Raw genomic sequence first — 113,433 nt, forward strand, 5'->3', positions numbered from 1 at the left:
TACTTAGAATTTCTTTTCTGTACATCATCTATGCAACACAGCCAGTATTTTAACACGTTTCATGAAGCCTGTATTTTTTTGAGGGTATGTTCATTAGAAGGGTATTCTTAAAGTATTATAATGAATACATAATGCATATATATATATATATATATATATATATATATATATATATATATATATATATATATATATATATATATATATATATCATCTCATAAATAACCCTAACAACCATTACATTATAACACTTATTTTTGGGTTAGACTATAGCTTTTAAGAGTATGATGATTTATATCACACAATGAAAACACTGCAACCACTTACTGTAAAATACAATGGTTACCTATAGCTGTAATGTATTATAAGCCACATATCTTTCCATTGTTTAAGAATTGCACCGTAATGTAGTCATAATCTTAAATAAGCAATAATCATATTACTCTTAAAATCGTTACAATGATCAATGTCACATCAGTGGTTTAACTGTAGTTTAATTTTTGTGCACAAAAAAAACTAAAATATCTTTATTAAACAAGTCACCCTAGAGCGCCATTTTGGAGAGTATCACAATAAAAAAATTGTTTTCTTGACTTTTTTAATTAAGTGTTGCCTGCGTTTTTTTTAAAGGACTATGTCCTATTTTATTTTATTTATTTTTTTAAAGGTCATCGATTAGAAAATTCACTTTACAAGTTGTTTGAACATAAATGTGTGTTGGAAGTGTGCGCACACATCCATCATATAATTTTTTAATCCCTCCCCTCAAATCAGGCTGATCTGAGATTCCTGGCAGAATGACATAGTTCTGCACACGATTTTAACAAGACTGTCTTACGTTAGGTACACCCTGAGTGAGCTGTCGTCAGTCTATTGCATCGACTCTGGTCCTAAGAAAACAAGATGTCTCTGATTAAGTGATTGAAGCGTTTCGTTGTTAACCCTCTAAGTGCCAAAGTTGCAAAATTGGGATAGGGCTGGAAGTAGCACAAGCTCTTTGGATCCAGTCAAGTGGTGATGAGGCTTGATGGGCCTACAGTCCTATCAGAAACTCGCTTAGCCCCAGCACGGCCCCCCCAAGGATTTCCAAATGATTGACCTGTTTTTTAACAGTATCATTCTCATTAACATTGAATTGAATCTACTTTAACACATCCTGATAAATCTAGGCTATACAGGAAACAAAGCCGCTCTGAATTTTCGTTGATGACTGCATTGTTAAACTAATAGCCTGAAATAACTGTGAGGAAATAAACTCATGTATTTTATTAATGAAAGTAATCTAATAATAATAATAGGCAGAATAACAAGAAGAATGTGACAGGCTTACATTAGATGGAAATGCTAAATCCTCCTAATTTTGCCAATTTTTGCTGATTATCTCTGTCTATCATCGACACATGATACCAGGAGAATCAGCACAGAGAGGTTGTAAAATTGTGAAAACATTTTTTATAAAATAAAAAAATATTTGTAATATAATTACCAATCCTATTTGGCTGTATTGTTGCTTTCTCTTTTAATCATTTCGATTGAGTATTTAAAAAAACAACAACAACATGCAAATAAGTAGAAAAATCCATTCAATATTGTATCCTAAATATTATTGATAAACTGAACAAACAGTAGGCTACTGTTCACATGCATTTTACTACTATAGCAATATAATAATAATTTAGTGCTTTCTCCTGTTTTACTGTTGCTTTACTCTTTTCTGATCAGTTGGAATGAGGATAAAAAGACAAATAAGTTCAAACATCAATTCAACATCCTAAATATTCCTTAATATTACAAAATTCTAGATAGACTGCCCCCCAAAGATGTCATAATATGCTAATTAAATTAATATATTTACACCCCACATAAACTTTCAGTCATGCCCAACATTTTCATAATTTGCAGTAGATCTCTTTCTAAGAACTTTCAAGCTATAAGCTTTTCAAATTTTCATGTCCAGCATCTTTCCAAAAACAACAACAACAAAAAATGAATGGCTCATTACTTCACGGAAGAGATGGGCGGGGTCAGCAGAGCTTATTAGCATTTAAAGGAACATGTACAAAGAATGGCTTACTAAAACAGCTGATTTTGAGAAAATGAGAAATTTGTTTTTGTTAATTGGTGTAATGCAGATTATCTCTTACGCCACATCATCAATTACATTGAGTGACATTAACACTATAACATTTTTATTTATATTACAGATACATTTGGAATATTTTTAAGCATTGCAGCATTGGTGATATTATATGCCAATATTACACATTTTGTTGTGTAAACCTAAGTGCTATGTGCAATTTTATATAACTGGATGAATAAAATAGTCAAGTTGAAACTTTACCTAAATACACTGTGCTATTCGTATAGAACATAACGGCACAGCATCTGAAATCTGTAATCCGTTTGTTACATCAGAGTGGGCGGTAGATGTGTTGGTCATCTGATCCAGACACTGTATAAATAAAAGAACAGTAAGGAGAGCAGAACAAACTCCTAACAGGAGGAGACTCACTCATGGCCTATGAGACAGAGGATCATGAGACTCAATACTGCTTTCCTGCCATCAACTCTTCATGTATCAAGGGAAAACGCTCCAGACATGAATATAATATCATGTATGTGTTTTTTTCATTGCTGTCAGCATGGACTGTGTTTCTGAATCTGCTGGTGATCATCTCCATCTCTCACTTCAAGAAGCTTCACACTCCAACCAACCTGATCATTCTCTCTCTGGCTGTGGCCGATCTGTTTGTTGGACTTATTGTGATGCCTGTGGACGCTATTAAACTGATTGAAACATGCTGGTACTTTGGACACACTTTCTGTAGGTTGTTTTTAATCATAATGGGGCTGCTCCTCTCAACATCTCTCAGTAATTTAGTTTTAATTGCTGTTGATCGTTATGTTGCTGTGTGTCACCCTTTACTGTACCCCAAGAAAATAACTACAACTAAAATGTTAATTAGTATTTGTGTCTGTTGGTTTTGCTCCTCAACCTACAATATTGTTAGTATGAGCTACGAATCTGTTGACATGTCACACAGATCAGATTCATGTTATGGAGAGTGTCCCCTTGTACTGGATTTTGCTTTGGGAGTTACTGATCTATTTATTTCATTCTTGTTTCCTTGTACCCTGATAATTACTTTATATGTTGGGATATTTTATATTGTACATAAGCAAGTAAAAGTCATAAACTCTCTGATGAAGAGTGGTAAATGTGAAATGAAAGGTTCAGTGAAGAGGAAATCTGAGAGTAAAGCTGCTCTGACATTAGGGATCATTGTAACAGTTTATCTGCTTTGCTGGATTCCTTATTATGTACTGTGTCTAACAGAAAGCAGTGTGTCATCTGCATCAAGTTTTCTAGCATGGTGCTTGTATATAAATTCATGTCTAAATCCTAATATCTATGCTTTATTTTATCCCTGGTTCAGAACATCAGTTAAACACATATTAACACTTCAAATATTTAAGCCAGCATCCTCTCTGGTCAATGTTTTGACTGATCATAACTCATGATTTGTAAAACTGACAAAGCATAAACCCAATGTGTCATAGACTGTATATTGAATATTTCTTTCCTCTGATGTGGTAATGAGTCAAATGATCTGCATGAAAGGCCTGATGGTAAATTTCACGCCTGTCCTGATATGAATGCATTCGTAGCATGACAGAGATGTCATATGAGAGAGACATAAAAGAGAAGCATACTTTAAAATCATACACTTAAATCTCGAAACCAATTAAATATCAAAAGTGTGTTTGAATACTGTCTTAAATAATTAGACTGACTAATGAAGTTTGTCATCCTTCCTCATAGTTTTATACTTAGAATTTCTTTTCTGTACAACATCTATGCAACACAGCCAGTATTTTAACATGAAGCCTGTAATTTTTTTCAGGGTATGTTCATTAGAAGGGTATTCTTAAAGAATTATAATGAATACATAATGCATATATATATATATATATATATATATATATATATATATATATATATATATATATATATATATGTGTGTGTATATATAATCTCATAAATAACCCTAACAACCATTTTAGTACATTATAACACTTATTTTTGGGTTAGACTATAGCTTTTAAGAGTATGATGATTTATATCACACAATGAAAACACTGCAACCACTTACTGTAAAATACAATGGTTACCTATAGCTGTAATGTATTATAAGCCACATATCTTTCCATTGTTTAAGAATTGCACCGTAATGTAGTCATAATCTTAAATAAGCAATAATCTTATTACTCTTAAAATCGTTAAAATGATCAATGTGACATCAGTGGTTTAACTGTAGTTTAATTTTTTGTGCACAAAAAAAACTAAAATATCTTTATTAAACAAGTCACCCTAGAGCGCCATTTTGGAGAGTATCACAATAAAAAAATTGTTTTCTTGACTTTTTTAATTAAGTGTTGCCTGCGTTTTTTTAAAGGACTATGTCCTATTTTATTTTTTTTTTTTTTAAAGGTCATCGATTAGAAAATTCACTTTACAAGTTGTTTGAACATAAATGTGTGTTGGAAGTGTGCGCACACATCCATCATATAATTTTTAATCCCTCCCCTCAAATCAGGCTGATCTGAGATTCCTGGCAGAATGACATAGTTCTGCACACGATTTTAACAAGACTGTCTTACGTTAGGTACACCCTGAGTGAGCTGTCGTCAGTCTATTGTATCGACTCTGGTCCAAAGAAAACAAGATGTCTCTGATTAAGTGATTGAAGTGTTTCGTTGTTAACCCTCTAAGTGCCAAAGTTGCAAAATTGGGATAGGGCTGGAAGTAGCACAAGCTCTTTGGATCCAGTCAAGTGGTGATGAGGCTTGATGGGCCTACAGTCCTATCAGAAACTCGCTAGCCCCAGCACGGCCCCCCAAGGATTTCCAAATGATTGACCTGTTTTTTAACAGTATCATTCTCATTAACATTGAATTGAATCTACTTTAACACATCCTGATGAATCTAGGCTATACAGGAAACAAAGCCGCTCTGAATTTTTGTTGATGACTGCATTGTTAAACTAATAGCCTGAAATAACTGTGAGGGAATAAACTCATGTATTTTATTAATGAAAGCAACGTAGTAATAATAATAGGCAGAATAACAAAATACAGCATCTTTCCAAAAACAACAACAAAAAAACAGGCACCTAAAGGATTAAATGTAATTATGAATATTGCAGTTGTTTGTTACTCCTGACATCTGAGCTGCTGAAGAGGCAGAGGACTACTGTGACTTTGAGAGGAAGGCACTGATCCCTGATCTTCCTAAAAGCATCTATGTTCATGTAAATTATTTGTGATCCAGCTTCATCTACAGAAGAAGTGAGCTTAAGGGTTTTTCATGAGTTTTTGAAAATGCAGGTCCCTCCACTAAAGTAAACTGTCTCATGAGAATGGCTCATTACTTCACTGAAGAGATGGGCGGGGTCAGCAGAGCTTATTAGCATTTAAAGGAACATGTACAAAGAATGGCTTACTAAAACAGCTGATTTTGAGAAATTGAGAAATTTGTTTTTGTTAATTGGTGTAATGCAGATTATCTGTTACGCCACATCATCGATTACATTGAGTGACATTAACACTATAACAATTTTATTTATATTACAGATACATTTGGAATATTTTTAAGCATTGTCAAAAATGTGTTAAACCTAATATTAATAGTTTTGTGTATTTCTGTATTGTTCAGTTTGTGTTATTGATTCATTTTAGATTAATTTTGGATAAAATAAATTCAGCATTGGTGATATTATATGCCAATATTACACATTTTGTTGTGTAAACCTAAGTGCTATGTGCAATTTTATATAATTGGATGAATAAAATAGTCAAGTTGAAACTTTACTTACATTGTGCTATTTGTATAGAACATAATGGCACAGCATCTGAAATCTGTAATCTGTTTGTTACATCAGAGTGGGCGGTAGATGGGTTGGTCGTCTGATCCAGACACTGTATAAATAAAAGAACAGTAAGGAGAGCAGAACAAACTCCTAACAGGAGGAGACTCACTCATGGCCTATGAGACAGAGGATCATGAGACTCAATACTGCTTTCCTGCCATCAACTCTTCATGTATCAAGGGAAAACGCTCCAGACATGAATATAATATCATGTATGTGTTTTTTTCATTGCTGTCAGCATGGACTGTGTTTCTGAATCTGCTGGTGATCATCTCCATCTCTCACTTCAAGAAGCTTCACACTCCAACCAACCTGATCATTCTCTCTCTGGCTGTGGCTGATCTGCTTATTGGACTTATTGTGATGCCTGTGGACGCTATTAAACTGATTGAAACATGCTGGTACATTGGAGACACTGCCTGTAGGTTGTTTTTAATCATAATGGGGCTGCTCCTGTCAGCATCTCTCAGTAATTTAGTTTTAATTGCCATTGATCGTTATGTTGCTGTGTGTCACCCTTTACAGTACACCAAGAAAATAACCACAACTAAAACTTTAATCAGCATTTGTGTCTGTTGGTTTTGCTCCACAGTTTACAATAGTGCTGGTCTGAGCTATGGATCTGTTGACATGTTGCACAAATCAGATACATGTTATGGAGAGTGTCCCCTTGTAATGAGTTTTGCCTTGGGAGTTATTGATGTGATTATTTCTTTCTTATTTCCTTGTACCCTGATTATAACTTTATACTTGAGGATATTTTATGTTGTACATCAGCATGTGAAAGTTATAAACTCTCTGATGAAGAGTGGTAAATGTGAAATGAAAGGTTCAGTGAAGAGGAAATCTGAGAGTAAAGCTGCTCTGACATTAGGGATCATTGTAACAGTTCATCTGCTTTGCTGGATTCCTTATTATATATCGTATCTAACAAAAAATCGAGTCTCATCTGCCACATCTGATTTTCTAACATGGTGCTTGTATATAAATTCATGTCTAAATCCTCTAATTTATGCTTTATTTTACCCCTGGTTTAGAATATCAGTTAAATATATATTAAGTCTTCAAATATTTAAGCCAGCATCCTCTCTGGTCAATGTTTTGCCTGATAATCACTTGTGATTTTTGTTTGTTTGTGTTTAGTTTACATCTCAGCTGTCAAGCTGGCAAAGCATAAATCCATTGAATAGTAATCTAGCATTTCATAGATTGACATAATATTTCTTTCCTCTGATGTGGTAATGAGTCAAATGAGCTGCATGACAGGCCTGATGTTAAATTTCACTCCTGTCCTGATATGAATGCATTCGTAGCATGACATGAAAGAGAAGCATATAGCCACACTAAAATCTGAAAAGGGAAACTAATGAATATTGAACTTGTGTTTGCATACTTTATTAAACAACTAGATTAATGAAGTTTGTCATCATTCTACCCATAGTTTTATTTTTGGATTTTCTCTTCTGCACAACATTTATGTCACTCAGCCTGTATGGTAGCATTTTTCATGAAGCCCATATTTAGCCCATAAAGTATGTCCATTATAAGGATATTATTAACCTTATGACATTATAATAAGCATTATTCATATATATAACAATTTCATTTTTATAATGAATCGTTTTCTGAAAAATTCTGAAAGTTTTATTGCATTATAATACTTATTTATGGTCACAGCCTAGTATAACTAAAAAACACACAGTGAACACACTGCAATTTTCAATGGATAAAATACATTTCCCATAGTTATACTGCCATTGTTTAAGATTTGTACAACAATGTAATTCATATTATTGGTGTCATTTTAATGGAAAAATTATATCGTCATTTTGTAAACCTTTATAATGTGATCATATTATTTATAAGTGGACTTTATTTGCTATGCATAAGAAGCCATGGGATTATATCAGAGATCACAAATGTAATATGTAATATGACACAAATGCTTTGAACAATTTCTACTGTGATATCAGTTTGATTAGTATGATAATTATCCTTTTTTTGATGGTTGCTTTATACATTCTGTTGATTATACAAACATTGCATCTACATCTCTACTAACACCCGTGTTAGTGGAGTGTTAGAAGAGTATTAGTAGACAGACAGGGTTCACACCAAGCACGATAATCACAAAGATATTAGTGTCTACACTGGCTAAGGATATCGTCTGTTTATTCTAAGCGAATATGCGCCTGCTGCTTTAAATTCTCGAGCTCGTGAGAACAGGACAGATTTTGATTGGCTGTCAATATTTGCATCATTCATCGGCTGAAAAAAATCTTTTGAAAATGATTTCAACGATGTTGTTCTTCTGTTCCTTTATCGTTACAGTTGTAGTGTGGACGCTGCTATTCTTTAATATTGACAACAATTTCTAGAGATACATCTTTATCGTTATCGTGCTTGGTGTACACGTGGCTTTAGGGTTTGACATGTACATGCAAAGTTACTTAAAGTCAGTAGAATGTATTTTGGGAGACCATCACAGTTCTCTTTAATAAGTCTATTCAGTGCTGAGGTGACGTCACTGAACTCAGCTGCAGCTTGGAAATCTTGCCCCTTCCTCCCGTCGAAGCTGGCAGAGTATCGTTTAACCTCATCGGTAAGTCACCAACGAGATGCCCCCGTGAGAAGAGCCTTTAGCTTCGGAAAGGTGCTATATAAATAAATGTTTACTTCAGCTATTTCAGCCCTCAAGCAGCACTGCATCAGCTCAAGAGTCTGGCAAAATCCATTTATGATGGCCTACGAAGCCGCCACCTCCTTGTTTGCAGTGGGGCCCGATATGCATTATGTTACGTTAAAGCAAAAGGTGGAAAGAGAAGATTAAATAATACTGAGAAGAGGCTCTTCTGCTACAGGTAACAACTTTCAGTAATTTAATGGATATGGGATGTAATAAACATGTTGGTTTAGATGCAATGGAAAGTTTATTTAACTCTAGTCATTCTCTAGCTCAGTGATTCCCAACCACGTTCCTGGAGGGCCCCCAACAACTGCATGTTTTCCATTTCTTTTTATTTAAACCCACATGATTCTGCTCATCAGCTCAGTAGTCGAGACTCCAAGACCTGAAATAGGTGTCATACAAAGGAGAGATGCAGAATGTGTAGTGTTGAGGGGGCCTCCAGAAACAGGTTGGTAACCACCGCTCTAGCTGAAACGAACTGCAGTTGCTCTTGGACAGTGATAGTTGAGGCTAATCATAATATGCCGTCAAAGGTTGTACATTACAATTGTGTTTCTGGTGCTTTCATTTATAAAGTCATTCAAGTGCGATGGAATTCATTTCGGGAGACTGGATTAGTGTACTAAATAAAAACCTATGATTGTTATGTTTATTTATTTTTTCTGTGGGTCTGTGGAGATGTTTGGCCTTGCAGTTTTAGAGTCTGCCTTAAGTTCCTACTTTATCATTTTTTCACCCATTTTCGCTTTTTTTAAAATGTATGTTGCTAATTACAATGGCTGAGTTACAAGCTGAGAAAAAAACAGCAGCGAAAGATATTCAAAATTTAAGTTTTGTTGTTTTCTGTGGGCTCTGTCTTTCCCATAAATTCCAATGAATGAGGGAAAAGCATGAAAGCATTGAAAAAGTGGTCCATACAACCAAGCTTTGTAGAAAATGCATGTTTATATGCTAATTTTTTTTTCTGAACTATTGCAGATGGTTTATTGAGGATGCAGGACAACTGCCTACTCTATAGTGCATTACAATAATCCAGTCTAGGGGTCATGATGTATCAGGCACGCTTAGCTTGCCAATGTTTCAAAAATAGAAGATGATTTTCAAGAGGTGTCTAATATAACGCCCAGGTCTTTGACTTTATAAAATAGAAATGATATATTATTGTCCATTCAATCTCTTATATCTTTAACACATTCCGTTCAATAATTAATTTATATCTGATTATCATCAGCATGACAGTGACAACTAATCCCATGTTTTCTAATAATTTTTTCAAAAGATTGCATGCATGTTGAAAACAGCAGAGGGCCTTAAATAGATCCTTGTGGCATTCCATTTTTTTTTTTTTTTTTAAGTTACTAAGAAATACTTGATGCTTTTACCGGAGTAATATTTTATTGAAGTATCTGTACTTCTCATGTGTTTTATTTTTATACTTCATCCACCTCTGTAAAGAAGAAAATGATTTTCATTTATTGTAAAATAGAATGAATTGAAGACCAATTAATTTTGTTTTATGTTCTACAGGTATTATTGCTCTAGAGATGATTCTCCATTGACCCCTCATTAAAGGTGTGAAATACTGCAAACACACACACACAAAGACACACACACACACACACACACACACACACACACACACACACACACAGAGTGATGCAATAGCTCCACAGGTGCAATGCAATGTTCACAACAAACACAATCACGTGCAGTGAAGATTTAACCACAACATGATTGTGTGTTTTCCACCAGGTTTATTATAAATTAAATATAAAACATCTTCAAATGATCTCACATTATTTTCCTGTTAATGTTCTTAGGTATCCAATATCCATTGCTTTCGCATACTGTTCCTCCTCAACTTCCTCCACACAAGTCATGAATAATCAGAAAATAAGAGCATAAGATGAAGCCTATTTAACTGATATTTTAAAATAAAATTAAAATAAAGCATAAGTAAGATGATTCGGACCTTGAGTTAGCATACATACAGTAGTCCATGATGGAAATGTCATAGCAGCAGAAGATATTACTGCAGTAGTACTGGTTATGTACAATATATATGGAATATAGCAAAGCAGATAAACAGTCACAATGATTCCTAATGTTAGCTTTGGTCTTAGTTGTTCTCCTCACTGAACCTTCCATTTCACATTTGCCACCTTTCACTAGAGTGTTTTATAACTTGTACTTACTATGTACAAGTGTTAGTATTGTAAAGTTCCCATTCAAAGCTCTTTATATTGTTCATATTTCTTCATGAAGCAGGCCTATACTGCTGAATTACATATTTACTGCAGCTAGTCAATGAATGTACTTTGATTGTGCCACAGTCACTGACATACACCCATGCAAAGTCATAGCTATTGTAAGTTCATCAGTGGGGGTGAATACAAAATTACATGTATATCATCTAAGAAACTGCTGATCATTAGTACATGATATTTGTCATAAACTTATACTGTACTTAATGGAGATTAGCTGGTCCTGCTTTAAATCAGAGGCTATGTATATTAAAAAACAACACATAATAATGTTTAGGATAATAACTATATTATTATTTTCTTCATTGATTTGATATATGTGTACCAATTTTTTTCAAACAATAAAAATTTCAACTTAATTAAAATATTACAATGGAATAATTCGGCTCCAGCCTTTAAATCCTCTTGGATGAATCTGAAGTTATCTCTCTAAAGCATGCAGTAATACATTTTGATCATTCACTTTGTAATGAACCATCATAAAAATAAACACTCCTACACAGTTCTATATGACTGTCCACTTTTTATGATTGTTATTGATCAATGTTAACAGGGGTTCAACATGACTGATGAAAGTGAAACATTCCTAATTTCCCTAAAATAAGTTTACTTGTTAAATTCTGAAAACCTACCAAACCTGCATTTTAACATTATTGTAACAGACCACATAATATTAAAATACATGTAGTTAAATTATAACTATTATGGTTATCAACATTCATGACTTTATAACAACTGGAGTTTATGTCTCACAGTTATGACTTGAGCAGTTTACAATTAATGTTCTGTTAAAATGTTAAACAGAGAGGATGCTGCCTGAAATATTTTCAGAGTTAAGATGTGTTTTACTGTCTTTTTAAACCATGCATAAAATAAAGCATAGATCATAGGATTCAGACCAGAGTTAAAATACATAACCCATGTCAAAATATGTATGGCTGTGGAAGAGATTACTGTAATAGAACAGATATAGTAAGGAATATAGCAAAGTAGATAAACTGTTACAATGATCCCTAATGTCAGAGCAGCTTTACTCTCAGATTTCCTTCTCAATGAACCTTCATTTACACATCTGCCACTCTTCATCAGAGAGTTTATAACTTTCACTTGCCGGTGTTCCACAAAGAAAATCCTCAAATAAAAAGATATGATCAAGATACAGGGGAAAATAAAAGACATGATCAGATCAGTGACTCTCCAAGCAAAACCCATCAGAACAGAACACTCTCCATAACACACGTCTGTTATATTAATTACAAAGGCAGCATTATAAGCTGAGGAGCAAACCCAGCTCAGACAGATGCTTATTAATGTCTTAGTCATTGTTATTTTCTGTGGATACTGTAAAGGGTGACAAACAGCCACATAACGATCAACAGCAATTAAAACTAAATTACTAAGAGATGCCGAGAGAAGCATTGCAATAAATATTGAGTAGAGTCCACAGAAAGTTTCTCCAAAGTACCAACATGTCTCAATCAGCCTAGTAGCCTCTATGGGCATCACAAGTCCAAGAAGCATGTCAGCCACAGCCAGAGAGAGAATGATCAGGTTGGTTGGAGTGTGAAGCTTCTTGAAGTGAGAGATGGAGATGATCACCAACAGATTCAGAAACACAGTCCATGCTGACAGCAATGAAACAAACATATACATGGTATTATATTCGTAACTGGAGTGTTTTCCCTTGATACATGAAGAGTTGATGGCAGGAAAGCAGTATTGAGTCTCATGATCCTCTGTCTCATAGGCCATGAGTGAGTCTCCTCCTGTTAGGAGTTTGTTCTGTTCTCCTTACTGTCCTTTTATTTATACAGTGTCTGGATCAGACGATCAACCCATCTACCGCCCACTCTGATGCTGCATAATAATAACATTATTTTCCTACAACACTTTTAAGCTTAATGTGACTGATGTGATCTAAGACACATTATTTAGGATCTGTACAATATTCAGTATTTATTAATGTAATATTATTATTACCCTCAGCAAATGTCATAATGAACCAAAAATATTTCAAAACAAATTTTGAAAAAACTTGGGTCTGGGTGGAATTCGGCAAGGCCATGGAGAAGGATGATCGGAGTTTCTGGCAAACTGTCCGACGCCTCAGGAGGGAGAAGCAGTACCTGGGCATTGGGGTCCACATGTGCTTTGTGTATCTGGAGAAGGCATTAGACCGAGTCCCTCACGATTTCCTGTGGGGGGTGCTCTGGGAGTATGGGCGACAGGGCCATTTACTAAGGGCTGTCTGGTCCCTGTATGATTGGAGCAGGAGCTTGGTTCGCATTGCCGGCAGTAAGACAGACTTGTTTCCAGTGCATGTTGGACCCTGGCAGGGCTGCCCTTTGTCACCGGTCCTGTTCATTATTTTTATGGATAGGATTTCTAAGCGCAGCTGGGGGCCGAAGGAGGTATTTTAATGAAATTATTTTGGGGCTGTTAAATGCTACAACTAATACATGACTAATTCAAAGACCTGTTTTATCTGAAAATTTATTGTACAAGAAAATCTTAAAAATACATCAACTGCAATTACAATTACAGTGGATATAATCAGTCCTGAAGATGACTTGAAAAACACAACAATTGTAGCAATCATACTGTATGTTTAATGTCTTCATGTTTCCAAACGTCTTTCTGGAAAAACAACTGTTTTTATACAGCAATGGCTGGACATTTTTTTTTGTCCACACCAACTCTTGAAAACCTCTATGCCAAAACACTGGCCCGAAAAAGTGTTATTAAAGTGGTATTAAAAGTGAGGGAGACACTGTATGTAATCTACATAATCTACACCCCTGAGCTGTTGCTTTTAAGCAGGGTCAGTGGATCACTGTTTTTATTATTTACTTTAACTATTTACTACAACAATTAATGTAATAAACCTTTCCAAAAGTCATATTAAAGTTCATAAGCTGATGAAGCTGACTGGACAATCAATAAAAGCAGTTAAAAATGATCCTTGTTTATTTATTTGCAATATATAAATTTTCATGATAAATATATATTTTTATTCCTAGGCTGCACTGTTAAGTCCTTTTTGTGCGTGTAACTCCATTAATTAAATGCATTTAAGGTTAATTTGTAGCTGTATTGTTTCAAATGTTTAACCTTCTGAGGTGTTATAATCATTCACTTTGTGATGAAACACTATGACAATGCATTTTACCTTTATAAATTCTACACATCTAAATTACTGTCTTCTTTTTGTCATTGTGTCACCAGATAAAACATGATTCATGAACGTGTTGTCACTCAGGGCAAGTGAAAAGATAGTTACTGCGGTGATATCTGCATTTGAACAATTCAGAATTTAAAATTTGAACAGCAAACAAACCCAAAAACATGCTTTTTAAATTACATATAGTTTAATACTAAATGTAGTGTGATATATGTCATTCAAAGATGATCAAATCTACCTTTATGAGTGACCTCTTTACAAGTTTATTTACAATTGATGTTCTGTAAAAACATTGACCAGAGAAGATGCTGGTTGAAATATTTTCAGAGTTAAGATGTGTTTAACTGTCTTTCTAAACCAAGGGTAAAATAAAGCATAGATAAGAGGATTCAGACCTGAGTTAGTATACATGACCCATGCCAAAATATTTTTGGTTGTGGAAGAGTTTACTGATATAGAACAGATATAGTAAGGAATATAGCAAAGCAGATAAACTGTGACAATGATCCCTAATGTCAGAGCAGCTTTACTCTCAGATTTCTTCTTCACTGAACAATTATTTACATATTTTCCACTCTTCATCATAGAGTTCATAACTGTTACTTGCTGATGTACAACATAAAAATCCTTATATATAAAGTTATGATCATGATACAAGGAAAAATAAAAGCCACAAATAAATCTATCACTCTCCAGGCAAAACCCAGCATAACGTCTTTTCTGTTGGAAGTGTCCAAATTTCTGTTTTTGATTACAAAGGCTGTGTTATAAGCTGAGGAGCAAAACCAGCCCAGACAGATGCTGATTAATGTTTTAGTCGTGGTTATTTTCTGTGGATACTGTAAAGGCTGACACACAGCCACAAAACGATCAACAGCAATTAAAACTAAATTACTAAGAGATGCTGAGAATAGCATTGTCAGAAATATTAAATAGAAAGCACAGAAGGTATCTCCTAAGTACCAACACATCTCAATCAGCCTAGTGGCCTCTATGGGCATCACAAGTCCAATAAGCATGTCGGCCACAGCCAGAGAGAGAATGATCAGGTTGGTTGGAGTGTGAAGCTTCTTGAAGTGAGAGATGGAGATGATCACCAGCAGATTCAGAAACACAGTCCATGCAGACAGCAATGAAAAAAAAGACATACATGATATTATGTTCAAAACTGGAGCGTTTTCCTTTTGTACACGAGTTCATGGTAGAATAGCAGTATTGAGTCTCATGATCCTCTGTCTCATTAGCCATCAGTGAGTCTGCTCCTGTCAGGAGTTTGTTCTGCTCTCCTTACTGTGCATCAATTTATGCAGTGTCTCTATCAGACTGTTCAACACATCTACTGCCCACTCTGATGTAACTTGGAAAAAAAAAGAAACATTGGAACTGTTGGAACAGTGTCTCTTCCACAATGTTAAAAAAGTATTGTAGGTGTAAGTGTAAGTTTTAGTTAAATAGTAAGTGTTTTTTTTTATTGTATGGCCCTTACTTCACTGTTTAGTATTTTGCATTATCAATTAGAACTGATTTTAACACAGGTCTGGTGGTTATTTTAAGCAGCAATCAGCAGCTGTAGAGCACCCTTCTTATGAGTGGCTTTTAAAATTCACTTGAGGGGGCCCTCTTTCTTGTGCACAGCAAAAACATTTCCTCTCACACACTGAAGGTGCAGTCTGTAACTTTTTATTTGTATAATAAACAGAACTGTGTGCGTCTTGTACAAGAATATTATAGCCAGATCTACTTCTTTCCTTTTTACGCATATGGTGCAAAGGTGTAAAGAGTAACTGAAAACCATGCATGAGCAAAAGTACAGATACCTTAAAGTGACTAAAAGTAACAAGTCACCAATTCCAAAACAACTTGAGTAAAAGTGTTAACTAGAACAACCAAAAACTAGAAGGAATGAAAAACAAAATGATGGGCAAACAGACAACCCTTACATTCAATAACTGTAATTGTAAATCAGAGAAATGCTAGGTCCAGGAGCATAATGGCCATTGGGAGTACTGGGAGAATTACCGGTGAGTCTCGAGTAAAGAATCAAGAATTGGAAGGATACAAGTGGAGCAGAGAGGCATAACTGTTCTGTTGAAGACTTCAAGTTCAGGTCAGTTGCATTTGTAAATAGACTTGTTTATTTCAACATTAAACTACTAGCAGTACTGAAAAAATGACCAAAATGACATCATTATTGTTGCAAAGAAAAATATTCACATCGTCTTATAACAGTTTGGAGAGACTTACCAATTAACCTAGCTTTACTAAAAATAACTAAATGTTACTATACTTTTACCATATGCCTAATAATACCATTTTTTCACTGTATGTGCTGGTTTGGGCCTCATTGTCAGCTGAAGTCATGTCCTCATCTCATATATAAACACCTGTGATACACATTTACTGGCTGAGAAACTCACATTTACGTAAAGTAAACTAATTGACAAGTTTGGCAAAACGCACAAGATACAGTACTTTCAGTCCCCTGTATTTGGCTGTACCACATCTTTTGTAGCTGAAATAAACTACTGCAGAAAGGTTAGGTGCCATGCAAAATAACACGTAACTGCAATTGAGGGGAACATTTTTTGAAAAAGAGAACCTTAAAAAAAATGTCAGTTGCTCAGTCAGTTGCTATAGTAACTAATACTATTTGCAAGCACATCTGATTAACAGATAAATTTGCTCTTTTGTTTTTTAATTTGATGTTAATTCACATACACATTTATTTGTGTATGCAGCAATATTTTGAAATGAATACAGAGTTATATGATCATGTTTTCTCACCTTGCAGGTTGTTTATTAAGAATGCAGGACAACCTGTATAATGCATTACAATAATCCAGTCTAGGGGTCGTGAATCCATGTATCAGACGCATATAACATGTTTCTTAGCTTGCCAATGTTCCTAAGGTGGAAGAAAGATGCTTTTGTAATATGTGAAATATGATTTCAAAGGTCAATTAGCTGTCTAATATAACACCCACGTTTTTCACTTGACTTTCAATTTATAGAATAGAATAAAATGACTGGCCATCCAATCTCTTATATCTTTAACAAATTCTGTTCAATAATTAATATGCATCTGATTATCATCAGCATGACAATGACAACTAATCCTGTGTTTTCTAATAATATTTACAAAAGATTGCATGCATATTGAAAATAGCAGAGGGCCTTAAATAGATCATTGCTGCATTCCATTACAGCGGTGTTTCCCACTTTTTTTCTTTTTTTTTTTTTTTTTTTACAAAGTTACAAAGGGATACTTGATGCTTTTACTGGAGTAATTTTTATTACTCTTACTGATGTCTTTATGTACAGTATTATTGCTCTAAAGATGATCATCCACTAATCCACTCAATAAAGGTGTTAAATATAGTACACACACACACACACACACACACACACACACACACATAGTGATGCAATAGCTCCTCAGATGCAATGATTAAAATAAATGCTGACATAAACAGATGGCAGAACAGGCCACAAATAGTGTTGTCCAACTACAAACATTAACATATAGGGTGCAGAAAATTGGAAATGTTTTTTTTGTTTGTTTTTTTTTGTCCTGAAACAACACTGATTGCAATGTTTTAATATGACATTATATGAATGTTTGCTTATAATAGCAACCCACCATGGTACAATGTTGTGTGAGAGCACCACCTGTCTGTTCAAGTTTTTATTTAAAGAAATTTACGTTGGCAGTAATTTTTTTTTTTTCTTTGTGGAAATGTAAAATGTTTCTATCTGTCCAATGTGGTACAAGAAACTTTTAAAAAATAAAAACATAATTCAAATGTTTATTAATATAAACAAATGTATATTGATGAAGTAAAGCATAAAATATATAATATTTAACTTTATCATTTATTTCAGTAGAATGAAGATTTATGATTTTTGCTAAATGTTCCTAAAATTTTACCTACAAAACCATATGAACATCAAAGTAACTAACTGCATAATATTAAAATACATGTAGTTAAATTATTATCATCATCACATCTTCTGATTTAGCTGATTTTGATGTGTTCCAAGGTTAAAATATTTTGCTGACCCTAGAACATTTTAATCCAAAAACCTGAGCATCACAAAACTATAAACTGGTTCTGACTGATTAAACACAATGTTGTTCTGGGGTCAACAAAGATGTTCAGCAAAATCTGGTTCTGCTATAATGATCTACATCTATTTCTATTAGAATTGTTTATTTTATAACAATTGGTCCCATAGTTATGACTTGATAAATATAATTACAATTAATGTTCTGTTAAAATGTTTACCAGAGAGGATGCTGCCTGAAATATTTTCAGAGTTAAGATGTGTTTTACTGTCATTTTAAACCATGGGTAAAATAAAGCATAAACCATAGGATTTAGACCTGAATTAAAAAACACAACCCATGTCAAAATATTGATGGTTGTGGAAGAGATTACTGTAAAAGAACAGATATAGTAAGGAATATAGCAAAGTAGATAAACTGTTACAATGATCCCTAATGTCAGAGCAGCTTTACTCTCAGATTTCCTCCTCAATGAACCTTCATTTACACATCTGCCACTCTTCATCAGAGAGTTTATAACTTTCACTTGCCGGTGTACCACAAAGAAAATCCTCAAATAAAAAGATATGATCAAGATACAGGGGAAAATAAAAGACATGATCAGATCAGTGACTCTCCAAGCAAAACCCATCAGAACAGAACACTCTCCATAACACACGTCTGTTTGGTGTGAAATATCAAAATACCCGTTATTAATTACAAAGGCTGTGTTATAAGCTGAGGAGCAAAACCAGCTCAGAGAGATGCTTATTAATGTCTTAGTCATTGTTATTTTCTGTGGATACTGTAAAGGGTGACAAACAGCCACATAACGATCAACAGCAATTAAAACTAAATTACTAAGAGATGCCGAGAGAAGCATTGCAATGAATAGTAAATAAAGTCCACAGAAAGTGTCTCCAAAGTACCAACATGTCTCAATCAGCCTAGTGGCCTCTGTGGGCATCACAATAAGTCCAAGAAGCATGTCGGCCACAGCCAGAGAGAGAATGATCAGGTTGGTTGGAGTGTGAAGCTTCTTGAAGTGAGAGATGGAGATGATCACCAGCAGATTCAGAAACACAGTCCATGCTGACAGCAATAATAAAACAACATACATGATATTATATTCATGTCTGGAGCGTTTCCCTTGATACATGAAGAGTTGATGGCAGGAAAGCAGTATTGAGTCTCATGATCCTCTGTCTCATAGGCCATGAGTGAGTCTCCTCCTGTTAGGAGTTTGTTCTGCTCTCCTTACTGTTCTTTTATTTATACAGTGTCTCAGAGTGACAAGCCCGTCTACCGCCCACTCTAATGTGGCATAATGATTATTTTTCCAATAATTCCAATTTTAGCAGTAAACTTATTTATACAGTGTCTGGATCAGATGATCAAACCATCTACCACCCACTCTGATGCTGCATAACAATGACATTTCCATTTGATGTGACTGATACTACTAGATCTTAGTGCTGCGTTTGACACTGTCGATCATAACATTCTTCTACACAGACTGGAAAACTGGGTCAGGCTTTCTGGAATGGCTCTAAACTGGTTCAGGTCATATTTAGAGGGGTATAGGGGTTATTATGTGAGTATAGGAGAGCATAAGTCTAAGTGGAAGTCCATGACATGCGGAGTCCCACAAGGCTCAATTCTTGCGCCGCCCTTGTTTAGCCTGTATATGCTCCCACTAAGTCAAATAATGAGAAAGAATCAAATTGCCTATCACAGCTATGCTGACGACACGCAGATTTACCTAGCTTTATCACCAAATGACTACAGCCCCATTGACTCACTCTGCCAATGCATTGATGAAATCAACAGTTGGATGTGCCAAAATTTTCTTCAGTTAAACAAGGAGAAAACTGAGTTCATTGCGTTTGGAAATAAAGATGAAGTTCACAAGGTGAATGCATACCTTGACTCAAGGGGTCAAACAACCAAAAGGCAAGTCAAGAATCTTGGTGTGATTCTAGAGACCGACCTTAGTTTCAGCTGTCATGTCAAAGCAGTGACAAAATCAGCGTACTACCACCTAAAAAATATTGCAAGAATCAGACCTGGAGGCAAGACCTGGAGAAACTAGTCCATGCCTTCATCACCAGCAGGGTGGACTATTGTAATGGTCTCCTCACTGGCATTCTCAAAAAGACCATCAGACAGCTGCAGCTCATCCAGAACGCTGCTGCCAGGATCCTGACTCGAACCAGAAAATCAGAGCACATCACACCAGTCCTCAGGTCCTTACACTGGCTTCCAGTGACATTTAGAATTGATTTTAAAGCACTTTTACTCATCTATAAATCACTAAATGGACTAGGACCTAAATACATTGCATATATGATCACTATTTATACACCTAACAGACCACTCAGATCACTAGGATCAAGTCAGTTAGAAATACTAAAGGTTCACACCAAACAAGGAGAATCTGCTTTTAGTTATTATGCTGCTCGCATCTGGAACCAGCTTCCTGAAGAGATCAGATGTGCTGAAACATTAGTCACTTTTAAATCTAGACTCAAAACTCATCTGTTTAGTTGTGCATTTACAGAATGAGCACTGTGCTGCGTCCGAACTGTTTGCTTCTTTTATTTTAAACTGTTTTAAATCAATCACTTTTTGCTTTAAATTCAATTTATCTTATATCAGTGTTTTTATTTTATTTTAATTTCTTTTATTGTTATTTAAATCTTGTAATTATTTTATTCCCTCTCTTGTAAAGCACTTTGAATTACCATTGTGTATGAAATGTGCTATATAAATAAACTTGCCTTGCCTTGATATGATCTAAAGACCTAAATTATTTATTTTAATCCGTTTCATAATGAACCAAACATTTTTTTTGAAACCTTTCATATTTATCTAAAAGGTCTCTAACATTGTGCTTTGCCATGTAATTAAATATGTATGTATTCTGTTGTGCCCCAAGTTCAAAAGCAAAGCACAGCACAGTGTTTACGCAAGAAGCTCATTATGTGGTGTTTTCAGTAGTTTGGTTGACAGAGAATGCAGCAGACTCGATGTCTGCATGTGTTGTACATTTAACATGCATTTACAGGTAGGAATGCCACATTAGTGCTGGCTCTACCTAATTTTAATCAGTTTAATATTCAGCATTTCTGAGAACACTTTGAAAGCACTGTGCCAACATAACAACTGTGTCATCAATATTTTACAGGACCTTTCAGTTCTTGATCTGTGTTTTGGTACCTTCACTAGAGCCAAAGTAATCATACTCCATTTGATAGTAGTTGACATGTGTGCCCTACAAAGTTTTGCCTTTGTCCACTCTCTGCGCTATATTTCTCCTTAAGTTCTGTCCGATAAAATAATTTTAAACTAAAATCTCACAAGTGTCAGTTTCTGTTGTTTCAGTTTGTTTTCTTTTGTTTTCAGTCATTTTATGCTGTGAAATAACAATAGTGCAAAACTAATTCAATGTGCATGTGTGGCCTGCATGTACAGTAAAAGGAACATAAGTTTACAAAAAAACGTCTGTGCTAATACAGCGCTCTCATACTGTCGCTAACATCATCTCTTAAGCAAAAAAACTAAGAAAGTACTAGTTTCAGTAAATTATTTAAAACGTTAATGCATCCTCCTTCTGCTGGTGTGCTGTGGCAAGCTTTATGCCTGCTGAAGAGTTAATGGAGTTGCAAGATAAGTCAAACGATAAATAACGATGAGCACATTGTTTTCTATATATACATCAGTGCCCATGTGCATTAAAATACACTTTAAGTACACTTAGTTTACTTCCATAATGTACTTAAAGTGCCCTATTTTCATGCAGTAGTTTTGTATTTAATATACAAAAAAATTGTAGTACTTCTTAAGATAATCTTCAGAACATCTAAAGTGCCCTCCACTAATATTGGTGTCACCTTACTGTGTTGCTAAACAAACATGAAGATGACAATGAAGATAAACAGTTTTTAATAAACAATACAAATACAGCGTCTCGTGGGTGGAAATGTCTTATGTTCAAATGTGCACACAAACACACACAGTGCTTTTGATGTTTTATCAGGAGTTCAATTACAATAAGCTCTGAAGCCCTGTTTATGGACATCATGGCACCTGAGGGTGCTGTTAACACCTGTGCTGTATTTAGAGATGATCCTCAAGTGAATCAGTCATTAAAGGTGTTAAAGAAACAAAGGCAAACACACGCAACAGACTACTGCAGGTCCAGTGATTTAACCCACTGGCATCTAAGGGGGTCCCAGGTCAAAAAACAAGTACACATCCATAATGTAATTAAAGTGCTCTGTTTTCGCACACTAATTTTGTACTTAATATACTAAAAATGATTCATCAGTAGACAAACTTAAGATCATCTAAGTGTACTCAACTGTGCTATTTTGAGACACCATGAATATGAACTAAAATGCACTATTACCATACTACCTTTGTTTTTAAGAACGTATTTTGCAGACTTAAAACCATCTTTCATACAATAATACATTCAAGTAGCAGTTCCAGTATAGTATCAATTTATTAGTTAGTTCTTTTACAAACTTGTTATACATATATTATATATCATAAAATGTCTAAAAGAAAATTAGGTTTGTATTATGTTCGGTATTTTTACTGTAAATTATTATATGTGGCAGACAATCTGTGAATTGAATTATTAAAAACATGTTGCCTCAAGGCCATGCAGGCGTACTAGGTTATAATGTATAACGCACGTAATATTTGTAAGGACAAAAGTTAGAATTATCTGAATGTATTTACATTTGTGAGAGTAATTTATCTGTAACTATATCTGTATTATATTTTATCTGATGAGAGAAATTGCTTTTTTAGTTTACAAGCAGTGAGATGCCATTAGTGAGGAAGGAGATTTTACATGCTTGTGAGGATAAGGTGCATATTAGGATGAGGTATGATAATTTTTTTACATCTACCGCATATAACATTTTTATTAAATATAAGATGTCAAATACATAAAAAAAACATAAATCTGTCTGTTCAAGTGTTTTGTTAAATGTATGTTGTCAGTAAATATATCTTTTTCTTCTGCATGGAAAACGTTGTGGTACAACGTTGTCCTGAGGTAACACACTTTTAAAAAATAAATCAAATACAGAATTGTTTATTGATATTGTTGAATATTGAAAGTAGGAAAGTAAGAAAAAAAATGCCCTCATTGATATATGTGTATCAAATGTTATCAAACAATAAACATACACATATACAATAGAATAGTTCGGCTCCAGCTTTAAATACCTTTTGGATGAATCTGAAGTTATACCTCTAAACCTTGACTGTACATTTGAGATATACACAAGTGTCTTTTTGTCATTGTGTTTGATCAATTTTAACATAGATTTAACACATGACTGATGACATAAAAATCTAGCAAATATCAAAATACTAGCCTAATATCTATATCTTTATCATTTATTTCAGTAGATATTTTTGATTGTTGCTAAATTTTCCTAATAAGCTAATGCAACACAGCTAAACACTTTGTAACTTAAACTGTGTTAAAATAAGCTTACTTAATGGTTCAATTCTGAAACCCTACATAACCTGCAATTAATGTAACAAACTACATACTTTTAAAATACATGTAGTGTACATTTTTACTTTTATGATTATTATTATAAGACTTTTTAACAATTGGAGTTGTAATAATGTAATATTTGTCTCACAGTTATGACTTGACCAGTTTAATTACAATTAATGTTCTGTTAAAATGTTTACCAGAGAGGATGCTGGCCAAAATATTTTCAGAGTTAAGATACGTTTTACTGTCTTTTTAAACCATGGGTAAAATAAAGCATAAACCATAGGATTTAGACCTGAATTAAAATACACAACCCATGTCAAAACATTTATGGTTGTGGAAGAGATTACTGTAATAGAACAGATATAGTAAGGAATATAGCAAAGTAGATAAACTGTTACAATGATCCCTAATGTCAGAGCAGCTTTACTCTCAGATTTCCTTCTCAATGAACCTTCATTTACACATCTGCCACTCTTCATCAGAGAGTTTATAACATTTACTTGTAGATGTACTACATAAAAAATTCTCAAGTAAAAAGAAATGATGAAGATACAGGGGAAAATAAAAGACATGATCAGATCAGTGACTCTCCAAGCAAAACCCATCTGAACAGAACACTCTCCATAACACACGTCTGTTTGGTGTGAAATATCAAAATACCCGTTATTAATTACAAAGGCTGTGTTATAAGCTGAGGAGCAAAACCAGCTCAGAGAGATGCTTATTAAGGTCTTAGTCATTGTTATTTTCTGTGGATACTGTAAAGGGTGACAAACAGCCACATAACGATCAACAGCAATTAAAACTAAATTACTAAGAGATGCCGAGAGAAGCATTGCAATAAATATTGAGTAGAGCCCACAGGAAGTTTCTCCAAAGTACCAACATGTCTCAATCAGCCTAGTAGCCTCTATGGGCATCACAAGTCCAAGAAGCATGTCGGCCACAGCCAGAGAGAGAATGATCAGGTTGGTTGGAGTGTGAAGCTTCTTGAAGTGAGAGATGGAGATGATCACCAGCAGATTCAGAAACACAGTCCTACATGTCTGTATAGGTCGTTTGCACAAATAACAATGTTAATATTTTGAAAGATTATTGTATTCACTGTCAGAGACAAGATATAGTACGAAATATAGCAAGATAAGAAAAAAGATAAACAGTCACAATGATTCCTAATGTCAAAGAAGCTTTACTCACAGATTTCCTCTTCACTGAACCTTCTGTTACAGATTAACCGCTCTTCATTAGAGAGTTTATGACTTTAATTTTCTGATGAGCAACATAAAATATTTTAAGATATAAAATTATAATCAAAGGCAAGAAAAAAAGAAAGGACAAGAACAGATTTTACTAGCAATGTGTGCATTGTGAAACTTACTGGTATAAATTCAAATTGTATTGTTTGTAATTATAATCAAAGGCAAGAGAAAAAAGAAAGGACAAGAACAGATTTTACTAGCAATGTGTGCATTGTGAAACTTACTGGTATAAATTCAAATTGTATTGTTTGTAAAGTTGTATACTATAAAGTTTTCTGCCTGTAAATGTGTTTTTTTCTGTATTTTTAACAAATTTATTATGGCAACCACAGCTACCAATGTTTTATTTATTCATTTATTTTGAAATAAATGTATAAATCTAATAAATATATAAATAAAAAAGGCCTTTTTACAGTGTATGTTATGCAGGCTGTGTACAGTTTACAGTGGTTTTGACAATTGTCTTTTTCTAAATGCGGAAGTAATCCCAAGGTCATCAACCCTGATCATAAGCCTCAAACAGATTACATTTCATGAAAAATTTACATTCAATTCTGATTGGTTGATTGGAATGTTGTTCCAGGATCAACAAGGATGTTGATCCAAAAACATCTTGTACTTGGTGAAAGCACGCTCACCCACTATAAACAAATATGTTCATAATTAAGATAACACATTACAATAATATGCTAAGACAAACTTTTTTTTTTTAATATCAAGCAGCAAAACAAACTTTTGTACAGCTAAAAATAGCTGGATGCAGATGAGACTGGAAGCTAGACTCGTATAATTTACAAATGGGGTGCACCCATTTTTACATGAATAAAAAGGTAGTTGCATAGACATATGGTTCTCAGGAAAAGGATGTTTTAGTTTTGACAGTATGGGAATTTTAACGTAGCCTTGTTTGGATCATAAAAAAAGTCTGCCTACAAAAAATGATGCTCATCAGTTTCAGTTCGGCATTAATTTATACACATTAGTTCTTTATTAAACAACAATTTAACTTGAAAAGTTATAATAAAATATTTAACATTTTTATTGTTAGAGTTTACTTTTTAATTGTTTTGATCCAATATTTAAATGAATTTTGGATGCATCTTTAATTTGTTTTAATTCTGAGTTGTGCTGTAAATCATTTTCATCATTCACTTTGTGAGGAACCACCATGATAATACATTTTACACATAGCTCTGTATGAGTCCTTTTCGTCATTGTGTTTTTGATTAATGATATCACAAATTCATAAATTCAATTCAACTTAAGCATTAAGTACATTATATCTATCTTTAACATTTATTTTCCTAGTAAATGTAAAATTTGAGATTAATTTAGCTGAATTTTCCTAATGTAAGCTAATGCAATACAACTGAAAACATCAGGAAAATAATTGATAGTAAAAGAAAGTACATAATATTATAATACATGTAGTGTAAATTACAAGAATATATTTTTATGATCATCTTTATTAGAACTTTAACAATTGCATTTTATCTGAAATTGTTCTCAGAGTGATAACTTCAATTTAATTACAATTGATATTCTGTTAAAATATTGAACAGGGAAGATGCTGGCTGAAATATTTTCAATGCTAAAATGTGTTTAACTGTGTTTTTAAACCAGGGATAAAATAAGGCATACACCACAGGATTCATACCCGAGTTAAAATACACGGCCCATGTGAAAACATTTATGGTTGTGGAACAGACAGCTGATAGAGAACAGATATAATAAGGAATCCAGCAAAACAAATAAACTGTCACAATGATCCCTAATGTCAGTGCAGCTTTACTCTCAGATTTCCTCTTCACCGATCTTTCTATTTCACATTTACCACTCTTCATCAGAGAGTTTATAACTTTTACTTGCTGATGTACGACATGGAAAATCCTCAAATATAAAGTTATAATAAGTATACTAGGAGAGACAAATGATAAAATGAGATCAGCAACTGTCCAAGCAAAATTCAGCATAACAGAGCAATCACCGTAACACACAGCAGATCTGTGTGAGCTATTAAAATATCCATTATTAATTGCAAATAAGGTGAAATAAGATGAAAAGCAAAACCAGGAGAGACAGATGGTCAACAATGTTTTAGTCATGGTTATTTTCTGTGGGTACTGTAAAGGGTGACACACAGCCATATAACGATCAACAGCAATTAAAACTAAATTACTGAGAGACACAGAAAGAAGCAATCCAAGGATCACTGTAAACAGTCCACAGTAAGTATCGCCAAAGTACCAGCACGTCTCAATCAGCTTTATGGCCTCTACGGGCATCACAATAAGTCCAATAAGCATGTCGGCCACAGCCAGAGAGAGAATGATCAGGTTGGTTGGAGTGTGAAGCTTCTTGAAGTGAGAGATGGAGATGATCACCAGCAGATTCAGAAACACAGTCCATGCTGACAGCAATGAAAAAAACACATACATGATATTATGTTCAAAACTGGAGCGTTTTCCCTTGATACATGAAGAGTTGATGGCAGGAAAGCAGTATTGAGTCTCATGATCCTCTGTCTCATAGGCCATGAGTGAGTCTCCTCCTGTTAGGAGTTTGTTCTGTTCTCCTTACTGTTCTTTCATTTATACAGTGTCTGGATCAGACGACCAACACATCTACCGCCCACTCTGATGCTGCATTATGATGTTTTTTTAATTATTTGCTGTATATTTAAACTTATTTAGCCACACAACAGTTGCTTGATTATTATCACATTATTAGGCAATAATTTCTTGTCTTTGTTTTTTTTTTTTTTTTAGTAATACTGACGTAATACTGGCATAATTCTGTATTTTAGTGAATCACTGTGAGAATTATTAAAATACACATAGGTTTTTGTGTTACATACAGACCAAGCCTTCTGTACTTCTTATAATCTCCTAATATTTCAACAAAGCTCTGATCAGATGGAGCATTCAGACGATGTCTTTCATATTTCTCTGCACCTTGACAGTGGCAATCAGTGGGACAGTCACAAGTTGACTGAATCTAATGGTTAGAGGTAAGTGTTTGTCTGTCAGTCATCTCACCAGTCTGGATACTGTACTTAGTAATCACAGATTCTGCGTGACTATCAGTATAGTGTGTAAAATTACATTTCTGTATGTTTACAGAAGTGATGTAATAATATAGTGCCATGCTCGAGTTTCCATGCAAATTACAAGCCTTATTGTAAGCAAAGCATTGTGAATCGGGCTAATAAGGTAATAGCTTTGAGTACTGGCTGGTTATGTATTTCCGCAAATATTAATTTAGAATTTTTATAGCCCCTCATAAATTGTGGCTTGTACGACCCTTCCCAACCTAGGCTAATTGGAAATGTGTGCTCTATATACATTTCTGCAACCCCGTAATCATGTTCCTATGTACAAGTCACTACACGAATCACAATGCACACTATAGAGGCAGAAAAACTCTGACTTCCTCAAACTTAAAACTCAGTAACTCGCGCTATGGTGAACACATTTGGAAAGATTTAAGGTAATAAAAACACAACAATACATACATGTACCAATGTAATAAAAATATGCCACGGTCATGTATTGAATGTGCGTTTTAACACCATTCTTTGGAAGTTTCACTTTGAAACTGCCGCAAAATGTACAGTAAGAAACGTAAGGATAGTGTTGCAGAAATGTATGAGGGGTTCAGGTAGCAACAGCATAGAGAAACACAATAAAAAAAAAAAAAAAATTTCAACAGAACAAATAAATCAGACAAATGAACAAACAAAAAGGGTGATAGTTTTATTGGGTGATTTATTTATTTCCTCTTTTTTACTTCTTATTTTTGATAGAACATTCAACCTGGTCCCATTAAAATACACACCTCTGTGCACTATTTGTGCAACATTGTTTTTATATACCTTATTGCACATTTCGCCACAGTTTCAATATGTGAACCCTGGGACCACTTTTTTTTTTATTATGTATAGACATGTATTGCAGTGTTTTTATTACAGCTTTAGATATGTATTGCGGTGAAAATTATGCTTTACTAAACTCTGTAATGTTTTGTTAAAAGGAATAAAAAGAATTATGTTTTACTGCCTCTATTGTTCATTTCTTTTGGTAACTGCAGTGATATGTATGTATTGATATGCATTTCATGTCTCACCAAAAATTGCACCAATGTACCTTTATGCTATGAAACCAGGTAAACTTATAAGAAAAAAGCTAAACATATGTGAACAATCTATTAATCTGTGTTTCATAAGTTGGTCTTAAAATCTTTTTTTTTTTTTTGGTTGACATAAAACTGCACATTTGTAATACATCTTCTAAAATTCTAAAATGTGTTTGCTTTGATGCTTTGACTTTGTGTATACATCTAGATACGCATACTTGTTGTTTCTTATGTTAAATGTAAAAACTGAAGCCGAAACCCAAATTTGTTGTGGAAATACAGCACTCATTAAGGAAAATTTTTTAAAATATCCACCAGAGAGGATGCTGGCTGAAATATTTTAAGTGATAAGATGTGTTTAACGGATTTTCTAAACCAAGGATAAAATAAAGCATAGATAAGAGGATTTAGGCCTGAGTTAATATAGAAGACCCATATAAGACAATTCACTATTATAGAAGACATTACTGCATTTCCTACAAGAGAAAAAATATAGAGAGGTAACCAACAGAGAAGATGAATTCCAACAATGATTCCTAATGTGAAAGCAGCTTTTCTCTCCGATTTCCTCTTCACTGAAGCTTCCGTTACACATCTACCACCCTTCATAAGAGAGTTTATCATTTTTACTTGCTGATGTACAACATAAAATATCTTTAAATATAAAGCGATGATCACAGTGGAAGGAAAAAGCAAAGACACAAACACATGAGCGACTGTCCATGTAAAACTCATCACGAAAGAACACTTTCCATAACACATATCTATCTTATCTGAAGTGTCAAAACGTCTATTGCTGCTTGATAGGGCAGTTATATAAGCTGAAGAGCAAAACCAGCAAAGACAGATGGTCATTACGGTTTTGGTTTTGGTTATTTTCTGTGGATACCGTAAAGGGTGACATACAGCCACATAACGATCAACTGCGATTAAAACTAAATTTCCAAGAGATGCTGACATAATCAAACCGAGGATCAAAGCAAACAGTCCACAGGCAGTTTTGCCAAAGTACCAACATGTCTCAATCAATGTAATTGCCTCTATTGGCATGGCAATAAGTCCAATAAGAAAGTCAGCCACAGCCAGAGAGAGAATGATCAGGTTGGTTGGAGTGTGAAGCTTCTTGAAGTGAGAGATGGAGATGATCACCAGCAGATTCAGAAACACAGTCCATGCAGACAGCAATGAAAAAAACACATACATGATATTATGTTCAAATTTGGAGCGTTTTCCCTTGATACATGAAGAGTTGATGGCAGGAAAGCAGTATTGAGTCTCATGATGCTCTGTCTCATAGGCCATGAGTGAGTCTCCTCCTGTTAGGAGTTTGATCTGCTCTCCTTACTGTCCTTTCATTTATACAGTGTCTGGATCAGACGACCAACACATCTACCGCCCACTCTGATGCTGAAAAAGGAAACTAATTAATTTAATGCATCTAACAGGTAGACCAGATCAGATGGTGAATCAACAAAAATGACCTTCATCGGAGACCAGAACAGATGACCCCATGGACAGATCATGGGAACCAAATACACACACAAGTCCTTTACACAGTCTGACATAGCTGCATTTAAAATTGAACTGGAATTAAGTGCTGGTCTTCCAGCCAGAGAAGAGCTGGCTGCCAACTGAGCCTGGTTAACATTTAATGCTTAATCAAGTGTTTAATCTTGTCATCATACATTACTGTCACTCTTTTCTTCTATTTGATACTGTTCAATGCTTCGACACAATCCGTCTTGTTAAAAGCGCTATAAAATGTTTCTACTTAAAAATAATTTTTGTAGCCTAATTATGTTTGAGTTACACTTAGAGCTGTTTGCATTTCATCTTCAGCGATTGGTCATCACCCAGCGTTTTTTGCTCAATATTCGCATAAAGTGGAGGAATGCCCAGACTTTTTGATGCCCTCAACTGCTTTCAAACTCCAATAATGTGCTGCACACACTATTTGCCAGCGGGAACGCACTGTGAGGAATGCTACTATACCACAGGAAGTGTTTGAAGGAAAAGTCTTTTAACGTTCTTTCAATGAAAAACAGATTAAATCTAAGCTGCACTTTATGAAAAGCTACTTTAAACTGCGCTCGACATTTAAGAATGATATCCCTGACATCCTTAAATGTAAAGTTAAGAACAAGATACAAGGACACAGAAAAGCAAATCTTTTTATTGAAGCAGCACTTTCCACACACTTTTGTTCTGGTTAAAGAGTGAAAATAACCGTTATTTAGGTACGATATACAAGGTTTGGGCTGCATTCCCAACAAACTGGACAAATGTAAATGTACCTGGTCGTTGAAACTACATATTTTATTCCTGCCGAAATATTACAATTATAAAGATGCAAGAGCGTTTTATAGGCTATATGGCATGTTATAGTCAGATATGACAGCATTAATGCAATACGCATTACCCACTATTTGCATGAATTGCTAAAGCTGAAAAGTGATTAAAAATAATTAAAAGCTTTTCAAAATGACCTGGTGGTGAACATGAAATCTAAAATGTTACTTTATTAAAATACAGACCAAGCACAAGCTTTCTGTACCTCTTATAATCCCCTAATATTTCAACGATGCTTTGGTCAGATGTCACATGCATTTTTAACACTGGTGCATACTGTTATAGTAGGCCAGACAGTGCAGACCACCTTAATGGAAAAATGTTATAATTAAATGCAATTTTGACAATTTTATGTACATACAATGTAAATGGGCCTCTATCATGGCAGTCCCGTGGGTTGATATGTTATGTACATGTCTTTGTTCAAATTGTTTACTCATACTTATGTCAGAAAACATCAATCATGCGAAAACTCAGAGGCCCAATTATAATTGTTATGATTTATATTATTGCTGTAGAGATCATCCTCCATGGGGCTGTTCATTAAAGGTGTGAAATAAACACACTACACTGATGCAACAGCATTGTCGCATTTCAATTCAAAACGAACAATTCATCACAGCTTCTCCATCCAGATAGATGTGTCAGCCATAACCCCTTACAGGTCAGCCAGGAAACTTGGAAGTGTTATTGATGATCAGCTAAATATCACTTTGCTTAGCTGCAAGATTAGTCTGCCACAAGCTGATAAGAGTGCATGTCGCACCTCTGTTCTTTAGTTTCCACTGGACACCAATCACTGATTTCATATAATTGTAAATATGTTTGCCTACAAAACAACCACTGGCTCTACACCCATTTATCTAAATAGAATTCTTCTGACTTATGTGGCCTCCAGAAGCTTGCGTTTTTTTTTCAACCCCATTTTTTCCTCCACCATGTGCCGTGTAACAGAATGATAATGCAACAATACACACAGCAAGACTTTGTTGACAGAGTGGTTTGATGAACATGAAAGTGAAGCTGAACATCTCCCATGTCCTTCACAGTCACCAGATGCCCATATTATTGAGTTACTTTGGGGTGTTTTGGAGGAGAGAGAGTCAAGAAACATTTTCCAGCATCATGTAGTGACCTGACTATACTGTTCTGCAAAATTAACAGCTCAAAATCCCTCTGGCCACTGTGCAGTACTTGTATCTGTCATTTTCAAGAATAATCAGTGCCACAAAATACTAATAAATGATTGTGGTTTGATTAGCTTTCAACTAGTACTTTACAGTACATACTACATAAACTGTATGTAAAAAAAATTCTCTAAAATAAACAAAAAGTAAATTAAAAAAAAATAATTTTTTAGTTAAGTGATTCTGAACATTCTGAGAAATTATGACACTGGTGGTTTTCAAGTGTACGGATAGAGCATCTTTTACATCTATAACAAACAGATTCTGTGTTTGTATTTCTTCTTTTAGAGATGTTCAGCTAAGTGTTTCCACAATCAAAAATGTGACTTAAAAAATGTGACGACTACTGGTTGTAGCAAGTTTGATTTCATAATCTACTTTGAAAGTATAATAAACAGAATTTTATAATATACTAAATTAAAATTATTAAAAATGTGTTGTATTGTGAAAATAGGCAAAAGCATGATAATATACTTTTTATGTATTTGAAGATGGTAATTTCTTTTTTTCAAACAGTACATATTTGCACTGTACTAATAAACAAATACAATAAAGTACACTTTTTCTTTCACTAGGAAACCTATGTGTGTACTTCCAAAAGTGTGTCCATTCTAAAATCAAAATATACCATAACAAATAAAACAAATGACAATTGAGACTTTTTCTGTATTTGTTCTTTTTCTTTTCTGGTTCAGGTTTATTAACATGAATGAAATATTATCTTTTTTATTAGAGGTTGCATATGAGCGTTGTTTCATTCTTGAAATCTTTTTGTTTTGAGGCTAATATGTAAAACATTCATTAAATAATAATATTTTAACCAAACTGTTTCATGATGTTTTTTCTTTGTTTGCACACCCACATAAGCATAACTGTTGTGCAGCATAAGCATATAACTTTGTTGTCTTTAGAAATAAAACAAAAAAAGTGACATTTGTAATGTGCAGTGCCCGTTATGTTGCATTATCAAGAGGGGGTACAGTTAGAAAGTGTGATCTACCATTTTGAAAAACTAAAAATACAAACACATTGTTGAAATATGTGATTTATGAGTAATAATTTGAAAAAATGTCCACCAGAGAAGATGCTGGTTGAACTATTTTCAGTGATAGAATGCATGTAACTGATTTTCTAAACCAAGGGTAAAATAAAGCATAGATAAGAGGATTTAGGCCTGAGTTAATATAGTAGACCCATCTTAGAAAATTCACTATTACAGAAGACATCATTGTATTCCCTGCCAGAAAAAAAATATAGAGAGGTAACCAACAGAGAAGATGAATTGCTACAATGATTCCTAATGTGAAAGCAGCTTTTCTCTCCGATTTTCTCCCCACCAAATCCTCCCTTACACGTTTACCGCCCTTCCTCAGAGAGTTTATAACTTTTACTTGCTGATGTACAACATGAAATATCTTCAAATATAAAGCTATGATCAGGGTAGAAGGAAGAAGCATGGACACAAACAGATCAATGACTGTGCATGTAAAACTCATCATGAAAGAACACTCTCCATAACACACATCTATTTTGTCTGAAGAGTCAGAACGTCTGTTGCTGCAAAAAAGGGCACTTATATAAGCTGAAGAGCAAAACCAGCAGAGACAGATGGTCATTAAGGTTTTGGTTTTGGTTATTTTCTGTGGATACCGTAAAGGGTGACACAAAGCCACATAACGATCAACAGCAATTAAAACCAAATTACTAAGAGATGCTGAAATAATCACACCAAGGGTAATAGTAAACAGTCCACAGGCAGTATTGCCAAAGTACCAGCACGTCTCAATCAGTTTAATGGCCTCCAAAGGCATAACAATAAGTCCAGTAAGTATGTCGGCCACAGCCAGAGAGAGAATGATCAGGTTGGTTGGAGTGTGAAGCTTCTTGAAGTGAGAGATGGAGATGATCACCAGCAGATTCAGAAACACAGTCCATGCTGACAGCAATGAAAAAAACACATACATGATATTATATTCATGTCTGGAGCGTTTGCCTTTCATACATGAAGAGTTGATGGCAGGAAAGCATAGGCCTGTCTCATAGGCCATGAGTGAGTCTCCTCCTGTTATGAGTCTGCTTTGCTCTTCTGTCTGTCCTTTCATTTATACAGTGTCTGGATCAGATGGACCCATATACCGCCCACCCTAATGCTACACAAGGAAACGAATCCAATTAATTTAATGCATCTGATAAGGAATATTTTAGTTGTAATTTACATTAACATTACTATCTGATGTTTCATTGGGATCAGTCTCCAGCTGAAAGGATGTTCATTGTTGCACATAACTACTGACGTGATATATATTTTTATGATGAGTATAAGCACAAATGATTCGCCATTGCAGCATCAGCACACCCCCACCTGCTCGCTCTTACAACATGTTTAAGGCTAAATACAAATGACTAATAATAATGGACACCTAGGCTATTACAGGGAAAAGTCATCAACACATTCCAAAGCATAAAGCCTGAGATAAAATCTGCAAATCGCTGCCACGTAAGTTCATAATTATCCTATGTTTTTTTTTTTTTACTGTTGACTTGTGTTTTAATGTCTGTAATAATTTCACTACTAACGACACATCTGACTTAATAGTCTAGTTTCTAGTTTAAAATTTATTATATAAAAACAATGAAGCAATAATGATCAGTTAATGATAATCGTATAGACCTATAGTGTAACTGAATAACACTGTTAAAATATATTTAAAAAATACACAACAAATTATTATAAATTCTTGCAAAGTGCAACCAATAGCCTGATAATTGCTGTTACAACTTACAAAATAATCAAATCCTAGTTTAATAGGCTATCGACCAAAGACTGAATAAAAATATCCAGTTTTTTTTACAATAGAAATGCTACAGCCTCTATAATTTCTTGAACAAGAACATGTGGACATCACACCCCTTACCAAAATTAACCTTGGTTTTATTAAAGTAAAATAATGAATGCTTTATACCAAAAACTCAATCAGACAACTGTATAAATAAAATATTATAGCCATAGGTAACTAGTGCTACAATTGTAATTTACAAATGATACCATTTAATTACAATTATTATTTTTTTTAAGGAAGGGGGCACAACGATATTATTCTGCCTAGGACACATTTGGGCAGCAGCAGCCCTGATTAGCATTATATTTAGTCGAATGCTACCCATTTGTGCCACGATTCAATACCAATATGAGCAATGTACAATATTAATAACAAATGACTGTACATCTGTGGCCTATTCTGCCAATACAGAGTATAACGAAAATCACCTGTTAACTGTTATTGTTAACCTGGCACACAGGACACTTACTTATCCATTATCTAATCAAAACCTGTGTCAGAATTTCACTGGGCTTTTCAATGAGCGCAGTAAATGATAAGACTCAGATACAACAGCTATAAACATTTCTGTTGCTGTTTATTTTCTGTTGCTCTTCACGAGCGTTACCATAACTCCAACAAGTTCATCAGTACAACTAAAGCTGTTCCATGCAGTTACTCATTTCTTTCAAAATTATTATGAGATTAATAACGCTACTGGGCTACTCATGAAGCAGCGCCAACTGGGTGGGCAAGAAAGCGCTGGAGGAGGCTACTTCCCCCCGCCAAGGTGGCGCAACGCTCTTGCTCTCCTCATCCCCTCTGGTTCTCTCTAGTTCATCCAGCTCCACTGGGGCTGGATGCCATGGTGCAGGCTTGGCAGAATTTTCATTAACAAAGGCAATTTTTTTTACACAAGTACTTCCAGAATATCATGTTATGACTTCAAAACTATTTTAACATTGTGCATGAAAACAGTGAATATGTTTTATATTGCATTTGTTAACACTATTGGGTAGGTTCAGGGTGAGGTGTGAGATCATTTCTAACATTAAAGAGCATTAACCAGTGACACTCTCTGGATATTTTAATTCTGTGCTGCCACAATATGTACCTTAAGCAGTGTGATTAAAATGTTTCAATATGTACCTGTAACAATGTGCCATGCATAAACACTTTGACTTTGAAGCTGCCGCCAGTACGTGCAGTAAGCTTATATTAAATTAAGAGTTAAAACAACAATAAAATTCTCTCATGATGAATGAAAATTTGTAAAAATGTCCACCAGAGAAGATGCTGGCTGAAATATTTTAAGTGATAAGATGCGTTTAACTGATTTTCTAAACCAAGGGTAAAATAAAGCATAGATAAGAGGATTTAGGCCTGAGTTAATATAGTAGACCCATGTTAGAAAATTCACTATTACGGAAGACATCATTGTATTCCCTGCCAGAAAAAAAATATTGATTGGTAACCAACAGAAAAGATGAATTGCTACAATGATTCCTAATGTCAGTGCAGCTTTACTTTCAGATTTCCTCCTCATTGAAGCTTCCGTTACACATTTACCACCCTTCATCAGAGAGTTTATAACTTTTACTTGCTGATGTACAACATAAAATATCTTTAAATATAAAGCTATGATCAGGGTAGAAGGAAGAAGCATGGACACAAACAGATCAGTAACTGTCCATGTAAAACTCATCATGAAAGAACACTCTCCATAACACACATCTATTTTGTCTGAAGAGTCAGAACGTCTGTTGCTGCAAAAAAGGGCACTTACGTAAGCTGAAGAGCAAAACCAGCAGAGACAGATGGTCATTAAGGTTTTGGTTTTGGTTATTTTCTGTGGATACAGTAAAGGGTGACACAAAGCCACATAACGATCAACAGCAATTAAAACTAAGTTACTGAGAGATGTTGAGCCCAGCATTCCCATGATTATGATAAACAGTCCACAGAAAGTGTCTCCAAAGTACCAACATGTCTCAATCATTTTTATAGCCTCTGTGGGCATCACAATAAGTCCAACAAACAGGTCAGTCACAGCCAGAGAGAGAATGATCAGGTTGGTTGGAGTGTGAAGCTTCTTGAAGTGAGAGATGGAGATGATCACCAGCAGATTCAGAAACACAGTCCATGCTGAGAGTAATGAAAAAAACATATACATGATATTGCATTCAAGTCTGGAGCGTTTTTCCTTGATACATGAAGAGTTGATGGCAGGAAAGCAGTATTGAGTCTCATGATCCTCTGTCTCATAGGCCATGAGTGAGTCTCCTCCTGTTAGGAGTTTGTTCTGCTCTCCTTACTGTACTTTCATTTATACAGTGTCTGGATCAGACTGACACACCCATTTACCAAGGGAATTAATCTTTTCAAGTTCGTGCATCCTAGAGAGAAACTAATTTTCCTTCCTGTATGTTTTTCTTGTATAGGAGTAATGTTAGCCAGTGGTCAAAATATAAAATATATAAATAAATAAATACAATCTGTCTAATCTGTCTGTTTGTCAAATTTTGGCAGTATGTTTTTGTTCTGTACTTTGGTCGGCTTAAATAAATATGACAACAAAATTGCCAGTAGGTGGAGACAAGTCCTAATGAGTGATTCATTGACCCATTCATTCAAATGAATCAAAAGGCTAATTTATTTACAAATGAAACAATTGACTGTATTTATGAATGCATCATTAAATCACTGGCTTGCCCGAGTACTTCAAAATTCACGAACAAAACACCACAATGTTGCACTAAAACACAAAAAAATTACTTTTGGCTTTTTAGCCCCTGTTCATTCAAGTCTTTGCTCCATTAATCACAAATGCTAAAATATCATTTTGGTTTGATTAAGGAGCTCCCCGAAGGCAGTTTATATTGAGGTAGATAGCAGATGAAATAATATTTTGACTAAAACTACCTCTGCTTTTTTTAGGATACTTTACAAAACATTTTGTTGTATCTAAATATATATGTACTTTATATACATATGTACTGTATATACAAAGGTATACACAGTTTTTAATCTATACATATTTTTAGAATTGGCAAACAAAACCCCTAAAATGACAATAAAATTCCTTAACAGAAAAAGTGCAAAAACATTTTTTTTAAATTTCCATTAGCTGATCGGCAGCAGTACACCAACACTGCTGTGAAAGTGTACGTTAACTTAAAGAATACTATAACTGATATAACAGTGATAAGTGTGTGCCTCTGACACTGAATGAAAACATTAACATTAGAAATAACGAGCGTGAACACTGACATAAGGCCCTTCTGGTGGCTGGGAGCGAGTCTCTGTCAATCTTCCATCCGGGTGTGGGTTATCCCAGGCTTTATCAGAGAGAAGGGATGACATTATCATATGTTACCCAACTGTGCTGTCTAAGCTCCGCCTTGCCCAGTGTGGCGGGAGGAGCTAACGATTCATAAAAACTCACAGTGGTGGCGTCAGGCCTCAGAGAGGCTTTTTATGAATAGAAATACAAATAAAGTGACCAGGGAAAAGAGCGTCCAAAATAAACGGGGGAACTGGTGTCCTCGTCGTGCTGCAGGGGGAGTGCAGGTAGGTTAGGGTTCCAGGGGGAAGGGTTCAGGTAAGGGGTGGAGTCCGGCGGCCACACAAGCTCTCCTCTGTGGTCCAGGGTGCGAGGGGCGGCGGCTTCTTCCCACAGCTTCTTCTCTGCTTCCTCCGAACGGCAGTCAGAAGGGTTAAACAGCCCGGCATCCTGGCCCGTCAGCGGTACACGTGTGCAGTCATCGCCGGGATTACGAGTACGACGGCTTGCTTCTCTTACGCACTCCTTCCTGGACCCACGAGGACACCAGCGTGCATGCATGGGGAAAGAGACCGGTCTCTCTGGAGGTGAGGTGCGCTCGGCATTTAACTGCGGTGGTGACGAGGCTCGATCCACTTCAGGTTTGCCTCATCACACGCCGCCAGACCTGTCCAATACCACGCCTCTCCTCTCACAGCCCACAGCTCTCACCCCATCCCGAATAAAGGATGGGGTGATGATGACAATCAAGGGGAGAGGCAGCTGACTCGTCACAATATATATAACAAATATAATGATATATAATGAACTGAAATAAAACTAATTTTGAGCTTCTATAACATGACTCAGCAACAACAATATTCAAATGCAATACAACTTTTAACCGATTTTTACTACTTATTCTCTTATTAACATAGAAACTAATAAGTCCCTTAGCACAGCTCAACATTTCACATAACTTCAATCAGTCTTTCAGGAGGTTTAATGTTTCTTTTTGGTCTTGGTTCATTCAATGTCACTGGTACTGTCTCTGCAACCTGTCTGTTTCTGTAACCATCGACAGTGAAGGCTGTTAAATTACTGCTGTTATTGTTGTTGAATCGTCCTTCCTATCATGAGGTCTGTCACACAGCAGCAGCAACATTTCCCACTATTCTCAAATCAGCCCTGTTATTTCTTACTGCCACAGCAGTGAATCACCGTACAAAGTGTAGATATTTTTTTCTGCCACAACAGTGATTTCTAACTAGTCACTAATTACAGCAGCATTTATTTTTACTGTTACTTTACTGTTAATACAGCAAGGTCTTTTCAGGTAATTTCTATTATATAAAGCTCAACAAAAATGTAAGGGGGCACTCGAGTTGACCTTAAATTACTGCCTTGGCAGATGTCATTCTAATCATTTTTCACTGCCACAGCAATGAATGCTCCAGAGCATATATCATATAAAACCGTTTCTCACCTGACTTAGTCCACAAGGGCAAATGAGTTTTTAAATCCTATACTGTAAACGCACATATGAAAGATATAATCATATAATCAGAATGCAAAACAAAGAAGCAGTTCAAAAACAATGATCTCAGCAAAAAGTAAAAAGGTGTAAGCGATTATAAAGTCAAAACCCATCAGTCTCACCCACCTTATCTTCAGTTTTCTAGATTCCACAGGCAATGCCACAGAAAAAGGGAAAAGTAATCCACAAACAATCCCAGACAGAGAAAATGTGCTTGTTTACTGGACGTAGCCCTCAATAATAATCGGGTAATCCTCAAGTCAATGTGCCAGATAAAAATGTATTCCATTGCACTGGCTCCCGTGAGAGCATGGCACTTCCCAGCTCCTTTTTTTTTGCTGCCTCAGAGCCTGCAGCATATCACACCACGTGCCATCACTCTACACCAAAAATGGCTGCCAGTTACCACTTTAAATAGAGTCCTTCATATTGCAATTCAATGTATCAGATCACCACACCCACAATAATAACATAAATATATAAATAACCATACCAAATGTATTGGAAATGTTTGAAATTATTTGAATATTTGAAATGAGTATTATTTTTCTGTTTTGTGGCAGTGTCACAACTTTAAAGTCTACTTTTAAAGTCAACTTTAAAAAGAGTAGAAATTGGTGCAAAAAGGCTTTTCTTTCTGTTTCATTTGGTCACTGAAAAGTTTTTGTAGCTTTTGTCTTGTAAAAAAATGAGTATGTGTTTGATCACAGTCAGGTGTGTGATCTAGTGTCATCTTTCGTTTTGAATTTTGTATGGTTTTGCACCTTTTTTCTTTATCCCCGTCCTGATTGTGTTTTAGGTTGTACTGGTTTTCCCTTGATCTGATATGTATTTAGACTTGTAGTTGCCAATGTTTTTATGTATTTATTTATTTATTGTATTAATGGGCTTTATGCTGTGATCCAGCTTTATTGTTTTATTTTTTTCATAACACATTACAATGGCTTATTAATATTTTTTATTGATTTATACTTGTTTTTGCACATACATGCTGCTTTCATATTATTGCAGCACAGTTTGTGCTGAATACAGTGTAATCAGATTTTAGTCATTAATATCTTTATAAGAAAATGAAAAAATAATTTTGCTATCAAATTGCCCCGACTGATGCACAAAGAAAACAAATATGCATTAATCTAAACAAACAATAAAATAGAAAGCACATTTCAATGTTTATCGTTCACATAAAAAGAACAGATAATATCTGAAATTGAGTTTGGATTTATTCACATTAAAGTCATTAAAACACCATGAATCTTACAAACAAGACTACTATAACTGTGTGATTTACATTTGTGTATATATTAAAATGCTGGCTCTATATTATATATAACATTCAGTTAAAATGTTATCATTTAGGTTTTACTTTTTTTGTGGGTGCAGTAAAAGGTGACACTCAACTACATAACGGTCAACAATTACAAGATATATTCTGCAGTGGGGCATTGTACAAATGAACAGAGACATTGTGACACTTTAGTTATCTCCAACATTTCGTAATACTAATCCAGAGAAGAGTATAGGTAAAGACATATGAGATGAAGGAAACATGTAGATTTCGGCTTAGTTAAAAATAAACTTGAATCAACCTCTAAAAATATCCATGAGAGAGGATGCTGGCTCTAGTATTTTAAGACTTAAGATGTGTTTAACTGATATTTTAAACCAGCTGTAAAATAAAGCATAGATAAGAGGATTTAGACCCGAGTTAATGTACAAAGTCCATATTAGAAATGTCATTGCGGCAGAAGAGATAACAGCAGTACCTGTTAGAGACAATATATAGAAGGGAATATAGCAAAGCAGATAAACTGTCACAATGATCCCTAATGTCAGAGCAGCTTTACTCTCAGATTTCCTCTTCATAGATCCTTCTGTTACACATTTACCACTCTTCATCAGAGAGTTTATAACTTTCACTTGATGATTAACCACATAGAATATTCTCAAATATGCAGTGATCATCACACTGCAAGGCAACAGAAAAGAATATATCACATCAATGACCCTGCAAGTAAAACTAATTGTGAAGTTACATTGACCATAACACTCATCTGTTCTGTTTGAAATGTCAAAATACTTGTTGCTGATTCCAATGGCAGTGTTGTAAACTGACGAGAAAAACCAACAGAGACAGATGCTTAGTAAAGTTTTAGCCATTGTTATTTTCTGCGGGTAAAGTAAAGGGTGACACACAGCCATATAACGATCAACAGCAATTAAAACCAAGTTACTGAGAGATGTTGAGCCAAGCAGTCCCATGATTATCACAAACAGTCCACAGAAAGCGTCTCCAAAGTACCAGCACGTCTCAATCAGCCTAGTGGCCTCTACGGGCATCACAATAAGTCCAATAAGCATGTCGGCCACAGCCAGAGAGAGAATGATCAGGTTGGTTGGAGTGTGAAGCTTCTTGAAGTGAGAGATGGAGATGATCACCAGCAGATTCAGAAACACAGTCCATGCTGACAGTAATGAAAAAAACACATACATGATATAGTATTCATGTCTGGAGCGTTTTTCCTTGATACATGAAGAGTTGATGGCAGGAAAGCAGTATTGAGTCTCATGATCCTCTGTCTCATAGGCCATGAGTGAGTCTCCTCCTGTTAGGAGTTTGTTCTGCTGTTCTTTTATTTATACAGTGTCTGGATCAGACGCCCAACCCATCTACCGCCCACTCTGCTGCTGAACCATGACATTATTACTAAAACAATAAATTAGAACAATTATTTAATTTATTAGAGCTTTAGAGCGACTTCCCAGATACACTGCTTTTGCACAAAATGGCATGAATAGTAGCATTATAACACAGAGAGTTGCTTTAAAAAAAACTAACATCAACACAGAAAAACAACAACATTATACTATTTTATCAGCAACACTATTCAGAGAAATGTTTTACTGTCAAGACAGAGTATGCTACATTGTTTCTTTTTCTAACAAAAATAAATAGAATCACAATGCACTCAGCATCAATCTGTAATGGAGTTGACCAGACAAGAAGTGTGCAGATCCAAATGCAAGCTTTTATTAGAATGCATGGTTAAAACACAGGCAGGGTCAACAGTAGCTAACAGGAAAGGCACGGGCAAAACACAAGAGTAGTCCTAGGGCAAGTGTGGGTCTTTGACTGGCAAACAATATACAGAGGGGGCAAACAAGTGGGTTAATCCGATAACATGAGCAATAATCTAGGCTGAAACGGCAAGACAAGTGTGCATCCAAAGCATGTCAAAATCCAAGGTTGGCTGCTGACAGATGAGACAAACCAGTCAAGGATTGAGACCAAACTATAAACTAGATATGGAATGGCTCTATAAGGTTGCTATCACAGGGGGAGTGATAAACACAAACAATACTCTGCCTTGGAACTGCTATTCATGATGTGAGTGTAATTGAATGCAGGCGAGCATGTAATGAGTGAATTTAGGTGTGTGTGTCATCAGTGCAATGGGTGATAGGAATTGCAGTTCAGTGCAACAGTTTACTTGGTGTGAGAATAATGTGAGAGTGACATCTGGTGGTGAGTGAAATGAAAGTCTATGAACACAATCTATGGAACTTTCCATGCTCTACTCTTTTCCAAGAATCAGGTGTACCCAATAAATGACACCTCTGCAGCCAGTTATTGACAGCAGGCAGTTCTGGCGATTCTCAGGCGAATAGTGGTGGTTGAAATCTGAGCACACATTGAAATGGTGGATGGTTTGCAAAGAGAATTCTGGGCATATTCTGCCCATAGGAGAAATCGACTCCAATCATTTTGGCTCCTGATTAAGTCTAGTTGGAGAGTGGGCCACCAGAAACAATCAGAGATGAGATTTCTGGATGATCAGAGCTGGGAGAGTTATAAGCGAATTGCAACTTGGTGTGTATTTTATTTATTTTGAGCACTCTTAGCACCCCTGTAGAACAGGGCATAGCAGGGAAATGTTTGTTTGCACCACCTTTTGTGCAGGCATAAAATAAAGTTTAAGTTAGCGCCATCTGTCTTGCTGGAGTGAGTTATATGTATATTATCAGTTGGATCGAAGGACCAACAACTTTTATTTCTGTTCACACCATTAATGATCAGAGTTGGGCATGTTACTTTCAAATTGTAATACGTTATATTTTACTAGTTACTGCCTTTTAAAAATAAACTTGTTACATTACAATATTACTGTCTCTGAATAGTAATGCATTACACTATTTTTTGCATTACTTTTGAGCTACTTTCATGATGACAAAACCACTATTCATTGAAGATGTAAAACAAACACACACACACACACACACACATACAGGTGCAATAACTTCTATTCTCATCTCAAGTCAAGGACAGTTAATAAATTTATTTTGTATTAAAGGCTGCTTCCAGAGGGACTTGTATTTTAAGCCTGTCACTATCTGCTGTATCATTGTGATCTGTTTGAGTCTCCATCTGAAAGAATGCTACCCATTTGCACCACAAATCACAGCAAATGACGAGACTCAGATAGAACTGTTATGTAAAACTATACAAGCACTTTTGTTTTTTTATTTCTTCTGTTCTTCATAAGCCTTACAGAAACTCCAACAAGTCCATCTTAACAGCTAAATGACTATTTTTATGCAGTTGCTCATTTCTTTCAAAATTATTATATCGATAATCAAAGAGCTCAAATCATTTGTCCCAATTGTACAGAATGGCATATATTAAAATATTACTATACTCTGCCAAATCCATACTAAATGTTACATATTAGACTACAGACACTATGCAAAGCAAGAGAGCATCAACAAATGTTAACAAAATTGATTATAAAGTTCATTGTGAATGCTGAATCATCTCAGCCAAATGAACAATTAGGTTGTGACAGAAACACAGAATGAGTACAGGTTTATTTATACCATAACAGATTGAATACAAACATTTTTCTAAATTAAATGAATAGAATATAATTTATTCCTGATAATGTGTTTATTGAAATTAAACAAATACATCTGATATGCAGAGTGTTTATCATGAATAATCTGTAAAAATGTCCATGACAGAAGATGCTGGCTCCAATATTTTAAGTGTCAATATGTATTTAACTGATATTTTAAACCATCGGTAGAATAAGGCATAGATGAGAGGATTCAGACCTGAGTTTATATACAAAGTCCAGGTTAGAAATGTTACTGTTGTGAAAGTGTTTACTGTAATTTCTGTTAGAGTCAGTATATAGTATGGAATCCAGCAAAACAGATAAACTGTGACAATGATCCCTAATGTCAGAGCAGCTTTACTCTCAGATTTCCTCCTCACTGAACATTCTATTACACATTTACCACTCTTCATCAGAGAGTTAATAACTTTCACTTGATATTGTACAACATAAAATATTCTCAAATACACTGTGATGATCACGATAGAAGGAAATAGAAAGGAAAATGCCAAATCAGTAAATCTCCAAGAAGAACTAATCATAGCAATACACTCGCCATAACACACATCTGTTCTGTGTGAGGGGTCAAAATATCCGTTACATATTACAATGGCAAAGTTATAAGTCGTACAACAAGACCAGAACACACAGATGCTCATTACAGTTTTCGTTGTGGTTATTTTCTGTGGGTACAGTAAAGGGTGACACACAGCCATATAACGATCAACAGCAATTAAAACTAAATTACTTAAAGACGCAGATAGGAGCAAGCCTGTAATTGCCATAAACAGTCCACAGTAAGTGTCTCCAAAGTACCAACATGTCTCAATCAGTTTTGTGGCCTCTACAGGCATCACAATAAGTCCAACAAATAGATCAGCCACAGCCAGAGAGAGAATGAGCAGGTTGGTTGGAGTGTGAAGCTTCTTGAAGTGAGAGATGGAGATGATCACCAGCAGATTCAGAAACACGGTCCATGCTGACAGCAATGAAAAAAACACATACATGATATTATATTCATGTCTGGAGCGTTTTCCCTTGATACATGAAGAGTTGATGGCAGGAAAGCAGTATTGAGTCTCATGATCCTCTGTCTCATAGGCCATGAGTGAGTCTCCTCCTGTTAGGAGTTTGTTCTGCTCTCCTTGCTGTCCTTTAATTTATACCGTGTCTGGATCAGATGACCAACTCATCTACCGCACTCTGATGCTGCATTATGACAATTTTCTTTAAATAATTTCAGGGCCATGTAATGCTTGTCCACTAATAGAAATTGCAAATGCAAAGACAACAAACCTCTGCTGTTTAAATTCTATACGTAATTAAGAAAAAAAAAAATCATCATTTATACTACATAGCGTAACTATGCAGCTTTTATTGATAATTTTCCTTGTTTCTTTCATTTTCTTCTTTCATATGTTTCAAGCTTGGGTTCAACACTTATGACCGGGACTGCAGTGCAAAGCTTTCTGCAGAACTACAGGACTGTTGGCTAATGGTGCTGCCCAATAATTAATAAGAGCGAAGTATGTGTCACACATGGACTTCTTTTTGTTGTTGTTTTTGTCTTGTGCCATGTGCCCTGTGTGACCTACTTTTAGTTAATTGAAAAACTAGAAAACTAAGAGTAAAGAATTGTGTTATTAAAGTTTTGTTTCTAAATTTACTCCCTGTCCTCAACAGCAATCATGATGACAACAATTATTAATCTGTAAAAATATCTAGGAGGGAGGATGCTGACTCTAATATTTTAAGTTAAGATATGTTTGACTGACAATTCAAACCAACGGTAGAATAAAGCATCTATGAGAGGATTCAGACCACAACTGACATGCAAAGACCCCATTAGAAATGTCATTGTTGCAGGAGAGATTATAGTAGTCCCTGTTACAGACAATATATAGTATGGAATATAGCAAAGCGGATAAATTTTGACAATCTTTCCTAATGTCAGAGCAGCTTTGCTCTCAGATTTCCTCTTCACTGGACATCCAATTACACATTTACCACTCTTCATCAGAGAGTTTATGACTTTCACTTGCTTATGTGCAACATAAAATATTCTCACATATAAAGTTAGAATCAGGGTACAAGGTAACAAAAATAAAAAATAATAAGTCAGTTAATGTCCATGAAAAACTTAACAATAAATAACACTTTCCATAACACATATCTATTTTTTTGTGAACTTTCAAAATATCTGCCACTAATCAGACAGCCAATGTTATATTTGTTTTTCTTGTAGTTATTTTCTGTGGGTACAGTAAAGGGTGACACACAGCCCTATAGGAAACAAGCTTTATAGGTTTTTCTGCAGTTTGAAACACTGAATGAGCAAATACATAAGATATTTCATTAGGTTGTAGTGTAGGCCATCTTATTATATACATATTGATGTCCATATTTATTTCTCATTATAGTAGTAAAGAGATGCTATGATGGCTTCACCAGCCACTTGAACTGAGGTGCTAAAGCTATCGCTCATGGTTGTTTCAAGGGAAGCTTCCGCTGCCTCCGCACTACGAGAGGGAACCTTCACCTGAAATCTATCCCTCACCGAGACTCAGTTTCCCGTCATTCCTCATACCTGGGCTTACCTCCTTGTTCCACCCCCATCTCATGATCACACACACACACATTTAAGTAGTCCTCCCAGTCACCCCTTTGCAAAGTCTTGATTTTCCTAGCTGTCAATTCTGAGCGTTATTACCTGTGTTGGTTTACTGTTGCCGACTCTGTTTCCTTATCGATTGCTCTCCACCTGCCCTGACCCCGGACTGTTTCCTTGACTCTGTTTGCCACCTGCCCCGAGCCCTGCTTGCTGTTTGACTCTGCCATTGATATCCCAGTTAACTGGTCATTGACCCCTTCTGATTGTCTCTCAAATAAACCGCTGCAAATAGATCCCTCTCATTCTGATGTTTTGCAACAGAAGACTTTGCCACTCGATTCTGCAACTGTCCAACCAAGCTCTCTACCCAGGCCTCCCAACTCCCCATGCATCAGCTACAATTACAGTCGAAACTGGCCTGTCAGGATGAGGGGAGAAACTTGGGGTAATTTATTAATCTTGCCATCCATATCAACAACAGCACTGCAGCTGGGCTTTACTCCCCTGTCTCCGGGGAGCGTTAGTGCAGTTTGTAAAATCAACTATGCCTTTACTGTGGGCAGGCAGACACAAAGTATCTTGCCCCATCTGTCCGTCCTCAAGCTCTCGTTCAGTGAGTGAAAAGAATTATATTACAAACTCTGCTTCTAGTATTAAACTGCCAGTTACGCTAATCACACAGAATAGAACGATCAACCACCACAAGTGGGCACTATGAGGCATGCCATTTGGCTTTGCTAACAGTCTTTCATGAATGATATCTTATGAGACATGATTAACAGATGAGTCATTGTCTACACTGACGACATACTAATATGTAAACTCTAACACCATGAAAGAACATGTCCATACTAAATCATCTGACACAGCACCAACTCTAGGACAAGGCAGAGAAACGCTAGCTTCACCAAACTAGTATGTCCTTCCTTGGATATATCATCAGCCAAGTGGGGGTCGGTATGGATGAAAGGAAGGTCAAGGAGTTATAATGCTTTCTTCAGCATCCTCCGTCATCCTAGATGCCAGATTGTTGTCGAGGTCGACGCTTCTAAATCAGGGGTGGGGGCATTCCATTATAAATGTTTTTGGATGAAAACTAGCACTGGAGGAGTGGCTCCACCGGTTGGAGGGGTCACTGACTCGTTCATTCCCTGATTGTTATAAAACCGACCAAAACATTGTTTAAAATTTATTATAAATTTGGCAGAATTTTAAAACCGATAAATTGTTTTTTAAAGGTAACAGAGCACAAGGCTTATTACAATTACTGGACAGCAGGGACAATATAAATAATATGGAATTCATGCATTAACAACACAGCATATCAGATCTTTATAACAAGAATTCAAATTGGTATGTACTATAAATGAGAATTGTTAGCAATATTGTTAATTTCCACACTACAGGCAGGTTTACTTGTTCAAATTTGATGTGCGGTGTTTCAGTTTATTACATCAACATAACAAAAGACACTTGTAAAAATAAGTTTTCTTATTTTTTAAATGCACACTTGTCTATTAGGTAAGTAAAGGCAAGTCAAATTTAACACATAGATAACAATGCTAAAGAGTAAAAACATTCAGTGATGGAGAGGGCCTGATATTTAAAGGAAGACTGTTCCAGAGATTCAGGGCAAGAATAAAAAAAGCTCAATCACCTTTAGATTTACATTGAGGGGAACAGATAAATGTAACTGATAACAAGATCTTAATGACCTAGAGGTTGTATATGGCCTAATAAGATTGCAAATATAATTTCAGGGCAGAGTTATGCAATGCTTTGTATGTGAAAAGGACAACATCAAAATATTTGAAATAACAAAACAGACTATTAGCATGATAATATAAGTTTGAAAATTAAAAATCAATCTAGTCACAAAAAGAAAAAAAGAAAAAATCCACAAGTAGTAGTCATGGTTAATACTGCTTTATTAATGATGCACCAAATTAGATGCAGCAAATTGCCTTAATTGAAATGGTACATTTCCAATGATAAAGAAAATGTTACATATATAATAAATGGTATTCAAACTAAAATCAACCACGACAAAAGTTATGAATATTCAGCAAAAATGTCCAAAAGAGAGGATGCTGTTTTAAATATTTTAAGAGTTAAGATGAATTTAATTGATATTTTAAACCAGCGGTAAAATAAAGAATAAATAAGAGGATTCAGACCTGAGTTAAAATACAAAGTCCATATCAGAAATGACATTGTGGCAGAAGAGATTACAGAAGTACCTGCTACAGACAATATATAATAGGGAATATAGCAAAGTAGATAAACTGTCACAATGATCCCTAATGTCAGAGCAGCTTTACTCTCAGATTTCCTCCTTATTGATCCTTCCATTTCACTTTTACCACCCTTCACTAGTGAGTTTATAACCTTCACCTGCTGATGAGCCACATAAAATATCCTCAAATATAAAGTTATGATCAGAGTACAAGGGAACAGAAAGGATAAAAACATGTCAGTGAATGTCCATGAAAAACTTACTATTAAATAGCACTTTCCAAAACACATGTCTGTTGTTTGTGAAGTGTCAAAATATCTGCTACTAATTAGAAAGGCAATATTGCAAGTTAAACAGAAAAACCAGTAGAGACAGATGCTTATTAATGTTTTAGTCATGGTTATTTTCTGTGGGTATAGTAAAGGGTGACACACAGCCACATAACGATCAACAGCAATTAAAACTAAATTACTAAGAGATGTTGAGAGCAGCAGTCCCATGATTATCATAAACACATCACACAATGTGTCTCCAAAGTACCAACATGATTCAATTAGTTTAATAGCATCTACAGGCATCACAATAAGTCCAATAAGCATGTCATCCACAGCCAGAGAGAGAATGATCAGGTTGGTTGGAGTGTGAAGCTTTTTGAAGTGAGAGATGGAGATGATCACCAGCAGATTCAGAAACACAGTCCATGCTGACAGCAATGAAAAAAACACATACATGATATAGTATTCATGACTGGAGCGTTTTCCCTTGATACATGAAGAGTTGATGGCAGGAAAGCAGTATTGAGTCTCATGATCCTCTGTCTCATAGGCCATGAGTGAGTCTCCTCCTGTTAGGAGTTTGATCTGCTCTCCTTACTGTCCTTTTATTTATACAACATCTGAATCATACGGACAACCCATCTATCGCCCACTGTGATGCTGCATTATGATATCATTAATTTCATCCCTGACAGGTATAGCAGAGTACAAAGGAAAAAAGGAAAATGATTTGGAAGAAACTAGTGTGGTGGAGAAGATCTCTTGTCACAGATGTTCGTGTTGTATCGTGTCATGTTAAAATACCAAGCATTACTTTATTCTCCTGACATATGAATATTTAACATTAATGTAAATTAACATCTCACTCAGCCAAACTGACAAATACTGTCAAAGTTTTGGTAGCGAAAAACACATCTACTAATTTGCCTTCAGAAATCAATCAGATGAAGGTGTCTTAGGAAACAGGAAGTGAAACCGACACTGGATTCAGACATAACTTGATGCCTTCCCTTTTCAGCTTTCGGATGCAGCCTATATGTAAACTGAGATTTGATAAAAGACACAGGCCTGATATCTAAAAGTTATGTATGCACAAAATGGAAATAGGAATATGTTTCAAGCAACACATTTTGAGATTAATGAAAAGTAAACTATGTGTGCACCTTATACTAGCCTATAAATATGCAGAATTTTCCTGAAGTGAGTGAAACAACAAAGCAAACAGTCTGATGTGCTGCTTTTGAAAAAGTTTCTTGTTAGTCACAGCGAGGATTGCTTAGCACATGGTTTCCCTTAGTGGTGTTCTAAGAGTTCTAGCAAAACTCATGTTCTAAGAAAAAAAAAATCACTAGTAATGATCATTGATGTGAACATGACTTCATCTAATGGCATTGGAACAAAGATTGCAATGACAGACACAAGGATGTGTTTGTTGATCTAGCAAACCATTGGCTGGTTTGAACAGGTCTGATGGCAGTACTGTAGAACTTCTACACACACAGACAGACAGTAGCCTAATGATAAACCCTTTCATGCTCTTCCCAATCATCTTCTTCTTCTTCCGCTTATCCGGGGCCGGGTCACGGGGGCAACAGTCTAAGCAGGGACGCCCAGACTCCCCTCTCCCCAGACACTTCCTCCAGCTCTTCCGGGGGAACACCGAGGCGCTCCCAGGCCAGCCGAGAGACATAGTCCCTCCAGCGTGTCCTAGGTCCTCCCCGGGGCCTCCTCCCGGTGGGACATGCCCGGAACACCACCCTTGGGAGGCGTCCGGGAGGCATCTGGAACAGATGCCCGAGCCACCTCAGCCGCCTCTCTCGATGTGGAGGAGCAGCGGGTCTACTCCGAGCTCCTCCCGAGTGACTGAACTAATCACCCTATCTCTAAGGGAGCGCCCAGCCACCCTACGGAGGAAACTCATTTCGGTCGCTTGTATCCGGGATCTCATCCTTTCGGTCATGACCCAAAGCTCATGACCATAGGTGAGAGCAGGAACGAAGATCGACCGGTAAATCGAGAGCTTCGCCTTGCGGCTCAGCTCCTTCTTCACCATGACAGACCAGTACAGCGACCGCATTACTGCAGAAGCTGCATCGATCCGTCTGTCGATCTCTCATTCCATCCTTCCCTCACTCGTTAACAAGACCCCAAGATACTTAAACTCCTCCACCTGAGGCAGGAGCTCCCCACCAACCTGAAGGGGGCAAGCCACCCTTGTCTGACTGAGGACCATGGCCTCAGACTTGGAGGTGCTGATTCTCATCCCAGCCACTTCACAATCAGCTGCAAACCGCCCCAGCGCACACTGTAGGTCTTGGCCAGATGCAGCCAACAGAACAACATCATCAGCAAAAAGCAGAGAAGCTATTCTGTGGTCACCAAACCAGACCCCTCCGGCCCCCGGCTGCGCCTAGAAATCCTGTCCATAAAAATAATGAACAGGACCGGTGACAAAGGGCAGCCCTGTCGGAGTCCAACATGCACTGGGAACAAGTCTGACTTAATGCTGGCAATGCGAACCAAGCTCCTGCTCTGATCATACAGGGATTGGACAGCCCTTAGCAAACGGCCCCTTACTCCATATTCCCAGAGCACCCCCCACAGGACGCCATGAGGAATCCGGTCGTATGCCTTCTCCAAATCCACAAAAAACACATGTGGACTGGATGGGCAAACTCCCAGGAACCCTCCAGCATCCTGAAGAGGGTATATAGCTGGTCCAGTCTTCCACGTCCAGGAGGACGAAACCCGCATTGTTCCTCTTGAAGCTGAGGTTCAACTATCGGATGGATTCTCCTCTTCAGTACCCTGGCATAGACTTTCCCAGGAGGCTGAGAAGTGTGATCCCCTATAGTTGGAGCACACCCTCCGGTCCCCTTCTTAAAAAGAGGAACCATCACCCCGGTCTGCCAGTCCAGAGGCACTGTCCCCGCGGCCCACGCGATGCTGCAGAGGCGTGTCAGCCAAGACAGCCCTACAACATCCAGAGACCTGAGGTACTCCGGGCGGATCTCGTCCACCCCTGGTGCCTTGCCACCGAGGAGCTTCTCAACAACCTCAGTGACCTCAGCCAGGGTGATGGTCGAGTCCCCCCCCGGGTCCCCGGCCTCTGCTCCCTCAGTGGAAAACGTGTTGGCGGGATTGAGGAGGTCCTCAAAGTATTCCTTCCACCGCCCGACAATATCCCCAGTCGAGGTTAGCAGGTTTCCACCAGCACTGTATACGGTGTTGGCAGGGCACTGCGTCCCTTTTCTGAGGCGTCGGACGGTTTGTCAGAACCTCTTTGAGGCCGTCCGATAGTGATTTTTTCCATGGCCTCCCCGAACTCCTCCCAGACCCGAGTTTTTGCCTGCACAATCACCCGGGCAGCGGTCCGCTTGGCCCACTGGTACCTGTCAGCTGCCTCAGGAGTCCCATGAGCCAACCAGGCCCTATAGGATTCCTTCTTCAGCTTGACGGCATCCCTTACTTCCGATGTCCACCATCGGGTTTGGGGGTTGCCGCCACGACATGCACTGGAGACTTTACGGCCACAGCTCCGGACAGCTGTGTCGACCAAAGAGGTAGAGAACATAGTCCACTCGGACTCAATGTCTCCAACCGTGACTAGCACAGAATTCCAACAACACAACACCACTCAGGTTTAGATCGGGGCGTTCCTCCCAATCACGCCCCTCCAGGTGTCACTAGCATCACCAACGTGAGCTTTGAAGTCCCCCAGCAGGACGATAGAGTCCCCGGTTGGAGCACTTTCCAGCACCCCTCCCGTAGGCACAAATGACAGTGAGAGTCCTCCCCCCAACCCGAAGTCGCAGGGAGGCGACCCTCTCATCCACCGGGTTAAACTCCAACACATGGCGGCTAAGCTGGGGAGCTATGAGCAAGCCCACACCAGCCTGCCGCCTCTCACTGCGGGCAACACTAGAGTAGTGAAGAGTCCAGCCCCTTTGGAGGAGATGGGTTCCAGAGCCTAAGCAGTGCGTGGAGGTGAGCCCGACTATCTCTAGCCGGTATCTCTCGACCTCCTGCAATAACTCAGGCTCCTTCCCCCCCATAGAGGTGACATTCCATGTCCCTAGAACTAGATTCTGAGTCCAGGGGTTGGGTTGTCGAGGTCCCTGCCTTCGACTGCCACCCAAACCACAAGGCACCGGCCCCTTACAGTCCCTCCTGCAGGTGGTGGGCCCACGTGAGGATGGCCCTACGTCGCTGTTTCGGGCTGAGCCCGGCCGGGTCCCGTGGGGCAAGACCCGGCCACCAGGCGCTCGCATGCCGGCCCCGGCCACAGGCCTGGCTCCATGGCTGGGCCCCGGCTGCGCCATACCGGGCGACGTCGCGACTCCATTACGGTTTACCTTTTACTTTTGTTTAAAACTATTTAAATACTATTTGGCCAGTGGAAAAGAGTGAGAACAACTCTAAACACTTTTCTCTGGTGTATTATCAAGGACACTGAAAAGCAATGTGATGTCTCAAAACAAATTTATAGTCCATATCTCATATTTTTAATAATCCGCTTGAAATAGACCTGTAATGACACCATTAGACAATGAAAAGACATGTGACACAGCCACTTTACAAACTAAAACTAAAGATTTATATGTTAGTGTCAACAGTACAGTACTTCACCAGTAAAAGAAATTATCCCTCGGTCATTATTAATCTGTAAAAATATCCAGTAGAGAGGATGATGACTCAAATATTTTACAAGTCACAATGTGTTTAAACTGATATTTTAAACCAGCGGTAAAACAAAGCATAGATCAGAGGATTCAAACCACAGCTAATATACAAAATCCATAACAAAAATGTCATAGTGGCAGGAGAGATTACAGAAGTACCTGTTAGAGACAATATATAGAAGGCAATATAGCAAAGCAGATAAACTGTTACAACGATTCCTAATGTCAGAGCAGCTTTACTCTCAGATTTCCTCTTCACTGAACCTTCTTTTGCACTTTTACCACCCTTTATCAGAGAGTTTATAACTTTCACTTGCTGATGTGCAACATGAAATATTCTCAAATACGTTATGATCAAGGTACAAGGAAGTAGGAAGGCAAAAAACAGGTCAGTTAACGTCCATGAAAAACTTACTATTAAAAAGCACCTTCCATAACACATGTCTGGTGTTTGTGAAGTGTTTAAATGTCTGCTACTCATTAAATAGCCAATATTGTAAGTTGAGGAGCAAAACCAGCAAAAACAGACACTAATTAAAGTTTTAGTCATGGTTATTTTCTGTGGGTAAAGTAAAGCGTGACAGACAGCCACATAACGATCAACAGCTATTAAAACTAAATTACTGAGAGATGTTGAGCCGAGCAGTCCCATGATTATCATAAACATCACACAATGTGTCTCCAAAGTACCAGCACGTCTCAATCAGTTTAATTGCATCCACGGGCATTACAATGAGTCCAATAAGCATGTCGGCCACAGCCAGAGAGAGAATGATCAGGTTGGTTGGAGTGTGAAGCTTCTTGAAGTGAGAGATGGAGATGATCACCAGCAGATTCAGAAACACAGTGCATGCTGATAGCAATGAAAAAAAACACATACATGATATTATATTCATGTCTGGAGCGTTTTTCCTTGATACATGAAGAGTTGATGGCAGGAAAGCAGTATTGAGTCTCATGATCCTCTGTCTCATAGGCCATGAGTGAGTCTCCTCCTGCTCTCCTTGCTGTCCTTTAATTTATACCGTGTCTGGATCAGATGACCAACTCATCTACCGCACTCTGATGCTGCATTATGACAATTTTCTTTAAATAATTTCAGGGCCATGTAATGCTTGTCCACTAATAGAAATTGCAAATGCAAAGACAACAAACCTCTGCTGTTTAAATTCGATATGTAATTAAAAAAAAATCATCATTTATACTACATAGCGTAACTATGTAGCTTTTATTGATAATTTTCCTTGTTTCTTTCATTTTCTTCTTTTATATGTTTCAAGCTTGGGTTCAACACTTATGACCGGGACTGCAGTGCAAAGCTTTCTGCAGAACTACAGGACTGTTGGCCAATGGTGCTGCCCAATAATTAATAAGAGCAAAGTATGTGCCACACGTGGACTTCTTTTTGTTGTTGTTTTTGTCTTGTGCCATTTGCCCTGTGTGACCTACTTTTAGTTAATTGAAAAACTATAAAACTAAGAGTAAAGAATTGTGTTATTAAAGTTTTGTTTCTAAATTTACTCCCTGTCCTCAACAGCAATCATGATGACAACAATTATTAATCTGTAAAAATATATTTGAGGGAGGATGCTGACTCTAATATTTTAAAAGTTAAGATGTGTTTGACTGACAATTTAAACCAACGGTAGAATAAAGCATATATGAGAGGATTCAAAAAAGGAAAATAACAAGTCAGTTAATATCCATGAAAAACTTAACAATAAATAACACTTTCCATAACACATATCTATTCTTTGTGAACTTTCAAAATATCTGCCACTAATCAGATAGCCAATATAATATTTGGAGGAGCAAAAACCAGCAGACAAAGAAAAGTTTTTGTTGTAGTTATTTTCTGTGGGTACAATAAAGGGTGACACACAGCCCTATAGGAAACAAGCTTTATAGGTTTTTCTGCAGTTTGAAACACTGAATGAGCAAATGCATAAGATATTTCATTAGGTTGTAGTGTAGGCCATCTTATTATACACATATTGATGTCCATTTGTATTTATTTCTCATTATAGTAGTAAAGAAATGCTATGATGGCTTCACAAGCCACTTGAACTGAGGTGCTAAAGCTATCGCTCATGGTTGTTTCAAGGGAAGCTTCCGCTGCCTCCGCACTACGAGAGGGAACCTTCATCTGAAATCTATCCCTTACCAAGACTCAGTTTCCCGTCATCCCTCATAACTGGGCTTACCTCCTTGATCCACCCCCATCTCATGATCACACACACATTTAAGCAGTCCTCCCAGTCACCTCTTTGCGAAGTCTTGATTTGCCTAGCTGCCAATTCTGAGCGTTATTACCCGTGTTGGATTTCTGTTGTACACTCCGTTTCCTTTCCTTGCTCTCCACCTGCCCTGACTTCGGACTGTTTCCTTGACTCTGTTTGCCACCTGCCCCGAGCCCTGCTTGTTGTTTGACTCTGCCTTTATCCTAGTTAACTGGTCATTGACCCCTTCTGATTGTCCCTCCAATAAGCCGCTGCAAATAGATCCCTCTCATTCTGATGTTTTGCAACAGAAGACTTTGCCACTCGATTCTGCAACTGTCCAACCAAGCTCTCTACCTAGGCCTCCCAACTCCCCATGCATCAGCATCAGCTACAGTTACAATCGAAACTGGCCTGTCAGGATTAGGGGAGAAACTTGCGGGAATTTATTAATCTTGCCATCCAAGTCAACATCCACATTGCAGCTGTGCAGTTTGTAGAATCAATTATGCCTTTACTGTGGGCAGGCAGACACAAAGTATCTTGCCCCATCTGTCCATCCTCAAGCTCTCGTTCAGTGAGTGAAAAGAATTATATTACAAACTCTGCTTCTAGTATTAAACTGTCAGTTATGCTAATCACACAGAATAGAACGATCAACCACCACAAGTGGGCACTATGAGGCATGCCATTTGGCTTTGCTAACAGTCTTTCATGAATTATATCTTATGAGACATGATTAACAGATGAGTCATTGTCTACACTGACGACATACTAATATGTAAACTCTAACACCATGAAAGAACATGTCCATACTAAATCATCTGACACAGCACCAACTCTAGGACAAGGCAGAGAAATTCTAGCTTCACCAAACTAGTATGTCCTTCCTTGGATATATCATTAGCCAAGTGGGGTTCGGTATGGATGAAAGGAAGGTCAAGGAGTTATAATGCTTTCTAGGTCTCGAAAACAGTATTTATTGTTTAAAATTTATTATAAATTTGGCAGAATTTTAAAACCGATACATTGTTTTTTAAAGGTAACAGAGCACAAGGCTTATTACATTTACTGGACAGCAGGGACATTATAAATAATATGGAATTAATGCATTAACAACACAGCATATCAGATCTTTATAACAAGAATTCAAATTGGTATGTACTATAAATGAGAATTGTTTTAATATTGTTAATTTCCACACTACAGGCAGGTTTACTTGTTCAAGAGTGTTTCAGTTTATTACATCAACATAACAAAAGACACTTGTAAAAATAAGTTTTCTTATTTTTAAATGCACACTTGTCTATTAGGTAAGTAAAGGCAAGAGATACATAGATAACAATGCTAAAGAGTAAAAACATTCAGTGATGGAGAGGGCCTGATATTTAAAGGAAGACTGTTCCAGAGATTCAGGGCAAGAATAAAAAAAGCTCAATCACCTTTAGATTTACATTGAGGGGAACAGATAAATGTAACTGATAACAAGATCTTAATGACCTAGAGATTGTATATGGCCTAAAAAGATTGCAAATATAATTTCAGGGCAGAGTTATGCAATGCTTTGTATGTGAAAAGGACAACATCAAAATATTTGAAATAACAAAACAGACTATTAGCATGATAATAGTTTGAAAATTAAAAATCAATCTAGTCACAAAAATTCCACAATAAGTAGTCATGGTTAATACTGCTTTATTAATGACGCACCAAATTAGATGCAGCAAATTGCCTTAATTGAAATGGTACATTTCCAATAATAAAGAAAATGTTATATATGTAATAAATGGTATTCAAACTAAAATCAACCACAACAAATGTTATGAATATTCAGCAAAAATGTCTAAAAGAGAGGATGCTGTTTTAAATATTTTAAGAGTTATGATGAATTTAATTGATATTTTAAACCAGTGGTAAAATAAACAATAAATAAGAGGATTCAGACCTGAGTTAATATACAAAGTCCATACAAGAAATGTCATTACAGTCATACCTGCTACAGAGAATATATAATAGGGAATATAGCAAAGTAGATAAACTGTCACAATGATTCCTAATGTCAGAGCAGCTTTACTCTCAGATTTCCTCCTTATTGATCCTTCCATTTCACTTTTACCACTCTTCAACAGAGAGTTTATAACTTTCACCTGCTGATGGGCAACATAAAATATCCTCAAATATAAAGTTATAATCAGGGTACAAGGGAACAGAAAGGATAAAAACATGTCAGTGAATGTCCATGAAAAACTTAGTATTAAATAGCACTTTCCATAACACATGTCTGTTGTTTGTGAAGTGTCAAAATATCTGCTACTAATTAGAAAGGCAATATTGGAAGTTAAACAGAAAAACCAGCAGAGACAGATGCTTATTAAAGTTTTAGTCATGGTTATTTTCTGTGGATAAAGTAAAGGGTGACACACAGCCATATAACGATCAACAGCAATTAAAACTAAATTACTAAGAGATGTTGAGAGGAGCAGTCCCATGATTATCATAAACAGATCACACAATGTGTCTCCAAAGTACCAACATGATTCAATTAGTTTAATAGCATCTACAGGCATCACAATAAGTCCAATAAGCATGTCGGCCACAGCCAGAGAGAGAATGATCAGGTTGGTTGGAGTGTGAAGCTTCTTGAAGTGAGAGATGGAGATGATCACCAACAGATTCATAAACAAAGTCCATGCTGAGAGTAATGAAAAAAACACATACATGATATAGTATTCATGTCTGGAGCGTTTTCCCTTGATACATGAAGAGTTGATGCCAGGAAAGCAGTATTGAGTCTCATGATCCTCTGTCTCATAGGCCATGAGTGAGTCTCCTCCTGTTAGGAGTTTGATCTGCTCTCCTTACTGTCCTTTTATTTATACAACATCTGAATCATACGGACAACCCATCTATCGCCCACTGTGATGCTGCATTATGATATCATTATTTTCATCCCTGACAGGTATAGCAGAGTACAAGGAAAAAAAGGAAAATGATTTGGAAGAAACTGTGGTGGAGAAGATCTCTTGTCACAGATGTTCGTGTTGTATCGTGTCATGTTAAAATAACAAGCATTACTTTATTCTCCTGACATATGAATATTTAACATTAATGTAAATTAACATCTCACTCAGTCAAACTGACAAATACTGTCAAAGTTTTGGTAGCGAAAAACACATCTATGTTGCCTTCAGAAATCAATCAGATGAAGGTGTCTTAGGAAACAGGAAGTGAAACCGACACTGGATTCAGACATAACTTGATGCCTTCCCTTTTCAGCTTTCGGATGCAGCCTATATGTAAACTGAGATTTGATAAAAGACATGCCTGATATCTAAATGTTATGTATGCACAAAATGGAAATAGGAATATGTTTCATGCACAAATTTTGAGATTAATGAAAAGTAAACTGTGTGCACCTTATACTAGCCTATAAATATGCTGAATTTTCATGAAGTGAGTGAAACAACAAAGCAAACAGTCTGTGGATGTGCTGCTTTTGAAAAAGTTTCTTGTTAGTCACAGCGAAGATTGCTTAGCACATGGTTTGCATTACTGGTGTTCTAGCAAAACTCATGTTCTTAGAAAAAAAGAAAAAAAATCACTAGTAATGATCATTGACGTGAACATGACTTCATCTAATGGCATTGGAACAAAGATTGCAATGACAGACACAAGGATGTGTTTGTTGATCTAGCAGTCCATTGGCTGGTTTGAACAGGTCTGATGGCAGTACTGTAGAACTTCTACACACACAGACAGACAGTAGCCTAATGATAAACCCTTTCATGCTCTTCCCAATATTATAGCAAACACCATTGTATTTAAAAGACAGAGTTTGAGGGGAACTATAAGATCTGAACATTTATTTTAAAAATGTTGTTGACAATGAGTCAGACAGTTATTTACACTGAAAATAAATTAAAAATAAGATATATTTCCATTAAAATACATCAATATTCTAAAATATATGTTTACCTTTGTTCAAAACTATTTAAAATACTATTTGGCCAGTGGAAAACAATGAGAACAACTCTGAACACTTCTCTGGTGTATTATCAAGGACACTGAAAAGCAATGTGATGTGTCAAAACAAATTTATAGTCCATATCTCATATTTTTAATAATTAGCTTGAAATAGATCTGTAATGACACCATTAGACAATGAAAAGACATGTGACACAGCCACTTTACAAACTAAAACTAAAGATTTATATGTTAGTGTCAACATTAGTACTTCACCAGAAAAAAAAATCATCCCTCAGTCATTATTAATCTGTAAAAATATCCAGTAGAGAGGAAGCTGACTCAAATATTTTACAAGTTACGATGTGTTTGACTGATATTTTAAACCAGCGGTAAAACAAAGCATAGATCAGAGGATTCAACCCACAGCTAATATACAAAATCCATAACAGAAATGTCATAGTGGCAGGAGAGATTACAGAAGCACCTGTTAGAGACAATATATAGAAGGGAATATAACAAAGCAGATAAACTGTTACAATGATTCCTAATGTCAGAGCAGCTTTACTCTCTCTCAGATTTCTTTTACTCTTCACTGAACCTTCTTTACTTGCTGATGTGCAACATTTCTCCACCCTTTATCAGAAGGAAAAAAACAGTAGTTATGAAAACTTATTAATTAGCACTTGCTAATGTGCAACATGAAATATTCTCAAAGCCAATACAAGTTATGATCCAGGTACACTTATTAAAGTGTGGGAAGGTATATTAAAACACACAGATATCAACAGTAAAACATCCATGATGTTGAAGTCCCATGATTAATAAATAGCACACTTCCAGTACCAGCATGTCTCAATGGTTTAATTGCATCCACGTGCATTCGATAATCCAATCATGTTTGCTAATTAGAGAGAGAATGATCAGGTTGTTAGTGTGAATTGAGAGAGATGGAGATGATCACCAGCAGATTCAGAAACACAGTCCATGCTGACAGCAATGAAAAAACACATACATGATATCATATTCATGTCTGGAGCGTTTTTCTGATACATGAAGAGTTGATGGCAGGAAAGCAGTATTGAGTCTCATGATCCTCTGTCTCATAGGCCATGAGTGAGTCTCCTCCTGTTAGGAGTTTGTTCTGCTCTCCTTACTGTTCTTTTATTTATACAGTGTCTGGATCAGACGACCAACTCATCTACCGCACTCTGATGCTGCATTATGACGTCATTATATTATTTTAATATTCCCAACTGGAAGTAAAATTGTTGTGCATAAGAGATACATGAGAAAAGGTGCATAAGAGTCATGAAATGAAAAATGTTTGTTTTTGTATGATTATCCGCACCAATAGGTGTCAATGTAAAGAAACACTTTGTCACAGATGCTGTAGGTGCATCAGCGGTCATAAACAAGTCCACAGGCTATAATAGGGCAAAAGGCCATTGCAACAACAACAACAACAACAACCACTTACTCTCTTAACCCAAATTTATGCCTAACAGTGGGATTTATGTTTTTGTGCATACCACAGTATGTTCCTAAAAAAAAGGGACTCACCAACCGATTTCAATTTCATTTGAACGTGATAATGTATAATTTATAACACATAAGTGTCTCCGTCTTTTGGTTAAAACAAGATATACTTATTATGTACTTTTGCTTCCAAATTGCTGCATTTACATTAAGACAATTAAAGTCATGAAATCAAAATGTACAATCTTAACTTTGATAATACATATTACTAACCTTGAGGTAACTCAATTTAATTACATATTTTCAAATCAGCAACATTTTTACATTTAATTAAGAAATTAAATACCCCATTAATGTTGTTTAAATCTTATTTGTCACGCTAGACCAGTCATACGCAAAGCGCTTAACTTTCTGCATATAGGCTTGTCTAGCTTCTAATGTCTGCTGCAGCGATGCTATAACTCTTTCTTTAGAAGGTGAGACTAATCCGCCATATTGCTACATGCATTTTCTCCCATTCATAAGTATAGGAGTAAACCGTCTTTGCATCTCCATAGTCTTTTGTATCGTTAACCATTCTCCTTTTAGATTTAGTGATGTCCCTTATCCCTTTTGAGTTTTTATTTTCTTTTAAAGTTTAGGGACAAATATTGCAACCTCTTAGACAAACTTTTTTTTTTTTTTATTTTATCTTGCCCACTGAACTATTCATCTGTATACAGATTGGTGAATTTGCCATTATGATGTCATCTAGACATTTAGCTACCAGTGTTAGCTACTTTCAATTGAAAGCAGTTGGCAGCACTGATTATATTCAGGTGAGTCTTATTAATTATCCTCATTTAACTTCCCCATATGCTTTTTGTTCAGTAATCTTTGTTTTGTCAATGTTATAAGTTTTTTTTACATGCCTGTCTCCTGGATTTATAATTAAAATAACATTTTGTTTATCTCCTTTGTCTTTGCTTATTCATATCTCACCAGCCCGTGACAATTCTACAAAATTAAGGAAAATATTATTTGTTGTGCAACTAAGATTTTTTCAGTCTTTTAAAGAGGCGCGTACCCTGCATCGGAAGTGCCTTCCATAATTATAAACTGTTTGCAAATATTTCGACAAATACACATTTGCACATTTATTTGTATGCCTGATATATTGAAAATGCTAAATGTTTCTTATCTTGTCGTATTAATTTAGGAATTTCATAAATCAAATCTTTTCAAATGCAACATCTGAGTTATTAAAGTTGAGTAATTTGCATCACTGGATATTTATTGTTGGTGGTTTAAGATTTCTATTGTAAAACAGTTGTCAAATATCACGTGTTAAACTAGACGTAAACTAGGTGTGTGCACTTTGCGGTAACCATAGACACCATATGCGTATGCAGTATTTTCTTCAAGTAAGCAAAATAAAGCAAACAGTCTGTTTTTCATTTGTCATCATTTGACATGCACATGAAGATGCGCACATGTAGTCGTTAATAAAGTTAAACACTGACATTTCATGAAATCATTATCCAAAAATTACAATTTTATATGAATTTAAACAAAAATGTTTGTAGTGGATGTGGTGGTTTAAACAGTTTTCTTGTGGTATCCTGTGTTTTCATGTTTTCATCACAGCAAGGATTGCAAAAGATAGAATTTGAAGATATGCATATTTATTTGAAAAACATTTTTTATTGACATGGTAAGTCTGACAGTTATATGCACTGCAAAACAATAAAGGCCTCTCTCTTTCCCTTAAAATATCTAAATATTCAAAAAAAAATTTTTTTGAAACCTTTTAGGCAAAATTGCATAAATTTGATTTGTTTAAAACTAATTAAAATACTGTCTGGCCATTGGAAAAAAATTTGAACAACTCTGACCACTTGATGTCTCAAAAGGAATTTATAGTTCGTATCTCATACTTCCTTAACATATTGTACCTTTAACTGAGCTTTGAATATGAAGATTCCGTTATGCATATTAAAACTAGGTGTTGTAAGCTCCATGCTATTTCAAGGTGAAAATGGAGTGGTGATTTATGTATGCATTAACTTCACAAACAAAACTTTGCGCAGATTCTAGTGTACGCATGGTTTTATGAATCTGAAAACCTTTGTGTTTGTGTGTGTGCAAAATCTAGCTTTATACATGATCCCCCTGGTATTCTACTGATTTAAACTGCATATTACATTTAAATAGTAATACACATTAAAATATAATCATTCATTTCAATATTTCGCCTGAAAAAAGTTTATTTCTAGATTATCACCAGTGTATACTCTGGTAAGTGTGATCATGACTATTATGTACTCATATGATACATATTACTGACAACATAGACACACTGGAACACAACCAGTTTACAAACTATGACTAAAGATCGATGTGTGTATCAGAGTAAAAAAAAAAAAAAAAATTAACCCAGAATCATTATTAATCTGTTAAAATATCCAGTAGAGAGGAAGCTGACTCAAATATTTTACAAGTTAAGATGTGTTTAACTGATATTTTAAACCAGCGGTAAAACAAAGCATAGATCAGAGGATTCAAACCACAGCTAATATACAAAATCCATAACAGAAATGTCATAGTGGCAGGAGAGATTACAGAAGCACCTGTTAGAGACAATATATAGAAGGGAATATAACAAAGTAGATAAACTGTTACAATGATTCCTAATGTCAGAGCAGCTTTACTCTCAGATTTCCTCTTCACTGAACCTTCTTTTGCACTTTTCCCACCCTTTATCAGAGAGTTTATGACTTTCACTTGCTGATGTGCAACATGAAATATTCTCAAATACAACGTTATGATCAAGGTACAAGGAAGAAAGAAAGCAAAAAACAGGTCAGTTAACGTCCATGAAATACTTAAAAATAACAAATAGCACCTTCCATAACACATGTCTGGTGTTTGGGAAGTGTCCAAATGTCTTTTGCTAATTAAATAGGCAATATTATAAATTGAGGAGAAAAACCAGCAAAAACAGACACTTACTAAAGCTTTTGTTGTGGTTATTTTCTGTGGGTAAAGTAAAGGGTGACACACAGCCATATAACGATCAACAGCAATTAAAACTAAATTTCCTAGTGATGTTGAGCCGAGCAGTCCCATGATTAACATGAACATATCACACAATGTGTCTCCAAAGTACCAGCACGTCTCAATCAGTTTAATTGCATCCACGGGCATCACAATGAGTCCAATAAGCATGTCGGCTACAGCCAGAGAGAGAATGATCAGGTTGGTTGGAGTGTGAAGCTTCTTGAAGTGAGAGATGGAGATGATCACCAGCAGATTCAGAAACACAGTCCATGCTGACAGCAATGAAAAAAACACATACATGATATTATATTCATGTCTGGAGCGTTTTTCCTTGATACATGAAGAGTTGATGGCAGGAAAGCAGTATTGAGTCTCATGATCCTCTGTCTCATAGGCCATGAGTGAGTCTCCTCCTGTTAGGAGTTTGTTCTGCTCCTATTACTCTCCTATCATTTATACAGTGTCTGGATGAGTCTACCACCTACTCTGATGCTGAACAATGACATCATTTTCTTATAATTCAGGGCCTTGTAACACTTGTCAGTATTATTAATTACAAATGCAACACAACAAACCTTAAGTGTTTAAAAATAGAATGTAAGTAGACTGATTATTATCTGCTAACTCTTTATTGTAATGATCTACCAACAGACATTTTACTGACTAGACTATAGGAAACTTTTCAAAAACATGTCAACTTACTCCAACCCTAATACTACCAGTCTACTAATACTCTACTAACACTAATGAAAGTTAACTGTAACATGTAAGTGTAATGTTTCTTATTGTCAAAAGAACGTTCATAAGGGGCCATCAAGTGAGATTGATATAAAGTGAAAATTGTACTGAATATTCCCTAAATATAATTTACTCTTGCTGATCCAACCATTGCTATTGCTGCACAGTTTTCTGCATTTTTAGGAAAATTCATTTGATTGGATTTATTTATTTTTATGAGAATATAACAGACATCATAACACTTGATCACATGCTAAACACTACGTCTCCAGCACACATGTAATGATTAAGTAAAAATGTTCTCATCACTGGCATTAGCAACTTCACAACTCGTGGAGCCATAGCCAAACAAGGTCTACACTTCACCATAATGGTAACCTCAAAAATCTACATAAACTTTAAACGCTCTTTCCCTTTACTAAAAACACATTAAACAGCATTTAATTTCAATATTTATTATATATTTATTCTCTTTACCTATCCATATGCAAAGCATGCTGGGAACTCCATGCCCAGTTTCAATCAGTGCAACGTTATTGATTTGCGTTATTGACCCAACACAAACGGTTTAATTAACTTAATATTTTACAAATGTGATTTCATTCAAAATACATTTGAGTGCAAATAACTGGGTATGTGTGTTGTTTTAGCTTATTTTATTCAAGTAAACTGAGCAAAAACTAAAATGCTGGTTTTTACATGATGCTATATACACAGTTAAGTCCAAGAAGACTGAATTATTATCCAGTTAAAGAACATTTCAAAATTAGTACTGCTAGAGGGAAAGTTCATCAGGACTGAAAAAAAAAAATTGTACTTAAATACATAGATCAAAAAGTTTCAAAGTGTCTTTTATTGTAGTAAAAGAAATAACAGGTTTGAAGCAACATAAAATGAGTAAATGATGACAATGTTGTTCCTTTAAAGCTTACTGAAAAAATGGCTCACAAAAGAGAAATGCGATCGATAAAAGCTCTCAAATTTGTTTGCATATTTCTGTCTTAAAGGTTCTGTATTTACGACTACTAAAGCATAAAAATACCATAGCATGTTTGCAGATATTTAAGGAACATGCTTTGTTAACATACTTGTTTATCTGAAAAACAATGCTACAGTCTGTTGTTCTCCTTTGAAAATGTACGTTCTAGTCTGGAATGTCAGCCTCTGTTTTGGTTTGTGAAACCCGTCCACTGCCAGTTTACCCAATCGTGTTTCAGAACCCCGGGTTGCTAGTTGGCGGAAAACAGAACGTATTTCAAAAAAAGGGGTCTGAGTCCAGTCTGAGTAGGAGGGGCCAGGTGAAAAAAGTCTCCAATATTTTGAATTTGGACTGCAATACCTAGTTCAACCACTCTGTCAATCCTACATACAGCACCTCTAATGATGTATGTGCTTTGTGAAAAATGTAAGAAATGATGATTCTCTGTGCTTCCACATCACTACTCTCATAAGTTTCTCAACGTCAAAGCTTCACAACACACTGATGTTTGTCAATTGTGAACTCATGAACCTGCATTTGACACCTGACAAGCAGAGATGGTGCATGGTGTAAAACAGTGGTTCCCAACCAGTGTGCCGCGGCACTAAGGGGTGCCGTGAGATCTTTTGAGGGTGCCAAAATTTCAACAAAATTTTTTTATTAAGGCAGAATCAGTGTAAACAGTATTCTCATATCATCTAGGACTAGGTATAAGGTGTTGTTGCATGCAAACTCGAAATGAAACAAATAAATAAATAATAATAAAAAGCTACGGAGATTTTAAATATCTATTTCCTTATAAGGGTGCAGGGAACTTTTGAAAGGCTTTGGTGCCTCAAACAAGAAAAGGTTGGGAACCACTGGTGTAAAAGGTTTAATACTTGCGCTGTGAGTAATGTGTGTACTCAGGATGACTGGGGATTTTATTATTATTATTATTATTATTATCGCACCACCAAATACACACACACACACACACACACACACACACAAAGGAAGAGAGATGTGGGGTAGCTAATTTTCATTTAAAGAAACACTCACCGAAATGGCTTGCTGTGAACAGACCTGCTTTTACACTGTAAACATTTGATGAAGATCCTAAAGAATCAAACCAAATGGCTATGTGATGTCCCTGTTAGGAAGTGAAATTATCTGTCTGTGCATGAACACATGGATTATGATCAATTATGATCAAAACTGCAGATGCCCTACATACCTTTCAATTTCCTTTTACACACTCAAGGGTTTGTTCATTCAATAATATTTATCCACGAAGGTATTGTAGACTGTGACTAAATCATAGGAGAGTGTCTCTGCAGAAACTAAACACAACTGGAGACACATATAACTAATGCTATTACCAGATGTAAACATAATGTGTCTTGGCTGACCACTTGTGACTGAATCACTAAAAAGAACAGGTCTAAATATCTCTAACTTTAGTGAACTTGTTGCTTCATAGGATTTTTTTTTCAGAACTATTTCATTTTAAATACTATACTAACTATCTGGCAGGGTGAACAAAATAACAAAATGACTAGTAAAACTAGGCAGGACAAGAGGAGCACATGACAGCACAAACAAAGACAAAACCATGCACTCATACATCCCTAAAAACAGTTGTTATTACACTAAATTATTTTGTATTAATACATTTCAGTATTAAATGATATATGTTTGTATCAACATTTTTATTGGTTCATGAACATCCTTAATACACTTTGGGATTCCTTTCTCCTTGAAGGACTTATACAATACAATTTTTCTAAAATCAGTCATTTAATGATGTGGAGTAATTAATTTGTCTTTTTGGAGAAGCATTCACTGCAAGACCGCACCTGATGCCATAAAATAGGGCCTCTAAAAGGAGTTTGGTTAAGCATAATTATGTTTCCATCTTGTGGTTAAAACAGGAACAACACCATGCACTTGTAAGCAGCACTTACTTACCAATTACACCTTTCCAGTATTATTCCTATCCATATTCTTAAGTGTTTTAAGGTGGAGTTTGTTCATACGTAATTCATCTGATTTTATACTGATTTATAACATTCTATTTCTTAATAAAACGACTTCAACCAGATAATCAAATCTAAATTAATCACCACCCTGACCTTTATAAGAACTAATTTAATTGACAAAGCATATGTAAAAAACATAGTTCAATAAATTTGAACTTCATAATTAAACAGATATATTCAAAACCTCACACACTGTAATGAATTTATCATAACCCTTAACGACCCTGTTCTGTAGGCACAGTACTTATGACAGTGAGTTGTCATAAGTACTGATTTATATGATTTAATAAATGTCTCCACACTCAGTGTAACACAAACTAAAACTTTAGAACTGCATGTTACCATTAGAGTTTGTGATTAATCAGATATTGTCATTAACAATCTGTAAAAATGTCCACAAGAGAAGATGCTGGTTCAAATATTTTCAATGTTAAGATGTGTTTAACAGATATTTTAAACCAGCGGTAGAATAAAGCATAGATGAGAGGATTCAGACCGGAGTTAACGTACAAAGTCCATATTAGAAATGTCATTGTGGCAGAAGATATTACTGTAGTGCCAGTTACAGACAATATATAATAGGGAATATAGCAAAGTAGATAAGCTGTCACAATAATTCCTAATGTCAGAGCAGCTTTACTCTCAGATTTCCTCTTCACTGAACCCTCCATTACAGATTTACCACTCTTCATCAGAGAGTTTATAACTTTCACTTGCTGATGTGCAACATAAAACACCCTCAAATATAAAGTTATAATTATAGTACAAGGTAACATAAAGGAAAAGAACAAGTCAGTGAATGTCCATGAAAAACTTATTACTAAATGACACTTTCCATAACAAATATCTGTTTTTTGGGTAGCTTCAAAATACCTGCCACTAATTAAATAGCCAATATTGTACGTTGAGGAGAAAAACCAGCAGAGGCAGATGCTTATTAACGTCTTAGTTGTGGTTATTTTTTGAGGATACAGTAAAGGGTGACACACAGCCACATAGCGATCAACAGCAACTAAAACTAAATTACAGATAGATGTTGAGATAAGCAGTCCCATGATTATCATAAAAGCATCACAGAAGGTGTCTCCGAAGTACCAGCATGTCTCAATCAGCTTGATGGCATCCACAGGCATCACAATTAGCCCAACAAGCATGTCAGCCACAGCCAGAGAGAGAATGATCAGGTTGGTTGGAGTGTGAAGCTTCTTGAAGTGAGAGATGGAGATGATCACCAGCAGATTCAGAAACACAGTCCATGCTGACAGCAATGAAAAAAACACATACATGATATTATATTCATGTCTGGAGCGTTTTCCTTGATACATGAAGAGTTGATGGCAGGAAAGCAGTATTGAGTCTCATGATCCTCTGTCTCATAGGCCATGAGTGAGTCTCCTCCTGTTAGGAGTTTGTTCTGCTCTCCTTACTGTCCTTTCATTTATACAGCATTTGGATCAGACTGACCAACCTATTTACCACCCACTCTGATGCTGCATAATGATGTAATTACTTGGTAGTCAAATTGCTGTGTACAAGAGCCAAAATTGAAGGCTAAGAAACTAAACTGTTGTTTTATATGATGCTATATCCACAGTTATGTCCAAGAACACTGACAAATTAACCAGTTATATAAAGTTTAAAAATGAGCACTGCTAATGTAAAGGTCATCAGGACTGAAAAAAATGCCATTGTACTTAAATGCATAGATCAACAAGTTTTAAAGTATGTTCTATTGTAGTAAAAGAAAGGACAGGTTAGAAACAACAACAAAAAGAGTAAATAGTGACAATGTTCTTTCTTGAGTGAAATGTTCATTTAAAGCTCACCGGAAAATGGCTCACAAAACAGAAGTGATGATCTGTCTGTGCAAGTATACATGAATTTTGATCAATTATGATCAAAACTGAAGATGCCCTACATACCTTTCAATTTCCTTTTTCACACTCAAGCCATGTGACATAGGTTCATTCATTCAATAATATTTGTGTGTCACACTCATCACACCCACAAAAGTATTGTAGACAGTGCCAAAATAATAGGAGAGTGTCTCTGCAGGAATTAATCAACTGATCATAGGAGAGATATTTTATAACTAATGTTATTACCAGATGTAAACATAATGTGTCTTGGCACATTATACTAACTCTCTGGCAGGGTGAACAAAGTAACACAATGAATAGTAAAACTAGGCAGGACAAAAGGAAACGCTGCTCAGTCAAGGCTCATGGGGCCTGCCTTATGACCCACCGGTCATAAGCCGCTGCTTCTAGACTAAGGACAGAAACAGTGCTTGGAGGAGACGAGTGGCCAGATCCATCAGAAGGGTATGTGGAGCTTCCTGTCGTGGGGTGAGCTGGGTAGAGGCAAGGTGTTTCAGCAGAAGCTGGATGACGAGGTTCTGAACTTCCCTTGACTATCTCGACTTTGAGGTCAGAACCATTCAAATACAGGATGAGCTCATGGGAAGACTACAGTGGATGGTCTTATCCAACCCCAGAGAAAAATACACTCTAAGCCCGTGCCAGCTCACCTGGTTGGAAAGTTCGAGGAACTCCACATACCTTTGAAATATCTGACAGCTCTGCCACAGTTGCCACAGGACAAATGAATTTAATCAAACAGAGAGGGAAACTGGGTAAAGAGAGGGCGAGGCATACAGGACATGGGGCAAAGTGTGACAAGAGGAAACTAAATGAACAAAAATAAAAAAACTCATGAGTTTCCAATCAATAAAACACTTATATTAGACTAAAAATGTTCACCAAGTCAGTGATTTGCTCTCTGAATTAATGGGTTATGCAAAGAAGTAAAACTGGAATGTCCAGACTGGCCTATAAAAACTTAAAACACAAAGATAAGCACATCAAATGTGTGATTCTAGTCACTGTCTAAATAATAGATTGCTCAAAAGAACAACCACTGTGACAATTAATAGCTACAAAACAATAACAATCTTAGTTTCAATCCACAGTTGTGTTTTTACATATAATTATTACCAATAATTATACCATTGTTCAGCATCAGAGTGGGTGGAAGATGGGTTGGTCGTCTGATCCAGACTTTGTATAAATTAAAGGACAGTAAGGAGAGCAGAACAAACTCCTAACAGGAGGAGACTCACTCATGGCCTATGAGACAGAGGATCATGAGACTCAATACTGCTTTCCTGCCATCAACTCTTCATGTATCAAGGAAAAACGCTCCAGTTATGAATACAATATCATTTATCTCTTTGTATCAGTGCTGTCTGCATGGACTGTGTTTCTGAATCTGCTGGTGATCATCTCCATCTCTCACTTCAAGAAGCTTCACACTCCAACCAACCTGATCATTCTCTCTCTGGCTGTGACTGATCTGCTTACTGGGCTTATAGTGATACCCTTAGAGGGCATCAAACAAAATGAGACATGTTGGTACTTTGGAGACACTTACTGTGGACTGTTTGTCATTACAGTTAGGCTGCTCCTTTGTACATCTCTGAGTACTTTAGTTTTAATTGCTGTTGATCGTTATATGGCTGTCTGTCACCCTTTACTATATCCACAGAAAATAACAACTATTAAAACGTTAATAAGCATCTGTCTCTGCTGGTTTTGCTGTTTGGTTTACAATATTGAGTATGTAATTAGTAATGGATATTTTAATATCTCACACAAAATATTGTGTTATGGTCAGTGTATTGTTTTAATTACTCCTGCTTGGAGATTTACTGATTTGACATTTTTCTTCCTATTTCCTTGTATTGTCATCATCACTGTATATTTAAGAATATTTTATGTTGTGCAATGGCAAGTGAAAGTAATAAACTCTCTAGTAAAGGGTGGTAAATTTGTAGTGGAAAGTTTAGTAAAGAGGAAATCTGAGAGTAAAGCTGCTCTGACATTAGGAATCATTGTGACAGTTTATCTGCTTTGCTGGATTCCTTTTTATATATGTTCATTAACAATTACAACAATCTCTTCTACTACAATGACATTTTTAACATGGACTTTGTATGTCAGCTGTGGACTGAATCCACTCATTTATGCTTTATTTTATCGCTGGTTTAAAATATCAGTTAAACACATTCTAACTCTTAGAATATTTCAGCCAGCATCTTCTGTACTGGACATTTTTATTGATTGTCGCACTTGATTGTTTTTGATTATTTTTGTTAATTTTTTATTCAAATGTTGTGAATTTTCAATTCAGCATTCAACAATAACTAAATATTAAAGGGATAGTTTAACCAAAAATGTAAAATTCATTACCCTTATATCTGATGTAAAGTCAGAATATTTATTCGCTTTCAATTTCCAGAAAAAAAGATGCAATAAAGATAAATGGTGAATGAGGCTGACAGTATCTCTTCTGTTTCTAGGAAGCACCATTTGTATTCTTGCTGGAGAAGCATTCTAAAGTACACTGCGATAATGAGTACACTCAACACATGAATAATACAAGATAAATGTTGGGTAACACTTTCTATGAAGCCTGTATCTCGTGAATATTCATAAGAACAGTTTTAATGTGTTATAATATTTATTTACGTGTGGCTATACCTTTTACGAGTATAATAATTTAACACACACAATGAGCATGATTTATATGAAAAAATAAATCTGCATTGTTTATCTTTTTAATCTTTCACTCACAATATTCTAACCTATCGCTGAAGTAAAACATTGAAAATGGAGAGAAAATCTTGTGAAGAAATAAATGTTTTTCTCCAATGTTTTCCACAATTATTGGCACCCCTAGAAATTCTTAGGAGTAAAATATCTCTAAAATATACCCCTATTCATATTTTAGAAAGTGTTGCATTGCAGGGGGACTAGGAACATGACATTGTCCAACCATGACTTCCTGTTCCACAAGATAAGAAATATGCTTTTTCATGAATCATCCATCACAAGGAGTAAAACCAAACAATAAAGTTATGATGTGCAGAAGATTGTTGAGCTCACAAAATAGAAAGTGACTGTGAGACAAATCCACATTTCCACAATCAAGACAATAATTAAGAATTTCCAATTAACAATCTATCATAATAAATCTTATGAAACTGTCTGGAAAAGAATGTGTGTCTATGATCAGGTTAATCTAAAAAATAAGCTTTTCAGCAGCAAACACTTAAGATGGGTTTGGAGAACACAGGGATAAAAAGTACCTCAATGTGTACAAGGAAATATGCTGCTGTATTTTTTATGCTGTGGGCCTATATTACTGCTGGTAATATAGGTCCTGGACATCTTGTTTAGACACATGGCATTATGGATTCTATCAACATATCAACAATAGAAAAAACTAAAACTGACTGACTGTGTAATTTGTTTTTAATGGGCCATTGGGGGCCATGTGGACCCATTGGGGCAATAATCCAAGACCAACATCAAAATCAACACAAAAATGTGTCACTGAGCACAAAATGAAGCTTTTTATGGCTGTGCCAGTCCTCTGATCTGAACCCTGTCGAAAATGAGTAAGATGAACTAAAGAGGAGAAGCACCATAGTGGAGCTGGTATTCTGAAGGATCTGGAGTGATTCTGGGGAAGGAATGGTCTCTGAGAAAATTCAGGGCTGCTATCTTGAGAAAAGGATATAGCAATAATTGTATGCCAGTAATTGTGACCAATATGAATTAGAGAAACCATTTATTTCAAAATGAGATTTTCCTCCCGCTTTCAATTATTTAATTTCAATGATAGGTTAGAATTTTGTGAATTTTTCTAACAAAATATCAAAAGTATAAACAATATGCAGCCACTTTTGCTAAGGAAACGCTCAAATAACACTTAACATCTAACCACTCACAAGATGCTGTAAGGTACATTACAGATCTTAAACAATGTTGAGATACAACATAGTTCATTATAAAGTAGATTTAAAATGGTTTCATCGTGTGTTATAAATAATCATACAGTGGTGTGAAAAAGTGTTGGCCCCCTTCCTGATTTTTTTTCTGCACGTTTTTTACACTTGAATGTCTCAGATCATCAAACTAATTTAAATATTAATCAAAGATAACACAAGTAAACACAAAATGTAATTTTTAATTATAAAGGGAAAACAAAATCCCTTTGGCTCAAAGCAGAAAAACATTTTTTTACAGTACTAACTGATCATTGCTAACTCAAGTATCTGAGATCTGCCACGAGACTCAACCACAGGCAAGCAAATAAGTCTATTCTTCATTTGGTTTAATTTCACTGTGACATACTTGTCAAGCTCACAGAACACCAAGGCCTAGAAGATACAATATGTACGGTCTAGATGATACAATATGTACAATATGAGTTATTCATACTATCACCCACCGACAAATCCTACATCTCTCCAACCACCACTCTAGCTCCCATACAATGGGATATTATGACCAATGATCCACCACTAACTGAAAACCCTACAAACTGCACACAAAGAATAATTAATTGGGTTCACTCTACTCCCAGCTCAGGTCATTCAGGCATTGAGGCTACAATAGAACTGCTTACCAATTGCTTCTGGTCTTCCACATTGCAGGCAGACAACATCGCTTACATCCTGGACTATCCCTCTTGTAATGTGGCTGAATTTTCTGAGTCTGTCTGCCTTCTATTAAAAAAAGCTAAATATTAATGTCAGCCTCACATCAGAGTACCACCCTCAGGCCAACGGTGAAGTAGAACATTTAAACCAGGAGTTCACCTGTTTCCTCCACTCGTATTGCCATCAAAATCAGGTTGGAGCTGCTTCTTAATTTGGTCCATATATTCTCAAAAATCCCTCTCTAAACCAGCCACAGGCAGAACTTGGCAGTTTGCCTCCTTGCATCAGGAGACGCTCGCAGGGAGAGGGCTGTGTCACAAATCAAGCCTATGTGTCTTCCTCCTATCACCACCAGAGTGATCTCTCATTGGAGTACTAAGTGGTTCTTTCGGACTTTATTTTCCACAACCCTGTGCCTGGTACTGATCACCTGCACAGTGTTCTCTCAACTTCCTTTGTAAAGTCTTGTTTTGTGTAGCTGACATTATAGAACGTTTATTCCCAGTCTGTTTCTCTGTTGCCTACCTGGACTTTTTACCCTGTTCTGATTGTTTGCTGCCTGCCTTTGTGACCTGGTCTGCCTTTTTGGTCTCTCAAATGAATCACAACCATGCCAATCCACAGCCATGTGACATGGCTACAAGTGTGATATTGCTCATATATAATAGGACTGTCATTTTAGCGTGTTACTTTAACACGTTACACAATTAATGCTTGACTGTTAAACACAATGCAGGGCAACAACTCGCTGTGTGGGGGGGAAGTGCCCCAGTATTTGCCTCAGAGTTCTTTTACACACAGAGAGAAAAAAGTCAGGCATCTGGGGTGGATTGAGAATGAGCAAATGATCATTTTAACTTTTGGGTGAAGTATGACCCAATATACTGTTTATAACAAATTTTCATACAGCTTAGTTTTAATTATGCAATGTTCTCACTTCAAGAAAATAATTATACCATTGTTCAGCATCAGAGTGGGTGGTACATGGGTTGGTCAGTCTGATCCAGACTTTGTATAAATTAAAGGGCGATTGGAAGAGCAGAACAAACTCCTAACAGGAGGAGACTCACTCATGGCCTATGAGACAGAGGATCATGAGACTCAATACTGCTTTCCTGCCATCAACTCTTCATGTATCAAGGGAAAACGCTCCAGACATGAATACAGTATAATTTACCTGTTGGTATCAATGCTGTCAGCATGGACTGTGTTTCTGAATCTGCTGGTGATCATCTCCATCTCTCACTTCAAGAAGCTTCACACTCCAACCAACCTGATCATTCTCTCTCTGGCTGTGACTGATCTGCTTACCGGGCTTATAGTGATACCCTTAGAGGGCATCAAACAAAATGAGACATGTTGGTACTTTGGAGACACTTACTGTGGACTGTTTGTCATTACAGTTAGGCTGCTCCTTTGTACATCTGTAAGTAATTTAGTTTTAATTGCTGTTGATCGTTATATGGCTGTGTGTCACCCTTTACTGTACCCACAGAAAATAACCACTACTAAAACATTAATATGCATCTGTCTCTGCTGGTTTTTCTGTTCAGTTTACAATATTGAGAATGCAATTAATAATGGATATTTTAATATCTCACACCAAAGATTGTGTTATGGTCAATGTATCATTATGCTTAACCCTGCTTGGAGATTTACTGATTTAACCATTTTATTCCTATTTCCTTGTATTGTGATCATTACTGTATATTTGAGGATATTTTATGTTGTCCAATGGCAAGTAAAAGTTATAAATTCACTTATAAAGGGTGGTAAATTTGAGAATTCAGTAAAAAGGAAATCTGAGAGTAAAGCTGCTCTGACATTGGGGATCATTGTGACAGTTTATCTTCTTTGCTGGATTCCTTTTTATATATGTTCGCTAACAGAAATCACAACAATCTCTTCTATTACAATGACATTTTTAGCATGGACTTTGTATGTCAGCTGTGGTCTGAATCCTCTTATTTATGCTTTATTTTACCGCTGGTTTAAAATATCAGTTAAACATATTCTAACTCTTAAAATATTTCAGCCAGCATCCTCTCTGATTGATATTTTAACATATAATTCATGATCAATTAAATATTAAAAAGACTTCAACCAAAACAGTACAGAATAAAGATTTAGTAAAAATAATTAGTGACTGAGGATGCCAATGCATTACATGTATTCTTCAGGGAGACATGAACCCAAAGTGCACTGCCATGATAAAATAAATTCAATGCTAAAAATTCTCAACATTAAAATTGTGTAATTAAAAATGGACTGCTTTACCCAGCATATGTACATTATGTGTTTATGCATGTTTATTGTTGTAGCATTTCTTATTTCTGCACTGTTACATAATTAACCATTAAATAATAATGTAGCATAATAATAATTATGAATACATTTTGTGATATTTCATTTTAATGCTGATTCCAACCACAAAACTGTGAACATTTCGGTTAACAACTTTTAATCCATCAAAACAAACTCGCAGACCTCTGAGGATAATGCAACATCAGTGAACTGCGTGTGTTTGCTTTCACTCTCTTAATGAACAGACCCCTGGGGGATCATTGTTGCAGCAACTTTAATACAGAAAATGTGTTAACAGGAGCCTAGGGATTATTTTTTTACATAACGTACCAAACAGACACTCAAGTGGATTTCCATAGATGATTCGTTTCTGTCTGAAGTCAGTCAAGTGAACAAATATTCGGCCTGGGGAACACTAAGGCCCTGTTTACACTGTCAGTTAACTGTGAAAAATTGTGCTCATATGTGACACAGATCAGATCTGTTCTATGACGGTGTAAACATGGGAAAAAAAATGCAGACATTCAGATATGTGAAAATTAATCGGATATGTGCTAGTGCATCTCATTTGAACAGGCATATTGAATTTTCTGAGGCATTGCATTCTGTACATCATTAAAACTTCTCCGCAGTTCAATAAGATCATATGTGGCCTGTGCCAGCAAAATAAGTGTAAATGTGAACAATAATTTTTTTTAAATACAGCCAAAAAAAAAAGGTTTATGAGCTGAACCTTAAAGATCTAAGGCCTAATTCTCTGAAATGTTGTTCACAAATCTGTCTAAATCTGTGTTAAATCTGAGCACTTCTCTTTTGCAGAGATTATCCAGCTCACAGGTGTGGCATATCAAAAAGATGTGCAGAGAGAACGTGGAAAGAAGATGTGTCAGTGATGTAAAATGACAAGACTGAACACTTTATAGTTAAAAGCATTTCATTATTGAAAGCAGAGACGTCATTGTCTAGGTCAGCTCAGTTTAAATAGGATGTGTGCAATCAAATCTATGATAATCGCTAGAAATTAAGTGCCCACAACTAAGCAAGCATTAGTATTTTAATGTACATGACTAAAACTCCAGTGTTTCTCAAAACCCGAATTACCAAACATGTGAATTATCATACAGTGGAGCCTCTGGTCCAAATACACTGGGTATTGACCAATCTTTCAAGAGCAAGCGTTTTGTGTAACCTGCCCTGAACTCCCCAAGATCAGAAAAGCAGTAGTTAGTAAAATTATGTTTTTTATCCCCTCTGTAAAAATCACGTTCCCTTCGGTTCCCTTAAAGCTGATATCACACTGGGCGAGAAGTGCAGCGCAGCAACGTTACATTGTTTTGCATCGTTGCTTGTCGTCGCGAACAGATGGCAAATGGCCGGTGTGTATACGTTGATAGAAATGAATGTATCTGAATTTTCTCATTTTTGCGCTTCTCGTTCGATGTGCGACCCCCTTTAGAATTGTCCTAACTACCCCACCCCTACTCCCCCCCAACCCCAATAATCAGAAGAGGTTTAATGGACTGCCATACACTGAAAAATAAGATTGTTTTCTAAGTTACAACCTAAATAACAGAGTATTTTAAAGACCATTTCAAATGAAAGAATTATTTAATGCTCACAAGAAAGAGGAGAATTATTCTGTTTTATAAGGTTTCTAAAATGATTAACCCTTAGATTTTACAGTTGTATATCCTCATATCAAACGTTTGGAGAAGAAAATTATTATATAATTATACAGCATCAGAGTGGGTGTTAGATGGGTGGGCCAGTCTGATCCAGAAATCGTATAAATTAAAGTACAGTAAGGAGAGCAGAACAAACTCCTAACAGGAGGAGACTCATTCATGGCCTATGAGACAGAGGATCATGAGACTCAATACTGCTTTCCTGCCATCAACTCTTCATGTATCAAAGGAAAACGCTCCAGACATGAATATAATATCATCTATATGTTTGTTCTACTGCTGTCAGCATGGACTGTGTTTCTGAATCTGCTGGTGATCATCTCCATCTCTCACTTCAAGAAGCTTCACACTCCAACCAACCTGATCATTCTCTCTCTGGCTGTGGCTGACATGCTTATTGGACTTATTGTTATACCCATAGAAGGAATCAAACAAATTGAGACATGTTGGTACTTTGGAGACACCTACTGTGGACTGTTTGTGATTATCATTAGGCTGCTCCTTTCAACATCTCTCAGTAATTTAGTTTTAATTGCTGTTGATCGTTATATGGCTGTGTGTCACCCTTTACTGTACCCACAGAAAATGACCACAACTAAAACTTTAATAAGCATCTGTCTCTGCTGGTTTTGCTGCTCAGTTTACAATATTTGGTATGTAATTAGTAATGGATACTTTAGCATGTCAGACAAAACACTGTGTTACGGCCAGTGTATTGTTTTAATTACTCCTGCTTGGAGAATTATTGATTTGATTGTTTCCTTTTTATTTCCTTGTACTGTGATCATCACTGCATATTTGAGGATATTTTATGTTGTGCATCAGCAAGTGAAAGTTATTAACTCTCAATTGAAAGGTGTAAAATGTGTAGTGGAGGTTTCAGTGAGAAGGAAAACTGAGAGTAAAGCTGCTCTGACATTAGGAATCATTGTGACAGCTTATCTGCTTTGCTGGATTCCATTCTACATCTGTTCTCTAACAAAAACCACAGCAATCACTTCTACCACAATGACATTTCTAGCATGGACCTTCCATATGAACTCAGGTTTAAATCCTATTGTTTACGCTTTATTTTACCGCTGGTTTAAAATAGCAGTTAAGCACATTCTTACTTTTAGAATTTTTCAGCCAGCATCATCTCTGATAGACATTTTTACAGATTATCATTCATGATTTAGAGTATTTATTTTTAGTTTTATGTTTGAGCTTATAGCGTAATCGGTGCTATCAATTCCTGAAAATTATACGATATGTGAAATGTATTCATATGATCATGTACAGGAATAACACCTACAATTCAATAATTAATATTAACTTATTTACTCACCATCATGTTTGTTACAATATTTTTTGTTATAAACTTTTGAAACACTAATGGAGATGTCAGACAGAATGACTGTCTCTGTCACTTTTCACTTTCGCTGTATATAAAAAAAATATAATAATAATGATAATGATTACGATAAAATAATTTATAGTAAATGAGACAGATAATATTCAATATGCCTTTTTTGTGCTACGAGGCAGCATGACATGTACACTTCACGGGTAAGGTAATTCTAGAGTCCACTGTGACAGGAAAAAAATGTAGACAAACTAAAAGAAATGTTGATAGTACTTCAAGTTTATTTCATTAAACAGCAAAATGTATGAATAGAAAGTAGTTTGATGTCATTAAAATGTACTTTTAACTGGTATTTTTATGCTATGTATTTTAATGCTAAAGATTACCATCTCACTATTAGCTCAAATTTAAATCTTATGCAATCACATATCTACAATTTATTCATAATGCAGCAGCTCTGCAAAAGCTACCAGTTACAACTCAATTCAAGTTCAATACACTGATGCTTGCATACAGAATGGCCATGGGTTCCACGCATTCCTACTTCAACTCAAATCGTACCAGTCTACATGCCTTCTTGAAAGCAGTCAGCTCAGTTTTCCAACATGTTCTCTATTTTACTTCACTGAGCATAATTTGTGCTGCTCTACAGTGTAAATAACCTAGACATGGAGAGAGAGGAAATTAAATAAATATTACTGATTATTAACGATAGATTATTTCATGCTCACAAGAATATAAATTGTTTTGATTTGTTACATTATGTTTAAAAAAGGACTTAATCTTAGGTTGTGTATCCATTATATTAAAGGTTAGTGAAGGAAAGTGATCACATAATTATGCAGCATCAGAGTGGGTGTTAGATGGGTTGGTCGTCTGATCCAGACACTGTATAAATAAAAGAACAGTAAGGAGAGCAGAACAAACTCCTAACAGGAGGAGACTGACTCATGGCTTATGAGACAGAGGATCATGAGACTCAATACTGCTTTCCTGCCATCAACTCTTCATGTATCAAGGGAAAACGCTCCAGATTTGAACATAATATGATCTATACGTTTGTAATATTGCTGTCAGCATGGACTGTGTTTCTGAATCTGCTGGTGATCATCTCCATCTCTCACTTCAAGAAGCTTCACACTCCAACCAACCTGATCATTCTCTCTCTGGCTGTGACTGATCTGCTTGTTGGACTTATTGTGATACCCATAGAGGGAATCAAACAAATTGAAACATGTTGGTACTTTGGAGACACTTACTGTGGACTGTTTGTAATCATTGTTAGGTTGCTTCTTATTACATCTCTTAGTAATTTGGTCTTAATTGCTGTTGATCGTTATATGGCTGTGTGTCACCCTTTACTGTACCCACAGAAAATAACCACAACTAAAACTTTAATAAGCATCTGTCTCTGCTGGTTATGCTGTTCAGTTTACATTATTTGGTTTGTAATAAGTAATGGATACTTTAGCATGTCAGACAGAACACTGTGTTATGGCCAGTGTATTGTTTTAATTACTCCTGCTTGGAGATTCATTGATTTGATTGTTTCCTTTTTATTTCCTTGTACTGTGATCATTACTGCATATTTGAGGATATTTTATGTTGTGCAACGGCAAGTGAAAGTTATTAACTCTCAGATGAATGGTGTTAAATGTGTAATGGATATTTCAGTGAAGAGGAAATCTGACAGTAAAGCTGCTCTGACATTAGGAATCATTGTGACAGCTTATCTGCTTTGCTGGATTCCGTTCTACATCTGTTCTTTAACAAAAACCACAGCAATCTCTTCCACTACATTGACATTTCTAACATGGACCTTCCATATAAACTCTGGCTTAAATCCTATTGTTTATGCTTTATTTTACCGCTGGTTTAAAGTATCAGTTAAACACATTCTAACTCTTAGAATTTTTCAGCCAGCATCCTCTCTGATGGACATTTTTACTGATTTTCATTAATGATTTACAGTGGGTATTTATTTCTATTTTATTTGTTTTTACTTGAAGCAAAACTTTTTAAATCAGTTTCCAAAACTGACAGCGCGTGAAATGTATTCACATGTTCAGGTATAAAAATTACACATAAAATAATCAACAATAACTTAATATTAAAGAAAAGCTCAAACTTTTGAAAAAGGTAATCACTTACTCACCCTTGTTGTTCTAAAAGATTACATGAATGTAAATGGTGCATGAGGCTGTCAGATAATGCCTAATATACTTCTTTGTACTCTGAGGCAGCATGGCAAATATGCTTCACAAATAAGGCTTCACTAGAATCAACTATGACAAAAAAAGCAAAAAAAGGAAATCCAAGATACAAAAAAATGTTAAGAGTACTTATATAAATTTGTTAAAATGAACACTGAAATGAATAAATATAAAATAGTTCAGTGTCATTAAAAATGTACTGTTTTATCGGGCATGTTTGGATGCTATGTATTTTTATGCTTAAAGTGTCTTGCTATTAACTCCAATTTTCATCATGTGCAGTCAAATTTCTACAAATAATACAGAATGCAGCAGCATGACTGGTCTTCATTAAGCCAATGTCACACCTCTGTAATGGAGATTTTAAATGTGTTTTTTTCATACATAAAACATAACTTCACTTCAGGAGGCCTATATTTACCCTCTGGAGCTGTCACTCTTAAGCTTGGAAGAGCCAGGAAATACATGCATACATATACATTATATATATACATTATATATATATCTGAAGGTAGACAGTCATTTACATCTAGGATGGCTTGAGGGTGAATAAATCATGGGATAGTTTACCAAATCTTCAAATTATGATTTGTACCACAACTTTGTCTGACTTCACTTAGCATCATTTTTGCTACACTACAGTGTATAAAGCCTAGACATGGAGAGAGAGAGAATTTTAAATAAATGTTAGTGATTATAATGAAGCAATTATTTGCTGTCAGAGCCAGTCAAGTTCACTCCAGTCATTCCAGAACCAGTCAAGCCTACTCAAGTCATCTCGGAGTCTGTCAAGTGCACCCAAATCCTCCCAGTGTTGGCTAAGCTATCTTTAGTTATACATAAGTTGATTTAGAGGGTTGCAGTCACTGTAGAAGCAACCTATCATGCACCTTTGAGCCCTCCAGAATATAAGACGAGGGCACACAGGGTGCAGACAAACGTTCTTTCAGTGGCTCCAAGCACACTGGCGCAGGAGGACCTGAGCCCAGAGGTCACTAATCCAATGGCCCAAAAGGGCCCATGTCAAATGCCCTCGAGTTTAATGGTTCCAGAGGACCTGATTCTGATGGTCCCTAAGCCCGTGGTAAAGGAGGGCCTATATCAAGAGGCCCCCAGTTCAGAGGTCCAGAAGGGTTGGTTGGTCCTTTTCTCAGTGGTTCCAGAGGTATACAGTCTGGAACTAACCCCCAAGCCACCTACTTAACCAGCTAAACCTATGTTGGAAAAACCTGAGACTGCACCATCTGAATTTTTTATGAGAACTGTTTTGTCTAAGGTGGGCACTCTAATCAGCACTGCTGCCTCAACAGAAACTTGACCTGATGATGAAGGTAATTCCAGAGCATATCACCCTCCCTGTTATGGCCACGGAGGCTACCTCAGAACAGCTACACAATCCTGTTGTGCCCACAGACATCAATCCTGTTTGTCATATCGTGTCTGTCTGTAATGTCATGCCCTCTAAACCTGTTCTGGAGACCCTTCCAAAGCATTCATGTCTGCCTGCTAAGGCCACAAAGACTGCCTTGGGCTATCATCCAGTCTAGTCATAACCACTGAATCAGAACCCGCCAGTCACGGCGCTTCCTCATTGTTGGCTCCAGCCTCCATTCACATTACAAACTGAAATGAAAGTACTATACATTAGCTTGTGCTTAATTAATTGAAATTAAGTGTCCACAACTAAGCAAGCATTAGTATTTTAATGTACATGACTAAAAGTCATGAAACATGTTTCTCAAAACCCGAATTATCATACATGTGAATTATCATACAGTGGAGCCTCTGGTCCAAATACACTGGGTATTGAACCATCTTTCAAGAGCAAGCGTTTTGTGTAACCTGCCCTGAACTCCCCAAGATCAGAAAAGCAGTAGTTATTAAAATTACGTTTTTATCCCCTTTGTAAGAATCATGTTCCCCTCGGTTCCCTTCAATTTGAAATCACACTGGATGAGAAGCGCATCGGAGCGACTTTACATTGTTTTGCATCGTTGCTAGGTGTCACGAACAGACGGCAAATAGCACCTCCAGTGTGCGTAAGCTGATAGAAATGAATGTATTTTGAATTTTCTAATTTTTGCACTTCTCGTTTGATGTGCGACCCCCTTTAGAATTGTCCTAAACACCCCACCCCTACAATCACAAGAGATTTAATGGACTGCCATACACTGAAGAATAAGATTTTTTTGCTACATTGCAACCTAATTAATATAGAGTATTTTAAAGACCATTTTTAAATGGAAGAATTATTTAATGCTCACAAGAAAGAGGAGAATTATTCTGTTTGATAAGGTTTCTAAAATGATTAACCCTTAGATTTTACAGTTGAACATCCTCATATCAAACGCTGGGAGAAGAAAATTATTATATAATTATACAGCATCAGAGTGGGTGGTAGATGTGTGGGCCAGTCTGATCCAGAAATCGTATAAATGAAAGGACAGTAAGGAGAGCAGAACAAACTCCTAACAGGAGGAGACTCACTCATGGCTTATGAGACAGAGGAACATGAGACTCAATACTGCTTTCCTGCCATCAACTCTTCATGTATCAAAGGAAAACGCTCCAGACATGAATACAATATCATCTATATGTTTGTTCTACTGCTGTCAGCATGGACTGTGTTTCTGAATCTGCTGGTGATCATCTCCATCTCTCACTTCAAGAAGCTTCACACTCCAACCAACCTGATCATTCTCTCTCTGGCTGTGACTGATCTGCTTGTTGGACTTATTGTGATACCCATAGAGGGAATCAAACAAATTGAAACATGTTGGTACTTTGGAGACACTTACTGTGGACTGTTTGTAATCATTGTTAGGTTGCTTCTTATTACATCTCTTAGTAATTTGGTTTTAATTGCTGTTGATCGTTATATGGCTGTGTGTCACCCTTTACTGTACCCACAGAAAATTACCACAACTAAAACTTTAATAAGCATCTGTCTCTGCTGGTTTTGTTGTTCAGTTTACATTATTTGGTTTGTAATAAGTAATGGATATTTCAATATGTCAGACAGAACACTGTGTTATGGCCAGTGTATTGTTTTAATTACTCCTGCTTGGAGATTCATTGATTTGATTGTTTCCTTTTTATTTCCATGTACTGTGATCATCACTGCATATTTGAGGATATTTTATGTTGTGCAACGGCAAGTGAAAGTTATTAACTCTCAGATGAATGGTGTTAAATGTGTAATGGATATTTCAGTGAAGAGGAAAACTGACAGTAAAGCTGCTCTGACATTAGGAATCATTGTGACAGCTTATCTGCTTTGCTGGATTCCGTTCTTCATCTGTTCTCTAACAAAAACCACAGCAATCTCTTTCACTACATTGACATTTCTAACATGGACCTTCTATATAAACTCTGGCTTAAATCCTATTGTTTATGCTTTATTTTACCGCTGGTTTAAAGTATCAGTTAAACACATTCTAACTCTTAGAATTTTTCAGCCAGCATCCTCTCTGATGGACATTTTTACTGATTTTCATTAATGATTTACAGTGGGTATTTATTTCTATTTTATTTGTTTTTACTTGAAGCAAAACATTTTAAATCAGTTTCCAAAACTGACAGCGCGTGAAATGTATTCACATGGTCAGGTATAAAAATTACACATAAAATAATCAACAATAACTTAATATTAAAGAAAAGCTCAAACTTTTGAAAAAGGTAATCACTTACTCACCCTTGTTGTTCTAAAAGATTACATGAATGTAAATGGTGCATGAGGCTGTCAGATAATGCCTAATATACTTTTTTGTACTCTGAGGCAGCATGGCAAATATGCTTCACAAATAAGGCTTCACTAGAATCAACTATGACAAAAAAAGCAAAAAAAAGAAAATCCAAGATACAAAAAATGTTAATAGTACTTATATAAATTTGTTAAAATGAACACTGAAATGAATAAATATAACATAGTTCAGTGTCATTAAAAATGTACTGTTTTATCGGGCATGTTTGGATGCTATGTATTTTTATGCTTAAAGTGTCTTGCTATTAACTCCAATTTTCATCATGTGCAGTCAAATTTCTACAAATAATACAGAATGCAGCAGCATGACTGGTCTTCATTAAGCCAATGTCACACCTCTGTAATGGAGATTTTAAATGTGTTTTTTTCATACATAAAACATAACTTCACTTCAGGAGGCCTATATTTACCCTCTGGAGCTGTCACTCTTAAGCTTGGAAGAGCCAGGAACATGCATACATTTTTTTAAATATATATATATATATATATATATATCTGAAAGCAGATAGTCATTTACACCTAGGATGGCTTGAAGGTGAATAAATCAATGTAAATGTTACTGATTACAATGAAGCAATTATCTGCTGTCAGAGCCAGTCAAGTTCACTCCAGAACCAGTCAAGCCTACTCAAGTCATCTCAGAGTCTGTCAAGTGCACCCAAATCCTCCCAGTGTTGGCTAAGCTATCTTTAGTTATACATAAGTTGATTTAGAGGTATACAGTCTGGAACTAACCCCCAAGCCACCTACTTAACCAGCTAAACCTATGTTGGAAAAACCTGAGACTGCACCATCTGAATTTTTTATGAGAACTGTTTTGTCTAAGGTGGGCACTAATCAGCACTGCTGCCTCAACAGAAACTTGACCTGATGATGAAGGTAATTCCAGAGCATCTCACCCTCCCTGTTATGGCCACGGAGTCTACCTCAGAACAGCTAGACAATCCTGTTGTGCCCACAGACTCCAATCCTGTTTGTCATGTCGTGTCTGTCTGTAATATCATGCACTCTAAACCTGTTCTGGAGACCCTTCCAAAGCATTCATGTTTGCCTACTAAGGCCACAAAGACTGCCTTGGGCTATCATCCAGTCTAGTCATAACCACTGAATCAGAACCCGCCAGTCATGGTGCTTCCTCATTGTCGGCTCCAGCCCTTGAGCCCACTCCGGTCTAGGTCCATCAGTGCAGTCCAGGAGAGCATGTCAGAGTCAAGCTCAGTGTCCGTCTCTGAAGTCCTGGAAAGTGCTTCCAGTTGTGTACCTGAACAAGTTCTTACATCTCCTGAGCCAGTGTCCCAAGGATGCACACTCTATAACTCTGTGGTCAAGGTCCCAAAGTTCCTCCCAGGGTCAAGAATAGGCCCTGAAGGCCACAAAGATTATTCCTAAAACCCATCTAGTGAGATGAGCCCATGTCTCCAGAAAGACGGCCAACCAGAGTCCCATCACAACCTCCCTATTACCTAGCCCTTTTAGATTTGCTTAAGCCAGAACCTGCCTGGTTAACCTTAAACTACACTGCCGGAATTATTTTCCTCCCTCCTAGTCCGGCCCCCCATGTTTCCTGATACCTCCCTGTACTGTATGGCCCAGTGTGGACACCTGTAGGTGCCCATTGGGAGGAAGGTACTCTCAGGATCCTGCCCTGAATGTCTTGTCTTTGTTCAATGTTTCTTTCTTTGTTTTGTGTCTAAGCACATATTTCTGTCTCTGTTTGTGTCTGCCACATGCTCCTGTCCCACCACTTTGTTTCCCCCTGATCATAACCCCTTGTTTAGCCCTTGTCTGCTTGATTATTTTCACCTGATCCTTGTATGTGCTGCTGTATATATTGGTTTAATTTTCTTTGTGTCTCTGCTGGTTTATTTTGGTGTTTACCTTTTGATCCTGAATCTATCCCTTGATCTTGCTCAAGAACTAGTTCTTGTTTTTTTTTTTTTGGTGCATTCTAATTTAGTTGTGTTGTTTCTTGACTTCGTTTTTCATTTATCCTTGTTTCTACAAGTTCAGTTCCTTTTTGGATTATGGCTTTTCATTTTTTTGCTAGTTTTGACTATTTTGTTCTCTCTTTGTTCTGTCTTGCGTTTCAACCTGTTATTGTGTTTTGTTATGTCCGGCTCTTACCCAGGTTCTCTGGCCTGACCCCCACTACCTGAAAGCAGCTCTCCATTCTCATGTGTTGAGTCTCTGGTTCTGAGTCTCTACCTTGGTGACTAGACTGGGGTAACTTCTAGGATTTACTAGCCTAGCCTTTCCTGCAGTGCTGCCATCCTAGTGTTTGAGTCAGCTGCCACTTGGACAAGCTCAGTGGTCTCTCCTCCTGCCCATATTGTGTTGTTTGCCTTGTCCCTCTGTTTGGAGAGTTACACTCTTCCTTCTCCCTGCTTTTCAAGTCTATGTCTTGTTAATAAAATACCATTTTCTGCTCATTTGCATCTGGGTCCTATTTCTTGCATATCCCTGACACGTATAACATTACATTATTATTCTCCCATGTGACAGCATCATACACCAAAGTTTTCCTTCATTCCTAATCCATTCATTCCATATCAATGTCCCGCATTAGCAATGTTATTCGCTTATAGCAATTCTCTCTAATCTGTAATCTATATCCACCCATGACACTGGTTTGAAACTGCAATATACCCACTATATTAAGATTTTAAAAGTAACATTTTAAAATCATAATTATAAGATCACACCGTAAATAAACTACACAGTGTAAAAGTGTCTTTTTCACACCAAATGCGGCACAGAAAATAAAGCTGAAGAATAGAGATACAACCCGATACCAATTCAAATTAGTCAAGATGTTAAATGAATCAAGATTGGGAGTGTTAGTTTATCGGAATGCATCTCTTAGTGGAACTGACTGTCCTTAGATTGTATTTCTTTTTATTTTACCAAAGAAAACACTGTATCATTTGTGTTCTAAGCAATACCTACTGGCAGAGAATGAAGTTGCATTCATCGGCCAGTCTACTGTTTTTGTTTCATGCAGATGTTCATGTACTAGAGTTTCACAAAGTTTCTAAAGTCAGACCATTCTTTTCAAGTCAGATTTTATTGCTACAATCAGAAACAATGTAAAATACCTGTAAATAAGATTTAAGAGATGTATGACCATGACTGCTATATTACAAAAACAATTAAAAATATGCTATATGTATCCATTAAATCAAAATTTCATATCAAAGAAAATTATTACATAATGATGCAGCATTAGAGTGGGCGTTAGATGGGTGGGTCAGTCTGTTCCAGGCACTGTATAAATTATAGAATAGTAACAAGAGCAGAACAAACTCCTAACAGGAGGAGACTCACTCATGGCCTATGAGACAGAGGATCATGAGACTCAATACTGTTTTCCTGCCATCAACTCTTCATGTATCAAGGGAAAACGCTCCAGACATGAATATAACATCATCTATATGTTTGTACTATTACTTTCAGCATGGACTGTGTTTATGAATCTGCTGGTGATCATCTCCATCTCTCACTTCAAGAAGCTTCACACTCCAACCAACCTTCTTATTCTCTCTCTGGCTGTTACTGACATGCTTATTGGACTTATTGTTATACCTATAGAGGGCATCAAACAAATTGAGACATGTTGGTACTTTGGAGACACCTACTGTGGACTGTTTGTGATTATCATTATGTTGCTCCTTTCAACATCTCTCAGTAATTTAGTTTTAATTGCTGTTGATCGTTATATGGCTGTGTGTCACCCTTTACTGTACCCACAGAAAATGACCACAACTAAAACTTTAATAAGCATCTGTCTCTGCTGGTTTTGCTGTTCAGTTTACAATATTTGGTATGTAATTAGTAATGGATATTTTAGCATGTCAGACAGAACACTGTGTTATGGCCAGTGTACCGTTTTAATTACTCCTGCTTGGAGATTTATTGATTTGTTTGTTTCCTTTTTATTTCCTTGTACTGTGATCATCACTGCATATTTGAGAATATTTTATGTTGTGCAACGGCAAGTGAAAATTATTAACTCTCAGATGAATGGTGTTAAATGTGTAAGGGACATTTCAGTGAGGAGGAAAACTGAGAGTAAAGCTGCTCTGACATTAGGAATCATTGTGACAGTTTATCTGTTTTGCTGGATTCCATTCTACATCTGTTCTCTAACAAAAACCACAGCAATCACTTCTACCACAATGACATTTCTAGCATGGACCTTACACATGAGCTCAGGTTTAAATCCTATTGTTTACGCTTTTTTTTACCGCTGGTTTAAAATAGCAGTTAAGCACATTCTTACTTTTAGAATTTTTCAGCCAGCATCATCTCTGATAGACATTTTTACCGATTATCATTCATGATTTAGAGTATTTACTTTTAGTTTTATGTTTGAGCTTTTAGCGCAACCGCTGCTATCAAGTCCTGAAAATTATACGATATGTGAAGTGTATTCATATGATCATGTACAAGAATAACACCAACAATTCAGTAATTAATATTAACAAAGAAAAAAATGTAGACAAACTAACAGAAATGTTCATAGTACTTCTTCGACTTTATTTCATTAAACAGTAAAAGCTATGAATAGAAAGTAGTTTGATGTCATTAAAATGTACTTTTAACTGGTATTTTTATGCTATGTATTTTAATGCTAAAGATTACCATCTCACTATTAGCTCAAATTTAAATCTTATGCAATCACATATCTACAATTTATTCATAATGCAGCAGCTCTGCAAAAGCTACCAGTTACAACTCAATTCAAGTTCAATACACTGATGCTTGCATACAGAATGGCCATGGGTTCCACACATTCCTTCTTCAACTCAAATCGTACCAGTCTACATGCCTTCTTGAAAGCAGTCAGCTCAGTTTTCCAACATGTTCTCTATTTTACTTCACTGAGCATAATTTTTGCTGCTCTACAGTGTAAATAACCTAGACATGGAGAGAGAGGAATTTAAATAAATATTACTGATTATTAACGATAGATTATTTGATGCTCACAAGAATATAAGTTGTTTTGATTTGTTACATTATGTTTAAAAAAAGGACTTAATCTTAGGTTGTGTATCCATTATATTAAAGGTTGGGAGTGGGTGTTAGATGGGTTGGTCGTCTGATTGAGACACTGTATAAATAAAAGGACAATAAGGAGAGCAGAACAAACTCCTAACAGCAGGAGACTCACTCATGGCCTATGAGACAGAGGATCATGAGACTCAATACTGCTTTCCTGCCATCAACTCTTCATGTATCAAGGGAAAACGCTCCAGATTTGAACATAATATGATTTATACATTTGTAATATTTGTCAGCATGGATTATATGTATATATATATATATATATATATATATATATATATATATATATATATATATATATATATATATATATATATATATATACATACACAAACTTTTATTTGTCTGAAAGCAGATAGTCATATACACCTAGGATGCCTTGAGGGTGAGAAAATCAATAGCTCACCAAAACTTAAAATTATGATTTGTACCACAACTTTGACTTCACTTAGCATCATTATTTGCTGTCAGAGCCAGTCAAGTTCACTCCAGTCATTCCAGAACCAGTCAAGCCTACTCAAGTCATCTCGGAGTCTGTCAAGTGCACCCGAATCCTCCAAGTGTTGGCTAAGGTATCTTTAGTAATTCATAAGTTGATTTAGAGGGTTGCAGTCACTGTGAAAGCGACCTATCATGCACCTTTGAGCCCTCCAGAATGTAAGACGAGGGCACACATGGTGCAGACAAACGTTCTTTCAGTGGCTCCAAGCACACTGGCGCAGGAGGACCTGAGCACAGAGGTCACTAATCCAATGGCCCAAAAGGGCCCATGTCAAATGCCCTCGAGTTTAATGGTTCCAGAGGACCTGACTCTGATGGTCCCTAAGCCCATGGTAAAGGAGGGCCTATATCAAGAGGCCCACAGTCCAGAGGTCCAGGAGGGTCGGTTGGTCCTTTTCTCAGTGCTTCCAGAGGTATACAGTCTGGAACTAACCCCAAACCACCTACTTAACCAGCTAAACCTATGTTGGAAAAACCTGAGACTGCACCATCTGAATTATTTATGAGAACAGTTTTGTCTAAGGTCAGCACTGCTACCTCAACAGAAACTTGACCTGATGACGGAGGTAATTCCAGAGCATATCACCCTCCCTGTTATGGTCACGGATGCTACCTCTGAACAGCTAGACAATCCTGTTGTGCCCACAAACTTCAATCCTTTTTGTCATGTCGTGTCTGTCTGTAATGTCATGCCCTTTAAACCTGTTCTGGAGACCCTTCCAAAGCATTCATGTCTGCCTGCTAAGGCCAAAAAAACTGCCTTGGGCTATCATCCAGTCTAGTCATAAATCACTGAATCAGAAACCGTCAGTCATGGTGCTTCCTCATTGTCGGCTCCAGCCCTTGAGCTCACTCCAGTCCAAGACCATCAGTGCAGTCCAGGAGAGCATGTCAGAGTCAAGCTCAGTGTCTGTCCTTACAGCCCAGGAGGGCACGTCAGACATGTCAAAGTCAAGTTCAGTGTCTGTCTCTGAAGTCCTGGAAAGTGCTTCCAGTTGTGTACCTGAACAAGTTCTTGCATCTCCTGAGCCAGAGCTCCAAGGATGCACACTCTATACCTCTGTGATCAAGGTCCCAAAGTTCCTCCCAGGGTCAATCACGAGTCAAGAATAGGCCCTGATTTGTTTGTTTCCTTTTTATTTCCTTGTACTGTGATCATCACTGCATATTTGAGGATATTTTATGTTGTGCAACGGCAAGTGAAAGTTATTAACTCTCAAATGAATGGTGTAAAATGTTCAATGGATATTTCAGTGAGGAGGAAATCTGAGTAAAGCTGCTCTGGCATTAGGAATCATTGTGACAGCTTATCTGCTTTGCTGGATTCCGTTCTTCATCTGTTCTCTAATAAAAACCAAAGCAATCTCTTCCGCTACAACAACATTGCTAACATGGACCTTCTATAACTCAGGTCTGAATCCTATTGTCTATGCTTTATTTTACCGTTGGTTTAAAGTATCAGTTCAACACATTCTAACTCTTAGAATCTTTCAGCCAGCATCATCTCTGACGGATATTATTACTGATTGTCATTAATTAACCTATTTGCTTTATTGTATTTATTTTTACTTACAGCACAACCTCTGAGATCAATCCCCTAAAAATTACAAAAAACACATGAAATATGAAATATTAAAAGAAATTTCAAGACACCTTTTGCAGTCATAGTTTCCATTACATTTCACTTAAAATTGTACATAAAAAGATTAAATAATTGTGAATTATGAATGAGGCTTTCAGATAATGCATAATTTGCCTTTATTTGTTGGCAGCATGAAATGAATGTTTCTTTAAGCAGTGAACTGCATAAACAGAAAACAGATCAATGTTTTACCTGACATTTCTGTATGCAATGTATTTTATGCTTATTAAAGTATATTGCTATTAGCTCAAATTCTCAAGATTAGGTGCATTCAATCTAAAAATACAGAATTCAGTAGCATGACTGGTCTTCACTGAGCCCATGTTACACCTCTGTAATGTCTATCAATAACAGCACAAATTAAGTTCAACACATTGATGATTGTACACCGAATGTCCAGAGGCACCTTACTGACCTGTCTACATTCCATCCAGAAAGGTCAAAGAGGAGGGTTTTTAAATACTTTTGTTTACTCTCCTTACCATTTATCCTCCTATCGCCATCCAAACAGCCAAATCCCTGAAAACTGAAGCTTAAAACTTCTTTTCCATAAGCACTTAACTTCATTCTGCTGAAAAATAAAAGCATGATGCCCAGTGTAACAGCACCAGCTGCACCGCCCAAATTTCAGCCCTGCTCTCATATGGCAGGTTAGTGTAAAAGTAAATTAGGTAGTTTACAGGATTGATAAGAGTATGTAATGAAGGTTTTCTTCATCTTATGAGAACTCGTGTATGGAACATATGGAGGACATATGGAGCACAAACCATCTGACAGAAACTGACAGACAGCACTGGAGAGGGCACAGGAAGGTAGTACATGCGTGCTGAGAGAGCTCCTGAGTTTTGGCTTCACAAGGAATTAATTTCATATGAAAATTATGCTCCTTACATCAGGGAGCAGGACGGTTAGGATGTGTGGGATGGAAAGTTTCCAGGTGACGTTTTGCAGAAACTGCAGATTTTTGTGATTAGTGAAACACCGGAGTTCTGTGAAGATGGTAGGGATGGGCCACTTAATGGCACAGATTAAGTCAAATGAAGCAAAGTTGTTTGGGCAGTGCTTTGTTGTAAAAAAAACATAGACCAAAATGAGTTTTTAATGGAAAAGTTTTATAATGGCCAACATTTTAGCCTCCTTGAGCATGCATTTTATTTGCTGAAGACAAAACTAAGAGCAGAAAGAGCTACAAACAAGCTAAAGTCAGCTGTAGTGTCTAATGTGTAATGTCTAGCATCAGAGAGGAGGAAACCCAGTCTCTGGTTATGTCCATGAGTCGTTGCCTGCAAAGGACTGTATATGTTATATTATATTGTATTTATTTGTTGATATATGCATCTTGAAAACAACAACTGTAATACTGCTTTAAATTTTTGCTGCCCCCCCCAACCCCCATTCAATAACTAATTTGTTTTTCTGAGCAAAAAAATCTATGGTACATTTTTTGTGATTTACAGAAGATACCCACTTCAATGTCATTCAGTGTAACAATTTTGCATATGCACAACAAAAATTGAAAGGCTAATAACGTTCACCCCTAATACTAAAACTAACTAGTTGTAATTTCATATTTTTTAAATTTACCACTGTCCTAGGTTTTAACAAAATAAGGTTTAATATGCTCCCTTATTCTTTTATATTATTTAATATGCACAAGTCAAAATAAGCATGCCGTTTGAATTTTACCATGAATTTTACCATAAATATTGTGTTACAATGTAACATTATTTCAACCAAATTTTGACTTTTTACACTTTATTTGCTTTACTTAAATTTCCCAAAATCTCAATTTTTTTTATTTTCTGACACACAGTTGTATCTGCTGCAGTTTTACAGTGGGTTGTGCTATCAAACAGCAGCTTTTGTTATAGATAGGTGTTGCAGATTACAGTACATAAAGTGGTTACTACAGTCTGGCCAGCAAAATACATACTGAAACGAGTTTGTTTTTCATTTCCATTGCTTTAAAACTATAGATTACTGATCAGTTACCTCTGCGAACAGACTTAAATATTCTGAGGATGGTTCAAATATTTTTAGAGACAGAATGTGTTTAGCTGATATTCTAAACCATCGATAAAATAATGCATAGATAAGAGGATTCATGCAAGAATTCATATACATAATCCAACTCATAATATTTATGACGACTGATTCATCTGAATCATATCCAGGAAAAAGAGAGACAATGTAATAAGGTATCCAACACAGAAGATAAACTGCTATCACAATCCCCAGTGTTTTTGCTGCCTTTTTTTCTGACTTGCTGACATTTGTGACAGAGTTTATAAGCCGAGCTTGATGTTTTGCTACACAGAAGATCTGCCCGTATAAAGATATGATTACTGAACAAGGGGTAACTAATGAAACGATGAGGTCTGTGAGAACATACTCATACTTGACAGTAACAATACAGTACCCGTAACATGTAATTGGGTTCCTTGTATTAAAGATAGCATCGTATAACATGATAACTGAATATATGCTTGAACATAGCCAGTTTAAAATGATACAAAAAACAGCTTTGCTGGTTGTGACCTTTGTTGAATATTGCAGAGGATCTTTCACAGCAATGTAACGATCTATAGATATAAAAACTAAATTACCAAGAGATGCTGAAACAACCGTATAAAGGATAAATGGAAACAAAGAGCAAAATGTCTCTCCAAAGTACCAACACGTCTCAATATATCTTATTCCCATCAGTGGTATAACAATCAGTCCCACAAGCAGGTCGGCCACAGCCAGAGAGAGAATAAGTAGGTTGGTTGGAGTGTGCAGCTGCTTGAAGTGAGAGATGGAGATGATCACCAGCAGATTCAGAAACACAGTGAGAACAGATGATGAAGAAATAAAAATATATAAAAAAATGTACTCTGCTTGAGGTTTGATATTCTTGATGCACGACAAGTTATTGCTTGAAAAGCAATACTCGATTACTTGCTTGTCTTGGTCCGCCATTCACCTGTTCAACATTTCAAAAATGTATTATAAATCCCACAAGTTATAAAAATAACACGGCATCATCGCAGCAACATTTTCTAGCTATAGATGGTTTCTCAAGCATGTAGGATTGTGTCTTGATAATCCAATTTTGTGGATTTATTTATATTAAAGGAACCATTACACTAGAGGGTTGATGCCGTTTTAAACACACCCATAAGTTCAATGCTCAAAACAACAGTTTTGTTGTTAAAAACAAACTGTTGCTGGAAAAATTTAAAATACACAAAATCTAACTGCCCTGTAATCTAATGCAAAAATAAAGTAATCTTGTAGTTGTTTGAACATGACTAATTACTTTATATTAAAAAGTCCTCGCTGAACTTCCAGCTGCCTTGTATCTTGCTCTCTCATTGGTTGTAGGTCATTGCCGATGTATGTTTCAGTCAGAACCAATTTCATGCTGCTGTGTTCATGTGTTCATCAGAGGGCCTACTGCTTGCTTCATGAAGATTGTAAAGTTTGACCCTTTGTTCAAGCGCTTGAGTGTCATTGGTCAGTAAAGTTTATCACCGCAATGCAATTGGCCTTCAATATTAGGGAAGAGGGAGATAACCCACAAGGCGTAAACTACGCAATGTCAAGAGACCTGACCTGATAGGAAACCCCATAGACGCCCACATGTATCCATAAGAAGTATTTATGTGGAGATTTTGCTTGAAAATGCACCACTAAAAACTGCGAAATATTAATTACAGTGGAAGCTTCTGAAGTGTTCAAAGTCAACATATTCTATTGTGCTGATCAAGAAATACACTTCAAATATTAAATTGGTGATACAACAATGCAGATAATATATTAACCTACTGGTAATATTGTTCGATCCATTGTACCTGATGTAATATATACAATAAAAAAAAAAAACACATACAAGACGACAAAACAATTATATAGCATAACAGCCATGATAGTATACAGATGGTTGCATATATGCAGTTGTATACAACTGTAAAATAACATTAATAGACTTGAATAGAACTGGTAAACCAGATTGCACTTCTGGTCTAGAATGACTGAGGTCCATAATCTAAGGTGGAAGTGGTTTAAATGTAACTAGAATTAATAAAATGAGAATGAATTTATAAGATGATTGTAACAAACATGACTGATGTGGCTTGCATGAAGTAACATACCACTTGGTTCATGAGTGAGTGCTCGAAATAATTGAATAATTATCATGATGGTTGGAAGGCAGTTGCTTAGATAGGCTGTTAAACATGTAGTATATACATTACAATGCTGGAATTTTTAGTTGAGATGCATTTACACATAAATATTATAATATATACTTTATGTATAACAGCCTTTACAGGCAACTACCTTTTAACCAGCAAGGAATCTCATAAATGTCAGATTTGAAATACTCTACAGTTCCACACACACCACACAAACACTGCTTCTCAAAATCAGTACAAAATCGATTTCAACAGAGCATGATACCAGCATCTTTTTCAGCTAAAAGTGATATTCTAATAAGCATAAAATACAAACCACACAAAAATACTGCATTACATATTTGAGTTTTGAGACTTGGTGTTTCAACTCAGTGTTGAAATAAATGTTTATTTGAGATTAATTTTCTCCTGTTTTGTTCACCACATTCTGGGACTTCCTTCTCTTTTGAAGGATACATATGTGCAAGTCTACCAAATCAAATCCTTAAGCATTATGAATGACAGTCTGTGAAAATGTCAGTCAAAGAGGACGCTGGCTGAAATATTCTAAGAGTGAGAATGTGCTTAACTGACATTTTAAACCAGCGATAAAAGAAAGCATAGATAAGGGGATTCAAACCAGAGTTAACATACAAGGTCCAGGTTAGCAATGTCATTGTAGTGGAAGAGACTGCTGTGGATTCTGTAAGAGAACAGATATAGAATGGAATCCCGCAGAGCAAATAAACAGCCACAATGATTCCTAATGTCAGAGCAGCTTTGCTCTCAGATTTTCTCTTTACTGAAACGTCCATTACACATTTAGCACCTTTAAGAGAGTTTAAAACTTTCACTTGCTGTTGTGCAACATAAAAAATCTTCAAATATATAGATATGATTACAATACATGGAAATAGGAAGGAAAAGGTCAAATCTGTGAATCTCCAAGCAGGAGTAATCATAACAACACACTGGCCATAACAAACATTTGGTCTGTGTGAGGTGTTAAAATATCCATTACTAATTACAAAAGCTATATTGTAAAATGAACAACAACACCAGGAGACACAAATGCTTATTAAAGTTTTGGTTGTGGTAATTTTCTGGGGGTACTGTAAAGGATGACAAACAGCTACATAACGATCAATAGCAATTAAAACTAAATTACTGAGAGATGTAGACAGGAGCAGCCCAAGAGTAATTACGAAGAGTCCACAGTAAGCGTGTCCAAAGTACCAACATGTCTCAATCAGATTTATGGCATCAACAGGCATTATAATAAGGCCAATAAGCAGATCAGCCACAGCCAGAGAAAGAATGATCAGGTTGGTTGGAGTGTGAAGCTTCTTGAAGTGAGAGATGGAGATGATCACCAGCAGATTCAGAAACACAGTTGATGCTGACAGCAATGAAAAAAACACATACATGATATTATATTCATGACTGGAGCGTTTTTCCTTGATACATGAAGAGTTGATGGCAGGAAAGCAGTATTGAGTCTCATGATCTTCTGTCTCATAGGCCATGAGTGAGTCTCCTCCTGTTAGAAGTGTGTTCTTCTGTTCTTCTTACTGTTCTTTCATTTATACAGTGTCTGGATCAGACGACCAACTCATCTACCGCCCACTCTGATGCAACATAACATAATTGATTCCTTATTGCCTATTGGTTTGTACGTGATCCATCGCACCTGCACATGACACAAATCACATCACACTCGAGCAAGGACATAGCCAGTCTAGAGGTTGTTGATCAGATGATCAACCCATCTACCACCCAGTCTGATGCTAAACAATAGTATAAGTTGATTTTCAATAATTCCCAACTCTCTTTTAAGACAAAGATAAAATGCAAAAAAGTATTCTTTAAAATAAATATTATTTATCAGATCTATATTGGATTCATCAAAAAGTAGAATTTTGGAATCTACCAGCAATATTCTGAATGGTGGTGTATACAACACAGCATAAAGTGCGGTCTTGCACACATTAATAAAAAAAAAAAACATCATTAATATGGATTGATCCCAGATATAAATACTTAAAAATGCCAAAACATGAAAAAAGAATGACAATCTGTAAAATTCCTCCATGACACTACTTTTTCCTCATTAAATCCACTACACATTAAGAAAGTTAAAATATGGGTAAAGCTCACAACACAAGGAAATAGGGACAATCGAATGGTGAAATCGGCAATGAAACACACTGTCTGCAGTGTTTTCCCTTGCATGATAGGTTAATGGAAAAGGAAAGCAGTATTGAGTCTCACAATCCTCTGTCTCAGAGGCCATGAGTGAGTCTCCTTAGGAGTTTGTTTCGTCCTTACTGACCTTTCTTTTACCTTGCTGACAAAAAAGAGCATATGCTAGTATGTTTTAAAGCATGGCTGCTGGTTTGAACTGGCTTAAGTCGGTCCTACTCATGAGCTGGTTTATGGTGTAGTTGTGACATCCAGCAGCAGGAGCTAACATCATGTTCAAAAATAACATTAAATGAAATTAAAAAATTTTTATTTGTTTACGATTACAACATCTATGACTTAAATGGATAGTAATCAAAAAGTACAAACACTAGATCTGAAGAACAATAGGTTACTGATTGAAGTGAAACATGCAAACATTATAGCTATGAAGAAATCTTTGCCATTTCATTTGGTAGTTTTCAAATTAGCTTTCTTTTGCTGTAAATTTCACAAAATCATTTATAAGAGCACTGGGCAAAGTTATGATCTATACAGCAATGGTTATTAATGCTAATTATAACAATAATATGCATTGTTGCATGAATAATATAAAACTGAAAAAATTATCTACCCCTAACCTATAGTAAAGTATAAACAAATTTTAATTTTAAATATGGTATAATTCAACAGCGTTCACCTCTCTGAAACGTCTATATGTAAGTCTCTTTTTAGGTGTTTAGCGTAAATAATGAGCTGTATTTGTAGAGGTTATAATAACAGTTCTTAACCCCACCTCTCCACCTTACTAACTTTCAAACCCTAGTTACAGCTATGCTTGTAGATGAAGCTCTTTGATGCTGGTGGAGTGCAATGCAAATGCTCTAGTAGAGTTTAACATCTTTAAGAAAACCTTTACGAAAAACAGAATTCAATAAAAGATTTTTAAAGCTTTTGACTAAAACGGTGTTCATCAAAGTACTGTGACACAATAACAAGTGACTATGTTTTATTTAATAACTTTTCATAATAATCCATAAATCAATATTTATTTGTTTACTGCTTATGGTGGCAGCATCTTATTAAACTAATTTAAAAAAATAAAAAGGTTAGACAAAATATTTAAAATATATAGATTTTTTTGTGAAAACAGGTGTGATCATAATGGACAGTAAGTCATTTTAACTCGTTTTGAAACAGAAATCATTCACATTATCGTTGAGGCCTTTATTGCAGCAAAATGAACACCATAGACATGTCAGATTTGGAATGTGAAATATACTTGACAATACTACATCAGTCAGGAGTTGTGTGTTCAAATGATATTTTATAGCTGTTGAAATAAAGAGGATTCAGACATTAGGTCAGCACACAAGGTCCATGTTAGAATTTTTTGGAAATGGGGGACTTTTTTGTTTAAGATAAGAATACAGTAAAGCAAAAACCAAAAAAAACAGTTACAATGCATCCTAATGTCAAAGCCGATTTGCTCTAATATTTCCTCCTTCCTTACTGATGTACAACACATCCCCAAATACAAAGTAACAATCACTGTAAAAGAAACAAACATCTTTTAAAATCATTAACTGATCATTTTTCCTCTGGGAAAAGACTGAAGTATTCTGATGATGGTTTAAATATTTTTAAAGTCAGAATATGTTTAGCTGATATTCTAAACCATTTATAAAACAGTGCATAAATAAGCGGATTCATACAGGAATTCATGTACAAAATCCAGCATGTGACATTAAATTCAACTGTTGATTCATTTCCTTCTATAAGAGTGACAATATAGTAAGGTATCCAACACATGAAGTAAACTATTACCACAATCCCCAAAGTTTTTGCTGCCTTTCTTTGAGATCTGCTGACACCTGTGACAGAATTTACAACCTTGGCCTGATATTTTGCAATACAGAAAATTTTTACATAAATAGACATGATTACAAAAGAAGGGGCAACAAAAGTGACTATGAGGTCTGTGATAACATGTTCAGATTTGAACGAAACTGAACAATCTCCGTAACACCTGGCTTGTGTTTTTGGGTAGAACATAGAATTGTATAAAATAATGAAAGAATAAATGCTAGAGCACAGCCAGTTCATAATGATACAAAACACAACTTTATCAGTCGTGACTCTTACTGTGTATCTCAAAGGATCACTCACAGCAATATAACGATCTACAGATATGAAGACTAAATTACCAAGAGATGCTGAAACAACCATAAAAGCAATAAATAAAAAAAGAGAACAAAATATTTCTCCAAAGTACCAACATGATTCTATGAATGTGATGCCCATGAACGGTATAACAATCAGTCCCACAATCAGATCAGCCACAGACAAAGATAGAATAAGCAGGTTGGTTGGAGTGTGAAGCTGCTTGAAGTGAGAGATGGAGATGATCACCAGCAGATTCAGAAACACAGTAAACACTGATAATAAAGAAATGAACATGTATAAAATGACATACTCCATTTGAGTTTTAATATCTCTGAAACATGAAAAATTGTTGTTCGGAAAGCAATACTGGATTTCTTGACTGTTGTCCTCCATGATGATCTTGTCAATCATTTTCACAATTGATTATATCCTCATTTGTAACCCCTTTTGTTTACTGTGCTCCTCAAAGTTGCCACTTCAAAGCTGTGGTATAATATTCCAGCTGCCAGTTTGACTTTCTCTGCTTTCTATCACTGACTGGACTCTTTATACAGAAAACAGGGACATCTCACTAAATGTGAGGTTGGATTATACAGCATTAAACCCACCTACTAGTTAAATATTAAAAGCATTTAGTGCATGTCAATTCATCACTAATGAATATTTACATACAAATATTGTATGAACGTGACATTTAATATTTTGCATGTAAGGACTCACACATTCATATATTTATGACCTCCTGAATATAAAACACCAGTGTTGGGCAAGCTACTTGAGAAATGTAGTGAGATAAGCTAACAGTTACTCTTCATTTAATTAAACTTCACTACACTACAGCTACAGTCCTCGGAAATGTAACATGGAAAGTAGTTTACCACATCTAAGCTATTTTTTAATAATTCATTTTTTATACTGAACCGACATCATACAAGTCAATGCTCCCTCGGTGACCAATAAAGGTGTCAGTCAAGCAGATAAAGGGCACAATAGTTCAGGTTAATTGTTTATTCAACAACTTTATTCCAAACCAATTTGGCAACAAAAATCAGTATCATGTAGGGGGGCGGATTTACCTCATAATGTGACGTAAGCAAAATAATTTTTTGCTGTCAGCTGGAACCACCTATTGGTAGTTGATATTTTGGATTTGAATACATTTACAGAAAGGATATCACTTAACAATAAGGTTCATTTATTAACATTAGTTTACTAGAGTAGTTATCATTAACTAAAAATGAACAATACTTCTACATCACTTATTAATCTTAATGTTCATTTCAACATTTAGGCAATAAAAGCATTACTAAAATAAAAAGGTTGTTTGTTAACATTAGTGCACTGTGCACAAACGTGAACTAATAGCAACAACTGTATTTTCATGAACAAGTTAATAAATTAAAAATAACAAATAGATAAATACTGTAATGTATTATCCAATGTATACTCATTGTAAGACTTTAATCTGATTATTAATATGAATTAGCTCTTTAATTACTATTTGGGGAATCGAATCTCAATAATTCAAGTTGGTTTCATGTATGGAATACACTTTATTGAATAATCAGTCCAGCATTTAGCACAATTAAAGGTGTCTTACCAATTAGGTTTATTTCGTAATCAGCAAAATAACCACAAATTGGTATCCATTTATTCATTTATCTGACTTAACTCTTAATTCTGAGCTGGGTAGCACAGATCTGTGTGAAGTGTGACTTTAAAACACACAACACACACAACAACAACAACTTCCTAATAATGAAACAGAAAGTTTATTGGGCTATACTTCTACTAACATGATTAAGCTAAGAATAAACGCGCGCGCACACATACAAATGGCTCGGAAAGGAATTGATTAATGAAGTCCAAAGTGTATTTGCTAATTCTAAGATCACAACCCAAGAGATTCAGTTAAGAGAATTTTAGAATAATGGCTTCTCTGATTGGTATCGTCTTTGGGATTCCTGGGGTGATTTTGTTAAAGTCTCTTTTGGGCTACTTTGGAAGTTATTCAGAGTGAAGCTGCAGAGGAGAATCGCTGAAGAAATGCTGGAGCAGTTCAGTGATTCGCATTGTGGCAGCTCGCGCTGGGTCCTTGGCAGCTTCCATTCGTTCTATACAGCAAGTTTGTGAGTTGTTTTGGTTGCCCCGAGAGGTTCAATCAATGGCGGCCCAGTTCGGCTCTTCTTCCGTGCATAAATTACTTTACATTAATTTCTATCCTATTTGGATATAGCATCTCTTGAATGTCCTATACTTTATCGAACGTTTCCTACACCCCATATAACAACAAAATCACAAACATTCACTCTGTCATGAAGGAAGGGTGCGGATCCATTCGCAGGCTTTTATTTAGCAAAGGTCTCATGGGTTTGCCTTGGCCAATGAACGCTACCAGCGTGGATCTATTTTATACTATTTCTTATGGGTAGAAGCTGATGACGCATTGATACAACTCCTTTTCATACATGAGATGAACTTATTCATAAACTTTTTACCAAAATCTAAAATGGAATTGGTTCAGCTGAAAGTCACTGACATCCTGGAACGTGTCTGCACTGACAGATGGATAAAAGGCAAGCTAAGCTCTGCCTCTCCCAAAAAGACAATCCAGAGGTAGAGGGAAAGCTTTTTTTCTCCATTTTTCCATTTATGTGCATTCTACTTAAAACGGAATACGATACATTGAGTATCCAAATAATGACCATCCCCACTGGTTCCAGTTTATCACTGTAATTCTATAATTATGCAGCATCAGAGTGGGTGGGCGAGAGCAGAACATCCACTCCTAAAAGGAGGAGAGCTGAACACTCACTCATGGCCTATGAGACAGAGGATCATGAGACTCAATACTGCTTTCCTGGCATCAACTCTTCATGTATGAAGGAAAAACGCTCCAGGATTGAATACAATATACTTTATCTGTGTGTCTCAGTGCTGTCAGCATGGACTGTTTTTATGAATCTGCTGGTGATCATCTCCATCTCTCACTTCAAGAAGCTTCACACTCCAACCAACCTGCTCATTTTCTCTCTGGCTGTGGTTGACCTGCTTGTTGGACTTATTGTGATACCCATAGAAGGAATAAAACAAACTGAGACATGTTGGTATTTTGGAGACACCTACTGTGGACTGTTTGCAAGTGCTCTTAGGCTGCTCCTTTCTACATCTCTTAGTACTTTAGTTTTAATTGCTGTTGATCGTTATGTCGCTGTGTGTCACCCTTTACAGTACAGACAGAAAATAACCACAACTAAAACTTTAATAAGCATCTGTCTCTGCTGGTTTTTCTGTTCAGTTTACAATATTGGGTATGTAATTAGTAGTGAATATTTTAATATCTCTCATAAAACGTTGTGTTATGGCCAGTGTATTGTTTTAATTACTCCTGCTTGGACATTCACAGATTTGACCTTCTTCTTCATATTTCCTTGTGTTGTGATCATCACTGTATATCTTAGAATATTTTATGTTGTACAATGGCAAGTAAAAGCTATAAATTCACTGCAGGGAGATAAGTCTATAATGGAAGGATCAATGAAGAGGAAATCTGAAAGCAAAGCTGCATTAACATTAGGAATCATTGTGACAGTTTATCTGATTTGCTGGATTCCTTTCTGTATCTGTTCTCTTAAAGAATCCACAGCAATCTCTTCTACTACAATGACATTTTTAATTTGGTCTCTGTATGTCAGCTGTGGACTGAATCCTCTTATTTATGCTTTATTTTACCGCTGGTTTAAAATATCAGTTAAACACATTCTGACACTTAGAATATTTCAGCCAGCATCATCTCGGATGGATTGTTTTATAGATTGTCATTAATGTTTCTGTTACATCATTGATGTTCAAAGTTGACTCAAACTTCCAACTACCACAAAAGAAGTTAATGGAATTGACAATTTACTTTCTTTACTTGTCATTATTACACACTTCATTAACAGAGGTACTATAGTGTAATTAGAAACATAAATTACTATGACTTATTTGTTTTCAAAGTAAGCTGTGTGTTGGATAAAAGTAATGTGACAAATTTATTTCTGACAACTCCAGTTCTCTGATGCAGTGTCACTGTCAAAATTTGTCACTTTTTTTTTCCGTTCCTTGCTAATACAGTGTGTTTAACTGTCATGCACTATACAGGAATCAAAGAATCAATAAACAATTCCAGACACTGCAAAAAAGTTGAGGAATCATCTTTTTCAGTAACATGACATGTATTTTTCACAGAGAAGTAATCCCAAAGAGCTCCACTAAAAGTATATCCAACGTGGAATATGAAAGAGAAATCTAGTTTACATATATTTATATAGAGTAGAAAGTCATATACATCTACGATGGCTTGAGAATGAGTAAATCATTTCACACAACTTTAAATTATCCCTTTAACTATTTGTGATACCACAATTTCACTTAGCATATTTTTTGCTACACTACAGTGAAAATATCCGACACATGGAGAAAGAGGGTTTTACTTGAATTAAACATTACTGATTATAATGAAGCAATTAATTAATGCTCACAAGAATAAGGGTTATTCCCATTTACTATATTTTAGTCTGCAACTTGGATCCTTACTTAGAAGCCTTGAGAAATCTAAATTGACTATATTTTGTTAGTGCACATTGCTTTCTTTGTGGTGAACAATTCATACTTGCAAGTCAAAAAAATAAATAATTGTTTGATTTTGTAATCTTTAATCCAAATCTGAAAATTCTCCTCCCTTCTAAAATGACAGATCTTCTCTGATGTTGTCAGTTTAATGGATTAGGCATGAACGTGACATCATTAACCACACCCCTCAAACTGCCAGTTTTCATTTCTGAATGAAACACCTACTTTAACCAACCAATAAATTTGCAGTAGAAAAACAAACAAGCCCTATATTTTCAAGAACCCATATTCTTTTTCTCCCTGAATTATGTCACAATACGGACAAAACCAGGTGGTGATCAGTTGACAGCTCTGCCCCTTTCTTTATCTCAGTGTCCAAGGCATGCGGCCGGAGATCAGATGATACAACCACAAAGTCAATCTTTGACCTCCACCCTAGGGTGTCCTGGAGCCACGTGTACTGGTGGACACCCTTATGCTTGAACATGGTGTTCATTATGGACAGACTGTGGCTAGCACAACAAAACTCCACTCTGGTTCAGATCCGGGAGGTCGTACCTCCGAATCACGCCCCTCCAGGTGTTGCTATCATCACCCACGTGAGCGTTGAAGTCTCTCAGTAGAACGATAGAGTCCCCAAAAACAAAGACTTTCCAGCAGCCCTCCCAAGGACTCCAAGAAGGCCGGGTACTCTACACCGCCATTCAGTGATAAAATTGGGGTGGCAATTTAGATTAATGTATTTCTGAGGGCAACTTACTTAAAAGTTCAGAATGAATGACTTGAAATCCACCTCAGAGATGTTAGATTACAGTAGTCAACATTTGAAGTGGATCAAAAGCTATCATCAAAGTTGTCCTAAAACATTATCCAAAATGAAACTCTAATGAAAGTTTTTCATGCATTTCAAACATTGACTACTATCGACTTGGACTATACAGATGTGTGAAAAAGTGTGTATTAAAAACAAACACGCACGCACGCGCACACGCACACACATATATACACACATATACATATACACACACATATACATATACACACACATATACATATACACATTAAATGCATTTTAGCTTTCGCGGGACTGAGTGCACGAGACGTAAAATAAACTTAAACTGATTTAATTCCAAAAATGGCAAAATAAAGATATAAAAGGCAGGCAGGTAGAACAGGCAGGCAGGACAAACATCAGGTATGGACATTGACGATCGGACAAACGGAACTGAAAACACAGGACTTAAATACACAGGGTTAAATGACTAAATTAACTACACACAGCTGATGACAATGATATAATTAACATGGAGGGAAGGCAGGGCACAGGGAGCACATGGTACGAGACAAAAAACAAACAAAGAGTCCAGAGATGTGACACACACATATACATATACACACACATATACATATACACACACACATCCACCAGATCAAAAGTTCAAATCAAAGAAAATGATCATGTAATTATGCAGCATCAGAGTGGGTGGTAGATGGGTTAGTCGTCTGATCCAGATACTGTATAAAAGTAAAGAGAGAAGAACAAACTCCTAACAGGAGGAGACTCACTCATGGCCTATGAGACAGAGGATCATGAGACTCAATACTGCTTTCCTGGCATCAACTCTTCATGTATGAAGGGAAAACGCTCCAAACATGAATACAATGTCATCTATCTGTTTGTACTATTGCTGTCAGCATGGACTGTGTTTCTGAATCTGCTGGTGATCATCTCCATCTCTCACTTCAAGAAGCTTCACACTCCAACCAACCTGATCATTCTCTCTCTGGCTGTGGCTGATCTGCTTATTGGACTTATTGTAATACCCATAGAAGGTATCAAACAAATTGAAACATGTTGGTACTTCGGAGCCACTTACTGTGGACTGTTTGCAATAATTGTTATGTTGCTTCTTTGTACATCTCTTAGTAACGTGGTTTTAATTGCCGTTGATCGTTATATGGCTGTGTGTCACCCTTTTCTGTACCCACAGATAATGACCACAACTAAAACTTTAATAAGCATCTGTCTCTGCTGGTTTTGCTGTTCAGTTTACATCATTTGGTTTGTAATAAGCAACGGATATTTCAATATGTCAGACAGAACACTGTGTTATGGCCAGTGTATTGTTATAATTACTCCTGCTTGGAGATTTATTGATTTGATCGTTTCCTTTTTATTTCCTTGTACTGTGATCATCACTGCATATTTGAGGATATTTTATGTTGTGCAACGGCAAGTGAAAATTATTAACTCTCAGATGAATGGTGTTAAATGTGTAATGGATATTTCAGTGAAGAGGAAAACTGAGAGTAAAGCTGCTCTGACATTAGGAATCATTGTGACAGCTTATCTTCTTTGCTGGATTCCATTCTACATCTGTTCTTTAACAAAACCCACAGCAATCTCTTCCATGACATTGACATTTCTAACATGGACCTTCTATATAAACTCAGGCTTAAATCCTATTGTTTATGCTTTAGGTTACCGCTGGTTTAAAGTATCAGTTAAACACATTCTAGCTCTTAGAATTTTTCAGCCAGCATCCTCTCTGATGGATATTTTTACTAATTGTCATTAATCATTTACAGCAGCAATGTATTTGCTTTTTTACTTACAGATTAAAATTAAATGAATGTGAGTTATGAATGAGGCTATCAGATAATGCTTTTTTGTGTTCCAAGGCAGCATGAAATGAAAGTTTTATTAAACAGTGAATTGTATAAATAGGATCTGTATAAATAAATAAATCTGTGTTATTATAAATTGACTTTTTTACCTGGCATTTGTGTATGCTATGTATTTTTATGCTTAATAAAAGTAACTTGCTATTAGCTCAAATTCTCAAAATGATGTGCACTTCAAACAAATGATACAGAACGCAGTAGCATGACTGGTCTTCATTGAGCCAATGTCACACCTCTGTAATGTCTATCTATCAGTTACAGCGTGCATCAAGTTCAATACATTGACGCTTGAATACACAGGCACCACATTTTCCTAATTAATCTCAATCATACCAGTCTACATTCCATTCAGAAAGCTCAAAGAGGTGTTTTCAAACACTTTTTAATTGTTGGGAAATATAGCAGGTTAGTATAAAGTTTAATGAGGTAGTACAAAGGATTGATGAGGTATGTAATGAAGGTTTTCTTCATCTTACAGGAACTCGTGGATGGAATGATAGAGGACAGATGGAGCACACACCTCACAGTAACAATGCTGGAAAGGACAGGTGTTGGAGTGGAGCACTGGAGAACACACTAGGGAGGGTACAGGTGGTACATACATGAAAGAGGAAGACCAAACACTGGAGTGATGTGAGGTGTGTGCTTATGAAGCCAACTTAATGAAGGTGCTTATAAGGTGCAGGTGTGTGCAATCAGTATTCAGGTGGCATCAGTATTCCAGTGACAAGAATCAGCAGAAGAGGGGGTTATTCATCTGCTTGGCTTCAAGGTAAGAGAAACTAGAAGATGGTAAGGTTTGAAAGAGGAACATGGAAAGACAAGTGAATTCTATAGCAAGAGGGGAGTTGTAGCTGAAATGTAACAGGATTAATCTGTTTGGTGATGGTGAAGAAACCAACATATTTGGGACTAAGCTTCTTGCGGGGCAGACACAATCTGATGTCCCAAGTTGACAGCCAGACCTTCTGACTGGGTTGGTAGCTTCGGTAGGTGGATACTTCAGGTCTTTGAAGGTCTGCTGTCATCTTGATCAGGGAGGAAGACAAACGATGTTCTTAAATCAACTGACAGTATCTCTGACTTTTGATGGATGTAGAGTTGATAAGTGTCACAGGGTGGAGTGCTAATGGCTGAAGAGTGCGAGGAAAACGGTCAGGAAAGCATTTACGCCCCACTTCAAGACCTAACCAGGTCTCCAGAATATGAGTTGGAATAAAGGACTGGCATAGAGAATAAAGTACTGGAATAGAGAAATTACAAACAGAGAGCATAACAAAAGCGGTGAAAGGCCAAATATAAAAAATTGCCAACTTAACTATTTGGGGTGTAAGGTGATACATACTACATACTATTATCCAACATCTATGTTTTTGCTTTCAGCACACAGGGGGGCCGGGAGAGCGGTGGGGTAAGGGGGTTCTTTTATGCTTGCCTTCAGTAAAAATCATTACACTTTGTCATCTTGGAATTTCACTGTGGTTCCATTGCTGTCTATAGGAATATATGTCTAGGGGAGCCCTCAGATTTAAATAAATATCTTAATATGTAATATTTTTAAGCTATTTTAAATAGCCTATCATTTAAATATCTTAAATTGCCATGGCAACTGTTTGTTGGACTTATGTATCAATCCAACTGCAACCAACTGTGGACTGTTTGACAAATACCAACCTAAGACGTTATGTTGTGTACCTTTTTGTAAAAGTATGTGACAATTTTATTTCTGACAACTCCACTGATGCAGTGTCAGTGACTTTGTTGTAAGTGCATCTACGATGGCTATGAGGAGAAGAGTAAATCATTTCACACAACTTTAAAATTAGAACTGTTCAAAGTTAACTATTTTCAGATACCACAATTTCACTTAGCATCCACTACAAGTATATCCAAAGTACAGTGAAAATATCTAGTTTACATATATTTATATAGGTAAAGAGAGGATATTTCGATTAAATGTAAATCATTCCATTACTGATTATAATGAAGCAATTTCACTACAGTGATAATCCTCACAAGAATAGCAGGGTTATTCCTATTAATGCTACCATATTTCAGTCTGCAACTTGGACTTGAGAAATCTAAATGAAATCTATGACTTTTTTTGTTAGTGCACATTGCTTTCTTTGTGGTGAACAATTCATATGTGCAAGTCAAAAAATAAATAAATAATAATAATTGTTTGACTTTGTAATCTTTAATCCTTCCTTCTAAAATTGACAGATCTTCTCTGATGATGTCACTTTAATGGCTTAGGCATGAACGTGACATCATTAACACACCCCTCAACTGCCAGTTTTTATTTCTGAATGAAACACCTACTTTACTACAAACAATCAATTTGCAGTTGAAAACAATAAGCCAAGCCTCTATATTCATGGTTTGTAATAAGCAACGGACATTTCAATATGTCAGATGCAACACTGTGTTATGGCCAGTGTATTGTTTTAATTACTCCTGCTTGGAGATCCATTGATTTGATTGTTTCCTTTTTATTTCCTTGCACTGTGATCATCACTGCATATTTGAGGATATTTTATGTTGTGCAACGGCAAGTGAAAGTTATTAACTCTCAGATGAATGGTGTTAAATGTGTAATGGATATTTCAGTGAGGAGAAAAACTGAGAGTAAAGCTGCTCTGACATTAGGAATCATTGTGACAGCTTATCTGCTTTGCTGGATTCCGTTCTTCATCTGTTCTCTAACAAAAACCACAGCAATCTCTTTCACTACCTTGACATTTCTAACATGGACATTCCATATAAATTCAGGTCTGAATCCTATTGTGTATGCTTTATTTTATCGCTGGTTTAAAATATCAGTTAAACACATTCTAACTCTTAGGATTTTTCAACCAGCATCCTCTCTGATGGACATTTTTACTGATTGTCATTAATGATTTACAGCAGGGGATTTACTTGTTTTATTTCATTTGCTGTTACTTGCAAGACAACTTGTGAAATCAATTCCTAAAAATTACAGCATGTGAAATGTATTGACATGTTCTGGTATAGGAATTACACCTTAATCAACAATATTGTATTATAAAACTTAATATTAAAGGAAAGTTCAACCAAACTTTTGAGGAAGGTAATTGTCTCACCATTGTGTAGTTCTAAACTAGCCTGAATTTTTCCACTAACACTAATTTACAGTTTAATATTACCTTTTACTTACATTGTACACATTGTATTACATTGTATCGTGTTGAGGCAGCATTACAAATACACTTTACAAATAAAGCTTCACTAGAATCAACTGTGGGAAAAAAAAAAAAATCG

The 113,433-nt window shown here is 36.2% G+C and overlaps 18 protein-coding genes and 10 pseudogenes across 18 annotated transcripts; 10 read left to right on the forward strand and 18 right to left on the reverse strand.

Annotated features, from left to right (window-relative positions):
• The first annotated feature begins 2,482 nt into the window (after positions 1 to 2,482).
• LOC122353051 (trace amine-associated receptor 13c-like) lies at positions 2,483 to 3,522 on the forward strand. The gene has a single exon (XM_043250884.1). The coding sequence runs from the start codon at positions 2,515 to 2,517 to the stop codon at positions 3,520 to 3,522; it is 1,008 nt and encodes a 335-aa protein (XP_043106819.1). The 5' UTR covers positions 2,483 to 2,514.
• Positions 3,523 to 6,026: 2,504 nt separating this feature from the next.
• Positions 6,027 to 7,052, forward strand: LOC122353095 (trace amine-associated receptor 13c-like). The gene has a single exon (XM_043250949.1). It carries the CDS (start codon positions 6,042 to 6,044, stop codon positions 7,050 to 7,052), a length of 1,011 nt encoding a protein of 336 aa, XP_043106884.1. The 5' UTR covers positions 6,027 to 6,041.
• A 4,608-nt stretch (positions 7,053 to 11,660) lies between these two features.
• LOC122353069 (trace amine-associated receptor 13c-like) lies at positions 11,661 to 12,683 on the reverse strand. The gene has a single exon (XM_043250901.1). The coding sequence runs from the start codon at positions 12,633 to 12,635 to the stop codon at positions 11,661 to 11,663; it is 975 nt and encodes a 324-aa protein (XP_043106836.1). The 5' UTR covers positions 12,636 to 12,683.
• A 1,648-nt stretch (positions 12,684 to 14,331) lies between these two features.
• Positions 14,332 to 15,360, reverse strand: LOC122353107 (annotated as a pseudogene).
• Positions 15,361 to 18,326: 2,966 nt separating this feature from the next.
• LOC122353070 lies at positions 18,327 to 19,375 on the reverse strand (annotated as a pseudogene).
• Positions 19,376 to 23,809: 4,434 nt separating this feature from the next.
• Positions 23,810 to 26,068, reverse strand: LOC122352456 (trace amine-associated receptor 13c-like). Its single transcript, XM_043249865.1, has 2 exons — positions 26,051 to 26,068; positions 23,810 to 24,685 (listed from the first exon to the last, which is right to left on the reverse strand). The coding sequence occupies exons 1-2, from the start codon at positions 26,066 to 26,068 to the stop codon at positions 23,810 to 23,812; spliced, it is 894 nt and encodes a 297-aa protein (XP_043105800.1).
• Positions 26,069 to 26,427: 359 nt separating this feature from the next.
• LOC122353077 lies at positions 26,428 to 27,489 on the reverse strand (annotated as a pseudogene).
• Positions 27,490 to 29,320: 1,831 nt separating this feature from the next.
• Positions 29,321 to 30,597, reverse strand: LOC122352457 (annotated as a pseudogene).
• Positions 30,598 to 33,614: 3,017 nt separating this feature from the next.
• Positions 33,615 to 34,670, reverse strand: LOC122352458 (trace amine-associated receptor 13c-like). Its single transcript, XM_043249866.1, has one exon. The coding sequence runs from the start codon at positions 34,668 to 34,670 to the stop codon at positions 33,615 to 33,617; it is 1,056 nt and encodes a 351-aa protein (XP_043105801.1).
• Positions 34,671 to 36,639: 1,969 nt separating this feature from the next.
• Positions 36,640 to 37,658, reverse strand: LOC122352460 (annotated as a pseudogene).
• Positions 37,659 to 41,770: 4,112 nt separating this feature from the next.
• On the reverse strand, positions 41,771 to 42,817 carry LOC122353072 (trace amine-associated receptor 13c-like). Its single transcript, XM_043250904.1, has one exon. It carries the CDS (start codon positions 42,776 to 42,778, stop codon positions 41,771 to 41,773), a length of 1,008 nt encoding a protein of 335 aa, XP_043106839.1. The 5' UTR covers positions 42,779 to 42,817.
• A 2,356-nt stretch (positions 42,818 to 45,173) lies between these two features.
• Positions 45,174 to 46,235, reverse strand: LOC122353050 (trace amine-associated receptor 13c-like). Its single transcript, XM_043250883.1, has one exon. The coding sequence runs from the start codon at positions 46,185 to 46,187 to the stop codon at positions 45,174 to 45,176; it is 1,014 nt and encodes a 337-aa protein (XP_043106818.1). The 5' UTR covers positions 46,188 to 46,235.
• A 3,509-nt stretch (positions 46,236 to 49,744) lies between these two features.
• On the reverse strand, positions 49,745 to 50,815 carry LOC122353087 (trace amine-associated receptor 13c-like). Its single transcript, XM_043250919.1, has one exon. It carries the CDS (start codon positions 50,756 to 50,758, stop codon positions 49,745 to 49,747), a length of 1,014 nt encoding a protein of 337 aa, XP_043106854.1. The 5' UTR covers positions 50,759 to 50,815.
• Positions 50,816 to 54,861: 4,046 nt separating this feature from the next.
• On the reverse strand, positions 54,862 to 55,866 carry LOC122352461 (annotated as a pseudogene).
• Positions 55,867 to 58,924: 3,058 nt separating this feature from the next.
• LOC122353079 (trace amine-associated receptor 13c-like) lies at positions 58,925 to 59,980 on the reverse strand. The gene has a single exon (XM_043250910.1). The coding sequence runs from the start codon at positions 59,921 to 59,923 to the stop codon at positions 58,925 to 58,927; it is 999 nt and encodes a 332-aa protein (XP_043106845.1). The 5' UTR covers positions 59,924 to 59,980.
• Positions 59,981 to 64,973: 4,993 nt separating this feature from the next.
• LOC122353042 lies at positions 64,974 to 66,038 on the reverse strand (annotated as a pseudogene).
• Positions 66,039 to 69,697: 3,659 nt separating this feature from the next.
• LOC122352462 lies at positions 69,698 to 70,707 on the reverse strand (annotated as a pseudogene).
• A 1,691-nt stretch (positions 70,708 to 72,398) lies between these two features.
• LOC122353099 (trace amine-associated receptor 13c-like) lies at positions 72,399 to 73,457 on the forward strand. Its single transcript, XM_043250952.1, has one exon. The coding sequence runs from the start codon at positions 72,447 to 72,449 to the stop codon at positions 73,455 to 73,457; it is 1,011 nt and encodes a 336-aa protein (XP_043106887.1). The 5' UTR covers positions 72,399 to 72,446.
• Positions 73,458 to 76,855: 3,398 nt separating this feature from the next.
• LOC122352463 (trace amine-associated receptor 13c-like) lies at positions 76,856 to 77,908 on the forward strand. Its single transcript, XM_043249868.1, has one exon. The coding sequence runs from the start codon at positions 76,904 to 76,906 to the stop codon at positions 77,906 to 77,908; it is 1,005 nt and encodes a 334-aa protein (XP_043105803.1). The 5' UTR covers positions 76,856 to 76,903.
• Positions 77,909 to 79,922: 2,014 nt separating this feature from the next.
• On the forward strand, positions 79,923 to 80,993 carry LOC122353073 (trace amine-associated receptor 13c-like). The gene has a single exon (XM_043250905.1). It carries the CDS (start codon positions 79,980 to 79,982, stop codon positions 80,991 to 80,993), a length of 1,014 nt encoding a protein of 337 aa, XP_043106840.1. The 5' UTR covers positions 79,923 to 79,979.
• Positions 80,994 to 82,067: 1,074 nt separating this feature from the next.
• On the forward strand, positions 82,068 to 83,126 carry LOC122352464 (trace amine-associated receptor 13c-like). Its single transcript, XM_043249869.1, has one exon. The coding sequence runs from the start codon at positions 82,116 to 82,118 to the stop codon at positions 83,124 to 83,126; it is 1,011 nt and encodes a 336-aa protein (XP_043105804.1). The 5' UTR covers positions 82,068 to 82,115.
• A 1,294-nt stretch (positions 83,127 to 84,420) lies between these two features.
• Positions 84,421 to 86,878, forward strand: LOC122352465 (annotated as a pseudogene).
• Positions 86,879 to 90,437: 3,559 nt separating this feature from the next.
• On the forward strand, positions 90,438 to 91,481 carry LOC122353097 (trace amine-associated receptor 13c-like). The gene has a single exon (XM_043250950.1). The coding sequence runs from the start codon at positions 90,468 to 90,470 to the stop codon at positions 91,479 to 91,481; it is 1,014 nt and encodes a 337-aa protein (XP_043106885.1). The 5' UTR covers positions 90,438 to 90,467.
• Positions 91,482 to 96,325: 4,844 nt separating this feature from the next.
• On the reverse strand, positions 96,326 to 97,324 carry LOC122352466 (trace amine-associated receptor 6-like). Its single transcript, XM_043249870.1, is given in 1 exon segment — positions 96,326 to 97,324. A coding segment is annotated over 1 exon segment (999 nt).
• A 1,693-nt stretch (positions 97,325 to 99,017) lies between these two features.
• On the reverse strand, positions 99,018 to 100,088 carry LOC122353068 (annotated as a pseudogene).
• A 2,188-nt stretch (positions 100,089 to 102,276) lies between these two features.
• On the reverse strand, positions 102,277 to 103,263 carry LOC122353203 (trace amine-associated receptor 6-like). Its single transcript, XM_043251166.1, has one exon. The coding sequence runs from the start codon at positions 103,261 to 103,263 to the stop codon at positions 102,277 to 102,279; it is 987 nt and encodes a 328-aa protein (XP_043107101.1).
• A 2,098-nt stretch (positions 103,264 to 105,361) lies between these two features.
• On the forward strand, positions 105,362 to 106,705 carry LOC122352467 (trace amine-associated receptor 13c-like). Its single transcript, XM_043249871.1, has 2 exons — positions 105,362 to 105,428; positions 105,605 to 106,705. Exons 1-2 carry the CDS (start codon positions 105,362 to 105,364, stop codon positions 106,675 to 106,677), a joined length of 1,140 nt encoding a protein of 379 aa, XP_043105806.1. The 3' UTR covers positions 106,678 to 106,705.
• Positions 106,706 to 109,004: 2,299 nt separating this feature from the next.
• LOC122352468 (trace amine-associated receptor 13c-like) lies at positions 109,005 to 110,045 on the forward strand. The gene has a single exon (XM_043249872.1). It carries the CDS (start codon positions 109,035 to 109,037, stop codon positions 110,043 to 110,045), a length of 1,011 nt encoding a protein of 336 aa, XP_043105807.1. The 5' UTR covers positions 109,005 to 109,034.
• Positions 110,046 to 113,433: the final 3,388 nt, after the last annotated feature.

Source organism: Puntigrus tetrazona, chromosome 10 (genome assembly GCF_018831695.1).
Source record: "Puntigrus tetrazona isolate hp1 chromosome 10, ASM1883169v1, whole genome shotgun sequence".
NCBI classification, from domain to species: Eukaryota; Metazoa; Chordata; class Actinopteri; order Cypriniformes; family Cyprinidae; genus Puntigrus; species Puntigrus tetrazona.

Excerpts from the sequence above, each read along its gene's own strand:
- LOC122353051 (XM_043250884.1), top strand. The coding sequence starts at position 2,515 with ATGGCCTATGAGACAGAGGATCATGAGACTCAATACTGCTTTCCTGCC.
- LOC122353095 (XM_043250949.1), top strand. The coding sequence starts at position 6,042 with ATGGCCTATGAGACAGAGGATCATGAGACTCAATACTGCTTTCCTGCC.
- LOC122353069 (XM_043250901.1), bottom strand. The coding sequence starts at position 12,635 with ATGGCCTATGAGACAGAGGATCATGAGACTCAATACTGCTTTCCTGCC.
- LOC122352458 (XM_043249866.1), bottom strand. The coding sequence starts at position 34,670 with ATGAAAGGACAGACAGAAGAGCAAAGCAGACTCATAACAGGAGGAGAC.
- LOC122353072 (XM_043250904.1), bottom strand. The coding sequence starts at position 42,778 with ATGGCCTATGAGACAGAGGATCATGAGACTCAATACTGCTTTCCTGCC.
- LOC122353050 (XM_043250883.1), bottom strand. The coding sequence starts at position 46,187 with ATGGCCTATGAGACAGAGGATCATGAGACTCAATACTGCTTTCCTGCC.
- LOC122353087 (XM_043250919.1), bottom strand. The coding sequence starts at position 50,758 with ATGGCCTATGAGACAGAGGATCATGAGACTCAATACTGCTTTCCTGCC.
- LOC122353079 (XM_043250910.1), bottom strand. The coding sequence starts at position 59,923 with ATGGCCTATGAGACAGAGGATCATGAGACTCAATACTGCTTTCCTGGC.
- LOC122353099 (XM_043250952.1), top strand. The coding sequence starts at position 72,447 with ATGGCCTATGAGACAGAGGATCATGAGACTCAATACTGCTTTCCTGCC.
- LOC122352463 (XM_043249868.1), top strand. The coding sequence starts at position 76,904 with ATGGCCTATGAGACAGAGGATCATGAGACTCAATACTGCTTTCCTGCC.
- LOC122353073 (XM_043250905.1), top strand. The coding sequence starts at position 79,980 with ATGGCCTATGAGACAGAGGATCATGAGACTCAATACTGCTTTCCTGCC.
- LOC122352464 (XM_043249869.1), top strand. The coding sequence starts at position 82,116 with ATGGCTTATGAGACAGAGGATCATGAGACTCAATACTGCTTTCCTGCC.
- LOC122353097 (XM_043250950.1), top strand. The coding sequence starts at position 90,468 with ATGGCCTATGAGACAGAGGATCATGAGACTCAATACTGTTTTCCTGCC.
- LOC122353203 (XM_043251166.1), bottom strand. The coding sequence starts at position 103,263 with ATGATTGACAAGATCATCATGGAGGACAACAGTCAAGAAATCCAGTAT.
- LOC122352467 (XM_043249871.1), top strand. The coding sequence starts at position 105,362 with ATGGAATTGGTTCAGCTGAAAGTCACTGACATCCTGGAACGTGTCTGC. Across the intron at positions 105,429-105,604 it reads CACTGACAGATGGATAAAAG|CATCAGAGTGGGTGGGCGAG; the intron begins GCAAGCTAAGCT and ends ATAATTATGCAG.
- LOC122352468 (XM_043249872.1), top strand. The coding sequence starts at position 109,035 with ATGGCCTATGAGACAGAGGATCATGAGACTCAATACTGCTTTCCTGGC.